This window comes from Bos taurus, chromosome 19 (assembly GCF_002263795.3).
Source record: "Bos taurus isolate L1 Dominette 01449 registration number 42190680 breed Hereford chromosome 19, ARS-UCD2.0, whole genome shotgun sequence".
Lineage (NCBI taxonomy): Eukaryota > Metazoa > Chordata > Mammalia > Artiodactyla > Bovidae > Bos > Bos taurus.
Genome location: NC_037346.1, coordinates 60,640,231 through 60,784,409, shown reverse-complemented (window position 1 = coordinate 60,784,409; position 144,179 = coordinate 60,640,231). Strand labels below are relative to the sequence as shown.

General features: G+C 44.1%; 1 protein-coding gene and 1 long non-coding RNA gene across 10 annotated transcripts in view; both read left to right on the top strand.

The window, feature by feature from the left end:
* The window catches only part of LOC107131547 (uncharacterized), an 11,708-nt gene extending 1,474 nt beyond the window's left edge, over positions 1 to 10,234 (top strand). Inside the window, exons 2-3 of the long non-coding RNA XR_001494411.3 lie at positions 1,903 to 2,014; positions 8,712 to 10,234. This is a non-coding gene — a long non-coding RNA (uncharacterized lncRNA). The remainder of the gene's footprint in view (positions 1 to 1,902; positions 2,015 to 8,711) is intronic.
* A 37,826-nt stretch (positions 10,235 to 48,060) lies between these two features.
* KCNJ16 (potassium inwardly rectifying channel subfamily J member 16) lies at positions 48,061 to 134,917 on the top strand. 9 transcript variants are annotated; one of them, XM_024980393.2, is made up of 3 exons: positions 50,612 to 50,916; positions 70,248 to 70,290; positions 133,097 to 134,743. In XM_024980393.2, exon 3 carries the CDS (start codon positions 133,196 to 133,198, stop codon positions 134,456 to 134,458), a length of 1,263 nt encoding a protein of 420 aa, XP_024836161.1. In that variant the 5' UTR covers positions 50,612 to 50,916; positions 70,248 to 70,290; positions 133,097 to 133,195; the 3' UTR covers positions 134,459 to 134,743.
* Positions 134,918 to 144,179: the final 9,262 nt, after the last annotated feature.

The window sequence follows — 144,179 nt, the reverse complement described above, 5'->3', positions numbered from 1 at the left end:
GACCCATGTTGTAGGGAGTTTGGAAGAATATTCTAAAGAGTTATTAAATAACACAATATGGAAAAATTAAACACCTATTTGTATTTATTTTCTATGACTTCATAACAAATGACTACAAATGTGTGTGTAAGCTTAGTCACTCAGTCGTGTGTCTGACTCTTTGCAACCCTTTGGACTGTAACCCACCAGGCTCCTCGGTCCGTGGGATTCTCCAGGCAAGAATCCTGGAGTGGGTTGCCATGCCCTCCTCCAGGGGATCTTCCTGAATCAAGGGTCAAACCCACGTCTCCTGTGTGTCCTGCATTGCAGGCAGATTTTTTACCTGCTGAGCCATCAGGGAAGCCCCAGTGACCACCAACTTTATGGCTTAAAGCAACACACATTTGTTATCTAACAGGTTCCATGGTGAGGAATCTGGGCTTGGTTTAGCTGGGTTGTCTGGAAAGTTACCATCAAGGTGTTGGTCGGAGCTGGGGTCTCATCTGGAGGCTTGACTGGGGTGGATCTGCTACCCAAACCATTCAGTGTGCTGGCAGAATTCAGCTCTCTGTGGCTGTAGAACAGAGGAGGCTTTTGCTTCTTGCTGTCTGTTGACCAGGGGCTGCTCACAGCTCTAAGGATTGCCATAGCTCTGTGTCATCTGGTACCCCCGTCAGGCTTTTACCCGAAAGTTTATTCCCTCAACCTGGCGGAAGAGAGAGTCTTCAGCATGAGACTGCTCGCTAGCAGAGCGATTTTATATAATGTGATCATGGCAGTGACATCACCTTTGTCACGTACTGAGCATCATCACAGGAGAGACAGCAGCCCTCTGCAGTTTCCGTGGGCAGAGGCAAGTCACGGCTACCACCATCCTCAGGGGGAGAAGACCTCTCAAAGGCACGAACGCCTGAGAGCAGGGGTCATGTGGCTGCCTTAGCGTCTGTCCACCAAATGCTTCATTTTTAGGTCTCTGTGTTAAATATACTTATCAGAGCATTTCTTCAATTTGTAGACTACAGAATTTAGGTATTGACTTCCCAACCTTTCAAGCAGACCCAACTGTGGACACTAACAAATCGTCATACAAAAATAGACTATGTCACATTCCCACAAAGTACAAAATAGACAGAATATTCTACTTCTCAGCCAGAGCTGGGTGTCCATCCTCTAAAACTAGATGAAGATCTTCTTAAAAAAAAAAAACAATTATTTATTTGCTGTCTTGGTTGTGGCATGTCGAATCTTTAGTTGAGTCATGTGGGATCCAGTTCCTTGACCAGGAATGGAACCTGGGCCCCCTGGGAGCACAGAGTCTCAGCCACTGGACCGCCAGGAGCGTCCCAGAGGTCATCTTGATTTCAGTGAAGTTGGGTCAGTAAGATGAGTGTTGCCCGTGGGACTAGCAACCTTGTGATATCCCCCTAGCGTCCTTCTCCATCATCCTCCACCTTGCTGTGGGCTCTGGGAGGCTGACCATTCTAGATTCGATCAGGTCCTTTGAATTTCCTTTGGGCTCAGCCAGTGGGAGGCCACAGTGGGAGTGAAGAGAGAAGGGCTGGGTCACCTTTCTGTCCTGTGTCCCCCTCTCTGTGGGGTCTGCTTAGGCTGCCCTTGTCTCTGTCCCCACCCCCCACCCCCGGCCCCCGCCCCCATGCTATCTCCTCCTCCCGTCTCTCCAGGAGCCTCCTGTCAGGACTCGGAAACTGCTCTCTTCCCCATCTACTGAGCCACTGATTACAGCTTGGGTGTTACTAGCCCTGGGGGTGCTGACTGCCCTGTGTGTGTGTACTTGTGTGTGTGTGTGTGTGTGTGTGTGTGTGTGATTTCTCTGACCTCTGCCCACAACTTTGCTAATAATTCCTCCATTAAATCTTCCTCAAATTACCACAAATCAAATGTGGCATTTTTTTTTTCTTGCAGAATCTCTGGCAAATATATCCCTCAAGGAATTTAAGTTTCATAAACACAGGGGTTTGTGCATAAAGGGCAATCAAAAGATTGTTGAACAACTGAGAAAAAAGATCCTTTACCAGTAAGTGTGTTATTTTTCCTCTTCAGTAGATCTTGAGGGGCTTCCTCTGCCTTACAGAGTTCTATAAACTTTCTTTCTTTCTTTTTTTTCAAGTTTTTATTAAATTTATTGCAGTGTTGCTTCCGTTTTATGTTCTGAGTTTTTGGCCACAAGGCATGTGGGATCTCAGCTCCCCAGCCAGGGATCGAACCCTCACTCGCTGCATTGGAAGGCCGTCTTAACCACTGGACCACTGAGGAAGTCCTTGCCTTGCAGAGTTCTTGAGGAACTTGAGAAGCGTCAATATAATGGCTCATATTTCCTGGAAAATCTTCTGAGAGGCTTGAGATGATTGATTGTTTATTCCAGAAAAGATAAGGATGTTGCTTTTTATAGAAGTTGTCCCTTACTCTTATCCAGTAAACAGAGAGGGGGTGACTGGGGAGCAAGGTGTGTGCATGCGACAGACAGCACTCACTTCTGTGTTCACTGATGTCAGAGTCCGTGTGTGTCTTTGGTGGAAAAAGCAACAGTGCAGGGGCAAAGGGCATCATATTAAAGGGTTATCGTAGCATGCTTGAAAAGGACAAAATAAATATGAATATTGGATAAAGCTAAAATGTAAAAAAAATTAAGCCTGCTATAAAGAAAATCTAAGTAAAAATATGTGAGATGGTAGGATAAACACTTGAGGCAATGTGAAAAGTTTGATTTTTTAAGATAATTTGAAGGGAATTTGGCTGAATATTCTATATTGCCTTGTGGATGGAAACTGGGAAGCGACCAAGGATTAAATCAATAATTTCGGAGTCTTATTATGGCTCTGATGGTGTATAGGGCAATCTCATCATATTCTGGGGTTAATATTTGCTCAGTGGTGTCTGATTGATGAGAGATTGCTGAGATTTCTCAAACATCTGTTTTGATCATGCAGATATGAGTTATCTTAGCTGAAAATAGGAAATAAGCAGGGGCCAGATTTCTGGGTTTTATCTGCATTTTTTTCTCCTATTAGTTTTGACATTTACAGACACACGATATGCCGGACCGACATGGGACCTTGGAGGGTGAAACCCGTTTCTAGATGTGGAGTCATTTTGTTTGTTTGTTGGCCAGCTCACGGCCCCTTTTCTCCCCGCTTGCTTCCCGCGCTGCTGGAAAAGTAGGACACATCGTGTCAAGGCTACAAATCCGAGCTCCTCTGTAGACACGCAGTCTGAGGTTCAGAGGAGCAAGGACCTGACTCTGGGACGCTTCACAGACATCGTTAGTTTGTTTGTTTTTAATTAATTTTTTAGTGGAGAACAGTTGCTCTACAGTGTTGTGTTAGTTTCTGACACGCAACAGAACGAATCAGCCGTTTGTGTTATTGCTCAGTCACTCAGTCGTGTCCGTCTCTTTGCAACCCCAAGAACTGTAGCCCACCAAGTTCCTCTGTCCATGTGATTTCCCAGGCAAGAGTACTGGAGTGGGTTGCCTTTTCCTTCTCCAGAGTATCTTCCCGACCCGGGGATGGAACCCATGTCTTCCGCATTAGCAGGCGGGTTGTTTACCACTGAGCTGCCGTGGAAGCCCGGATCAGCCATACATAAACATACATCCCTGCCCTTTTGGACTCCCTTCCCATCAGGTCACCACAGTGCATTGAACAGAGTTCCCTGGGCTATACAGCAGGTTCTCATTAGTTATCTATTTTATCCATAGTATCAGATTGGGACGGACACATAAGCACTATTGATATCCTGAGAAACGCTTTATGGTCAAGAGGAGTTAAGCAAAAATACACTCTGAGGTTAATCTCAGGTATATTTTCTTCTTTAACAGGGGTGCAACAGATACATGTAAATGGTTCAAAATATTTCCAGTGGCCACTGCTATAAACATGCATTTCCACAGAACTTAGAGTTAAAATTGTTGTTATCATGCAGTTGGTAAGTCACGTCTGACTCTTTATGACCCAGTGGAACTGCAGCATGCCAGGCTTCCCTGTCTTTCACTGTTGCCTGGAGTTTGCTCAACTCATGGCCATTGAGTCAAGGATGCCATTCAACCAGCTTATCCTCTGTTTTTCCTTCTCCTCCTGCCCTCAATCTTTCCCAGCATCAGGGTCTTTTCCAACGAGTTGACTCTTCACATCAGGTGGCCAAAGTACTGGAACTTCAGCTTCAGCATCAGCCCTTCTGATATATTCAGCTCAATTGAATATTCAGGCTTGATCTCCTTTAGGATGGACTGGTTTGATCTCCTTGCTGTCCAAGGGACTCTCAAGAGTCTTCTCCAACACCATAGTTAGAAAACATCAATTCTTTGGCGCTCAAACTTCTTTACAGTCCAACTCTCACATCCACCCATGACTACTGGAAAGACCATAGCTTTGACTATTTGGACCTTTGTTGGCATAAGATCCAATAATTTCTTGCTATGGCCACCATGAACGTGGAAATGGGTTTTATCCCTCTTAATAGTCACGATAATAAACTGCGTGGCCTCTGAAGGCGCTAAGAGAGGAAAGCAGATATCAGTTCAGAGTGGTTGTATTCTCAGAGTACACTTTTGCCTTAAAGCAAGCGTGCCTAATGAGCTGCCTGAAGCAGCTATCACTGATGGAGCCGTGCTGCCTCTGAATCAGCTACTACTTGGGACCAACTGTGAAACGTTCAAAAGGAAGCTCTCATCTTTCTGAGTCATCAGGAACTTGAGCATTTATTTTCAAGTCCAACCTGGAAGCAGAAGCAGTAAGACGAGTCAATACCAAAGGCAACAGGGAGACCACATTGACAAAACCATCAGCACCGCCAAGTTCAGACGCCTCCAGCTTTGCGGCAGGATTCAGGGAGGTCTTACCCATCAGAACCGTTCCCCCTTCTTCTTAATTTCCCTTTCATGGACTCTGCCTCTGGGCATACGAAAGTGTCCTTCCATGCAATGGGGACTTAGCTTATTTGTGTGTGGGGGTAAGGCAGCCTTTGATAAATATAAAACCCCATCATTATCTCATTTTGGTGTATTCTGAGATTTTCCTAAACAGATGTCATGGAAAATTCATTGAGAAAGAACATAACTTGTTGCAAAAGTAACCCACAGATTTTATCTTTCTCTTTTCCCTTAGGAGTTCAAAGCTGGGAGCAAAGGGCTTGATTGAGATAGGCCTTAGAAGAGAAAGAACTGGACGGTCAGCATGTGGCCTTGACAGGGTGGTAGGAAGTGAATTGTTTGGGATGGAAACTTAAATGCTGTCGATGCCCTGGGATCGGGTTTGGCACTGCAGATGGTCCTATTTTCTTGCAGTATTAAACCGTTCTCATTTTGAATATCACTGCGCTTCCTGTAGTAAGAGGGTGCCGGCATGAGCAGAAGACACAGTTGCGTTTACTTTCCTACATAATAGACAGGCTTTTCCCTCGAACTATGGAGAGGCCCTTCTCAAACCTCTGATCACAGAACTTTGGTAAATAATTTGACAATTTGTTTTAAACATACATTTGCCATATGACCCAGCCATTTTAACCCTTGACGTTTACCCAAGAAACATGAAATTTGGGGTGTACAGAAAAACCTATACGCGAATGGTCGGCACACTTTTTTTTCCCAGTCGCCAAATCCTGGGTACAGTCCAGATAGTGTCCATTTAGTGGCTGGATAAACAAACCATGTTACATCCACACAATTAAACTGATGCCTTAATCAACAGGAAATGGCAACCCACTCCAGTATTCTTGTCTGGGAAATCCCATGGACAAAGGAGCCTGGCCAGACTACAGTCCATGGGGTTACAAAGAGTCAGACACAACTTAGCAACTGAACAACAACAAATATACGTATTTGCACACACACACACACACACACACGCACACACAAGCGGTCTTCCCAGGTGGCACTAGCGATAAAGATCCCACCTACCGATGCAGGGGATGGAAGAGACGGGGGTTCCATCCCTGAGTCGAGAAGGTCCCCTGGAGGAGGAAATGGCAACCCACTCCAGTAGTCTCGTCTGGAGAGTCCCATGGACAGAGGAGCCTGGCGGGCTACAGTCCATAGGGTGGCAGAGTCAGACATGACTAAATGATTTAGCACGCATGCACACATACACACACACATACATACAGTTACTACAGAGTTATTCCCCAGCATTTCTTTTTCAAACTGGAATTGAAATCCAGTAGCATAGCTTCAGCTTACATGTTCCCCAAAGAGAATTTGACTCTAAGAAGTGTAGAGAAAGAGTGGGCTTGCATCTTTGTTAAAAACATCCGTCTGAGATAAAGTGCTTCGGGCAAATTTTCTGTGTCATCATATTGGTCTCTGACTCTCCTAGCTACTTCCTGCCTCCTGCCTGAAGCATGTCCAGTGGCTTCCTTACTCCGACTCTGATAATCTGTGAATCATCAGATTCGGCAGATTATCTGTTCACCACATTCCTAACGCACTCTTTTAGGGACTGGAGATTCATCAGCTGAAATGGGTAGAATCCATCATCCACCAAGCAACCTGAATTTGATGTTTGTAATATTCAGGAGTCAAAAGTCTTTACCTTCAACTTTCTTGTTTACTGGTTACTGAAAGCTTCCTAATTCAGCTGTTTCAACTAGTAATTAAAGTTGATTTGAAAAGCATAGAAAAGTAGAATCAATGAAAAAAAAAAGCAGTATCCATTTGGTGGCCTCAGTCATTTCTGACACTGCTTTTCTGATTTATAACTCAAAAGAACTTGTGTCTTTTGCAAGCTGAGCTTCTGGAAACTGACATTTTCACTTTCATTTTCAACTTCATAAAACTGTAGGCAACAAACACTAATTTGTCCATTTGAATGTAACACATGGAAAGTAGAAGTGCTGAGACACTAGGCAGGAACATCCTGTCAGGTCCTGGGATGCGTGGTAAGAACATTCTGTCTCTCAGGAAAGAACTGTGAATGTGTGACATCGATTATTTAACTAGACGAACATCTTCCAAGCATGCTGGAGCCAGGGGTTCTCCAGAACTCTGAGAAAGGAACTGTATGTAGTAATGAAGCACTATCTGTCCATCCAAGGCGTTTATCCTAAGTAACATCACCACCCAAGCAGAATCGTCAGCCTCTAGTTCCATTTTGTGCTCATTTAAAGCTGCATTGATGAGTCTGTTCACCCCTGGAGATCCTGCAGGTTCCATTTCAGATCACAGCATGAGGGCTGCAGTAAAGTGAGTTGTGCAAACTTTCTGGTTTTCCAGTGCATATAGAAAGGATACTTTGACGATACTGTCTATTAAGTCTATTAAGTGTGCAAGAGCAGTATGTCTAAAACAAATGTGTGCTTAGTCGTTCAGTCATGTCCAACTCTCTGTGACCCCATGGACTGTAGGCTTCCAGGCTCTTCTGTCCACAGGATTCTCCAGGCAAGAATACTGGAGTGGGTTGTCATGCCCTCCTCCAGGGGATCTTCCCAATCCAGGATCGAGCCCAGGTCTCGAGAATTGCAGGTGGATTCTTTACCGTCTGAGCCAGCAGGGAAGCCCAAGAATACTGGAGTGGGTAGCCTATCCCTTCTCCAGGGGATCTTGCTGACCCAGGAATCAAACCAGGGTCTCCTGCACTGCAGGCAGATTCTTTACCAACTTAAAAATTAGTTTATTGCTTTTAAAAAAAAATGCTATCATCTGAGCCTTCTGCAAATCTTAAGAGTAAGATCAAAGATGACAAATATATACTATAACAAATATACTAATAATGAAAAAGTTTGAAATATTTCAAAAATACCAAAATGAGATATGGAGACGCAAAGTGAGCAGATGCTTTGGAAAGATGATGCTGATAGACCTACTTGACACAGGGTTGCCTCAAACCTTCAATCTGTGAAAAACACAGTCTTTGTAACAGGCAATGAAGCAAAGCCCGATAAAGTACAGTAAGTACTGTATTTCTTTGTGTTGACACCAATAATCCAGAGTTTCTAACACCTTTCCTGCAAGAATTTGAAGAACCTCTAATTCTAGGATAAAACATGGTTATGCAGGACTTGAGTGTTTCACCCTTGAATGGGATTTCCTCATTTGAAGTAATTTTGACCAGATTTAGCTTTTTGTTCATCTTTATTTTTCTAAATAGCAATTTAGAAAAACACAAATGAGATCCATGGGCCTCTTACTATTTTCCTTTGCTGTAAGGAATGAAAGTATCATAATAAAATCTGACATTGAGTGTGGACTTCTTAGCCAATTAGCAGTTTCCCTTATCCTAAGAAAAACCACTTGAGAACCTTAAAATTATGTTGGATTCTTTTAAATCTGTGACTCAAACTTTTTAGCAAAGAGTGAGTCCATGCTTTAAAGGAGATTAAAAATATTCATAAAATTAACTCGAGCTTTTGTAGACATCATACAGTTTGGATTTTCCTCTTCTCTGACCTCATAAATATTTTCATGTGCTAAGTGTACGTGGGTATGAAACACAGATTAAAATAAACATACACTATTCAACAAAATAGGAAAAGGCTTAGTGAAGAGATGACTTTGAATAGAAAAGACTGGTCAGGGCTAATAAGGACCACCGACTTGGAAGCTCCTGTTTTGGAGTCTGACAGGTATATGTTTGAATGACAGTTTTATCAGGGCAGATACTATAATTTTACCACCTCAAATCTGTTTTTTTCTTTCCTTAGCGGAAATAAAACTCCCATACATGTGTCAGCTTTCTTTTAGGCTTACGCACATCTAAAAACAATACCTTTTCTACTTCTAGGCACATATCCAGAGAAGACCATAACTGAGAAAGATACATGCACCCCAGCGTCCATAGCAGCACCACTCACAACAGCCAAGACCTGGAAGCAACCGAACTATCCATCAACCGAGGAACGGCTAAAGAAGATGTGGCATATGTATATACGATGGAATATTACTCAACCATAAAAAGTAATGAAGTAATACCATTTGCAGGGACATGGATGAAACTCGAGATTATCATAACAAGTGAAGTAAATCAGACAGAGAAAGGCAAATATATGATATCACTTGCATGTGGAATATTAAAAAATGATAGAAATGAACTTATTTGTGAAACAGATTTACAGACTTTGAAAACAAACTTATGATTACCAAGGGGGAAACACAGAGGGAAGGGATAAATTAGGAGTTTGGGATTGACATGTATATACTACTAGATATAAAATAGATAACAAGGACCTACTGTACAGCACAGGAAACTCTGTTCAATATTCTATAATAATCCAAGTGTTCGTCACTCAGTCGTGTCCTACTCTTTGTGACCCTATGGACTCTAGCCCACGAGGCTCCTCTGTCCATGGAATTCTCCAGGCAAGAATACTGGAGTGGGTTGCTATTTCCTTCTCCAGGGGATCTTCCTGACCCAGGGACTGAACCCAGGTCTCTCACATTGCAGGCATAGTCTTTACTGACTGAGCCACCAGGGAAGACCTGTAATAACCTAAATGGGAAAAAACTTGAAAACGAACAGATACACGTGTATGTGTAACTGAACCACTTGCCACACACCTGAAACTAATCAACTCTAGACCAATATAAAATAAAAATCAAATTAAAAATAATTTTAAAAAGCTCACTTTCCAGGATTTCCTTGCAGTCTGTTGTTGTTTCATCACTAAGCCATGTCCAGCTCTTCATGACCCCATGGACTGGAGCCGGCCAGGTTCCACTGTCTACGGGATTTCCCAGGAGGGGGTTGCCATGCCCTTCTCCAGGGGATCCTCCCGACCCAGGGATCAAACCTGCGTCTCCATGTCTCCTGCTTTGGCAGGCGGATTCCTCACCGCTGAGCCGCCCGGGAATCCTCGCACTTAGTGTGCCCTAATGAAATAAGTTTGGTCTTACTTAATATGTAAGTGAAACATGTGTATTCACTTACACATACATACCATACATTCGTGGTTTATGTAAGTGAAAACGGTGGTGTGACTTCCTGGAAGGAGGAAGCGTGTGCTTCCCTCCTTTTCTTCCCTTCCTTCTAGTGCTGGGACACCCATCTTGGACCAAGGTGTAAAAATGGTGGTATTGGGATATCATTGAAATCTGTGGATCAATTGGGTAGAAAATTTACATTTTAACAATACTGAATCTTTCCATATAAGAGCACGGAATAGTTACCTAGTCAGAACTGATCAATAAATCATCTGAGCCTGAGGATTTCTTTTTGGGAGTATTTTTGGTTAGAAATTCAAGTTTTCAATGTATATAGAATTAACTATATGAACTTTGCTCCACACCAATATGTGGTGTTGGCCTGAAACTTCCAATAAGACGCTTTGTTTTCTCCTCCCACTAAGAGGAGCTCAGGTAGAGATATACATTCCCATGGCCATATAGACAAGCTGGTGAAAGGTCTTAGCCCACCCAGCGTAGAAGATTTAAATCTAGCCCAGACCTAGCAGGATGTGCTAGTTGCTCATTTGTGTCCGACTCTTTGTGACCCCATGAACTGTGGTCTTCCAGGCTCCTCTGTCCATGGGGATTCTCCAGGCAAGAAATACTGGAGTGGGTTGCCATGCCCTCCTCCAGGGGATCTTCCTGACTGATCCAGGGATCGAACCTGGTTCTCCCGCATTGCAGGCAGGTTCTTTACCATCTGAGCCACCGGGGAACTCCCAAGCTGGACATAAGGCTCAGTTATAAATCTCAGTCTAATGCAAGTTCAACGCAACCCCTCCTGTTCTCCATATGAATCATCCATGGTCAACCGTTCCATTCAGTTTCTGGGGTTCCTCTGGCAACCATCTATAAACTTATCTCTCTAGCTTGAGTTGCCTCTTTATTTCTGTAACCTGAGAATTTCCCTTTCTTTCATTTGGATTCAGCTATATGATTAATCAGCAATTTTATTGTAGGGAAGAGAGAGTTCCTCACTACATTCGAACCTAATGTTGCCATTAGAGTTTATTATTCTTGAAGGCATGTAGAGGGTGTATTTTATTTATATCTTTATTCTTTATAGTACTTAGCTCATGGTTATAAAACTCCATTAGTGCTTAATAAAAATAAGCAGGATGAATTTTAAAGGGGATGAAAGCAGGGGACGGTAATACTCACAGTTAAAGGAGAAAAGCCTTCAGTACTTTAAAAGATGAATTCTGTCTCTCCATCTCCAGGGGTTGTGAGAATGAGGTGGGGGAGAGGAGTTGGCAAAGGTCGTACCTTCCTCACTCATGTATCAACAGTCTCGTGTACTGCTTCATTTCCAAAAGAAAAATGTCCCGTGCTGGTTGCTATCCACAGAAATTCTGCCAACATCCTGGTGGTTGCTGGTTTGTAATTTTATGGGTTTCCAGAGGATCAAACACTGTATTATTATGTTTGGCTACTAACTTGGGTCAGCAGTTCAAAAGGAGAAGAGAAGGGGAATGAAGTAGGTAGGAGGGGATGCAGGGATCGTACAGGAGCCCGTGCGTTCAATTGTATTGAATGTACTGAGAGTAAAGCCCAATCCTTACTGAAACTCGGTGAATTTCATTTCAGCAGACGATGATGGTAGAGGTTCAAAGCTCTGTTTCACGAGAACTAAAGGTGTGGCAATTATGTACCCGTTTTAATTTTGACTGAAGAATAAATTAATAGATTGTTTGCTCCATGCATAGTCTTCCTTTTACAAAGTGTTGAAATGGAAGATTTTCTATCAACAATGACAACAACACATACGTGATGAAACATACCCTGAATCCCAAATCTCTCTTCCTTCAAGATAAATTTATTTACCTTAATATAATTTGTAGGATATTCAAAAGCAGAGACATTACTTTGCCAACAAAGGTTCGTCTAGTCAAGGGTATGGTTTTTCCTGTGGTCATGTATGGGTGTGAGAGTTGGACTGTGAAGAAGGCTGAGCGCCGAAGATTTGATGCTTTTGAACTGTGGTGTTGGAGAAGACTCTTGAGAGTCCCTTGGACTGCAAGGAGATCCAACCAGTCCATTCTGAAGGAGATCAGCCCTGGGATTTCTTTGGAAGGAACGATGCTAAAGCTGAAACTCCAGTACTTTGGCCACCTCATGTGAAGAGTTGCCTGATTGGAAAAGGCTCTGATGCTTTTGATTTTGATTGCCCTCCAATCAGGAGGGATTGGGGGCAAGAGGAGAAGGGGACGACAGAGGATGAGATGGCTGGATGGCATCACTGACTTGATGGACGTGAGTTTGAGTGAACTCCGGGAGTTGGTGATGGACAGGGAGGCCTGGCGTGCTGCGATTCATGGGGTCGCAAAGAGTCGGACACGACTGAGCGACTGATCTGATCTGATCTGAATTTGTAGGAATATTTACATGAAATATTATAATTTTGATCTTTAAAAATACCATTTAATATTAAGAAATGGTCAAAATAACCGGTATTCAGTTCGGAAACAATGTGTATATTTTCTCAGAAAATGAAGTTCAAATTAATAACTTAAGTAACTTTGGACTTACTGTGTTATTATTGAAATCTGCATTTCCAGTACTTTCTTCAGTGTCAGAAAAGAATCAACATGTGTGTAACACTTATAGCAAGCGTAGCATCCTCTTATAGGCCCAAGAAGAAATTATGTTTGACATTGCTATAGTGTATTTGCCTTGGATCCAGAAGGGACTGAGAGAGAACAGGGTAAAACTATTTTGTTTGATGTAAGACAAACTAGTCCTGTATCTGTTGCTTCTCTTTCCTACTGTATCCTCAAAATAAGTGCTTTGTATTGTTAACTTTGTAATTAGCTGGCTACCTACAGTCTGGAGGGGTGGGATGCAGGTTGGAGTTGGGAGGGAGGTGCCAAGGGGAAGGGCATACATATGCTTATGGCTGATTCATCTTGATGTATGGCAGAAGCCAGCACGATATTGTAAATCAATTATCCTCCAATTAAAATTAAGTAAATTACAAAAAACAAAAGGAATAGGAGAGAATTGTGTACGGACACTACAAAAAGCATCAGGAAGGGATAAACTGAGAATTTGGGTCTGATATATATACACTACTCTATGTAAAATAGGTAGCCAACAAGGGCCTACTGTACAGCAGAGGGGTCTCTGCTCGATATTCTGTAATAACTTAAACGAAGAAAGAATTTGGAAAAGAATATGCATGCATATATGTATATATATATATATATCCATGTATAACTGAGTCACTTTACAGTACACGTGAAACTAACACAAGATTGTAAATCAACTATAGTCCAATATAAAATGAATTATTTTAAAAAAAGCATCATAGTACAACTCTTTATTATTGTTTCTTATGATAAAAGTGCATATACATATACATATATTTTATTTACTTATCAATTTATCCACTGCTTTCAATGTTCCATTATTCTTTCCTCATTCCAGTATTTATGAACCACTTACCTTGTGTTTTTGGGCGCTGGGACTACAGTCATGAGCAGTGAAACAAGATCTTTGCTCCGGAGGAGGAGACATTCGGGGCTGGAGGTACTGTAAACAAGAACTCAAACGATGCAAGGGCTGTGGATAAAACAGAGGAAGGAACAGAGGGACCGGCTTGTACTGGAAGGGCTGTGCAGGACAGGGTGGCCGGAGATGGCCTTTCTCAGAAGATACCACGAATACCGGTGTCTGACAGGTGGAAAGAGCCCCGAGTGAGCCTGGAGAGTAGCCATTGGCAGCAGTGCACAGGCCAGGCCCTCTGCGAGCTGGGCTCCAGGCCCTAGTGTGCTTCTGTGTGCACGATAACTCACTGAGTCATGGCCAACTCTCTGTGATCCTATGGACTATAGCCCACCAGGTTCCTCTGTCCAGGGGATTCTCCAGACAAGAATACTGAAGCGGTTTGCCATTTCCTTCTCCAGGGGATCTTCCCAACCCAGAGATCAAACTGGAGTCCCCTACGTCTCCTGCATTGGCAGGTGGGTTCTTTACCACTAGTGCCACCTGGGAAGCCCTAGACCCCCATCTAAATACTTGAAAGTTATAAATCAAGCTCACAAACCATTAATATAATATTGTATACAACCTTGACAAATAAGCCTCCCTGGCACTCCACTCCAGTACTCTTGCCTGGAAAATCCCATGGACGGAGGAGCCTGGTAGGCTGCAGTCCATGGGGTCACGAAGAGTCGGACATGACTGAGTGACTTCACTTTCACTTTTCACTTTCATGCATTGGAGAAGGAAATGGCAACCCACTCCAGTGTTCTTGCCTGGAGAATCCCAGGGACGGGGGAGCCTGGTGGGCTGTCGTCTATGGCGTTGCACAGAGTTGGACACGACTGAAGTGACTTAGCAGCAACAATCTGGAAGGCTTGCTTTGTATTTAGAATATCGTGGACTTTCTGGCATTCTTCACTGGCACATGGAAGCTTGGGGAGAGCCAGCCCCGTCCCTGGCATGTTCCTCCTTCTCTTCTCACCTGTGGCCCCCTCCCCAATCCCAGGAGCCCCCACGCTCACCTGTGGACCCTGAGGCCATGCATCTAAGCTCTGTCTACACCCCCACCGTCTGCCATCATCTGATCACTCCTTGGGCCAGGAGAGTACACTTCAATATTTTCAACCAACCTGACTTTACTGAGAGTCTCCCTTACAACTAGAAGTTCTGGCTATAATGCTCGTGAGCTATGACTGTGATTGGGATGTGTCAGAAAAAAGCAGAAAGTTCAGGGTGGGCAGTGAACATTCCCCCACTGTAGTGGAAAGGTATTGAGCATGATCTGCTGTTCACATCTGTTTGTCTCGTGTGGGCATTTCCGTGTGTTACAAAGATGCTTGAGGACTTCAAGGCATAGTTTCCAATCATTCATCCCTGCTCCACCCTCCTGGAAAGAAAGACCCCCGACTCCAACAGCAGGTCCCTGGAGAAAGGAGAACCCGCTGTGGTTTATGGGTAAGCGAATGAAGCTCAGTGTTCAGTGGGTGGCAGAGTAGAAAAGGGTTAGGAGCACGGAGACTGATTCGGGTCCTGAGTGTCCTGTATGCTGGTTGTGTGGCTTTAGATAAGTTCATATCTTTACCTTTAGTTCCATCTAAGAAATCCTCTAGTCCATGGTGATAACGACAGTACTCATCACTCAGCGTCATGGACGGAAGTTAAATGAGCTGACATACGCAGTGCATTTAACAGAAGGCCTTGCCCGTCATTTATGGTCAAGAAACTTGGATTTGTTTTCATTATTACTTCAACTATAGGACAACTACTTCTGCTATGATTATTTACTCAGGGCTGTGTGGGTCGCGTGTGCTAAGTCACTCAGTCCTGTCCAACTCTTTGTGACCCCATGGACTGTAGCCCTCCAGGCTCCCCTGTCCATGGGATTCTCCAGGCAAGAATGCTGGAGCGGGTTGCCATGCCCTCCTCCGGGGGCTCTTCCCGACCCAGGGATCGAACCCGCATCTCTTATGTCTCCTGCCTTGGCAGGCGGGTTGTTTACCACTAGCACCACCAGGGAAGCCCATTACTAAGGGTTACATTAAGCAATTGAGAGAACTTAAATGTAGGTTTTCTGATTCAAAGATTTGTACCCTGGAAAGCCTTCAGCTATGCTCATTTCATAAAAAAATAAACATAAAGCATAAAACAAGAAAATCCAACAGCACCATTACTTGCAGACACCCACCATCGTCCACAATCACAGAATGAAAGGGGCTGAGGTCAGGGCAGCGACATCTCGTCGTCTTGTAAAGGCAGAGCTATTTCCTTTCCTGTACGATCACACTCACTGCGGTGCTGGCCCCAGACCAGCAGCTGGAGGAAGCTCTTGACTGTTCACACAAATGGAGTGTGACAGCTCGGAAAATGCAGAACAATGGGCCGCTCAACCTAATTACAGCTTGGCTTTTGGCTTTAGGGCTGGAGGTTCTAAGTCTCTCTGTCTGCCCTTCTCTGCCCGCCTCCCTCTCTTTTCTCCTCTGTCTCTTTCTCTGTCTGCCTCTCCGTCACGTGCACACAGAAGCACAGACACACACAAGCACACATTAGACATGCGTGCAGCTTCCCCTGTGTTCACCTCTTTGCTCTTTGACTCCCCTTGTTGCCCTTCGACTATCGTAGATAATCCTTCCTAACCAAAAGCTGTACGCAAAATGCTGACGTCACCTTAAACATCCTGCCGTGTTACGCATGGCATGCAATCAGGAAAGGTTCAGTGCGTTAGCCAATGGTACTGAGGTTGTTTTCCAGAAGAAAATACTTTGTTCTCAGGCTGTGTTACCCGGACTTTGTTCTGCTTCTTGGAATTCTTCTATCTGTGGTAAGAACTTTGAGCTCAGGAGAATGGGGGTCAAATTCTAGCTTTCCACAGGGGATTTCTGCAAGGTTCAATCTCTCCGACGAGGTTAATCATAATAAGAACACTGTTATTATTCTACCAGCTTCAACCTCTCTGGACCTGTCCTGTGCTGTGAGGGAGACTCTCATAAAGAACTACTTTTGTCATTGTTAATATTCATTATTATGATCTTGCCTTGAAATTAAGGCTGAGGGACTCTATGCAGTGTGTTGTGGCCCTTATCGACCACTCAGAAGGAAAATGTTTGACCAAAAACGTCTTAAAGAGCATGTTGTTCATCTAGGTTTCTTAGAGAAAAAAGCCTGAGGCGGTGTGGGGTGGTTTCTTTGGGGAAGTCATCTCAGACATGAGGAGGGGTGGACTAGAGAAGGTGAAGCAAGGTGGGTGGGGAAATGGCATTATCTCATCCTTGTGTTGGCTGAGTAATATTCCATTGTATATGGATATCACACCTTCTATATCCATTCCTCTGCTGATGGACATTTAGGTTGCTTCCCTGTCTTGGCTACTGTAAATAGTACTGCAGTGAACACTGGGGTGCATGTATCTTTTCCAACTATAGTTTTGTCCAGGTATATGCCCAGGACTGGGATTGCTGAATCATATGGCAGCTCTATTTTTAGTCTTTTAAGGAACATCTGTACTGTTCTCTACAGCGGCCGCACCAATTTTTGTGCCCAGCCCGCGGTGGAGGAGGGTTCCCTTCTCTCCACACCCTGGAGAGCCACACCCTCTCTAGCAAAGAGCCGGGCACGACTGAGCAGCTCACACGTACATACATACGGTCTACTGAAATAACAGTGTCTCTCCTGTATCCCCTTTCTGTCTACCCGCCCAACCCCCAACCACTGAACGCTTCCTGTGCCGGTTCCCCAGGCCCAAGTACAAGGGAAGGTGGTTCATCTGTATGGTTGACAAGTGACTTGTACCCAAAAAGATTTTCCTCTGTAGTTCTGTTTACTAGAAGTGCTATTAAAAGCAGCGTGATCCAGCCAACACAACTGGTTGTAATCAAGAGCAGTTAAATAAAGGAATCTTCTAAAAAAAAGTATCAAGGGAGGACTCAGTAGTTTGCTAGGATGAGGTACGCTTAAAAATATTTTTTCTGTGCTTTTCTCCATGTTAAAATGCTCCTCATTTCAAAGGGAATGGCTTCCGTAGCTCTTCAGAATGTTTCTTCTGGTAAGCGCAAACCGGACCAACCAGCAAATGAACGAAGATACTAGAAGTCTGTCCAGGAATGGCTTTTTCCCTTTCAGACGTTTTTGTCAAATAAATGTTTCATTTTTAGAATAATTTTAGATTGACAAAGGTAATGCAGACGTTCCCCAAGCACCATACTCCCAGTCATCCTCTTATTATAAACGCCTTCCACTTGCATGTCCGCTTGTCACAATTAATGAAGCAGCACTGCTACCTTATTATTAACCAAAGTCGATACTTTACTCAGGGGTCTTCAGTTTTTCCCTAGAGTCCTTTTTTACTCCAGGATCCCATCAGGAGACCATAGTACATCTCGTCATCGTGTGTCCCAAGGCAGCTCTTGAGTGTGCCGCTTTGTAGCGTCCTTCTTCATCCCCAGTAGCCCTTTAGGGCACAGCGCCAATGATGGCTACGGATGGGGACGCATGACTCTGCCATCTGTGTATACATAGGGAGTGCTGCCTCTCGGGGACTCCCTGAGCATCAGGACCGTTGAACCAGAGACTATAATCTCATAATGAGGCATGAGGTTCCTTCACACACGAAGACTTTGAGTGGCTTCATTTTTAAATGTTTTTAAAGATTTTTTTTTTAATGGACCATTTTTAAAGCCTTTAGTTTGTTAGAATATTTCTTCTGTTTTATGTTTTGGTTTTTTGGATCTTAGCTCCCCAACTGGGGTTTGAACCCCACCCGCTGCCCTGGTAGGTGGATTCATAACCACAGAGAAGTCCCTCAGTGGCTTTGGAATCTGGTCCCAACCTCCCTTTTCGGCTCCATGTCTTTCTGCCCCCACCCTTTTCTTGCATCCTGAGACTCAGATGTTCGTGTTAGTCCCCATCCTCGGCATCCTTGACTCAGCACTGGACTCCTCCTGATAAGCCCATTTGGAGGGTCTTCCCCTCACCTCGGCACCTGTTAACACCACTCCAACACTCATGGTTACCCTCTTTATGAGCCTTCCTCACAGGCACAGTCAACTTCCCCGTTGACTCAGCTCAGCATGGACTGTTTCCGGTTACCTGTTCATTCTGCGTGCGTGCATGCTCAGTGGCTTCAGTCACGTCTGACTCCTTTGTGACCCCCATGGACTGTAGCCCGCCAGCCCTCCTGTCCATGGGATTCTCCAGGCAAAAATCCTGGAGGGGGTTGCCATTTCTTTCTCCAGGGGATCTTCCTGACTCAGGGATCGAACCCACCTCTCCTGAGGGTCCTGCACGCGCAGGCGGGCTCTTGATCACTGAGCCGCCTGGGTCTCCCGCTTGTTCGGTCTAGATGCGCGCGGGTAGTGACAGGGCTCACAACTTTTCATCCTGTGCAGGCGCTTTCCACACGTCGCCTTGTTTAACCTTGGTGACAGCCTCGGGAGGAGGTTCTGCAAAGTGACCCCACTCCACAGAAGACGTGGAGGCACAGCACGTGCTTCACGTCCCGTGTCTCCTGAGTGGGAGAGCACGCCTGGAGACTCAGTCTGCCCTCTCCTGATAAAGGCTGAGGCTGGGGCCTTATTTTTCGCATTTCTGATTGAGGCACCACTTTTCTTGCCAAAGCCCGTGGCTCCCCGTCCCACAGTCTCCTGTGAGCTGCTTACACCTGGGATCCAGTTTATTCACATCTCCATTCGCAGGGTGCTCAGTTCTGCACCTTACTCATGGAAGGCATTCACTAAAAGCTTATTGAAGTGGATTTCTTATATTTAAAAAAAAAAAAAAAATCCTGTCCTCTAAGCTTGAACCCAGCAGCTCTGAAAGTGAGTTGGAAAGGAGAAGAGCTAAAAATCCCTTCTCGTTGAAGTGCTGACCCAAACTACCAGTGGACAGTCTCCAGGGTCTCTGGCTGCCCCGGGCTCCAGGGCTGAGGCCTGACTGAGGAAACACGCCCCGTCCAGGGACCATCCTTTGCCCACACTGGGAAAATGATAAGATGGGGTGGAATGCACTTTGCCCTGCGACTCAACAGACCTGGCATCCAGCCTGCCAGACACTTACTCCGTGACCTCCTTGGAGTTTCTGAACCCCTTGGGGCTCCAGCTTCCTCACCTGTAAAATGCGGGGGAAGGACCCTGGCCAAACTCGGAGGACCCCACCAGCTCTCACATCCTGTGATTTTAGGTGTAGTTATGCGGTTCCTGGAAGCTGGGCTCATCCACACAGCCTTTTGGAAAAAAGGAAAGGAAAAAGGAAAAGAAAAACACTTCCATAAAAGTATTTATAGCACAGCCAGTGACTATGAATCATGGCATAATTAATTCTCTCTTATGCAGTTGCCTGGCTCTCTGTCTTGGTGGGGTCATTCCCAAGCCTGCCCCAGCAGCAGCTTCATTGACAGACATGGCATTTTCCTTGTCATCTCTCATGGAATAAGTTCAGAGCACCCAGACTGAGTTTCTGCCAGTTCCAGATTTCTGTAACTGCATGATTCTAATCTCCTCTGACTAACTGACAGACCTAGTTCCCAAAGGATGGGAGATAACTGTGATCTATCTTGACTTCAACAAAGCTTGGAATTAACTTCCTCACATCAGTTTTGTCCATCAGTTTTGAAGATTAAGTGCTTTGCCGTTTAATTATGATTTGTCTAGAAAAATTGACCATGGGCTGGTTTGACATTGCTCTGTGCCCATCCAGTAAAGTAAAATGTTAGTCACTCAGTCGTGGCTGAATCTTTGTGACCCCATGGACTGTAGCCCTCTAGGTTCCTCTGTCCATGAGATTGTCCAGGCAAGAATACTAGAGTGGGTTGCCATTTCCTTCTCCAGGGAATCTTCCCAACCCAGGGATCAAACCAGAGTCTTCTACCTTGCAGGCAGATTCTTTACTGTCCGAGCCACCAGGGAAGTCTGATTCCGTAGTGAATAGATTATAAAAACCCTTTTCTGCAAATGGGTTTGACCCTCCCGGTCTTAAATCTGATTCTTCCTGGCACAGCTTTCCAATAACTTGTCTCCTCCCAGAAGAATTGTTTTCTCTAATCTCAGATCCCATCCCAGAATTCTTAAAATGGCATTTAGGGAACTGCCTGCATGTTTTCCAGCTTCCCAGTTGGCTCAGTGGTAAAGAATCCACCTGCCCAGTGCAGGAGACATGGGTTCAATCTCCGGATCAGGAAGATCCCCTGGAGAAGGAAATGGCAACCCACTCCAGTATTCTTGCCTGGGAAACCCCATGTACTTCCAGAGAGGTCTAGCGGTTTCCAGTTCACAGGGTCACAAAAGTCAGACACGGCTGAGTGACTGAGCACTCATGCTGCAAGTTTTCTTACTTGATATCATTTTTGATTAAATTTTTCAAGCTTTGTTTTTATCTGCTACCCATCTACCTCCACTGTAGAGTGGAGGAGCCACCATTTCAGTTCCTTCGTCTCTGAATTAAGTGTAGCCTGAAGCGAATAGCAGTTGATTTTATGTTGATAAATTCTTCAGAACAGCCAGAGAGAGGAAAATGGCAGACCTGCCCAGCAGAAACACAGGAGCTTTCACTTCCCTTTTATTCCGTCTCTTGTCTTACTTGAATTTTGATAGGAGCTGTGTGAATAAAAGGTAATAGGACCACAGCTCAGATCCCTTCTCTGACCTGGAGCAAGGCAGTTTACCTACCTGGTGTCAATTTCCTTGCATGCAGAATCAAAAACTTGGCTGGATGACTTCTAAGGCTTTAAAAAAAAAAAAAAAAGCTATTGTTCAATGTAAAGAATCAGGGAGCAGTCTGGGTTAATCCATTTTTATCTGTCCAAACTCATTTGTTTCTTAAAACGATAAACGTTCCAGGGCCATTTTAAAGCTTTTGCTTTTTAATCTAAAATCTTATTTTTCAGTAATGTGCTTTTGACGTACCCCTCCAGGGGAATGCTATATAAAACGTACGACCACAGGGGTGGTGAATTTATCAGCTGGAAACAACATCATCCTTTTATCACCTGAGGTAGTAATAGAACATTATATGCTGCACTAAAAGTCTAAACATTTCGGGATCACTCAGAAAATAATCGGCCTGCCATAAATGTTCCTGAGAAAGATAGCAGCGAGCCAGACAAGAAGTGCAATTCTTGGCAGAAATAACTGCTTTTCTAAAAGCAAGGTCCTTACCATCCACTTGACCCCAAATGGAGCAGATTGAAAAACACTCAAGGAGTTCCAGCTTGATCTGCCTGTTTCACTGCCTTCAAACAATTCTGAGTCCTTAGCTTGCCCTTTGGAGAGCTGTGTCTTTCCATCCTATTTTTAATTTGTAAGCAGATAAAGCAGGAGATGCAGGTTCTATCCTTAGATCAGGAGGATCCCCTGGAGGAGGAAATGGCAACCCTCTCCAGTATTCTTGCCTGCTAAGAATTCTGTACCACGGACAGAGGCGCCTGGTGGGCTACAGTCTGTGGGGTCCCAAAGAGTCGGACACGACTGAGCAACAGCAACAACACACAGATAGAGATACCCCTGCAGAAATGATACGGGAGCTCTTTCTTGTTTTAGTGATGGTCAATTTCATGAGGGAAAAACATAATCTTTTTTACTTTGCATCATCTGAAGTCCATTGTATGTATTTATAAACTTTGAGCCCCCATATGACAGCAGTTTAAGACTGGATGTTCTGAATTAACTGCAGCTTTGTTTTGTACTCTTCAGAGAGTGTCTCCTCATCTGTAGCCAATCTGATGTCATAACACCGCTCCACACTGACGGCTGCAGGACATTGGAGAGAAGGCTGCAGGGTGCCCCAACGCCGTGTGTAGAATTACAGAGGACGTGTTGGCATCCGAACATCTCTGCTGTCCCACTCAGCAGCTCAGCCCTCAGGGCCCTGTGTCAGGACCTGTGATGGCAGAGGGCTGGTGGGTCTCCATCTAGTCTGGGCAACTGTATTTTCCAAGCTTAGTATCTGATTCTCTGACAGGCAGCTGAACGTCAGAAGACAGTCCTGACAAGTTTTTGCCATGCAACTTCGCCCTCCTAGTATCCTTAGCACAGTGAGAGAAGAAATCTGTGAGCAAAGAGCTGTGTTCAATGCGGCAATTTCTGGTTTCTGTTCACTACAGAAGTGAACCTTAAGTAGGACTTGTTTTGCAACAAGATAAACATGAATTTCAAGTCGGGTTTGCCTCATATGCTGGCTGACTCCAGCTTTTAGTCTCACGCAGTCGCCGTGATCTAAAGGGGAGACGTGACTTTCATCCGGGATGTGCTGTTGGCTCCTGTTGTCTTTCTCGAATGTATACTTTGTCTGCTTGGAGCAGGAGAAAATGAGAACAAGAACAGAGGAGAAATAGGGATGGGTTTCCTTGTCTCGAAACCAAACCAAAACAAAAAGCTTCTAATTCCGAAATTAAACATGTCGAGCACAACAACCTCTTCCTCTGAAGGACAGACACACATGATTGGAAGCTAAACAGAACCCTTCTCATGCTGTGTGCGGCCCCTGATAGAAGATGGACTTTGCTGCATTTATATCCTGTTATTCTTTGAATTGGAGAAGGCAATGGCACCCCACTCCAGTACTCTTGCCTGGAAAATCCAATGGACAGAGGAGCCTGGTAGGCTGTAGTCCATGGGATCCATAAGAATCAGACACGATTGAGCGACTTCACTTTCACTTTTCACTTTCATGCACTGGAGAAGGAAATGGCAATCCACTCCAGTATTCTTGCCTAGAGAATCCCAGGGATGGGGGAGCCCAGCGGGCTGCCGTCTATGCGGTCGCACAGAGTTGGACACGACTGAAGTGACTTAGCAGCAGCAGCAGCAGCAGCATTCTTTGAAATAATGCTTTTAGGTCTGTCTTTAGTTCTATTAACTTCATATTGCTTTAAACGGTGCTTATTTTCAGTGGATTCCCTTTATTAAGTCAGAGCTTCGTGAGGGGCCATTCTCTAGAGGAAAGTGAAAGTCGCTCAGTCATGTCATACTCTGCAACCCCATGCATGGACTATACAGTACATGGAATTCCCCAGGCCAGAATACTGGAATGGGTAGTGTTTCTTTCTCTTTTTCAGGGGATCTTCCCAACCCAGGGGTCAAACCTAGGTCTCCTGCATTGAAGGCAGATTCTTTACCTGCTGAGCCACAAGGGAAGCCCAAGAATACTGGAGTGGGTAGCCTATCCCATCTCCAGAGGATCTTTCCAACCCAGGAATCAAGCTGGGGTCTCCTGCATTGCAGGCAGATTCTTTACCAACTGAGATACCAGGGAAGCCCTTCTCTAGAGGAAAGTGAAAGTGAAGTCACTCAGTTGTGTCCAACTCTTTGCGACCCCATGGTCTGTTGCCCACCAGGCTCCTCTGTCCATGGAATTTTCCAGGCAAGAGTACTGGAGTGGGTGCCATTTCCTTCTCCAAAGAAGGAAAATTCTTCCCTCTCTAGAGGAAAACAGTAGCCAATACTGCTGAAACCTGTACAAGTGAGATCACGTGACTTGCTTGTAAACACTCAGGGCAAAAGGAAATTCCCCCTTTTTTTAAATTAACAGAGGACTGCCCAACTGAGTAATGAAGGCATGATAGAAAGAATCATCAAGGTTTTTCTGATCCATCCCCTCATTCTAAACAAGGTTAGATGCCTCTAAACATTCTTAGTGATTAAAATCTCCCCTGTATTAAAGCTTCCAAGGAAGAAAATCCATTGAGCAGTGTATTGTATAGAAAGACTGTAATCATAGATTATACCTATATTTTTATTCTTACTTCTCCACTTATAGACCGTATAACCTTGACAGTTATGTAATGTTTAGAAGTTTAAATATCCTCCCCCTCTCACTTTCACCTAAAAATGTCTCATTAATTTAAGTTGGTAATAAGTACTACATATATTATTACAGAGATTAAAAATCATAGCATGTATTGCTTATATGTGGAATCTAAAAAGAAAATGATAGAAATGAACTTATTTACAAAACAGAAATAGATTCACAGATGTAAAAAAAATAAACATGCAGTTACCAGAGGAAGAGAGGAGGGATAAATTAGGAGTTTGGGATTAAAATATACATAAGACTATATATACAGTAGGGTAGGGCTGTATGGAAATTTTATAGGAGGAAAACAGGACTATGGTGGAGAAAAGGGACTGAGGTCTTAACTCCTCTCTGCAGTTCTTGGGTGGCGAAACCAGTTAGACTGGACCTAGATGGTGCCCTCAGTGAAGGTGTCCATCAGGAAGGGAAAGGTGGCACTCGAATCTGAATCATGGGAAGACGGGCATATTCATAAGTACATAAAAGTACATCCTAGATTTCATATCTCTTAGCCAACAAAGGTCTGTGTAGTCAAAACTATGTTTTTTTCCCACTAGTCATGTATGGATGTGAGAGCTGGACCAAAAAGAAGGCTGAGCGCTGAAGAATTGATGCTTTTGAACTGCGGTGCTGAAGAAGACTCTTGAGAGTCCCATGGACTGCAAGATCAAACCAGTCAATCCTAGAAGAAATCAACTCTGAGTATTCATTGGAAGGACTGATGCTGAAGCTGAAGCTCTAATACTTTAGTTACCAGATGTGAAGAGCCAACTCTTTGGAAAAGACCCTGATGCTGGGAAAGATCGAAGGCAAAGGAGAAGGGGGCAGCAGAGGATGAGATGGTTAGATAGCATCACCAACTTGATGGACAGGAATCTGAGCAAACTCTGGGAGATAGTGGAGGACAGCGGAGCCTGGCATGCTACAGTCCATGGGGTCACAAAGAATGAGGCGTAACTTAGCAACTGAACAGCAATAAGATTTAACATTTCTCCAGTGTTGTCTCAAATGTACTAAAAACCAGTCAATCCTGGTTCTTTGTATAGAGAGCTAATATTCTTTACAGATTCTCCACAAATAAAGTAAAATTCCATTTCTAATTTCCCAAAGCCTGTTCTCTCTTAGCAAAACAGACTAAGACTTATAAATCTTACCACTCATCAGCTTATATTCAGCTCCTGGACCATTGGCAGCCAGCTTCCAGCTTATCTGGAGTGGGTTGAGCAGATGAGAGGTTGCTCAAATCTGGTGTGGGAAATGGAAAAGATTCAATCTGTGGTGGTCAAAAAAATGGGAAGTGATACTTTTCATATCACTGCGAAAAACACTGGCCTTGTTCTTTGCCTTTGGTTTCATAAATAGCTTGCTATGGATCAAAGTAGTGGTCAAGCCGCAAATTCCCTTAGCATCATCTTTTCACTTTATTCTCACCATTTTTAAGTTGAATGAGTTTTTGTTTAAGAGATTTCCTAGGTAGAGCTGTTTTTTTCCTCTCCTCCCTGTTTACCTCTGTCCCAGGTCATCCTTGCATGCTCTCTTACAGAGGTTCTTTTGTTTTCCTAAAGGAAACAATGGTTTTTTAAATAATTGATATTGGATAACTGATGGCCATTTGAAAAAAGATAAAATTGAGCTTATATTTCACGCCACATATCACGATAAGCTATAAAGCCATCTGAATTCTAAAGGCAAAAGCCAAAACCATACAAATACTAGAGGAAAACATGAGGGAATTCTTTTATAACCAGAGTGTGGTGAAACTTTTTAAATTCTTTCTTTTTTATGCTTTCTTTTTCCAAAAAGTGGGCAGAAGCTCTAAACATACATCTCTCCAAAGAAGACACACAGATGGCTAATAAACACGTGAAAAGATGCTCAACGTCACTCAGTATTAGAGAAATGGGAATCAAAACTACAATGAGGTATCATCTCACACCAGTCAGAACATGTGGTGCTGTATTAAGTCCCTTCAGCTGTGTCCAGCTCTTTGCGACGCTATGGGCTGTAGCCTGCCAGTTCCTCTGTCCATGGGATTCTCCAGACAAGAATACTGGAGTAGGTTGCCATTTCCTTCTCCAGGGGATCTTCCATCCAGGGGATAATCCTTCCAGGATCAAACCTGCATCTCCTAGATTACCAGGCAGGTAGGGGACTTAGTGTACTGGAATTCTCATCCATGTCTCAAAGTCAGCTTTTGAGAGAAACCACGTAAGAGGAAATGATTGCTAAAATACCTTTAATGATAAAAATATATGTGTTTATATTTAGAACACATTTCTTCATCCTTTAATTGGTTCATTCATTTAATCACATTGGAGTGCAGCCTATCTACCAAGTGAAAGTTTCTGACTATCTGGGATGAAAAAAAAAAAAAAAGATAATTTATGACTCCAAGGGGGCCCTAGTCTGGTAGCAATAGGCAAGTGAAAATAATACGCAAGTAAAAATAAATATACAGGGTGAATCTTGGATGCCTTCAATAAGGAAAGCAGGGGAGACAAAGCAGGGCATTAGGGGCCGTTTTGAAAAAAGCAGACCCTCATTTCATGAATGTGGGCGCAGGGTGAGAGAAGGCCGCTGGGCTAGTCTGGGGAGAGTGAAGAGAGCAATGCAGTCTCTCTACTCTAGGCCAGTATTCCTCCCACCTTCCCATATGGAAAAACGGAAAGAGGTGAATTCTTGACCTTTTATGACTGTTAAACTATGTCCAGAATTGTATGTCATAAGGTGGTAGGTAACCAGTAACTTTTTGTTTCAAATGGACTTAGTTAACTGGGGAAAGAAGTAGGTGAGGAAATTATTTTTTCCACTTCTTAACCCACTTTCATGGGCCAAATTCAGCACTCTTAATATCAGCCTGTAAAAATAACAGAAAACAAAGAAAGCAAATATAAAACTCAAATTCTATTTAGGTAGGTGCAATGAATTGGGAAGAAACAGGTGGTTTCCAAATGAACTTTTTTGAAAAATTTTATTTAATATAGGAGTAAAGAGTCAGACACGACTGAGCGACTTCACTTTCACTTTTCACTTTCATGCATTGGAGAAGGCAATGGCAACCCACTCCAGTGTTCTTGCCTGGAGAATCCCAGGGACAGGAGAGCCTGGTGGGCTGCCGTCTATGGGGTCGCACAGAGTCAGACACGACTAAAGCGACTTAGCAGCAGCATAGTTTGTTAACAATGTTGCATTAATTTCAGGTGTCCAGAAAGTGATTCAGTGATACATATACATGTATCTATTCTTTTTCATCATTAGATATGAGTTTGATCAACCTCCAGGAGATAGTGAAGGACAGGGAAGCCTTGCATGCTGCAGTCCATAGGGTTGCAGAGAGTCAGACAAGACTCAGCAACTGAACAACAACAATTCTTTTCCAGATTCTTATCCCATTTAGATTGTGACACAGGATTGAGCAGAGTTCACTGTGCAATACAGTAAGTAGGTCCTTGGTGGTTATCTATTTTAAATATAGCCGTGTGTACCTGTACCAACACTTTTTATTTTCTGGTTTCCCACCTTTGACCTCAGAGCATTACTGTACTATAGTTCAGACTTTCTCCCTTGAGCTGGACATGACGTGTGATGAAATGCTTGGGATGGTGAATGTTTGGGAATTGATCATGGGTCATGGCTTGGCAATTGCTTGGCCCCTGTGTCTTCCATAGCTGCTTACAAGGCAGAGCCAAAACGTTGCTTGGGGTCCTAAGTCGTCGTCTGAACAGGCAGAACGTGTCTAACTGTGGTTCAAATTCAGGACCCTTTATTACTATTCTCTTCAAAAACAGAGCCCGCTCATACTGGTCCAGATCCCCTTGTATTTGTTTCAAGAGCAGTATCAGGTGACTCCCAGTGATGTATTTGTTCATAAAGCAAATTAACGGACATAAATTCTGATGCTCACTAGTCCAGTGAAGGCATTCTGGCAGTTGTATGCTGCACCAGCTTGTGACTTCTGCTTTATTATGATGGTACCAGCAATTCATACGTAGGGACCATGGGCTTACCGCTCCTGGTCTCCTAAATTGGAAAAGTTCAGCAAATGCCTTATACACCTGCGTCCCCTCAAATATTTATCTTCCTTAGCTTTCTAGCATCCTTTACATTTATCCCCTTCCATAATCCTCAAGCAATTACAAAATCCATTTGCTATAATTACAAAGCTCCATTATACTTTGATATATGCAACAATTAATATTCACCATCTGTAATCTTCCAAATGAATATTTGTTTATTTCAATACTTCAGCTGTGACATCTAAAAATGAAGGTGAATAATTTGACAAGGGCCTCAAAAGCCTTGAATGTTTTCTTTCAGTTGAGAAGTGTATGACTTCTTAAAATATCTCAGCTCTTTATCTTTCATAGAACTTCTATGAATGCCCTTATGGATTATTTTGTGAGACTATAAAGGGAAAAGATTTGGATTAAAAAACCCCTTGGCTATTTTTAGAGAAATACTCAACAATCAGAAGATGTGTTCAGAGTTTTTCTAAAACTCTGTTGTCAGTTTTAGTTCTGTTGTCAATGCAATTCCTAGTTCATAACTGAGGCACTAGACTTAAAATGATCATCACCATCATCATCAACTAGAAGCATCACCATATTTTTTGAAGGAATCTAATATTGTGCTACTTTGAGTCAGAGTTCTGGGTTGAAATTTGTTATTGTTGTTCAGTCATTAAGTCGTGTCTGACTCTTTTTGATGCCATGGACTGCAGCACACCAGGCTCCTCTGTCCTCCGCTATCTTCTGGAGTTTGCTCAAATTCATGTCCATTGAATTGGTGATGCTATCTAACCATCTCATCCTCTGTCATCCCCTTCTCTTCCTGTCCTCAATCTTCCCCAGCATCAGGATCTTTCCTAATGAGCATCTTTGCATCAGGTGGCCAAAATATTGGAGCTTTAGCTTCAACATCAGTCCTTCCGATGAATATTCAGGGTTGGTTTCCTTTAGGATTGACTGGTTTGATTGCCCTGCTGTCCAAGGGACTTTCAAGAGTCTTCTCCAGAGCCACAATTCAAAAGTATGAATTCTTTGGCCCTTAGCCTTCTTGGAATACGGAATGAAGCAGGGCAAAGACTAATAGAGTTTTGCCAAGAAAATGCATGGGTCATAGCAAACACCCTCTTCCAACAACACAAGAGAAGACTCTACACATGGACATCACTAGATGGTCAACACCAAAATCAGATTGATTATATTCTTTGCAGCCAAAGATGGAGAAGCTCTATACAGTCAACAAAAACAAGACCAGGAGCTGACTGTGGCTCAGATCATGAACTCCTTATCAAATTCAGACTTAAATTGAAGAAACTAGGGAAAACCACTAGACCATTCAGGTATGACCTAAATCAAATCCCTTATGATTATACAGTGGAAGTGAGAAATAGATTCAAGGGCCTAGATCTGATAGATAGAGTGCCTGATGAACTATGGAATGAGGTTCGTGACATTGTACAGGAGACAGGGATCAAGACCATCCCCATGGAAAAGAAATGCAAAAAAGCAAAATGGCTGTCTGGGGAGGCCTTACAAATAGATGTAAAAAGAAGAGAAGTGAAAAGCAAAGGAGAAAAGGAAAGATATAAGCATCTGAATGCAGAGTTCCAAAGAATAGCAAGAAGAGATAAGAAAGCCTTCCTCAGCGATCAATGCAAAGAAATAGAGGAAAACAACAGAATGGGAATGACTAGAGATCTCTTCAAGAAAATTAGAGATACCAAGGGAAGATTTCATGCAAAGATGGGCTCGATAAAGGACAGAAATGGTATGGACCTAAGAGAAACAGAAGATATCAAGAAGAGTTGGCAAGAATACACAGAAGAACTGTACAAAAAAGATCTTCATGTCCCAGATAATCATGATGGTGTGATCACTGACCTAGAGCCAGACATCCTGGAATGTGAAGTCAAGTGGGCCTTAGGACGCATCACTACGAACAAAGCTAGTGAAGGTGATGGAATTCCAGTTGAGATATTTCAAATCCTGAAAGATGATGCTGTGAAAGTGCTGCACTCAATATGCCAGCAAATTTGGAAAACTCAGCAGTGGCCACAGGACTGGAAAAGGTCAGTTTTCATTCCAATCCCAAAGAAAGGCAATGCCAAAGAATGCTCAAACTACCGCGCAATTGCACTCATCTTACATGCTAGTAAAGTAATGCTCAAAATTTTCCAAGCCAGGCTTCAGCAATATGTGAACTGTGAACTTCCAGATGTTCAAGCTGGTTTTAGAAAAGGCAGAGGAACCAGAGATCAAATTGCCAACATCTGTTGGATCATAGAAAAAGCAAGAGAGTTCCAGAAAAGCATCTAGTTCTGCTTTATTGACTATGCCAAAGCCTTTGACTGTGTGGATCACAATAAACTGTGGAAAATTCTGAAAGAGATGGGAATACCAGACCACCTGACCTGCCTCTTGAGAAATCTGTATGCAGGTCAGGAAGCAACAGTTAGAACTGGACATGGAACAACAGACTGGTTCCAAATAGGAAAACGAGTACGTCAAGGCTGTATATTGTCACCTTGCTTATTTAACTTATATGCAGAGTACATCATGAGAGACGCTGGACTGGAAGAAACACAAGCTGGAATCAAGATTGCCGGAGAAATATCAATAACCTCAGTATGCAGATGACACCATCCTTATGGCAGAAAGTGAAGAGGAACTAAAAAGCCTCTTGATGAAAGTGAAAGAGGAGAGTGAAAAAGTTGGCTTAAAGCTCAACATTCAGAAAACGAAGATCATGGCATCCGGTCCCATCACTTCATGGGAAATAGATGGGGAAACAGTGGAAAGTGTCAGACTTTATTTTGGGGGGCTCCAAAATCACTGCAGATGGTGACTGCAGCCATGAAATTAAAAGACGCTTACGCCATGGAAGGAAAGTTATGACCAACCTAGATAGCATATTCAAAAGCAGAGACATTACTTTGCCAACAAAGGTTCGTCTAGTCAAGGGTATGGTTTTTCCTGTGGTCATGTATGGATGTGAGAGTTGGACTGTGAAGAAGGCCGAGCGCCAAAGAATTGATGCTTTTGAACTGTGGTGTTGGAGAAGACTCTTGAGAGTCCCTTGGACTGCAAGGAGATCCAACCAGTCCATTCTGAAGGAGATCAGCCCTGGGTGTTCTTTGGAAGGAATGATGCTAACGCTGAAACTCCAGTCCTTTGGCCACCTCATGCGAAGAGTTGACTCACTGGAAAAGACTCTGATGCTGGGAGGGATTGGGGGCAGGAGGAGAAGGGGACGACAGAGGATGAGATGGCTGGATGGCATCACTGACTCGATGGTCGTGAGTATGAGTGAACTCTGGGAGTTGGTGATGGACAGGGAGGCCTGGCGAGCTGCGATTCATGGGGTGGCAAAGAGTCAGACACGACTGAGTGACTGAACTGAACTGAACTAGCCTTCTTTACGGTCCAACTGTCACATCTGTACATAACTACAGGAAAAACCATGCTTTGACTATATGGACCTTTGTCAGCAAAGTGATGCCTCTGCTTTTTAATACACTGTCTAGGTTTGTCATAGCTTTCTTTCCAAGGAGTGAGTGTCTTTTAATATCATGGCCTCAGTCATTATCTGGAGTAATGTTGGAGCCAAGAAAAGAAAATCTGTCACAGCTTTCACTTTTTCCTCTTTCTCTTGGTTGAAATAGAAACCAAAAAACCATCTCTGGGTAACTTATGTGGAAAAAAGGATAGTTTGTGAGATCTGTAAAGTCTCTCAGATTCAAGCTGGAGAACCAGGCTGACACCAAAATCAAGGAAGGAAGGTGTCTGCAATATGCCCTCAGTGAACTTTAAGACATCACTGTTCACCAGATGACCCTTTTATAGCTACCTCTGGGGTCCAGCAGTGGGTTCAGCAGTATGCAAATCGAGAAATTCCGGATGTCCAAGCTGGATTTAGAAAGGGCAGAGGAACCAGAGATCAAATTGCCAACATCCGCTGGATCGTAGAAAAAGCAAGAGAATTCCAGAAAAACATCTACTTCTGCCTAAGTGACTACAGTCTTTGATTGTGTGGATTACAGCAAACTGTGAAAAATTCTTAAAGAAGTGGGAATACCAGACCACCTTACCTGCCTCCCGAGAAATCTGTGTGCAGATCAGGAAACAACAGTTAGAACCAGACATGGAACAACAGACTAGTTCCAAATTGGGAAAGAGTACATCAAGGCTGTATATTGTCACCCTGCTTATTTAACTTATATGCAGAGTACATCATGAGAAATGCTGGATGGATGAAACACAAGCCGGTATCAAGATTGCCTGGAGAAATATCAATAACCTCAGATATGCAGATGACACCACCCTTAAGGCAGAAAGTGAAGACAAACTAAAGAGCCTCTTGATGAAAGTGAAAGAGAAGAGCGTAAAAGCTGGCTTAAAACAGCGTTCAAAAAATGAAGATCATAATATCTGGTCCCATCACTTCATGGCAAATAGATGGGGAAACAGTGGAAACAGTGATAGACTTTATTTTATTGGGCTCCAAAATCACTGCAGATGGTGACTACAGCCGTGAAATTAAAAGATGCTTGCTCCTTGGAAGAAAAGCAATGTCTAACCTAGATGACATATTAAAAAACAGAGATATTACTTGCCAACAAAGGTCCATCTAATCAAAGCTATGGTTTTTCCAGTAGTCATGTATAGATGTGAGAGTTGGACCATAAAGATGATTGAGCACCAAAGAATTGATGCTTTTGAACTGTGTTGTTGGAGAAGAGTCCCTTGGACTTCAAGGAGATCAAAGAAGTCAATCTTAAAGGAAATCAATCCTGAATATTCACTGGAAGGACTAATGCTGAAGCTGAAGCTCCATTAATTTGGCCACCTGATGTGAAGAGCTGACTCATTAGAAAAGACCCTGATGCTGGATCATGACGATCTTTTTTTGTACAGTTCTTCTGTGTATTCTTGTCACCTGTACTTAATATCTTCTGTTTCTGTTAGGTCCATACCATTTCTGTCCTTTATTGTGTCCATCTTTGCATGAAATATTCCCTTGGTATCTCTAATTTTCTTGAAGAGATCTCTAGTCTTTCCCATTCTATTGTTTTCCTCTATTTCTTTAAACTGATCACTGAGGAAGGCTTTCTTATCTCTTCTTGCTATTCTTTGGACCTCTTCATTCACATGGGTATCTCTTTTCTTTTCTCCTTTGCCTTACATTTCTCTTCTTTTCTCAGCTATTTGTAAGGCCTTCTCAGACAACCATTTTGCCTTTTTGCATTTCTTTTTCTTGGCGATGGTCTTGATCACTGCCTCCTGTACAATGTCATGAACCTCTGTTCATAGTTCATAGGTACTCTGTCTATCAGATCTAATCCCTTGAATCTATTTCTCACTTCCACTGTGTAAGGGATTTGATTTAGGTCACACCTGAATGATCTAGTGGTTTTTCCCTACTTTCTTCAATTTAAGTCTTAATTTGGCAGTGAGGAATTCATGATCTGAGCCACAGTCAGCTCCCAGTCCTGTTTTTTGCTGACCATATAAAGCTTCTCCATCTTTGGCTGCAAAGAATATAATCAATCTGATTTCGGTATTGACCATCTGGTGACGTCCATGTGTAGAGTCTGCTCTTGTGTTATTGGAAGAGGGTGTTTGCTATGACCAGTGTGTTCTCTTGGAAAAACTGTTAGCCTTTGATCTGTTTCATTTGTACTCCAAGGCCAAATTTGCCTGTTACGCCAGGTAGCTCTTGACTTCCTACTTTTGCATTCCAGTCCCCTATAATGAAGAGGACATTTTTTGGGGGGGTTAGTTCTAGATGGTCTTTTAGGTCTTCATAGAACCATTTAACTACAGCGTCTTCAGCATTATTGGTTGGGTCATAGACTTGGATTACTATGATATTGAATGGTTTGCCCTGGAAATGAACAGAGATAATTCTGTCATTTTTGAGATCGCATCCAAGTACTACATTTTGGACTCTTTTGTTGACTATGAGGGCTACTCCATTTCTTCTAAGGGATTCTTGCCCACAGTAGTAGATATAATGGTCATCTGAGTTAAATTCACCCATCCCAGTCCATTTTAGTTCACTGATTCCTAAAATGTCGATGTTCACTCTTGCCATCTCCTCTTTGACCACTTCCAAATTGCCTTGATTCATGGAGCTAACATTCCAGGTTCCTATGCAATACTGCTCTTTACAGCCTTGTAAAGCCTTGTCACACCCACAACTGGGTGTTGTTTTTGCTTTGGCTCCATCCCTTCATTCTTTGTGGAGTTATTTCTCCACTGATCTCCAGTAGCATATTGGGCACCTGCAAACCTGGGGAATTCATCTTTTAATGTCCTATCTTTTTGCCGTTTCATACTGTTCATGGGGTTCTCAACACAAGAATACTGAAGTGGTTTGCCATTCCCTTCTCCAGTGGACCATGTTTTGTCAGAACTCTCCACCATGACCTGCCCATTTTGGTTGGCCCTACACGGCATGGCTCATAGTTTCATTGAGCTAAACAAAGCTGTGGTCCATGTGATCAGTTTGGTTAGTTTTCTATGATTGTGGTTTTCAGTCTGTGTGCCCTCTGATGGAGAAGGATAAGAGGCTTATCGAAGTTTCCTGATGGGAGATATTGACTGAGGGGGAACCTGGGTCTTATTCTGATGGGCAGGGCCATGTTCAGTAAATCATGAATCTAGTTTTCTGTTCATGGGTGGGGCTATGATCACTCCCTGTTATTTGACCTGAGGTCAGACTATGGTGGAGGTAATGAAGATAATGGTGACCTCCTTCAAAAGGTCCCCTGCACACACGGCTGCACTCAGTGCCCCGACCCTGCAGCAGGCCACCGTTGACCAACACCTTCGCCGGGCACTCCTGGACACTCCTGGGCAAGTCTGGGTCAGTCTCTTGTGGGGTCACTGCTTCTTTCCCCTGGGTCCTAGTGCACAAGTTTCTGTTGGTGCCCTCCAAGAGTCTGTTCCCCAGTCCTGTGTATGTCCTGGCTGCTCTATTGTGGGGTTAATGGAGACCTCCTCCAAGAGGGCTTGTGCCATACCCAGGCCTGCTGCACCCAGAGCCCCTGTAGCAGGCCACTGCTGACCCACACCTCCACAGGAGACACTCAGACACAGTTCTGAGTTCTGGCTCAGTCTTGTGGGTTGAGTGTGTGTTTTGTGCCATTCCCGGGCCTGAGCAGCTCAGGTGACCAGGTGCTTGGTGAGTGCACTGTCCCAGGAGGGCCGTGGTCTTACTCACCTCCCCGGTCCCAGCCATTTTGTTTCCTGGGTGTACCATGTGTCTCCTCTGGGGAACTGATCTCAGGCTGTGACCCTCCTGGCAATGTCAATCGTCCAGGATCCCAGGAAGATGTGGTTAGCAGCTGGCAGCCTGCTCACAGTTTGGTGGATAATGCTGTCTCTGGGGTGGAGATTGCCCCCCACCTTCTGGCTCTGGCTGTCACCCGCCTGCCTCTCTGCCTCCAGGCGGGCAGGGGGCAGTCTGCAACTGGTTAGATCTCCTTTGGGGTTTGCTCAGTCCTTTGTTTTGTGAGGGCCAGACTGTGCATTAGGTTGTTAGGTTAGAGCCTTTTGCAGGAAAGTTCTCTTTTCTACAGTTGGGGTTAGGTGTGTATTTTGTGTGTGTGTGTGTGTGTGTGTGTGTGTGTGTGTGTGTGTGTGTTTCTCCTGGTTATGTTGCCCTCTGAGATTCCAAAGCTCCCCACAGACCTGCCAGTGAGAGGGTTTCCTGCTGTGTGGAAACTTCTCCTTCACGACAGGTCTCCATCCCTAACTCTTTTCTCTCTTTTTCTTTTATATTTTGTCCTACCTCTTTTAGAAGAGAATGGGCTGCCTTTCCAGGTGCCTGGTGTCCTCTGCCAGTGTTCAGAAGTTGTTTCGTGGAAGTTGCTCAGCATTCAAATGATCTTTTGATGAATTTGGTGGGGGAGAAAGTGGTCTCCCCATCCTTTCCTATCAAGGGCCTTAGGAAGCATCACTATGAACAAAGCTAGTGGAGGTGATGGAATTTAAGTTGAGGTATTTCAAATCTTAAAAGATGATGCTGTGAAAGTGCTGTGATGCTGTGAAAGTCAATATGCCAGCAAATCTGGAAAACTCTGCAGTGGCCACAAGACTGGAAAAGGTTGGTTTTCATTCTAGTCCCAAAGAAAGGCAATGCCAAAGAATGTTCAAACTACTGCACAATTGCACTCATTTCATATGCTAGAAAAGTAATGCTCAAAATTCTTCAAGCCAGTCTTCAACAGTATGTGAACCATGAACTTCCAGATATTCAAGCTGGATTTAGAAAAGGTGGAGGAACCAGAGCACCAACATCCCCTGGATCATCAAAAAAGCACAAGAGTTCCGGAAAGACATCTACTTTTGCTTTATTGACTACGCAAAAGTCTTTGACTGAGTGGATCACAACAAACTGTGAAAAATTCTTAAAGAGGTGGGAATACCAGACCACCTGTCCTGCCTCCTGAGAAATCTGTATGCAGGTCAAGAAGCAACAGTTGAATCTGGACATGGGAAAACAGACTGGTTCCAAATTGGGAAAGGAGTACTTCAAGGCTGTATATTGTCACCCTGCTTATTTAACTTATATGCAGAGTACGTCGTGCAAAATGCCAATCTGGATGAAGCAAAAGCTGGAATCAAGATTGCAGCGAGAAATATCAATAACCTCAGATATGCAGATGATACCACCCTTGTGACAGAAGGTGAAGAAGAACTAAAGAGCCTCTTGTTGAAAGTGAAAGAGGAGAGTGAAAAACTTGGCTTAAAACTCAACACTCAGAAAATGAAGATCTGATCCCATCACTTTGTGGAGAATAGATGGGGAAACTGTGGAAACAGTGAGAGACTTTATTTTGGGGGGCTCCAAAATCACTGCAGATGGTGACTGCAGCCATGAAATTAAATGACGCTTGCTCCTTGGAAGAAAAGCTATCACCAACCTAGATAGCATATTGAAAAGCAGAGACATTACTTTACCAACAAAGGCCCATCTAATCAAGGCGATGGTTTTTCCAGTAGTCATGTATGGATGTGAGAGTTGGACTATAAAGAAAGCTGAATGCCAAAGAATCAATGCTTTTGAACCATGGTGATGGAGAAGACTCTTGAGAGTCCCTTGGACTGCAAGGAGATCCAACCAGTCAATCCTAAAGGAAATCAGTCTTGAATATCTTTAGAGGGACTGATGCTGAAGCTGAAACTCCAATACTTTGGCCACCTGATGCAAAGAACTGATTCATTGGAAAAGACCCTGATGATGGGAAAGATTGAAGGCAAGAGGAGAAGGGGGCGACAGAGGATGAGATGGTTGGATGGCATCACCAACTCAATGGACATGTGTTTGAGCAAGCTCCGGGAGATGGTGAAGGACAGGGAAGCCTTGTGTCCTGCAGTCCACGATGTCACAAAGAGTTGGACACAACTGAATGACTGAACAACAACAGCAACTGGGTCCAGCAACCCTGGACACTGGCAATTGCTTTGCAGATCTGAATTGCCTTTGGGCTTTTACTGCTATGCCATGGGAATCCCCATATTACACGGAAATTTTCTGATTTTCTACCTGCATATCTTTTATATTGGTTTTCCCCTCCAAGGTCAAATGCAGGCTTTCATGTTTCTGGATGCAGGGTCCTCACAATCTTACAAGCTAAGTTCTAGCAATAAATAGATTAGGGATCTCAGGAGAAGATTTATATTTTATACTGCAATAAAGGGGATGAGGACAGTTTTCTTTCCAAAGAACCTTACTTGCTCCTTGGAAGCTATTGTTCTGAGTTCATTTTAATGACATTATGTCTTTTGAGTCTTGGTTGTCAAGGACTAAAATGCTGTTCATTATGACTTATCCTGGTGTGTTAGTTCCCTGAGATGAGTTTGTTTTTCATCAGAGGGAAGTGATAGACTGAAAATAGATGCCTCCACAGAGATCATAATAAGTGAGCTCTTTCAAAGGGGAAATTGCTTTTGCCCGGAGAAATGTTCCCACCATTTTACTATTTTTTTTTTAATTGTTCTTTCACACCTTACTTCACATAGGAAGAAGTTTTCTTTAATTACCGTCATCAACTGAGCAGCTTATAGGAAGTGACTAAAAGGAAAAGGTGTAGACTCTTGTGAGCTGATAACATAGAAGCTGGTGGCCATGCAGGAAGACTTTCAATGGGGAAACACAATGTTCGTTTTGTGCCAGCATTCCATGGCCTGTTACAGGCCACTGTATTCCCTTATATTTACACAATTTCATGAAATCACTTTCAAGTAAAGATTTCAGTCTGTTCAGTTCAGTTCAGTTGCTCAGTTGTGTCCAACTCTTTGCGACCCTATGAATTGCAGCACACCAGGCCTCCCTGTCCATCACCAACTCCCAAAGTTCACTCAAACTCACATCCATCAAGTCAGTGATGCCATCCAGCCATCTCATCCTCTGTCGTCCCCTTCTCCTCCTGCCTCCAATCCCTCCCAGCATCAGAGCCTTTTCCAATGAGTCAACTCTTCGCATGAGGTGGCCAAAGTACTGGAGTTTCAGCTTTAGCATCATTCCCTCCAAAGAACACCCAGGGCTGATCTCCTCTAGAATAGACTGGTTGGATCTCCTTGCAGTCCAAGGGACTCTCAAGAGTTTTCTCCAACACCACAGTTCAGAAGCATCAATTCTTCAGTGTTCAGCTTTCTTCACAGTCCAGCTCTCACATCCATACATGACCACTGGAAAAACCATAGCGTTGACTAGATGAACCTTTGTTGGCAAAGTAATGTCTCTGCTTTTCAATATGCTATCTAGGTCTGTACTACATGTGAATATATAGTACATATTCAGTGAGGTCAAACATTTCCATTTTATTTTATTCAAAAACTGTATTTTATATTGGAGTATGGTTTTTCTAGTAGTCATGTACAGATGAGAGTTGGACAGTAAAGAAGGTCGAGCACTGAAGAATTGATGCTTTTGAACTGTGGGGCTGGAGAAGACTTTTGAGAGTCCCTTGGACTACAAGGAGATCAAACTAGTCAATCCTAAAGGAAATCAGCCTTGTCTATTCATTGGAAGGATTGATGCTGACACTGAAATTCCAGTACTTTGACCACCTGATATGAAGAGGTAACTCGTTGGAAAAGACCCTGATGCTGGGAAAGATTAAGGGCAGGAGGAGAAGGGAACGGCAGAGGATGAGATAGTTAGATGGCATCACTGACTCAAAGGACATGAATATGAGCAAACTCCAGGAGATAGTGGAGGTCAGGGGAGCCCAGAGTGCTATAGTCCATGGGGTCACAGAGAGTCAGGCATGACTTAGTGACAAAACAGTAACAACCAAAACACAAAACTGTTGTCTAATGGGGAGTTGTCTCGTATCCTAAAGGGCCTTGAGTGACAGCACAAAGACATTCCATTGAAAATACTTTCCATGTGTGCTATGTACATGTTGCAAATTTGAGATTTTTTTTCTCCTTTCCCCCCCCCAGTGATTTATTATCTTTTTATATTAGACAGTATCTTTCCAATTAAAGACCTAATTTAATTTTTTCAAGAATAATTTACCTTCATCTATCTTTCCTGTGGTCATAGAGTCAGTCAGCAGATATGTATAGGTTTCTGAGCATCTTTGAGATGCTGGTCAGTGTTGGAGACACTGTTGTGAGCACGTTTGACACCTGTGTGTCTTCCTGCCTTTCGGATGCATCACACTCCTTGTCAGAAATCACAAACCTCCATGTGGGGGGCCACTTTGAAGTTCTGCACTAAAGCAACACAGGACTCCAAAGACTTAAAACAGCGTTTCCTTTTATCACAAAGAGAAGAGCTCACATTTTCCTCTCTGTTTTGTGAAGAGGAAATGGGAGTTTGAGTAAATCTTAAGTCTTTTTTTTTTTTCAAAATATGGATCATAAAGCAAAAAAACAAACAAGGAACACAGAACAAAACCTACAACATTAGCAGCAACAACAGCAAAACTCGGAGTCTTCCCGCTCAGTCTAAGGCAGTAACCTATGTGACAGGTAACAGTGACGATCATTCTATGTATTCTCTTCCTATTAGTAAAAGAAACACAAAGAAGGAGAAAACCGGTCATTGTCTGGCTTCCTTTGAACGACTGTGACCACATTAAAAAAGAAACAAAACTTGAGGAAAGAATAGTTATCTCCTTACTTGATTCATACAAGCAGTCATTTTTATTTTCATAAATACAAAACAAAAGGCTTTCCCCTGTAAAACTGTGGATTGTTACTAAATTATCAGATAGTCTCTTCTACTCTATTTCCCTGTTGGTGACTATTTTACCTGGTGTCCCAATAATGGCATAAGGCCCTGTTCCAAAGGTAAATAACAATCATATTGAGTTGATGCATGCTTTTGAATAGCCATGTGCTAAAAAGACAATTTTTTCCAAAACAAGTTTGTTCGTCATGCTTTCTATTTTTAATTTGCACTTAGCACTCCATTTCAGTTCCCACCGTGCATGTGCTCTGTGTTTACTCGCCTCCCTGAAGAAAGGTCTGCTTCCTTTTCTGTTTTATGGAAACCCTCGCCATCTGTTGCTGATGCCATAATGGCCTGCCCTGAGGTTTCGGGTTACAGCAACACTGACAAATCTGATGGGGGAGAGAGACGGCAAAAAAAAGTAAAGAAGAAAAAAGAAGGACTAAAGCCAATTGAAATTCAAGTTAATTAATGGAAAACTTTCAGGTTAGCAAAGCATTTTTATGGCACTCTGTAAAACAAAGTTTACATTTTCTAAAAATGTATTTATTACTGCATCTACTATTAATATGATTAAGTCCTTTTTTATTTGCAGGGTGCTTGGTCCCTGAGTTTTATGTTATCATCACATGCATAAGTGGGATCAGTTTAGAGAAAAAAGCATTAAGATCATTTTACATTAATAATAAACCAACTCAATGGAAATATCTCACCAAGAATATATATGAAAAGACCTTAATAGCATTAGTTATTGGGGAAAAGCAAATTTCAGCCATAGTGAGATACTATTTCATATTCATAGAATGGTTATAGAAGGGAATGGCAGCCCACTCCAGTATTCTTACCTGGGAAAACCCATGGACAGAGGAGCCTGGGGGGCTACAGTCCATGGGGTCACAAGGAGCTGGACACGACTGAGAAACTAACTCTTTTTTATCATACAAAACAGAAATTCTACTTCTAGATATCTACCCAAGAGAAATGAAAATGTATGGTCACTCCAAAACATGCATATTCCTAGCAGCAGTATTCCTAATAAGCCAAAACTGGAAGCAATTCAAATTGTTCACTAACTACTGGAAGGCTAAGTAAAATATGTTTCCATACAATAAGATACTATGGGCAATTAGATTAAGCTTCTGATATACTCTACAATATGGTGAAGCCAAAAGCATTGTACTAAATGAAATAAAGCAGGCAGAAAAGTCTGCATATTGAATGACTCCACTTGTACGGAAATATAAGTATACAAATACAGAGAGACAGGAAAAAAATAGTGGCTACCTTGGGCTTAACTCTAAAGAGGCTCGAGGGATCTTATTAGGATGATGAAATGTTCTAAATCAGGGTTATAGTGGCAGATGCACAGTTCGGTACATTTACTGAAAACTCTTGAATCGCACACTTGTAATGGGGTTGAGCACCGCCATGGGTTTCTTTGCAGGTGTTCTAACACCATTTGAAGGTTGGAAAGAGAGATTCGCCCTCACCTAGCAAAGAGACTTGCCAGAGTTCAGTCGATTCTGTGTCTCTGTATGTGCCATTTGCTCCCACCAGGAGACCTTTATGGCCAATAAAAACAGGAAGTAGACCATTCCTGGAGCTCAGGTTTTATATTTTCCTGCCCCAAAGGGTGACATAAAAACTGCATTAACCTTAGGTTTTATAACCTTCAGGTGTCCCTAAGAGGGTGCAGTGCAGGACGATGCGGGGCTCTTGAAAAGGAGAGCAGCTGGCCCCAGCATCCTGTGGTCAGGTGTGGGCAGGAGGAAACGAGACACCTGGCAGGTAAAGCTCACTGGAGGCCAGACGAGTAATAAGTGCAGCAGAGAAGCGGGCGGAGTCGGCAGAGTGGGTGAACAACGGATTTCAATGTGTATCCTGCCATACTTCATGGAAACTGCATGTGTGACTATTCACTTGAAATACTGAAAATTAGAATCTCTCTTCTTTTTCGCTATTTATTAGAGGGACAACTTTGGGGGCCCCGTCTCTGTGATGTGGGCTTCCTCCATGGCTCAGCAGTAAAGAATCCGCCTGCAATTTTGGGAGCCACAGGAGACATGGGTTTGATCCCTGGGTCGGGAAGATCCCTTGGAGGAGGGCATGGCAACGCACTCCAATATTCTTGCCTGGAGAATCCCAACAGGGGAGCCTGGTGAGTACAGTCCTTAGGGTTGCACAACTGAAGTGACTTAGCATGCACACACATCTCTGTGATATGTGAGCACTAAAGCAGCAATATCATGCGTGGTCTTCCATGAATAAACATCACTTTGGTTTGGGTCTCCCAGAGAAGCGGGTTTTCTGCTAGGTGGACAGATGCAAAGGGTGTCGAATATCATTGTCTTCAGTGATTTGCTGTTCAGTGGAACATGTAAGCCAAGCACAGGCACAGACAAATAGCTGCATTAAAACAGGAAAGCAAATGCTAACAACCAGAGGTGTGGAGAGTGGTAGTTCCTAATGCTTTTCCACGTGCTATTTCCAGATGGGTTGCATTCAGTTCAGAAGAGAAATGAAAACACAGCTTCATAGTCCTATTCTAGCCCCCCACTTCTCAGTGCAGCCTCAGAGCCTCACCTGGAAGCTTGTTGAAGAATGTAGCCCCCTCCCCCCAACCCCTCCCAAGACCCACTGAATCAGTTTCTGCATTTTTAATAAGGTCCCAGGCTTCTCCTGTGTGTCCCACAGTTGAGGAAGCAGCAGGCTGGGCTATACATTTAGATGCCCCCGATGCGGGATCCTGACACGTGGGTTTTCAACAGACTCCCCAAAGGGCTCTGTGTTCCGATCATCCTGAGAAGGCAGGGACCCCTGGAGACTTGGGGCGTTACAGAGGCCCCGTGGTGGGTCAGGGAGGGGGCTGGAGCTGGGTCTGCTGGTGGGTCGAGGGTGGATGGGGAGAGTTGTGGGGCGTGACCAAAGGCACAGAGGCAGCACCAGGCGTGCTCAGCAAGGTGAGCTCTTGTCCACGCTCCCCACATCTCCATGGCCCTGTTTCTGGTTTCCTATAAATATTTAGACACACCCATACGTACACACGTATCCCCTCCCTTTTGGACTTCCCTCCCATTTAGGTCATCACAGAACACTGAACGGGTTTCCCTGTGCTATGCAGTAGGTTCTCAGTAGTAGTTCTCTGTTTTATACACTGTTTGTGTGCACCTGTGGGCTGCTCAGTCGTGTCTGACTATTAGCGAGACCATGAACTGTAGCTCATCAGGCTCCTCTGCCCATGAGGATTCTCCAGGCAAGAATACTGGAGTGGGTTGCTACGCCCTCCTCCAGGGGATCTTCCTGACCCAGGAATCTAACCCACATCTCCTGCATTGGCAGGGGATTCTTTAGGAGCTTAGCTGCCAGGGAAGCCCCTCTTAGAGAGTACCTTGCAGCAACCAACCAGCATTTTTGTTGAGTGTAACTTTCTTTAAAGGTTTATTTAAAAACATAATAAACAAGCAAGCAAGCCATAAAACAACAATATAGACTAAACATTTAGTACTGTCCATCTTGAATTTGGAAAAAGAAAATCTGAGACACACCAATTTCCTAATAAATGTAATTTCCAAATACAATGGTTGCATTTTGCATCAGAAGCCCTTTTGGAATTCACAGCCTATTCTGATTTTCCATTTCCCACATCAGCCAGTAAGAGCAACTGGAAATAACACACGTACCTCTTGAAACTGAAATATCTATCAGTTCTTTCATAGATACTCAAGGACGTGTTCAGCTTTGTCTTTGGTATGAGATTTTCTGGGCGGCCCTGGTGGCTCAGTGGTGAAGAACCCACCTACCAATGCAGGAGATGTGGGCTCAATCCCTGGGTTGGGAAGATCCCCTGGAGAAGGAAACGGCAACTCACTTCAGTACTCTTGCCTGGGAAATCCCATGGACAGAGGAGCCTGGCGGGCTGCAGTCCACGGGCTGCAAAGAGTCAGAAACGACTTAGCAAGTCAACAACAACAATAAATGAGACTTAGTGGAAGTTCTGTTCTTCTGCCATTTCTACCTTGAACCTTATGTGAGAAATCTTATGAGGAAGGCTCACAGTGCCCTTGTTGAAAGTCTGCAAGCCTCTGTGCTTGCAAGGCACGGTCTCTGTAGACTGTCCCCTATCTGACAGAAACCTGGCCTGGGACTCGCCCTTCCTCCCGGTGCAGGGGGAACACCGAAACCGCTATCAGGTGCTGATGATTTCTGAACCAGACGAAAACAGCCGAGAGACGTGCACACAGATTTCTGCGCTGTCATCTCCTTCCTGGCGATTTATTCACTGCGAGGCACTGTGTGTTTTCAAAGGCGGAGCTGTCAGAGAAGGTCCAGACTCATCTTTGCAATTTCTTAAGTACCTACCAACAGATCGAGTAGTGCGCTGACCTAATTTTCCAGGCAAGGGTTACCCAATAGGTCAGTCGGCTAATTCCAGATTTTGATGTACTGTGAAAAAGCGTGGTCATCAGATCGAGAAGGCGGTGGGGCGGAGAGTTGCCCTTTAAGAAGAAGATAGCTGACTGATGACATCACCGTTGGCCCGGCCATGCTCGTGTTTGAGGGCTGAAGTTTCATAAATTATCACAGATCCATGTTTGTGCAGCATGGGCTATGTAGGGGCAGGAAGATACAATGCACTTTGTGGGAATTACTAGTACTGGGAAAGAATTTCCAAAAAGGAAAAAAAGATATTTTGGTTTAAATGAGTCTACAAAATCTTCATATCGATCCATTTCATTTTATTTTAGGGAGGGGGAGTATGGTCTGATAAAAATCATTCTTATTTTCATTTATTTTTTAAATTAGCTTTTATTGGAGATAGGAAACAGCAACCCACTCCAGTATTCCTGGGAAATCCCATGGACAGAGGAGCCTGGCTACAGTCCATGGCATCTCTAAGAGTTGGACTCAACCGTGCGTGTACAAACCTATGGCCCAGTACACCACAGCATCATATGCTGCTGCTGCTAAGAAGTCGCTTCAGTTGTGTCCGACTCTGTGCGACCCTAGAGACGGCAGCCCACCAGGCTCCCCCGTCCCTGGGATTCTCCAGGCAAGAACACTGGAGTGGGTTGCCATTTCCTTCTCCAAGATACCTTAATTTATTCCACCATTCTCTTAATGCTGGGCATTCATATTATTGCAAAAATCGTATTCTACTAAAACTTTTTCAGCAAACGGCTCTGTGATTAAAATTGAGTCTGTGCTTCCAAAACTGCCCTTAGAATAGATTCCTAGAAGTAGAATTTCGAGGTTCAACGCTGTAATCATTTGTAAGGCTTCCTATTCTTTTGCCCCTTGTGAGGAGTGTGAATTGGTGTGGCCCTTGTGGAATAAAGTTTGGCAAGCCTCACTGATGCCTCCCCAAGGTCTCACTGGTTCTAAGTATGATTCTTTGTAAAGGGAAACAGAGAGAGGTGCATGGACTTTATGTTAGGGAAAAAAGCACCTCCCTGAATTCCTTTTATGTGCATACAACTTATTACAGAAGTTTAATTTTTTCCAAGTTATGATTCTTTTGCATGTCTTCTGCTTAAGTTCTCATGTACATGTTGGCCCCGTTTCTTTTTTAGACAATTCTTTATTTGCATGTGTTGCTGTGCTGGGTCTTCACTGCTGCCTGCTAGCCTTCTCTAGTTGCGGCGGGCCGGGACCCTTCTCTCGTGGTGGAGCACAGGCTTCTCACTGCGGTGGCCTCTCTGCTGCTGAGCACAGGCTCTCGGCGCTCAGGCTCAGCAGCTGTGGCACCCGGGCTTCGCTGCCCCTTGGCACCTGGGATCTTCCTGGAGTGGAGATCAAACCTGCGTCCCCTGCACTGGCAGGCGGGATTGTAACCACTGGCCCGCCAGGGCAGGCCCCCTGCTCTTTTTCTTTCTTTCCTTTTCTCCTTTACCATTTTGCCGTTTCTGCTCCAGTTTTGTTCCCATCATGCATAGTTTAGGTGGTAAAATCTAGGAGCACATGTTCTAGAATCAGAAACCCAGGGCCATATTCTGACTCCGCCACTTCTAGCCTTGCGACCTAATTTATTTTGGAAGTGGAGTCTGTAGGAATGTCTACACAGTGTGGCTTTGAGGAAAGTATGGAAAACACTTTTCACATTCCCTAACACACGGTGAATATCCAATGAATACCACAATGTGACAATGATGGGCAAGGCACAATTCTGTTATTACTTAAATGTTCACTATTCATCTGGTGATCAAATGGATCTTCACCTGTATTTCCCTTTAACTTTATCTTGATTTAATTAAAAGTTCCCCAGGTGCTGTTTTGGTGTAAGTTATGAAGACAAGCTCTGAACTGATGTATATTTTCCAAATAGTCAGCCAATGATTGCAGTAACCTTTACTAAGAAGTACATTCCTTCCCCATTAGTTTGTGCTGTGACCTTTATCAACTCTTCTGCTTTAATACATTTTAGGATCTGCCTCTAGTGTCTTAAATTTATCTTCTGGTTTATTGTGGCCTCTTTGTCACTGATTTAATTATTGTGACCTCATAACAACTTTGGGTGGTGGTAGTTTAGTCTCTAAGTCATGCCCAATTCTTTGTGACCCCATGGACTGTAGCCCACCAGGCTCCTCTGTCCATGAGATTTCTCAGGCAAGAATACTGGAGTGGGATACCATTTCCTTCTCCAGGGGATCTTCCCCACTCAGGGATCGAACCTGTGTCTCTTGAGTCTCCTATGTTGGCAGGTGGGTTCTTTACAACTGCACCACTCGGGAAGCCCTTATAATAATTTTAACACCTAATAATACTTGGCATTGCTCTAATTTCCCATTTTTCCCCTGGAATTAATTTTTCTCCCAGGTGTATTCTATTGTCATGTTTTCAATTTCCAAAAAGAATTGTTGTTACTTGAATTTGGATCATGCGTTTATTGACCCCCAAATATTTTATATGGGCCTTCCATGTACCAGACACTCTGTAAGGCTCTCAGAAAGTTTTAGAGAAAGATTAAGCCACAGCTCGAAACATTGAGAATCTTCTAGTCTGTGAGGAAAGAAAAACCTGTACAAATGGGATTGTATTCCACAATGGTGGGTGTTACAATAAAAATAGCTTAGGAACAAATGGCTGGCATACAATTTACAGCCGTTTTATGGGGTCAGTCCTTCTAGAAGAGCTGATGATTAAACTAAGCATAGAACTAAGGAGGAGAAGAGGGCGACAGGATGAGATGGATAGATAGCATCACCAACTCAGCAGACATGAGTTTGAGCAAACGGCAGGAAATAGTGAAGGATAGGGCAGCCTGACGTGCTGCAGCCCATGGGGTCGCAGAGTCGGATACAACTAAACGACTGAGCAACGGTAAGAAAGCATAGAAAGACGGACAAGCGCTTTCTAGGATTGCAGAACAGCAAAGGACGTCGTGAGGTCCGAACCTGAGATCTGCCTATGGAGGTGTGAGGAAACATAGCCTGTTACTCTCCGTGAAGCTGGGGCTCTGGAAAGCCCCCACACGTCCTCCACTTGAGTTAAGAGTCTTCTCGGAGTGGTCGCTGGCTCCCTACAAGATGCACCACAGTCCCCAATGTGGGCTAGCAGGCTCTCCAGAGGGAGCCAATGATGGGGTGATAAGATGCACTCCAGTTTTTCTCTAAACTTCCATCTCACATGAGTTTCTCCTCCAATATTTGGTGATCATGTGGTCTGCCTGAAGGGGAGAGACTTCATGAATACTGTGTCAGCAGAATATTGGCGTCAGAATTTCACAGTTATCTGGGTTCTAAGGGGCTGACTGGGCTGGACATCAGACTGAGATTCTGATAAAAGGAGATATGGAGCGGAGAATGGTCAAAGCAGGAACCATGCTTTGTTTAGCCTGAATCAGAAGTAACAGGAGAAATTTAAAGAAGGAGCTAATGCCGGAAGTCTTGAGCCTGCAAATAGGTAAGTCAAAACTTCAAACTTCAATAATTTGTAATAATAATAAAAATATTTTTTCCTACTTATTATATTAGTGTTGTCAGCTTTGGTCTAGATGCTTCTGTCAGAAGTATGTTGCTTATAATATTGTCTTTAAAATGTGTATTAATAAGGATAGTCTATGATCATTCATCGTATAATATTTTACTTAATGGTAAGCTCTATTGCAATTAATAATCATTCTGAATCTTTTCATTTTACACATAAGGAATCTGAGGCTTAGAGAGAGGAAGTGATTTATTCAAGTGACATAGTTGGTCCAGGTTTGGGGCAAAAATATCCTTTGGGAAATACAGGACTGACATATACAAGTCTAATGATATTTTGAAACTACTGGACTTTGGAACTCATTCCCTGATTCTAATTATATTCATGATAATCATCAATAAAGAAGTTAATTAATCCTGTTAATTCCTGAGCTAAGTTGCTACACACATGTGTGAGCAGAGTAGATATTAAAATGGTTAATTCCTAAAGACCATGACTTTACACATGATACAGAGGAAAAATGTATTTGGAAGATAAGAGATAATTTCTTAAGTCAAAAGGAAACAGAGCCTGAATATTTTACCTAAAATCCCCAAACCAAACTCAAAATCATTATTAATTGACAACCTACATTTTCTTGAATGAGAGTTCAAATTTTATCTCAAGAGACCCTTTAATAAATTTCTGATCATGTATTAGCCCGTGAAGGGGGAGTGCCCACAATGTTACATTCAGTCACCTCTGTTGCAGATGAGTTTTGCAAGAGGGAATGACTGGAACAGCATTTAAAGAATCAGAGGATAAGATGCCAACCCAAGTAAGTGAGGCCTGGGGAGCTCTCTGTTCATTTGTTTTGGTAAACTTACCATTGGTATCCTCCAGATGATGGACGCAATGATTCCTCCAAAGGCTCTCAGATGATAATATCTTTTGTCCGGATGTATTTTCATCCTAATATTGCAGGAGACCTAGTAATGCTGTGCTGATGATGAGCAGAGCTCAGGTGGTTCACCTCTGAAGCCTCTGAACGTGTTTCTTATTAGGCAAAAGACTTGGAGATCCCTGGCTCCCTCTCAGTCACTAAGACTGGCTTACCTGAGGCAAATCCCTGATACTTATTCCCGACAGGCATCACAGCCGTGGTAGGAGGCAGCCTCTGAGGGGTGTTGCCTTTACCTGGCAGGAAGCATAATTCATCAGCTATTAGGACATTTATGGGTGCATTCTAAGTTTTTACTGCCAGAATTGCCAAGACATGCGTGTGCAGAAGCTAAATAAACCTTTTTTTTATATGACTCTCACTGCCTTTTGGAAATACTATAGCCTTGACTTATAATTCAGCAAATAAATTTTATTTTGTAATTGGAGAAATTTTGAAATGTGGCTCCATAATATCCCTCCATTCAAATGTTGGCTTCCCAGGTGGTTCAGATGGTAAAGAATGTGCCTGCAAGGCAGGAGATCTGGGTTTGATCCCTGGATCAAAAAGATCCCCTGGAGAAGGGAATGGAAACCCACTCCAGTCTTCTTGACTGGAGAAACCCATGGACCGAGGAGGCTGGCTGTTTACAGTCCATGGGGCTGCAAAGAGTTGAACACAACTGAGCGACTAACACTAACACTAAACAGACTTAAAAAACTAACTTATGTCAAAGACTAAACACTCAATTATTACTTAAACAACTCAACTGTTATTCACTGAAACGTGCCAAGACAGACTCACTTTGGGTTTTTGTTTCTCTTTCTCAGCCGCGTCTCTAGAATCCTTTCTTCTTCAGAGGCAGATCCCTAATGCTGAGGATCCCTTTCCTGGGATGGGGGCAGGGACTGGAAATTAGATTTGTGGACTTTCCCCTCTTAACATGAGCTACTCTGACCTTAGCGACAATTTTTGTTTTCTGGGAATTCCTGCAAAACTGGGAATGATTGACTTTGAAAACTAGACTATCCAATTTAATTATTTTACTCCTAATGCAATGGGAAATGTTATTGAAGATAATACCAACCTAGATTCTAAATACAATTTAATCATTTAATTAAAAAAAAATCTTTGAATGTATCTAATCTCATGACAACCATTGATTTCAATGCCATTCTTTTTTTCTGTTTTGAGTCCTGAGGCTGACTTCATAGGTCTTCAAAGCACCTTCATGTTGAATAGGGTTGATAAAGAATCAAGGTCATTTTTAATCAGCTAGAAAATGTGGATTCCCTGGTCACAATGTGTCCACGCCAAGGTCAGAAGCTGTATTTCTGTCTGTGTGCAGCAGGTCATTGAGGAGCTGGGAACAGGCTGCCGAAGGCCAATCAAGGGCAAGCACGCTTACTGCTAGCAAACAGGAAGGCCACAGCTGTTTCTTCATAGTGCAGTCGAGTCAACAGGATCAGGCTGAGGAAGTAATTCAGATCTCCTACTACCTCCTGATAAAGGATAGTTGCAAAATAACATATGCCATATTTTCCTTAGGGACAAGACATTCGTTCATGTGAAGGACAACCAGAGGCGATTTATTTGTTCATTTGTATATTTACTTAAAAAGCCAGTCTGGAATGCCTCCTGTCTGTCAGTGACATAAAGAGTTAGAGAGACTGAAGGATGAGTGGTGGATTCCAACGTGATGGAGACAGGGCTGTAGACTTAAAAGGTGTTCACAACCTCAAAGGTAAGAGTTATGTTTTATTCAGCAGGGATGTTGAGGACTTCAAGCCTGGGAGGCAATATCTCAAGGGACCCTGAGAGAACTGTTCTGAGGAGGTTGGGGAAGAAGCCAGGTTAGATAGAACTTTTGCAACAAAGGGCAGGTAGACTGAAAGTGTAAAGATTACTGTTAATTAAAGAAAACCAGAGAGCTCAAGGTAAGGAATTCAGTGCTGCTCTATGGATGGGAAGATTCCTTTAATATTTCATCTCAGCTCTCTGGGGCCAGTATCCTGTATTTTCACATCCTGCATTTCCTGGGGGGCTCACCGTGGAGAGCGGCTGCAGTCTGATGGCTGCTGGATGGCAGATATACTCTTTCCTTCCTGAATTCCCTCAGGGCTTACCAGCTCACCATCCATGGTCACTGCAGTTGCTGATAACTGTGACATCCTTTATTTACTGATATGGCAGGAAATATTCCATTCTGGCTTCCCTGATAGCTCAGTTGGTAAATGCAATGCAGTGCAGGAGATTCCAGTTCGATTCCTGAGTTAGGAAGATCCGCTGGAGAAGGAATAGGATGCCCACTCCAGTATTCTTGGGCTTCCCTTGTGGCTTAGCTTGTAAAGAATCTGCCTGCAGTGTGCGAGACCTGGGTTCAATCGCTGGGTTGGGAAGATCCCCTGGAGAAGGGAAAGGCACCCACTCCAGTATTCTGGCTTGGAGAATTCCATGGACTGTAGAGTCTGTAGGATTGCCAAAGAGTCGCACACGACTGAGTGAGTTTCACTTTCACTTTCATTCCATTTTTCAGGGCCTTGAGCAGTTCATGGCATGGTGAGGAAGAGAGTTGTGCTCATAAACAATTATCATTGGCAGTCATCAGTGTGATAGGAGACCCTGAATGATGTGCTGGGGAAGAACATATTTTGCCTGGGAAGGAGGGGATGGTTTATTAAGGATGTACTAATCTCTTGTAAGTCAATGGTACAGTATATCTAGCTATTATGGACTTTACAAACTTTCTCAACTAGACAAATACATGAACCCATTTCCACACTAAAGATATGTTCTGCCTCCTATGGATGGCCCTTTGATTGAGTCAAGAGTAGGATGGAGTGGCTGAGACTTGTATGTGTGGGCACAGGGGCCAGTAGTTGGTGTGGGGCTGCTGACCTGTCCTCGGGGGTCTCCTGCGTTTTGGTCTCCACAGGTCAAAGTGGATTCTGTGGGATCAGTGGGAGTAGGAAGCAAGAAGAGGGTGAGGGAGGAGAGTGAAAAAGCTGGCTGAAGACTCAATTCAAAAACCTAAGATCATGGCATCCGGTCCCATCCACTTCATGGCAAATAGAAGGGGAAACAGCAGAGACAGTGACAGATTTTCTTTCCTTGAGCTCCAAAATCACTGAAGATGGTGACTGCAGCCATAAAAGGAAAGAAACGTGGACAGCATATTAAAAAGTAAAGACATCACTTTGGCAATAAAGGACCATATAGTCAAAGTTGTGGTTTTTCCTGTAGTCATGTACAGATGTAAGAGTTGGACCATAAAGAAGGCTGAGCACTGAAGAACTGATGCTGTCAAATTGTGGTGCTGGAGGAGACTCTTGAGAGTCCCTTGAAGAGTAAAGGGATCCAACCTGTCCATCCTAAAGGAAATCAGTCCTGAATAGTCATTGGAAGGACTGATGCTGAAGCTCCAATACTTTGGCCACTTGATGTGACGAGCCGACTCATTGACAAAGACCCTGATGCTGGGAAAGATTGAAGGCAGGAGCAGAAGGGGATGACAGAGGATGAGATGGTTGGATGGCATCACCAGCTAAAAGGACATATTGAAGGCAAAAGGGAAGGAAAACAAGATGAAAAAAAATTTATTTGAAAAGTGAGAAAGTGGACGATTTTTCCAGCGTGGAGCAGACTCTGTTTCCTTGCTCCTCCAAGCTCTTGCTCACTCCCCACATTTTTCTATTTGTCTGTTTGCTTCTGATTATGTGTGGAGCCCATCTTCCTGGAAGGCCATGGGTCAGAGTACTGTGAGAAAGTAGAAAATAAAATTGAAAGGCCAGAGTGAGACCAGATTGCATCTACTAAATGGTGTCTTTGGTTGTCTGGCATTTCCCTTGAAAGGTCTCCGGTAACAGATTATGGAGACAGAAATGGGGAGGGGGAAGAATTACTAAAGGGCTCTTGTGTGCTTTAATGCATTAACATGTGAGTCCTTCGTATTTTACAAATAGCTTTGAACATATGGGTTTCAGAATCTTATAAGAAACACTAGCACATCTTGCCTGCATGCTCAGTTGCTTCAGTTGTAACTCTCTGCGACCCCACGGACTGCAGCCTGCCAGGCTCCTCTGTCCATGGGATTCTCCAGGCAAGAATACCGCAGTGGGTTGCTGTGCCCTGCTCCAGGGGATCTTCCTGACCCAGAGATGGCACCCTGGTCTCTTATGTCTCCTGCCTTGGCAGTGCCACTTTGGAAGCCCACCACATCTTCCTGAACCCAAATAATGACCTTGAGTTGTAATGTGAATGTGCTCCTTACTTCCAAGGTGATAAGTTGTGTTTTAAACTGCTGGGATAATTGGAGTTGCTAAGTCTTTAAGGTTTTTCATAACAGTGATTGTTGCTTTTGTTTCATGATGAGGAAACATGCCCCATGACAATGCAAATCAGGTTTTCTAGGGCAGTCTGCCATGACCCTTCAAATGCTTTTCAGTAAAGGCAATTCATTAAAAGGATAATCACATTTTGTTTATTCAGAAATAAACTCATAAATCAGAAACATATTCTGCTGATTTTCTTCCACAAAATTTGGTCATTTTACCCATGATAAAAATAACATGAGTGGCACAGCCTAGAAAATAGACTGTTAAAGAAAACATTCTAGTAAGATTTAAAGTGTGGGATGGCTAGTGTTAGAATGGAAATGAACCTCTGCAGGGGCAGGGAAGGGGGGGACCAAAAAGACCTTAAACCTAAAACTCTAAAGGAGTGAACGAAATGGGGCTAACTCCTTCGGTAGATTGTGAAGTGAGGGTGATCCAACTCTTTCCAGCCTCACAATTCTTTGTCTTTACGGAGCTCTTGTCAAGTTCTTGAGTTTCAACTTGCTCCTCGTAATGGCCAGTGAAAACCCCATGGAAACAGTTTGTGACTTTCTCTTTCCACCACCCCATCGTGGTTTGGGCGCTCGGAACGTCTAGGAACTTCCAGATCGGCGTCAGTTTCGAGGGCTCAGTCGTTTCAGGAACTCAGCAGAGTTGCTCTGACTGCCAGGAATTCGGCCTGGTTGTTTCCTCCCCAGGACTTTGACAATCATGTCTGGGAGCAAGGAAGCCCTCTGCTAACACTCAGAGGAAAGCAAGGATTTTCATGAAATGGGGAGAATTCAAGGAAGAAAAGAGACTAACGCAACACCGAGGTGCACAGCACGCACGGGGACGATGAGGCCAGTACGGGCGTTTGGACGCGTGTCAACTCCTAGTTCCTCGCTTCCAGGATAATGAACCTTCACTCAACAGGTGGGCTCTGCCGGTTTGCCTTTTTCTCCCTGAAGGATACCTGCAAGACATCCGTTTTCGTTCCAGAAGAGATTTCGCACCTCAAGACACCAAGTTCACTGGTGGCTGGTCCCCAAGAACCTCAGGCTAACGTGTATGTACTAGCAAGAGTCATGATAAAGAGACCCCAGGCTCCTGTCTAGACGCGTGACATTGAGGTCCACTTCAAGGCTCCTAGTTTTATTTGTAAAACAGGAGTGATAATTTTGTGTTGACTCCTGAGGTTACAAGGATTAAATATGATAACGTACTTCAAACACTTTACATACTGCCAGGCCTTTAGCAAATGCTACACAGAATGCAGCTGCTATTCATAGCTCCAGAGGGTGGTTTTCAAGTGAGTTTTTTCCTCCTGCGGTGATTCTCTTTCAAATAGTTGGTAGGAAAGGGTTTTTATCTGTTTGGGGAGAAATAAGAACATATAGGACAAACCTACTTTTTAATTCCTTTGTTATGATATACGCTTCCCCTCAGCAAATATCTAGAACAAGAACAACTTAGATTCAGTACAAAAGGGTCCTCATTCTCAAATGGTCATCTAACTAAAGACCAAAGAACCATGGCAAGATGTGTGTTATTGTCTCCCTGGGCTTATTGAGCTTCCCTGATGGCTCAAGCAGTAAAGAATCTGACTGCAGTGCAAGAGACAGGGGTTCGATCACTGGGTCAGGAAGATCCCCTGGAGGAGGGCATGGCAACCCACTCCAGTATTCTTGCCTGGAGAATCCCATGGACAGAGGAGCCTGGTGGGCTACAGTCCACGGGGTCGCACAGAGTCGGAAACCACTGAGCATGTGGGCTTATCTTTTTCTTCCCTCAGTTTACTAGGCTTCATGGTGAATTCCCATTACTAGAATTGCATCATTAGCATATAGTTAGTATGTTAGAGAGCTCTGAAGAGAACTCTGCTCCCTAGAAAGTGGGTACCTTGGCCTTACCAATAGTATAAAGATGTCGTTTTCCGTACTCTACAATTTCCAGTGATTTTCTTTTATGAATTTTAAATGCCCACCGAGTCCTGCTTGATGTAGAGGCACTGATTTCTTCTACACACAGAGCAGGTGCTGCTTTTTGGAAGTTGGAGGGATAATGAGATTACAGATTTTCCAGCCCACCTGTAGCACGCAGAGGACACTTCTGGGGTTTGGGGAGTTGCAGTCGGTTTCTGGCACCGTCACTTTGCTGCGTGTGGCACTTGTTCAGACATTCTCAGGTTTCACTGAGCTTATGATTTTCCATCTGGTTGTTTTGGAATAACTTCCCTTTGTTCACTGACCAACCCAACAAATAGTAAACGGTGAGGAACAAAAATATTCAGGATCCGGGTGCCAGGATGGCTGTGTTTCTGTGACAGAATTTGGCTTCATTTTTAGAAATAACACACATTTTTCCACCCCTCCAAATACTACCATCATCATCTCATTCCAAGTTGGGACAAGCTAAGGGAGCAGGTCCCTGTGTAAATTATATTCTCTATTTACTACCATTTCTATGTATGTGTTCACTTGCTAAATTGTATCCAACTCTTTGCAACCCTGGACTGCAAAATGCCAGTCTTCCCTCAAACACAAGTAATTTCCAACTCACTGTGTTGAGAGACCATATTATTTGTTGCAGATGAAAATCCCACTCCTGAGTTAGAATGTATAGACTTAGAGCTCTGTTTACAGAGAGAATTGATTGGCATGTTCTAGGAGAAGGAACGGAAAAGGCAATGGCATCCCACTCCAGTACTCTTGCCTGGAAAATCCCATGGATGGAGGAGCCTGGTAGGCTGCAGTCCATGGGGTCGAGAAGAGTCGGACACGACTGAGCGACTTCACTTTCCCTTTTCACTTTCATGCATTGGAGAAGGCAATGGCAACCCACTCCAGTGTTCTTGCCTGGAGAATCCCATGGACGGGGGAGCCTGGCAGGCTGCCGTCTATGGGGTTGCACAGAGTCAGACACGACTGAAGTGACTTAGCAGTAGCAGGCCAGCAATATTACCAAATATCTGAACTGCATATTACACGGCCATCTTTCTGGTAATTTGACTTGGTTTATTCAAATCTGTTACCACACTAAAAACTGTGTGATAATCGGGTTGTATGTTAAAAAGAAAGTAAGAGAGAAGGAGGTGGCTAAAGTTCTAGCTTAAGCTCATTGAATAATACATTACAAATAAATTTCTGGACGATAACATGGAATGTTCACGGAATTTCTAGACTGGAAGAAATCTTAGATTTGACTTTAGTCATCTTCATTTTATAGATGAAAAACAGAGGAAGGACAGTTAAAGGACATCTCAAGGTCACAGTTTAGTAAGTGGCAAAGTTGGGACCACAGGCTAGAGCTCTCAACTGTAAGACCAGTGTTTTTCCAAATATATAATCCGAGTGTATCTTCTCTTCAACATTTTCCATTTCAATTATTTAATATACATCTACTGTTTCCCACACTATGTCCACGCATCTCATTTGAACGCTCTCTAAAGCCCAGACATGTTGATTGTTTGATGAGACTGAATAAAGTGACCCAGAATTTACCTTTTATTATATTTCAGAAATCACTTCTCCACTAGTTATTTTTTACATTTTACTGAAAATAGCTGTGCATTGGTATTGTCAACAGTAGTATGCCATTTCTTTCTCTTTTTACATTCAAATAACTTCCATTTGAGGGTTTCAGCTGGCTGTTTCTGCCTTGGGACTGTTCTCATGTATTGCTTCCTCTTCCCCGGGGACCTGTGGAGCCCATCACCTGTCACAGGTCTAGAGCTGATCGGACAGGAGTATTTGCGACTGATTACTGCTCTCTGATCTCCTCCAGGTCCTGAGACAGGAGCAGAGCCAAAAAGTGAACTTGATACAATGCTGCCTGGCCCCGTACGCTGCCCAGCTCAGTCTCTGCTTCTTGAATCCCTAGGGTCCATTCATCTTCGGGCGCTCTCTCTTTACATACATCACCCCAGGTGGTATTACAGGCAAGCCATGATGCTGTATTCCAATAGCTGGGTTATGCTGGAAATTACAATCATATGAGAGAAATCTCCTATGTAGAATGACAACAGGAACCCAGTAAGGGCAGGGCATTAGAAATGTGAGTTCCCACTTTAAAAATAGTCTGAGTTTTTAAATGTAATGTGTTTCTCTTCTTTGCTTAAAACTTCAGAAATTTAGCGGGCAATGCTGGGAACGCTAGGACAGTTAAACAACAGGGAAGTCTCAGGTTTTGATAATCTCTCATCTCTATGGAGAAAAAAAATGAAAGAAGCATGACTCACAGTCTTTGATAGTTTACAAAGAATTGTACCACGCTACTCTGAGAAAGCCAAATATACTGGTTCCATAAAGGGAATGGAGATATTTGTCTTCAAAGAAGTACAGGCAAAGGGGTTTAATACCTTTAAGGAAACAGTGTTCTCCTATGAAGTATCTGCCTGTTTCTTTTTCACTCTCACTGTAAGCACTGAGTCTTAACAACTGGACTGCCAGGGACAAGGAAGTTCCTGGTGATTAAATTTTTGTTTTATGCCTCAACCCTATTTCCTCCATAAGTCCTAGCTTTGGAGTTTATTATTCATTATTATTTTGGTAGATTATGGTGATTTTTAAGAATAGGCATGTCATGTTACAGCAGAACTAACTGCTACACTATAGAGAACTGAACTGCACCAGGACCCTCTTGCCTGGGTTATGCTGTTTCCTATGAAGGATTTGCTCTCAACCCTCACCGTTAGCACGAAAATCTCTCCCTGTTACTTCCTCCTCATGTCTGAACTTGTCCTCTGGCCACGCCATGCCTCAGGGCCCCTCGGCTTCACTGCCACAGGGTGAACCTCACCAGTTGGCAATGCCTCGGACTCGGAGACGGGCTTTCCAAAGACCAAATGGACTCTTTTCTTGCCTTTTCAAAGAGAGCCACACAGGAAGGAAAACAAGAAATTCAACTTTTAAGCTGGGCTATTCATGGCCTTTGCTAAATCCTGGCAGAGAACCCTGGCTTTTCATTACGATTCATCTCACTGATTTCCAAATGAAATAATGAACTGGCCTTTTCATTAAGGCCATAGAGAAGCCAAGTGGGGTTGCCCAGGTCAGTAAGTGCTGCTATCTGATGAGTGAGAAACGGGTTACTTTTCAGTACGCATTTCGGGAGCTCTGTGTTTTCTTTCAGTGGGTTCTATTCTGTGAAAATCAGCTCAAGGGGCGGGAGAAGTCCAGTTCTGCCTTCTCTCTTCAGCTAGAACAATCTATGCCTCTCTGCTCTGTGGGCGGTCGGAGACAGATAGACGGGCTCAGGAACCGGAAGTGGGGCGTTCCTATTCTCATTTCCTGCCTTCTGGAGAGCCCGCCGTCACACCAGCTCCAGAACATTCTATTCCCCAACTGAACTTACTTACCAAGCAGAAACAGAGTCACAGATGTAGAAAACAAACTTGTGGTTATGAAGAAAGGGAGGTGGGGAGAGATACATTGGGAGATTGGGATTGACTCGCACATACTACTAAATATAACAGATAATAAGGACCTACAGCACAGAGAACTCTACTCAGTGGTCTGCAATGACCTACCTGGGAATGCATTTTAAAAAGAGGGCTATATAGATGTGTATAACTTATTCTCTTTTCTGAATAGCAGAAATTAACACATTATAAATCAACTACACTCCAGTAAAAATCAATTATAAAAAAATCACCCCCCACAAAAAGGAACATTCTTTTCCTTTAAACAAGAGTATGATTTCATTAGTTTCTTCGACTTTCAACTGAAGCCAACACACACTCATGCACACGTGCGCACACACACACACTCATGCACACAAACACATATACTGTGATGCTTCTTTTTTCTACCAACCCCCACTCCCTCAAGCCTGGAGGAGGAAACGGCAAGCCACTCCCATATTCTTGCCTGAAAATCCCAAGACAGAGGAACCTGGTGGGTTACAGTCATGGGGTCGCAAAGAGTCGGACACGACTGAGTGACTAACACACACACACACACACTCCCCCAAGATAATCATCTTGCATAAGATTGGAGGATGGATTTATTTAAACTCTGTTCTAAATTAATTATTAGGAATTATTAGGAAATATAACGATTTTTAACACTGAATCTAAAAAATACTTTCTGGATAAATAATATAATGCTTTCAGTTCAGTTCAGTCACTCAGTCATGTTCGACTTTTTGTGACCCCATGGACTGCAGCACACCAGGCCTCCTTGTCCATCACCAACTCCCAGACTTTTCCCAAACTCACGTCCATTGAGTTGGTGATGCCATCCAACCATCTCATCCTCTGTCGTCCCCTTCTCCTCCTGCCCTCAATCTTTCCCAGCACCAGAGTCTTTTCCAATGAGTCAGCTCTTTGCCTCAGGTGGCCAAAGTATTGGAGTTTCAGCTTGACATCAGTCCTTCCAATGAACACCCAGGACTGATCTCCTTTAGGATGGACTGGTTGGATCTCCTTGCAGTCCAAGGGACTCTCAAGAGTCTTCTCCAACACCACAGTTAAAAAGCATCAATTCTTTGGCGCTTAGCTTCTTTATGGTCCAACTCTCACATCCATACATGACTACTGGAAAAACAATAGCCTTGACTAGATGGACCTTTGTTGGCAAAGTAATGTCTCTGCTTTTAATATACTGCCTAGGTTGGTCATAATTTTTCTTCCAAGGAGTAAGCATCTTTTAATTTCATGGCTCCAATCACCATCTGCAGTGATTTTGGAGCCCCCCCAAAATAAAGTCTGCCACTGTTTCCCCATCTATTTGCCATGAAGTGATGGGACCAGATGCCATGATCTTAGTTTTCTGAATGTTGAGCTTTAAGCCAGCGTTTTCACTCTCTGCTTTCACTTTCATCAAGAGGCTCTTTAGTTTTTCTTCACTTTCTGCCGTAAGGGTGCTGCCATCTGCATATCTGAGCATATAATGCTTTAATTTGAGCTAAATTTACTATACAATTCTCTGTAATTTATAAATTATTGAAATGAATGCATTATATTTACTTACTTGGATATTATTAAATGTCATCCTTGAAGGTATTATTTTGTGTCCAGTCTTGAAGTCGTGTCTGACTCTGCGACCCCATGATCTGCAACAGGACAGGCTTTCGTATCCTCCTCTGTCTCCTGGCGTTTGCTCAGATTCATGTCCACTGAGTCAGTGATGCTATCTAACCATCTCATCCCCTGCTGCCCCCTTCTTCTTTTGCCTTCAATCTTTCCCAGCATTAGGGTCTTTTCCAGTGAGTTGGCTGTTTGCTTCAGGGGACCAAAGTATTGGAGCTTCAGTTTCAGCATTAGTCTTTCCAATGAATTTTATTATAGTTTTAGACTATATCATAGTCTTTTGAGTTTCAGGACCCAGTTCCAATCCTGTAGGGAACAGTTTCCCCCACCAATAACGGGTGATTCTCCAGACACTGATTGGGTGTCTTATCATTTAACTCAATTTTGAAATGGTGTTGGCATCAGATTCTGTAGGTTAAGTGTTCAGCCCTACAAGACTGCCTCCCTTGCTCTTCAGACACCAGTTATGAGCCCAGATTGTTAACTGTGTTTCTGACCACCAACTAGCTCCATATTGCAGATTCCAACAACCCCACTCTGACTCAGAATGTCAACCTCGGGTCCAGATTGTCACCTGTACTTCTGGCCAACTGGCTGTCAATCAGAGAGTCCCACAACCTTCTCCTTGGGTTTGACTGATTTGCTAGAGTGGCTCACAGAACTCAGAGAAACAGGACTTACTAAATCACCCATTTATTAGAAAAAGATATAACTCAGGAACAGAGAGAAGAGAGGCACAGGGCAGAAGAGGTGCAAGGTTTCCATCCCCCTCCAGGTGAACCACTACCCCTGGCCTGACACATGCTCATCAGCTTTGAAGCTCTCTGAAACCCCTCCTTTTGGGTTCCTATGGATGCTTCATTCCGTGGTCATGACTGGTTAAATCATTGGCCTGTGGTGGTAGATTTGACCTCTAGCCCCTCTCTCCTCCCCAGAGGTTCAAGAGGGTGGAACTGGTAGTCTCAACCTCTAATTACAGTTTTTACCTTGGTAACCAATCCTCCAACCCTCACCAATTTAGGTTACCTGCAGGCTTTCCAAAAGCTATGTCATTAGCATAAAAAAGACAACTTTATTGCTCTTATCACAGGAAATTCCAGGGTTTTAGGGGTTGTGTGCCCGGAAGAGATCTTATAAATCCCAACATCACTCTTAGACTGAACTTTTTGAACATCTAATTCCTTACATTATTAACTTTTTAAAAAAGAAAAAATGGTAGTGGGTTAAGGATTGTGATGAGATAGTATATAACTCGTTAGATATAACCATTTAAATATCTTCAGTTCAGTTAAGTTGCTCAGCATCAATTCTTTGGTGCTCAGCTTTCTTTATAGTCCAACTCTTACATCCATACATGACTACTGGAAAAACCATAGCCTTGATTAGACGAGCCTTTGTTGGCAAAGTAATGTCTCTGCTTTTTAATATGCTGCCTCGGTTGGTCATAATTTTTCTTCCAAGGAGTAAGCATCTTTTAATTTCATGCCTGCAGTCACCATCTCCAGTGATTTTGGAGCACTGAAAAATGAAATCTGTCACTGTTTCCATTGCTTCCTCATCTATTTGCCAAGAAATGATGGGACCGGATGCCATGATCTTAGTTTTCTGAATGTTGAGCTTTAAGACAACTTTTTCACTCTCCTCTTTTACTCTCATCAAGAGCCTCTTTAGTTCTTCTTCACTTTCTGCCGTAAGGGTGGTGTCATCTGCATATCTGAGGTTATTGATATTTCTCCTGGCAATCAGATATCTTTGTTAGAGGTAAACAATATCATCCAGCTATCTTGTTTGTGTGCATGCTAAGTTGCTTCAGTCCTGTCAGACTGTGTGGGACCCTGTAGACTGTAGCCTGCCAGGCTCCTCTGGCCTGGGATTCTCCAGGCAAGAATACTGGAGTGGGTTGCCATTTTGTCCTCCAGAGGATTTTCCCAACCCAGGGATCCTACCCAGGTCTCCTGCATTGGCAGGCAGTTGTTTAACCACTGTGCTACCAGGGAAGTCAGTGTAAAAGGGTATCCACTACCTGAATCTGCTCAATAAGTATTTCTTATTGGGCTTACCTGGTAGCTCAGTTGGTAAAGAAACTGTCTGCAGTGTAGGAGACCTGGGTTCAACCCCTGGGTCAGGAAAATCCCCTGGGGATCTATACTGGGAACCCACTCCAGTATTCTTGCCTGGGAAATCTTATGGACGGAAGAACCCAGCGGGCTACAGTCCATGGAATCTCAAAGAATCTGAAATGGCTTAGTGACTAAACCACCACCATTTCTTGTTACTGTCATTTTGATTCTGATGATTATTGCCACAGTAAAAATACACAGTTGGAAAATTTCAGGGAAAAAAAAAAGTTATCTTCAGTTTTATTTTTTTTTAACTGTGAAGCCATTCTTTATTGTCTTCTGTCTTACAGTGTCTTTTGTTTCTTCTGTCTTTTTTGTTTATTTATTTACTTTTGGACCATGAAGCGTGTAGGCTCTAGTTCCCCAGCAGGGGCTGAACCCAGGACCCCTGCATTGGAAAGGCAGAGTCACCAGGGAAGTCCCTTCTCTTTAGTTTCAGAGCAATGTTTTTAGTCACTTATATACAGAATCTAACAGGCTGGAGTAGATGTCTCCTTCATTAAATCAATTCATTTGAAAAGACACTGATATAGATGCATTTCATTCCCATTCTGTACAAATCGCTGCCTTTAGGAAATTAAGGTTTTACCCTTTTAAAAAAATAAAAAAAAAATCATTTGTTGAAATATTGTGCCTTATGTTAAAAAATGCTAAAATGTATTTCTCCTTGGAATAATAAATTCAAGTTGATTATTTTTCCCTCACCCCCGCTACCCGCCCCCCTGCCCGCCCCCCCTCCCCCCCCCAGCTATTGTCACATATGCTGTGGAAGATTTGGAACAGAGAGGAGTACACAGAATCTGTTAGTTTTTTTTTTTGTTTTGTTTTGCTTTGTTTTGAGGAGGAAATGGAGGAGAGGAAGGCAGGAAGGAATCAAGGAGGCAAGGCTGTCTGGCAGGCAAAGCATGGGTGAGCAGAAACTTACTTTGAGTCAGAGTTGTAGCTGTCCTCACAACACTAGGCATTTTGATTTGTGGTTTGTGGGACTAGCTGTGTGAACTTTATCTTTACAAGAGGAAAAATCCCGTTTGCATAAGCAAAGGCATCACATTTCAGTCTTATTCCCTTTGGAGATTCAAAGGCTCTCAAGTTCTCCCTCTTCCATAGACAAACATCAGCTCCGTCAGGCTTCTCCGCAGCCCGCACGGGACAAGTTAAAAGCACGTGACTCTAGTAGACAAAACAAGAAGATAGACAGACTCACGGGAAATGTCTAGATTTTGAAAAGTACCTGATGTGGAAAAAAATTAAGAGAGACATAGGAATGGAAAATTCCTTTGCTAGCTTCCTGTTCTCCTTCCTGCTAAGGTGGGATTAGTTACCAGCTGTCAAAAGAAATATCACTTTTAATTCTTATTTAGGGGGGAAGGAAAGCATTAGAGGAAAATATGTCTTGGAGGAGAGGGAGGCTGGGAGGACCTCCCTTTTGACAATCTGTCTCTGTAGCTTGAAACAAGACAAGCGGGGAGTTAAGGAGAGGAGAGACAGTTCTGTTGCCATATGAAAATCGAAGATGGCTGAGGACCTTGTGTAGGTAAATGGTCTCCTTCTAATATTTCCTAATGAAATAATCTAGGAGGTAATGAAGCTAGTCAGGGGCTTCAAGTATTCAAGTAATTATCTCAGTCTTCCCTTGGAGAGATAAAGAGTTCCTAAAAGAAATATGGTCTTTAGAATAAGGGCATCCTATGTAATCCAATCAACCTTCCTGGAGGATTGTTGCTGAGTCCCTAAGTCGTGTCTGACTCTTTGCGACCCCATGGACTACAGCATGCCAGGCTCCTCTGTCCTCCACCATCTCCAGGAGTTTGCTCAAATCCATGTCCACTGAGTCGGTGTTGCTATCTAACCATCTCCTGCTTTTAGATGGATAAGCACCTCTCCCAGAGAAGCCAAAGCGCCGATATTTTGGCCACCTAATGCAAAGAACCAATTCATTTGAAAAGACCCTGAGGCTGGGAAAGATTGAGGGCAGGAGGAGAAGGGGACTACAGAGGATGAGATGGTTGGATGGCATCACCGACTCAATGGACGTGAGTTAGAGCCAACTCTGTCCGTGAAGCCACAAAGAGTTGGACACAATTTAGAGACTGAACAACAATGTTTGGGCACACCTTCAAACAGCATGCTGGAGCATCTACAAACCTGTCTCAGAGCACAGTTCCAGTTGATGCCGACAGCTCAGAGTAAATCCTACCAGTAAACACGGGTGGAGATTGACTGTGGAGTACCAGAAATCCAGCACCTGTCTCACCAGATCTTCTTCACCTGCTTTTCTGGGATGTCAGGAATCCCATGGTTACTAATGCATGCTTTTGCTTTAAGACGAGAGCTCTTTGCCAGTGATTAAAAAGCAAGATTCAAAACTGTGAATATAATTGAATCTCGATTTTTTACTTAAAAGCACAGTGGGGAAGAGTGGGAATAACTTTGCCAAAAGAAATTGAGGCTGCTGAATCATTTTTATCAGCTTTTTCACATTCTTATTCATAGTGTCTACGGTAAACATACATAACTTAAATATCTGAGAGAGATTCTCAAAGGTAGTCTCCTGTTCGCCCCTCCCCCGCTCTGGGAAGAACCTGTTAGCGTGATTCATTCAGCGTATTGAGCTCATTTGAATGATAGTCAGTTGCATCATTTCTGTTTAAATCTCTTGCTGCAGTAGTGTGGGTCAGCTTATAAAATGCTGAACTGGATTGCACCTTGAGGAAGCAAATTCAAGTTAACCTTTTATTTTTTTTTTTTCCTTTGCCTCTTATCATGGAGGGCTTGGAGCATGGTAAAACAGAGAGTCCTTCAGGTGGAAGTGAGACACAGTGAAGGAAGATTTTGAGAGTTGGGATGATAAAAAGAGGGCAAAGACCCAGGCAGAATCCAGAAATTATGATGTTGGTTGGGTTCAAACAGGCAGCAAGAGAGTCTCGGAATTTCAGAGAGACTGATCTGTCCATTTGGAGATGGACAAAGATAGGCCAGCTCAGAAAGACAGCTGAAGGAAAGGGCCAAGAACACTGCAATCAACCGCTCCAAAGGCTTTGGTCTCCAAATATGGTATACTTGCTTCCTTTTTTAAACAAGCGTTCATCCCTTAGGATCTGTTGTGTTGCAGTTTTCTGCTAGACACTCTGTTGGATTCACCAGGGCATCAATTTCAGTCAATCCTGACCCACGAGTGTATAAAACGTGGTGAAGGACATGACACGTGCAACAAAGGGCCACAACGTAGAGATCAAAGGGAGAATGCCTTTAAAAAGTTTATTTTTCAAAATCATTTAAAAATACTTATGAATCAATGCAGTAGACAAGGACAGACCGAGTCAAAGGAGCCTTGAAGGAAAAACTATTCTTTCAAAAAAAGATTATTTCATAGAGCAGTTTCAGATTTCCAGTAACATTGAGGGAAGACACGAAAGGATATGGGGCTTCCCAGGCAGCTCAGTGGTGAAGAACCTGCCTGCCGGTGCAAGAGACTTGAGTTCGATCTCTAGGTCAGGAAGATCCCCTGGAGAAGGAAATGGCAACCCATTCCGGTATTCTTGCCTGGAGAATCCCATGGACAGAGGAGCCTGGGGGCTACAGTCCGTGGGGTCACAAAGAGTCAGACACAACTGAGGCTACTTAGCACGCATGCATGCGATGCTATACATCCATCATTGTTAAATCATACAGAGAATTTTCACGGCTCCAAAAACCCTCTGGGCTTTGCCTGTTTATCTCTCCTTCCCTCTGCTCCTCACCAAACCCGATCTTTTATTACCTCCATAATTTTAGCTTTTTCGGAATGCCATATACTCGGAATCATACTTTATGCAGGCTTTTCAGATTGCCTTCTTTCACCTAGAAACATGCATTTAAGGTTTCCCTGTGTATTTTCAGGGCTTGGTAGTTCGTTTCTTTTTAGAACTGCATAATATTCCATTGTCTGGGTGTAGCACTGTTTATTCACCTGCTGAAGGATGTCTTGATTCCTTCTAAGTTTTGGCACTTATGAATAAAACTTCTATAAATACTCTGTACACGTTTTTGTGTGGACTTAGATTTTTAACTCTTAGTCTCATTAAAGACCAAGGAACATGATTGTTGGGTTGGATGTAAAAAAAATAAGGTTTTAAATTCTAGAATTTCAGTTGACTTGGAGTTAACTATATGTTAACCATTAACCAGGAAAGAGGACCATCATCTTTGAAGAATGCAAATTGCATAGTTTAACTAGCTCGGGGCTCTGCAAACATTTTTTTCTGCAAAGGGCCAGATGCTAAATATGGGAAGTTTTGAGGACCACCTGGTCTCTGCTGAGACTCTGAGGGTCACAGAATTCTGCTGCCATAGGGTGAGTACAGCCATCGATGACATGTAAATGAACTAAAGAGTAGGGCTATGTTTAAAAAAAAAAAAATTTTATGGATCCTGAAGTTTGAATTTCATATAACTTTACATCACAAAATATTACTCCTCTAGTAATCTTCTCCCTGCCATTTAGAAATGTAAAAACTATTCTTAGCTCTCAGGTCTTACAAAAGCAGAAGTAAGGCCGAACAAACAAAAATAGTTCGTCCACGACAGAGCTAGAGTAGCACCAGCTCAATTCTATACTCTAGAATGCTGGATGGGGTATAGAATTTGTGTGGTATATCTTCTTTTTAGAGTCTGTCTTCTTTTTAGGCCATGACTAAAATCATCAGGCAGCAACAAAGTACAGATTATTGGAAAAGGTATCAGAGTTCTTCCACTTGAGTAATGAATTCTTTCATCATCTTGTCATTTGTCAAATCTTTAAACAGGCTTTTTTCGATTTGCCTCAGTTTCTCTCTGTGTTTCCAGGAGGCCTGTAGTTCCCCAAAGCTGAACTTTAAGACGTTTAGTTTTAGTTTAAGGTAGATTTAGGAAGCACAGAATGTGACAGAGAAGCCGATCCAGATGATAATTTGACTTGGCTTTGGCAAGTGTTTTTCTGCTTACATGTGAGTATGGGCGTGCCTGGTGTTCTGGGAATTTACTTCAAACAAAGGGACGAGGCGGCGGCGATGGTCTGACTCGGGCTTGGGAGCCCATCCAGGTCCCCATCTTGCCTCCTCGTCTCCTGCAGGGTCTTTCCTATGCCATCCGTCTTCGGCTGCCTTGTCTCCTCGGCAGTCAGCCAGACAAAGCCACCTTCCCTGAGACTGTCCTTGTAGAGAGTCATGTGTGTTCCGTTCAGTCCTTTCCTACGGACCACTAATAAAAAAATCCCAGCTCCCCATCCAGGAACAGAGCAGAGTGACTGATAACACTCACTAAGCAGTCAGCCTGCCTTACTGAGAATGCCCCGCAACGGAAGCGGCCTCCATGTGTGTGGGCATGCAGACATCTCTCCAGTCTTCAGATTTCTTGGCAGAAAGGCTCACCTCCAGGTTCGCTGCCTCCCTGACATTTATGGGTGATTAAAAAGATATGTCCCTTGAAGGGTTTAAGCTCTTCTTCTGGGTTGCTGAGTAACAGGTTGCAGATCACACGCCTCCTATCAGAATGTCCAAGCCTGATGGAGAGCTCGCAGGCTTGGAACACCAAGTACCAGCCTGAGTAGGAGCTGCGGTTGTAGTTGTTGTTATTATTATTTCCACTTTACAGATGAGGAGATGGATACAGAGCGGTCAAGCGGCTCCCGGTGTCACAAAGCCAGTGAGTCCCAACACCGACATCCAATCTTGCCTCCTCAAGTGTTCATGCTGTTAAAAGTGCGAACACCTAGAGTCTGTCATACGGAGAGAAGTAAGTCAGAGAAACAAGTATTGTCCATTAATGCATAGCTATGGAATCTAGCAAGACAGCACTGATGAACCCATTTGCAGGGTGGGAGGAGACACAGATAGAGAATGGGCTTGCGGACACAGCAGGGGGAGGAGCAGGTGGGAGGAATTCAGAGCACTGACTAGGGGCCAGCTCTGTGATGACCTAGAGAGGTGGGATGGGGAGGGGGAGGGAGGCTTGAGAGGGAGAAGATAATTTGTGCACGCAGCTGACTCACCTTGCTGCACAGCAGAAACTGATACAACGTTGCGAAGCAACTATACTCCATTTTTTTTAATTAAAAAAAATGCAAAACACACACCCAACAACACCCCAACAGCAACTCTGGTCAGAACTTAGGCACTGCCCCTTAAATTTGGACGGTTAACCAAACTGGACAAGGCTTCCAGACCCCTGCCTACCAGCGCTCTTCCCAGGAAAGAAAAATGCTGGTTTCTGGCCAGCACAAACCTCCCTTGGCAACCCTCTGCATACAGCCCCGCCCTCCCCCTCCCCGCCCCCAGGTTCTGAAGAGCTGGGATTGTTATTTCTTTCCTTTCTTGTGGCTGACTTTCACCTCTTCTGGACCTTTCTCTTGACTCTACCACCTCGACGCGTATTATTCAATTTTCTGACTCTCGGTCAGTCAGCTTGACCCCATGACTGCCTCAAAATTTCATCTCACCCCTGAGGACTGATTGCTGGGGCAGAGGGACCATCAGATTGTACGTTCTAGACGTGAACAACAGCCTGTATTTTCTTTATCATCTCTGTCTTAAACTCTGATTCTTTTTTTAAAGATTTTGTTGTTGTTATTCTTGTGGATGGTTTTTAAAGTCTTTATTAAATTGTTACAATACGCTTCTGTTTGCTGTTTTGGTGTTTTGGCCACGAGGCGTGTGAGGTCTTAGCTCCCCAACCAGGGATGGAACCTGTGCCTGCTGTGTTGGAGGGTGAAGTCTTAACCACTGGACCACCAGGGAAGTCCTTTAAACTCTGACTCTTGAGGTTGTGGGCAGGAGAAACCTTCAGCCTTAGTCTCTTTCTTCTGTTTCTCAAGGCTTATTCAACTGTGGATGCCTGTGCTTTGGGAGCATGTGTGCACGTGTGTGTCTCTTTGCGACCCCATGGACTGTAGCCCGCCAGGCTCCTCTGTGCGTGGGGTTTCCCAGGCAAGAATACTGGAGCGGGTTGCCATTGCCTTCTCCAGGAGACCGTCTCAACCCAGAGATCAAACCTGCGTCTCCTGTTTTGCAGGCAGATTCTTTCCCACTGAGCCACCCGGGAAGCCACACTTGGAATTGCGCTGCACAGGGTAGATGACCACCGAAGGCACGCTGAGTAAAGGGACGAGTGGCTGCTTAGCCATTGCAGGTTGTCTCGTCTCCATTTTCATCGGCATCCCCTTTCAACTCTGACCTGCTCAGATGTATGCAAAGAACTCTGACAAAAAGAGCTTCTTTGCATTGCTCAAAGTCTGAAAACTGAGCCTCCAATAGCCCTGTCTGTAAATATTTGAGTCACTTACGGGCACTGCTGAACATATTTCTGGCCCAGGAAATCTTCCTCCTTTGTGTTCCCAAGCAAGTGAACAGTGAGTCAGGGGACGCCTGGGTGACCTTCTCCCCGGACCTCCTCCAGGGGTGCAGGGGCGGGGCCCCAGCCGTGGTCTCAGCTGACCGGTTGGCGCCGGCTTCCTAAGATGCCACGGGCTACCTATGCGTGTTCCCAGGGTGCAACTGTAGGAACAAGCCAGTGTCAATGGTTAACCCAGGTTCTTGGGGTCTGGAGCTTTTCTTGCCTGTATTATTAACTAAAGAACATTTTCACTCTTGCCCAGCTGTGAGTTCCTAGCTCCTAGATCCTCGGGAGAAAGGACACAGGTAAGCCTGGCTCTGTTTTTGTCCTTATTCAAAGTCATTCAGTCTGTGTTTGTTCATGCTGCCCACTGATCAGAAAGCAGCAAAACTCTGTATCCAGCAATGTCAATATCAGTGTGGAATCAGATGCAATTAAGACAATTTAATTCCCTATGTGAGGGCTTTAAGTAGGCGTCTTGTGAAACTTTGGTAAAACATAGTCTCAAATTGGTCTATAAAGAGCTTATGAAAGAGACCTAATGTTCCATTATATATGTAGATATCTAAAAGTGACTTCTTCAGATTCCATATTTAATAGCAGATGGAGTATTTCATAACTGCTATCAAAAGCAAATCATGGCATCCATATATATGTACACATTTATGAATATATGGCTTCAGTGAAATGTACATTTAAGCATCCCCTGAAAATACTTCAAGAAAGTAGGTTGATTATTTTCTGAGGATTGTATATGAGATGATATAAAAACATCCATTTCTCTAGACTGATTTTAACATAGCTTCAAAATAGAGAGTTTCTATTCTAATTTCTATTTCTCCTGTATGTTCACCTTAATTTCTCCAAAGCCTTTTCTCTTGTCCATTAAAACCTGAGACCTTTTGTCTTTGAATATTTATTCAGAAAACTATAGACTTATCAATTCTTGCTCTTTGGACACTATGAATCTTTTAACATGTAAAATCAAATTGTCTCCCTTGTTGCTGGATGGAAGTGTATAAGTGGAAAACAAGAACTGTCTTATAAACCCAATGGATTTTGGTCATTTGCATCATACTCTTATATGGTTATAGGAATTGAGAGGTCTTTAGGGAAATGGGACTGGAGTGTTTCTTCTAAACATCTACCCCTTCCAGCTACAAGAGACAGACCTTAAAGAAGAAAAAGCATATTGATGCCCTTTTGCCACTTTACTTTGGAAAATGTAGACCAACCGCTCTCTGTCAGATTTTAACCAACAAAGTGACCTGAAGTCCCTTTGCCACAGCTCTTTTGTTGAATACCACTGTAGAGTTCCGGAAATTAAGCCAAAAATAAGTATAAAAGTGAACAGGGTCCAGAGTTCAATTCAATTCAAAAAAAGAAGGGAGAGACAGAAAGACAGAGACAGGGGAAAAACCAGAGTAACTAACAGAAGCAATTCCTTAAGTGTTTTTTTAGAACACGTGAGCATCTGTGATAAATCCAAGACATTAGTCCCATGCAAAATAAGACTATGACAACATCTGAAACCGGACAAAAAGACTGAAGTGGGAGGGGCACACAAGTTGCTATTTTAATGCGTTTTCCCAAATAAGTATATTTTTATTTGCAAAAGAACAAGAGTTTTCAAGGACATTGAAAAGTATGCTTTTCCCATTATACATGTGAGTGGTGAGTCCACATCAAGATTTGGATATAAATTAGTTGAAAGAAATTAGCGAAAAGCATAGTTTGGGGGAAAACAATAGATATATAAAGAATGAGTACTTGGAGTAAATATTTATAACCAGGACAACCCAGGGATTTAGTTGAATTGTTTCTTTTCTGAATTTGTAAAACCCATCACTTAGCGGATGGTTTGGCTTTTATCCCCCATGAATTTATCCTAGAGCACCTTATGTTACTTTCTTTTTCTAGGAAAAGTAGCCTCAAATCTAACTTTAGGAACAGTAGATGGAAAATGTCATTATTTCGGGCATCACACGGACTATAAATATTTTTATGGCAGCGTGGGGAAATGGGCATTCATATGCTTACTATGTTCTGGGTGAAGTGGCTCTTCACTTCAAGTTTGGAGGGAGCTACTGTCTTCATTTTTAGATGGAGATCTAGGTTTTCCACTCTAGCTGTGTAATCTGGGGAGAGCCCCGTAACTTCTTCAGGTCTCAGATTCAAACTCACTCCTGTCTGAATTCCAAAATACATGTGCTTCTCATTACCAGATGACCTCCTACCTTTTCCTAGTATGATGTTACCCACAGTTATTAGGCTTGATACAACCGCAGAGAGGAACTGTCTCTACAGATGTCATACGTGTGGCCATTGTCTATAGAGTGGCTGAGGACACGCATGGGTACCCTCTCTGAAACTGATGAGTGAGTGATGTTTTCTCCATGGATATCAGTTTCAGCAAACTGGCAGGTACCTGTCATCGCGCCTCCATCCCTCTACATAGCAGAAACCTTAACCCTCAAGAATCTACCCGATCCTTTTTATAAGGTGATGACTGACACTGTTCTTTTCCAGGCATTTATGTCACATTGATAAATGCGTTTCTTCCAGAATGGAGGGCATCTTGCTGTTTGTCTTTCCTGCTAGTATCATTGTTTTGAATAATGGGAAATAAATAAGTTAATGTCCTAAAGAAGACAAAGACATACATTTTGTGTGAAAAATGAAAACTCTAGAATTCTAATTTTTTTTCTTGCCACCACAGTCTCAAATTCTTGACCTCTATAAGACAGTGACATGGAAATAATGGGTCATCTGATCATTTCCCTGACTGGATTGTTACTGCACTTACAAAAAAATCCAATTTTCTGTAATTTATTCATTGATTGATCCTCTCAACAAATATTTACTAAATATTAAAACATGTGAAAGAATGAGGGTTCTGTGGGAGATTGTTGCAATGAAGCCATTTTCCTTAGGAACTTAGGAAAAACAATTTGCCATTGAGTGATATAATGCTTCATGTATTTAACAAATATTTGTTGACTACTCTGAGCCAGGCAGTGATTAGACTTCAAACATATACTGATGAAAAGAAAAAGACAAAAGTTTCTGCCTTCAGAAGTCTCATATTTTAGTAGATGTGTGGGAAGACGGTCAGTAAGTGAAATACATTGAACATTAATGGTGACGTCTTATAGAAGAAAACATAAAAGAGAAAGAAATCAGGTGCGGGGGTGGAAGAGTGGATATTGTGTTAGTATTTTAGAACAACAAGCGTTTGTTGTCTCAGAGCTGGTGTTGGTCAGGAAGCCAGTTTGTCTGGGTCCTCGGGACCAGCATCTCCCCCGCTGTAGTCAAGAGTCCAGTGGGACCACAGGCATCGCCAGCCTTGCCCAAGCAGGATTCTCCTCCAAGCTCAGTCACGCAGTCCCTGGCAGAACTTGGCTCCTCTGGGGCAGTTGGCGGGGGGCTCAGTCTCTATGGCTTGTTGGCTCGAGTCCTCCTCCAGTTCCTTGCCACTTGGGCCTCTCCATAAGACAGCGCCCAGCATGGCAGCTGCTTTCCATTAACTCAAGCGAGGGAGTAAGCAAGACAGAAGACAGAGTCTTTCTCCAGCCGCATCTTGGACGTGACAGCCCCTCAGCTTGGCCACGTTCTATTGAATGAGTCATTTCTTCCAGCCAGCCCTCAAGGGGAGGGATTTCACAAAAGCCTGAAGGAGGCGGGGCGTCACAGGGGGCCAGTGCCAAAGCTGCTTGCCACAGGTTTACATGTTTAAGTAGGACAGCCCGGGAGAGCTTCACCGAGGAGGTGATGTTTGGTCAAAGAACTCAAGGTGGTGAGGAATTGAGCAGGCAGATACCTTGGAGCAGAGAAGGTTGGGTAAACGGAACAGCCCGTGCAAGCTCTGACGTGCTGGGCCTATTTGAGAAGCAACAAGACCAGTGTGGCTGAAGGAAAGTTACAAAGGGAAGAGGGGTCCTGGGGGAATCATCTATGTGCCAGGATTGTTTTCCAAGATGGAGAGGATTCTGCAAGTGAGATATGTCTGAGATTTTCTTTTTTGAGATGTTAAAAAAGACCAGGGTAGGTATAGATTTCAATAGTTAGACAGGGAGCAAGAATACTGTGTGTGGCAGGTAGGTGATGGTGATGAACAAAATACAGGGGTGGGAGTGAGGGTGATTGAAGCCCTGCTTCCTGCAACTCGACCGAGAGAAAATGACGCTGTGCTCACCAACTGAGACTCGTAAGGAATGCCCCGGTCTCATCAACACAAAAACTCATGCCAGCTGTTGCCAACAGATGGGAAACTACAAGGCAATTGTAGATTTCTTGGGGAGTAAACCAACCCTTGGAGAAGGCAATGGCACCCCACTCCTGTACTCTTGCCTGGAAAATCCCATGGACGGAGGAGCCTGGTAGGCTGCAATCCATGGGGTCACCACAAGTTGGACTTGACTGAGCGACTTCACTTTCACATTTCACTTTCACTTTTCACTTTCATGCACTGGAGAAGGAAATGGCAACCCACTCCAGTGTCCTTGCCTGGAGAATCCCAGGGACGGGGGCTTGGTGGGCTGCTATCTCTGGGGTCGCAGAGTCGGACACGACTGACGCGACTTAGCAGTAGCAGCAGCGGCAAACCAACCCTGAATATTCACTGGAAGGAGTGACGCTGAAGCTTCTGAAGCTCTAATACTTTGGCCACCTGATGCGAAGAGCCAACTCACTGGAAAAGACCCGGATGCTGGGGAAGATTGAAGGCAGGAGGAGAAGGGGATGACAGAGGATGAGATGGCTGGATGGCAGCACTAACTCGATGCACATGAATTTGAGTACACTCCGGGAGGTAGTGATGGACAGGGAAGTCTGGCGTGCTGCAGTCCATGGGGTCGCAAAGAGTCGGACACAATTGAGCAACTGTACAACAAGATTGTTTTCAGTTAAGTTTCTAGGCCAAAGAGCTCCGCTTTGGGGGAAAGAAAGGCTTGTCTGGACCGTATAATGGTCGCACTGGAGGAGCCCTCTGCAGGGTCATCTGCATCCTGCTTTCCTAGGAAACCAGTGCCAGAGAAGTCTTTTTCATCATTTTTACGCATGTGCACCCTCGAGTTTGGAGCTGTTTACACATACGGGCTGGATGAGTGGATGACTTGACTTTTCTTATAGCTGTTCTTCAGGGAAGGAGACGGGATCAATTCTTTTCCTCCTGTCCTCCAGGGGCTTTCTACTCTAAGATCAAGGATTCAGATGCACCATGCATATAGTGATTCAAAGAGGATTTGACTTTTAAAGCTTTCTCTGGCTCCACACTCACTGTCTTTCAAAAATAGACCTGAAACTGTCCACAAAGCAGGGAAAACTGAAAAAAAGTCAATAATCTGAGTAAGAAACAGCCCCCAGAACAGGTTTACCCAAAAGTTCCACATAAAGAAGGTGATTTTTCTCTTAACAATGTCGAGAAATATCACAAGTTCTGATTTTATTTAAACTCTGTGAGTATAATTTTAAAGACTTCAAATGGTGGCAAGGCTTTAGATTATAGTCCATAAGATTTATTCTTTTAACTCAAAAAGAAATATTCAGTTTTTCTCTTTTTTTAAGAAAAAAAACTATGTTCCGGCAAACATGACCAAAACCATATTTCATCACAATGAACTTTCATTTTTCATCCTATTCTATCTTAAATTAGAACCATGTTCCCATGCAATCAATACTCATTTATTGGGTCTGGTACCAAGATGACGAAGATCCGGTCCCTATCCTCAGTCTGGCAAAAAAAGGCAGATCTGTAAATAATTAAGGGTCATTCAATGACCTAGTACCACCATAACATAAGATACAATTAGCACACTAACGAATTGAACTTTTTTTCATGGAAGCAATACGGTGAGAGACAAATGAGTGGCCTGTTGCTCTTGTCCTGGGTATGCTTTTGGAATTCAGAACTTGTACGTGGTAAGAATACTGTTTTTTCTATGAACTCTTTTACAAGACTTTTTTTTCCAAAGCTTAGTCTGACAATTCTTTTAGAATTATTGCTTTCTTTCCACTATAGTTTGGTAACTGTATAAGGGTTATCCAAAAAAAATAGAACCAATATGATACACACACACACACACACATATATATAGAGAGAGAGGGAGACATAGGAAGAAATTTAATGCAAGTTTTGGGTCATATGATTGTGAGGGCTGGCAAGTCTGAAATCTGTGAGGCAGGCTGGCACTCTGGAAATTAAGAGTCAATATTGCAGTCCTGAGTCCAGAATTTTCAGGGTAGACCAGCAGGCAGGAAACTGGTGGACTATGTTGCAGCCTCGAGGCAGAATTTCTTTTGTTGCTTCTTTGGGAAACCTCACTCTTGACTCTTAATATCTTCACTTGATTGGACAAAGCCCGCCCTCACTATGGAAGGCTGTCTGGTTTGCTCAAAGTCTACAGATTGTAAAGGTAAACCACATCTAGCAAACATATTCACAACAACATCCAGAGGGTGTTTGACCAAACTGGGTTCCGTGGCCTGGCCAAGCTGGCGCACGAAGTCGTCCCTCCCAGGACACAGGGAGTCTTCACCATGCTTGTATTTTCCCATGTAGCTATCAGACATTCTAAGTTTGCAGCCTTAGTTTCTATAAAAAGAGATTAACTACATTTTACTTGTTAAATATATTTAAAATTCCACAAAACGGATATGCCTAACAATGCCATCATTTGTGTATAGAAGCATCCAGTATTCGACACAGCACCTTCAGCGCTACAACTTTTTAATAAGACAATCTGGATAAAGACAAAAATTTCTTTTTCTTTTAATTGAGACAAAGAACAAATGTACTTTATTTAAAAGACACCCCAGCCTCCCAATGGCATGGTCTCTCTTTCATTTTCCCTACCATGTATTTCAGCTGTTGTATAGTCTCTCCTAGATTTTTGTGCAGTCTACTTTTTCTTTTTATAAAAAAAAGATTATTGGAGTAGAGTTGATGTACACTGTTGTGTTAGTTTCCGGTGGACAGCAGAGTGATTTAGTCACACATATACATGTATTCCTTCTTCTTCAGATTCGCTTCCCATATAGGTTATCCCAGGATATTGAGTAGAGTTTCTTGAGCTATGCAGTAGGTCCTTGCTGGTTATCTAACATATAGTGGTGTAGATAGTACTGTGTTCATGTTCATCCCAAGCTTCTGATTCACTGCTGTCCCCCCTCCACATTTCCGCTTCCATAACTGTAAGTTTGTTTTTAATATCTGTAAGTCTCTTTCTGTTTCATAAATAAGTTCATTTGCATCATCTTAAAAATTAGATTGTGCATATACGTGATAACATATGATATTTGTCTTTTTCTCTCTGGTTTAGTTCACTTAGTGTGATAATCTCTAGGTCCATTTATGTGCTGCAAATGGTATCATTTCATTCTTTTTTATAGCTAAGTATGTGTAGTTTGCGGGCTTCCCTGGTGGCTCAGCAGAAAAGAATCCGCCTGCCAAGGCAGGACACTTGGTTCAATCCTTGGGTCGAGAAGATCCCTGAAGAAGGAAATGGCAACCCGCTCCAGTATTCTTGCCTGGAAAAATCCCATGGACAGAGGAACCTGGCGGGCTACATCCATGGGGTCGCAAAGAATCGACCATAGCTTAGCAACCAAACAACAAAAATGTGTATTTATTTTTCATATATATGAGTCCTGCCCCCAGAGGACTGTGTTCACAGGAGTAGCAGCATCTCAGGAGCAATGAGAAGCCACAAGATAAGCAGGGTGTATCTTTGAAGCATTAATTTAACTCAGCTTTTTCAGGGAGAGTAGATGAAGGAAAGCATTTAACTGATAAGCCTGGTTAAAAAATTATCTTTGTAATGCAGCATGTATTTTAAAGAAAAACCTTAAGACTGGAATACTGTGAGTTTGGGCCCAGTCCTCTGGGTTATATTCTCAGATCTCCTAGGATTTTAGAGGTCGGGATAAGGTCATATACTCATTTCTCTTTTGGTTTTGTTTTTTAATGAACAATTTTGAGAAGCACTATAAAAGGGGAATTTTTGTGAGGCTAAATACCTGGGATAGGTTGGTACTCGATTGGTTAAAGGGCTCTGCCCACCTTCACCCCCAACGAAATTAGCTCCTCACCTACAAAGTTGGCAGTCTTCTCACAATTATGTACTTATTTCATGTGAGACTGTCCTGAACAGTAGTTTTCAGGACATTCTGTCTCTACTTTTAGGAAAATAATCCAAAGTAACCAGCTTCCCTGGTGGCTCAGTGGTAAAGAATCTGTCTGCAATGAAAGAGACCTGGGTTTGATCCCTGGGTTGGGGAGATCCCCTGGAGAAGGGAATGGCTACCCACTCCAGGGAGTTTTCTTGCCTGGAGAATCCCATGGACAGAGACTGGCAGGCTACAGTCCGTGGGGTTGCAGAGTCGGAAACGACTGAGGGACTAACACTTTCAGCCTCATGAAACAAGGCACCTGGTTAATGGCCAGACCCCGCCCCCTCAAAATGTCCAGTAGATCTCTGATTCAAAGTTCTCCTGTGTGGAAGCCACTGCCTTGAGTCTGCTGAAGAAGGCCTTAAGACTGATGTATGCATGCTCAGTCACTTCAGTCACGTCCAACTCTGCAACCCCATGGACTATAGCCCACCAGGCTCCTCTTCCACTGGATTCTCCAGGCAAGAATACTGGAGTTGGTCACCATGCCCTCCTCCAGGGATCGAACCCGCATCTCTTATGTCTCCTGCTTTGGTTCTTTACCACTGGCACCGCCTGGGAATACTAATAAGACTGGTCAACTTGCACTTACCTGAAAGATGCACTCAGCTATCCTGATGAAGTATGAGGTTATTAACTGACCTTTAACGTTCTCATCGTCTACCACTGAGTTCTATTTATAGACGGAACAAGAAAATCTTTCCCAGGACATGCAATTAAAATTTGAGAAGATGCCGGAGTCTTAGAGGCTGTGTGCGACACACCAGGATTGCCACATCGAGAAGCCTGGTCCTTTTGTTCAGGTCAGGACTGAGTCAGCTTGTGGGTGGTTGGAGAACACTCAGGGAGAAAGTAGCGTGGCTAATTTGAGCAGATGACCTAAGACTTATGAGTTACACATATTTAAATTTAGGCTTTGTGGGAAGGGAAGGCGTTGCACTTCCTTATGACTAAAATTTTTATTTAACTGTACCAGATAACAATATTGAGTTGGAGATAAGATTACAGCATTTACACCAGAAGTTTAAAAGCTAAAGAAACATTCAGAGAAACAAATCTGAACAAAGGGAAACCATAAACAAGCCGCCCCAAACCAAACTCAACAGAAGCAAAACATACTGTGATTTCTGCTCACAGCGGGGCTCGGAACACTGTTTGGTCCACGCCTTCTGTTGCTGTAGCGGGATATTTTGTGTGGGCTTTTCCTAAATACCGGTGTCACCCCATTCCCGTTCTTTGTCGGCATAAAGAGTGGACCCTGCTTCTGCAGTTGTGCCTGGAATTTTATGTGGGGAAAAGTGACTGTGTTAATTATGCACAGAGTGGAACCATGATAACTCTGCCATGGGTCTGGTCTTTGCAGGCATCAGCATGCGAGTGACCCCACCGCCACTCAGGAGACAGAACATCTTTTACACTTTGGCTTCACAGGTTGAACAAACCATATCTCTGTTCTTCCAAGTGAGTGTGCAGTACTCATTCCACTGGGCACTAGGGTATACAAGAGTAAGCCTGTCAGCTCTTTGCCATTGGGAAAGACAAGAACAAAGCCTCTCCAAGGAGCATGAGGGCAGAAAAATCAACTTTGCTGGGAAATTGAGGGAAGTGTCACAGTGGACGCAATTCTAATACTTGTGTTTCAGTGTAAAGAAAAAGGGAACGCTTTCCTGGCTTCCTTGCGCCTTACAGACTTCATGCAGAATGTTTCTTGTGGCCCAGGATAGCCTGAAACGATACAGGAAATTCAGTTCTGGAATGTGTGGCCCCAGTTTTGCTAAACTGATACAATCCAAACCTACCACCCCGACACCTGCCATTTAGAATACAAACCAGCCCTGTGACGGAGTGGTGGGATGGGTGGGGGAGGCCCAAGAGCAGGGGGAACCCACGTGTACTTATGGCCGATTCAAGTTGTCGTATGGCAGAACCTAATACAACATTGAAAAGCAATTACGGTTGGCTTAGTCGCTAAGTCGTGTCCAACTCTTTTGCGACCCCACAGACTGTAGCCCACCAGGCTCCTCTGTCCAGGGGATTCTTTGGGCAAGAATGCTGGAGCGGGTTGCCATTCCCTTCTCCAGGGGATCTTCCTGACCCAGGAATCGAACCCAGGTCTACCTGATTTGCAGGTGGACTCTTTACTGATTGAGCCACCAGGGAAGCCCACTCCAATTTAAAGTAAATCAACAAGAAAAAAACAAGAAAAAACAAGAAGTGATTGAAGCATAGTTCTAATCTCCAAACAGCTGACTGTGTGGTGACAGAGAGGCCTCGTTCCCTCCGATGCGTGTTTCAGCAGAAGCACAGTGTAATAGAGCCCAAGCTCAAGGTGAGACCCACAGGCACAAACAGGCTCTGGTCATGCTGCCTGTCTGATGGCTTCCCGGAGTCTTGCTTTGGCTGTTTGGTGTTAGATCACCTCTATTTTTCAGAAAGGAAAACTGGAAAACAAATAATATTACAAATGGTGTTCCCTGAGATCCTCTCATCTCCACCTTATTTCATGTGGGTGAACAGTGGTGTTAAATGATCAGCAGCCCCGTCCCCACACTGACCCAGACCTCTTCCTTCTCCTCATGATGCTTGCTCGTTTCAGACGCCGACCATTTTCCCACAGGAATGAGGTTTGTCTTGCTCAAGTATGACTTGCTCCTCTTTTACCTGAGGGGGAAAAAACCCCAGAGCTATTAAAATTAAGAAATTCCTGGAACTTCCGTGGCGGTCCAGGGGTTAAGGATCTGCCTGTCAACACAGGGGACTCGGGTTCGATTCCTGGTCCGGGACCGTCCCATATGCCGAAGCGCAGCTGAGCCTGTGCTCTACGACTGCTGAAACCCCTGAGCCCCGGAGGCTGTGCCGGCCCCCAGGAGGAGCCCCGCAGCGAGGAGCCAGCACCAGCAGCAAAGGGTAGCCCGGCTTCCTGCAGCCAGAAAAAGCCCGCATGCAGCAACGAAGACCCAGGCAAAGTAACCAACTGAGGAAATAAATACAAGAGATGCCTTGGCTGGTGGCACAATTTCTTGACCATGGATGATAAAGGGAAAAAAAGCACTGAATAGGAAATAGTTACGGCTATCAAAATGCTATGCCCAAACTGTATCATAAAAACCACCTGTTTATCGTCACCATCCTAAATGGGTTTTCTCTACTGTTTGATTAGACTATGTTTGATATACTCTTTCAGCTTCACCTTCGGCCCGTGGCTCTTCTTTGATGCTGTCTAGTAGGATGGATTTGGTGTTTTACAAAGACTTCATGTTTTCTCTGTATCGTGAGAACAGGTGGCTTCGTCAGTTCTCATAAGGGTTTGTGTCCACAGCGCAAGCTTTCTGTTACCAAAGTTAGGGAAAGCGGATGTTTCTGCTGAGTTTCCCAAAGAGGGGAAACTTACGCAACGTTTCGCCTGCCAACAGCAGAGGAGCATGTGTCATTTCACAGCGGAAATAGTATTTTCAATTTACTCCCTGCTTTCTTTTCTTCTTTGTTTTTGATTTAACTTTTTATTAACTTGATGACAATGTTGTGTTTGCTGTAGGTGCACAGAATTTGGTTCACTCACATATATCTATTCATCTTTGGGTTCTTTTCCTAAAGGTTATTAGAGAATGCTGAGTAGACCTCCTTTGCTATACAGTAAATCCTTGTTGATTATCTGTTTTATATGTACTAATATTGGTATATATATGACTCAAAAATTTTCTTGGAGTATAGTTCCTTTACAATGCTGTGATAGCTTCTACAGTTAAGCTAAAAGAGTTAATTCACTTTACTCACTGATTTTTATTTAACAATAAAAACACAGGGTGTTAACTACGTGTGTGCATTGTTCTAAAGGTTTTACAAGCATTCATTCTTCTACCCCCATGAGAAAGCTCATTTTTACAGAGAAGAAAACAGGGGCTCAGAGAAGCCATGAAATGTCCCCAAGGTCACACAGCTATTAGTAGTAAATGGAATAGCTGACTTTGGACCAGGCAGGCTTTCTTTCTCTATAGGATGTGTTTAACCACTAATCCATGTGCTCTAATGAACCCCATTCAGTTCAGTTCAGTTCAGTCGCTCAGTCGTGTCCGACTCTTTGCGACCCCATGAATCGCAGCACGCCAGGCCTCCCTGTCCATCACCAACTCCTGGAGTTCACTCAGACTCACGTCCATCGAGTCAGTGAAGCCATCCAGCCATCTCATCCTCTGTCGTCCCCTTCTCCTCCTGCCCCCAATCCCTCCCAGCATCAGAGTCTTTTCCAACGAGTCAACTCTTCGCATGAGGTGGCCAAAGGACTGGAGTTTCAGCTTTAGCATCAGCCCTTTCCCCATAAATTCATATCTGTGTGCTTACTAGGAACTCTGAATAATATTAACACGTAATTTGGATGGTTCACCCAACATTCGAGAAACCTTTGCACGCAACTCCAAGTGAAAGCCTGAGAAATGTGCAGGCACTGAGACAACGGACTCAAACGCTGCCCCCAGACCCTGTTCTCTGCTCTCTGTTTATTGGCTTCTTTGAAGAATTCTCTTTTGCACGCCAAGCATTAAATTGTACTTTCTCTATCAAAGACATTCAAAGGATAGAAAAACGGCAAATCAGAAACAGAAAAGAAGATATCTGTACTCTATTTAACGGGCAGAACCCCAGCCTCACCGGCACATGGATTTGTCATTTTCATCAAAAGTTAATAAACACAAAAAGAATTTTAGCACCATAAATCAACAAGGATTTCACTCCACTGAGCAAGTATAATATCCAATCTAAGGAAAGTAATATTTCATTGATGGGGAAAAATACAGTCGTTCTTTATGTTCCTAATGACAAATGGAAATCTGCAGGCTTTAATACCAAATATTGAACTAATACCAAACAGGTCATTTGTTTGAGGGAAAAAAGCATAAATAAATGTAGACCCCAGTGGGCCTTGACAGATTTTTTAGTTTACAGCTTGAAGTCTCTAATTATTCAGTATAAAATAGACCCCTTTCTTTTTCTGCCAGTGAATATTAACCTCAATAGTTAGAAGTTACTGCTCATGGTATGCAAATATTTCCAATGGGAGTTTTCATGGAAAAAGTAGAAGCTGCCTTTAGTTTTCACTCTTGCATTAAAATTATTGCATTGGCCAAAATGTTTGGGATTTTTCCACAGTATGTTACAGAAATACCCAAACAAAATTTTTAGCAAATGCAATAATTAAGAATAACAGTTATATGAAGTCACCTGTGTTAACTACTCACTGCATAGCAAATCCTGTATTTCATTTATTACAGATGAAGTCAAATTTATATTTTGAAGAAGAGCAGCTCATAGAGACAAGGATCAGTGTAATGGAATTGTGTTTTTAAGAGTAAAATATTTTCAGTAGTCCCTGAATGAAAAAATACATATATATTTTAAAGACAGCTGTTAGCATTACATTTTTACTATTCAAAACTAATTACTTGAAAATGTGCTATGCTACTGGAAAATAGCTTGTCCTGTGCTAAGTCGCTGCAGTTGTGTCCAACCAACTCTTTGTGACCCCATGAAGGGTATCCCGCCAGGCTCCTCTGTCCATGGGGCTCTCCAGGCAAGAACACTGGAGTGGGCTGCCATGCCCTCCTCCAGGGGATCTTCCCGACCCAGGTCTCTTATGTCTCTGGCATTGGCAGGCAGGTTCTTTACCACTAGCACCTCCAATAATTAATCATTTTCTGGCACTCATCACAAGAATGTCTCTTGAAGAAATAGGATGTTCATATTTTAAGCTGAAAAGAAATCCACCGTTGGACACGTTTGGCAGCTGCCCAATCCTCAGGACCTTCAGTGCACTCGTCTTAAAGACCCTGAGCTGCTAAGGGTTCCAATAAACCTCTTTGTCGTGCGTGGTATTTCCTTTTACGTACTCTCAGCTTTTAAACTAAAGACCAGATCCTTCAGTCGCCTCTTTTTGTTTTTCTTGTTTTGTTTGTTTTTACTCTTTTCCTGATTTGATCCCTAACGAAAATAACAAAAAGATCTGTGGTAGCACGTCAAAGTTTAGACAAATCTATTACAACAATAATCACGTTTTATCTTCAAAACAACTCTGTGAGATCAGTGAGAATAAAGTAGCAGAATTCTTTTTTTTTTTTTTTTTGACATTTAAAAAAATTTTAGTTTTAATTGGAGGATAAATGCTTTACAATATTGTGTTGGCTTCTGCCATACATCAGCATGAGTCAGCCAGAGGGATACACATGTCCCCTCCCTCTTGAACCTCCCTCCCACACATCTTGGTGGTCAGAGAACACCTATTTGAGCTCCCTCTGCTATACCGCAACAACCCCCACCAGCCGTCTCTTTTACATATATTACTGTCTATGCTTCCACGCTCCTCTCACTTGTCCACCCTCTCCTTCCCCTACTGTGTCCACAAGTGTCTTCTCTGTATCTGCAACTCCATTGCTGCCCTGTAGATAGATTCATTGGTGCCATCTTCCTAGATTTCATATGTATGCTTTGATATAAGAAATTTGTTTTTCTCTTTTTGACTTACTTCGCTCTGTATAATACACTCTAGGTTCATCTGCGTCATTAGAACTGGCTCACGTGCCTTCCTTTTTATGGCTGAGTAACATTACTCATAGAATTCTTAAGGATATCGGTGGAAACATTAAGGATCAGGTCGGTCAAGTGATACAAGGCAGACAAGGCAACCCACATCCCAGGGTGTCACTTCCATATCCACGTCTCTCTCGAATACCACATGTCTCCTCCTCCTTGTCCTCGATCTCTGCAAGAGAGAAGTCTTCAGAGGATGACAGCTACCTTCTCAGTGGGCAATTTGTACCATAGAATCAGACAGACCTCGGTTTTAATCCAGGTTCTGCCCCTGATGCCTTTTGTGACTTACGTTTGAGGTTCTCAAAGTGTGGACTGGCTCTAACAGAGTTCAGATCAGGTGAGAACTTCTTGTTTGTTGTTTTTCAGTAGCTGACTCTTTGTGAACCCATAGACTGCAGCACGCCAGGCTTCCCTGTCCTCCACATCTCCCGGAGTTTGCTCAGACTCATGTATATTGAGTCAGTGATGCCATCCGACCATCTCATTCTCTGTCATCCCCTTCTCCACCCACCTTAAATCTTTCCCAGCATCAGGGTCTTTTCCAATGAGTCAGCTCTTTGCATCACGTGGCCATATTATTGGAGCTTCGGCTTCAGCCTCAGTCCTTCCAGTGAATATCCAGGACTGATTTCCTTTAGGATGGACTGATTGGATCTCCTTGCAGTCCAAGGGACTCTCAAGAGTCTTCTTTGGCATCACAGTTCAAAAGCATCAGTAAAATAGAACTTGTAAAAGATGCAAACTCTCAGGCTCCATCTCAGCTCTTCCGAGTCTGTCAGCAGCCAGGGTTCTTGGCCTCCTGAATCAATAGAAGTTGAGGCTGGACAGGAAGCTCAGGTGGGGTTTTATTGGGGTCCCTCCTGTGGCAGGAGGGAGTGAGAACAAGCAATAGATGCCCTTGTCTGCTCGCTCCCCAAGGTGGGCCGGTTCCTTATTTGAGGTGATGGGTAGGAGTGTGTCCAGGGGTCAAGTCAGGGTGGTTTAGGTGTTTGGCCCAGCCTCTGAAGTGGTGCTGTGTGCAGGAGACACTCAAGGTTTTGCGCCTGGATCTTCAGAGGGGCCAGTTGGGGGTTTTGGTCTCTTTGTGTCCCTGCAGTCCAGACTTTGCCCCCACTGCCCATGCACACTGTTGATTTTAGTTCCGAGCAGTTTCTTGTATTCTGTTGCTGGAGGAGACATGTGTCCAGGAGCAAGCTCTGCAGCAGAGCATCCGAGGTCCCAGCCAGTCCCCATCGGCTCTGGGGAGGGAGCCCAGTGCATCTAACAAAGCCTGCAGGTGATTCACACCCACAGTCAGGTTTGGGAACCAGCAGAATATGTGGGCCAAGGCACTTCACCACCGCCAGACTTGTGTTTCTCTTTAAATTGGTCAGTGATGGCTGAGATACACAGCTCTTAAGAGTGTGTGTCTGTGAGTGTGTTAGTCACTCAGTCGTGTCCGACTCTTTGGGATCTCATGGACTGCAGACCACCAGGCTCCTCTGTCCGTGGGATTCTCCAGGCAAGAATACTGGAGTGGGTTGCCATTCTCTCCTCCAGGGGATCTTCCTGACCCAGGGATGGAACCCAGGTCTCCCGCATTGCAGGCAGATTCTTTACCGTCTCAGCCACCAGGGAAGCCCTTATGAGTCTGGGGGGAATGAACATGAGACAGCAAATACGTGGCGGACTGGCACTTTAGAAATGCTGACATTCTCAGGGGACTGGATTTCATTAAAAAGGTTAATTCTGTGAGTGACTCATCTAGTGAATTTGGTCCTCTGTGAGAACAGAAGCAAAGTGACAGCCTCTGCTGGATGCTGCATTATTTCTAAACGTGAAAGACAGGACCACTTCTAATTTATGAATAAACTGGATGGTCCTTTGTGGCGGTATTCGAAGTTATTAGTGGCTGCTATGAAAAGAAATCAAATGAAGTCAAGTGCTTTTTTTCTTTTTTTTCCTACTTGGGGCTTTAGTAAAAGCTCAGGGAGGAGGCGTGATCCCTGTCTTTGTCACCAACATTTTATTGGTTGTCTGTTCATGGGATTCTGCCAGGCCTGTCATTGTACCTTTGCTCAATGGCCAATTTTAGGTCCATGTTCTTGAATTATTTAAAATGTATAGATCTTAATATGGTTCAGTAAAAGTCTTCAGTTTTTTTAACAAGTATTTGCTGAATACATATACATATACATATATATATATATATATATATATATATATATTTGCTGAATCCCTGGTAGCTCAGATGGTAAAGAATCTGTCTGCAACATAGGAGACCCAGATTTGATCTGGACAATCTTCTGGAGGAGGAAATGGCAACCCACTCCAGCATTCTTGCCTGGAGAATCCCCATGGACAGAGGAGCCTGTTGGGCTACAGTCCACGGGGTCGCAAAGAATCAGATATGCCTGAGTGAATAAGCACGCATGTTTGCTGAATCATATATGTATACCTAGATACATATACATATCTATTAATATTTGCGGAATCGTATATGAATCATTATGAATCATGTATGTATATATATGCATAAACACACATATATACATGTTCGCTGAATCACTATCCTACACCATTTTTTAAAACATTTATTTATTTGGCTGCACTAGGCCTTAGTTGCAGCAGGCAGGATTTTTAGCTGCAGCCCTTGACCTCTTAGTTGCTGCCTATGGGATCTAGCTCCCTGACCAGGGATCAAACCCAGGCTCCCTGCACTGGGAGTGTGGAGTCTTAGCCACTGAACTACCAGGGAAGTCCCTAAAGTCTTCAGTTTAAAATAAACTACAAATTCAATTTGAAAACTCAGTGATGAAAAATGATAGCCTTGTGTCTACCAAAAAGTATGAAAGTTGCTCTTCTGTAGATATATATATATATTTGTAGAGGTATGAACAGGCAGAACAACTGAGTCCTCTGTCCTCTTCATGGACCTGCAATAGTAGAGAACACTTGTTGAAGACCTCAGAAGGGTTCTGTAACAGGATTTGGGTATTTAAGCCATATCATTTGGCCACCTAAATATTTGTGTCTAGATGGAACTATGAACCTTGCATAATTTGTACATGAATTTTAGCCGCCAGCAATGAGACCTTATGCCTGCTTTCACTGAACTCTCCCTATGCCCAGATTCCTGAAGTTGGAAGAGAAAGTGAACGTGAAATCACTCAGTCCTGTCTGACTCTTTGTCGACCCCATGCACCAGGCTCCTCTGTCCATGGGATTCTCCAGGCAAGAGTACTGGAGTGGGTTGCCATTTCCTTCTCCAGGGGATCTTCCCGACCCGGGGATTGAACCCAGGTCTCCCACCTTGCAGGCAGATGATTTAGCTTTCCCTGGTGGCTCAGATGGCTTCAGTCCCTGGGTCAGGAAGATCTCCTGGAGAAGGGAATGGCAACCTACTCCAGTATTCTTGCCTCCCCCCGACCCCCCTCCCAAAAAAATGGGCTCGAAGTTGGAAGAGAAACAACCACCTAAAGCCATGGGTCTTTGTTTGTTTGCTCCCAGAGCTCCTAAAGCTGGGATTTTTGACTGGGAGGAGACCGTGAGGAAAAAAAAAACCACACACACTTTATGTTACTGAGGTGTAAACCTACAGGGTTTCCATTATGCGGTGGTTTGTAACCAGAGGGGCCACTGATACATAAACTAACTTCACTAGGAAGAAGGGAAAATATTGAGCTGCAAACTAGGCTTGCCACCAAGTGTAACATTTTCCCCGAAGGTTACCCACATCTCTGTTTACCAAATCTGTATGTAGATAAAACATTAAAAGCTAGTTACTTCAATATTTACAGAGAACACACGGCTCTGACTAACTCTGTTTAGAATCTCTAGTTATATCACACTCAAGATAAAGGCAGAGTGTGTATTCTTAGCACTCTCTAACCTTGGCAGTAACTGTCTCCATCATCCAAGGTCTGGTGCTGACATCCTGGGGAAGCTTTAAGCTAAGAGCTCTGACCGGGACTGGAAGGGGCCACTTCGGTCCGGTCTCAGCTGCCTCTTTGCACAGCAGGAAAGCTGTTCCGTCATGTGCTCAAGCATTTATTTTTTTAGGCTCCACCTTGAATTTAATCACACACTTATCTGCCAAAGTATTTGTGCTGGTAAAACAGGGCGACTGGATCCAGGCAGATCCTGCTGATTCTGCTTCTGTCCTAAGGGTCAGTGGCAAAAAGGCTGATGATGGCGATTTTATAATTGAATGGGGGTAATTGTTCTGGGTTTTTTGTTTTCCCCTTGAAAGAAAATGCTGCAGGCTTGAAAGCTCTAAGATAAGGGGGAAAGTTTACCGCAAAACACTCTGTGCTTTCTCACAAACCTCCAGCTAGTAGAAAACAGGTCATCTTTGTTACAGTCTGGCTGGGTAAGATTGACACAGCACGTGGGTAATTGAGGCCAGTGGAAACCTTTGGAATTTATTTTCCCAGGTACTCTTCTTTTCTGGGCTGGATTATGGACCTCATTTAGACGCACAGAGTCTTCCTTACACGCTGAGTTTAATTCATTGGGTTCATTTAGCATATTCATCTGTTAAAGATACTTAAAAGCCCATAGTTGTCACTGGGAATGATCAAATTCTTTAGTCTCTCTTCAATGATCTGCAGTTTCTCTACTTAAGTGACCAGGAATGTATAAAGTACCATGCAATTTTGCTGAGTTTGTCAAAGAGAGAATCTGAAAAATGGACATGTCCTCCATTTCATTTGCCTCGATGGCCAGAAATGTAACCAAAACCTTTCAGAAATGCTGTTTAGCAGGTTTATGGCTACTGAAAAAAGACTTTAAGTCCTTAGCCAGGCAAGTAAAAGTTTTGCCATTTGGGATCCAAATTCATGTCTTGGACCTCGCTGCCATCATTTCTCTTTCTCACTTGACAAAAATGCGGTGCTATTTCCTCCCATCTGGAGTATGTAAGCCCCCTCCCTCTTATTTGAACAGATGTCTCAAAGTTAGAACCAAGTCCTCTTTTCCCTTGTTGCTCAGTGGTACAGAATCCATCTGCCAATGCAGGAGACATGGATTCCATCCCTGAGTCGGGAAGATCCCCTGGATGAGGAAATGACAACCCACTCCGGGGTTCTTGCCTGGGAAATCCCATGGACAGAGGAGCCTGGTTTGCGATCGCAAAAGGGTCGGACACGATTGAAGCAACTTACATCCACCTTTTACAGGATACCTTTCCAACTGAAATAAACCAACAAGGAGCTCCTTTCGAATTCATGCTGGTTTCCATCTCCTCTTCTGCTTACCCACCATCCTCCATGACAGTTTCCCACTCAGTTGACTGTGGAAACATAACTGAAATAAAAATACAACTTAAGTGATTATTTCCTGTTTGTTACCTCTTGTCTTCGAAACTGCTTACTAACTTCCTATGGACTGGCATCATGTCTTATAAATCATAAATTTGCAAGTAGCCTACTTGTTATTGACCTATTCAACTCTTTAATCAGTAGGAATTAAGAAGAGGAATTCCAGGGAGGCTTTACAGAAGGGTTATGCTGCAGCAGGATCGGGTGGGTAAGGTGACCTTGCTCCATCTCTGTGGGGCCTTAATGGGGGCAGACTGGTGGGTCAAGTGGAAGGGTGGCTTTGGTGGTTAGCCCACCTCCTTCCTGGTGCTGTGTGTAGGAATCACGTGTAGTACCCTGCTTTGCTTCCAACACCTCAGAAGTGGCAGCTGGTTTTTATTCAGTCTTTTTTGTAACTTGTTCATAATTTGCCCCAAATCTGCCTGCACTGGATCATTTGTAGCCCTTTATAGTTTCTTTCTATCTGTTGCTCCGGGAGATGTGTGTTCATGCCCAGGCGCTGCAGCAAAGGCTTCCAGGTCCCAGGTCTCAGCCTGTCTCATACTGACCACCTAGAACCCAATAAATGGGGTGGGAGGGGGCCAAGGAACGGCATTTACTTCTTTGGGGCAAAGAATAAAAAGTTAGGCTTATTGGGCTTCCCTGGAGGCTCAGATGATACAGAATCTGTCTGCCACAATGGAGACTTGGGTTCGATCCTAGGTTGGGAAGATCCCTTGGAGGAGGAAATGGCTACCCACTGCAGTATTCTTGCCTGAAGAATCCCATGGACAGGGCAGCCTGGCAGGCTATAGTCCATGGGGTCGAGAAGAGTCATACATGACCGAAAGACTTAACGCTGACTAACTAGGAATTATATATAATAGGATTTTGGTTCAGTTCAGTGGCTCAATCTCCTCCCGCCTTCAATCCTTCCCAGCATCAGGGTCTTTTCAAATGAATCAGTTCTTCACAGCAGGTGGCCAAAGTATTGGAGTTTCAGCGTCAAAATCAGTCCTTCCAATGAATATTCAGGATTTATTCCTTGATAACAAAGGGCTTCCCTGGTGGCTCAGAATCACTCTGACCCCCTACTCCATGAAGAGTGACCTTTCCTTTATTTTATCCTCTCCTATAATACATTTATTTTGAGACTCTCTGTTACATCAACTATACAATCAGGTATTATGATGACCTGGGCAGGGTCGGGGGAGCTTAACTTAGAGCGAGTGAGGGGGGGAGGGGCGGTTATTTATCCTGTGTAAGCAGAACCTCATTTATGGACCAGAAAATCAGGTGTTTTTTTAGACCAGAAGGTCTAAAATGTGGTCTGCGTTACAAATGAAAACTTTGAAAGTATCTATTTAAGAGCACATTTGCATAAACTGTAGAGGGATATATATATATATATATATATATATATATATATATATACATATACATATATACATATATATTTTGTTAGTTTTTTATTGTCTTATGAATCTCAGTTTCCATATGGGAACAAAATAACTTAAACCACATCTTCCAAATATGTTCTTGCTCCCTTTAGCCTGAATAATCAGATTTATGTGATAAAACTATAAAAGCAGATTTACCCCTAGGAAAAAGATATCTAGTGATCTGTAGGTACCATGTAAAACTGAAGAGCAACTTTTAAAGATTTCTGTCACTTCTTGATAATGTGATATGTTACAACCTAAGAGTAAGTTTAATGTCCAGAATGGCATTTCTGGAGAAAAACAAAAAAAAAACCACGTTGATTTACGTCAAGCAGCTGGTTTGAAATCACTGAATTTACTCATCTAACAATTTGCCAAGATTGAAAGGTAGTAGCAGATTCCTCAGAGAGGAAGAGGTAGATGGAGAAAGTCCTAAAGGACACAGGAGACGCTTTCAGATCCCAGTATGGATGTTGATCAGCTTCCCGCAACGCCCACCATTAGCTGGCTGGCTTAACAAAACAGAAACCTATTGTCTCACAGCTCCCAAGCCGGAAGTCTGAAGTCAACGCGACCCTCCTTCCAAAGCCTCACAGGAAGCCCCTCCCTTCCCGCGTCCAGCTTCCGGTAGCCCCGGGCGTTTCTTGATTTGTGGCCACGTCTCTGTCTGCATCTTCACGGGCTTCCCAGGCTTCGTCGCTCTGCGTGTGGTCCTCCTTTGAAGGACAACTTTCACACCAGCTGAGGGCCGACTCTGATGACCTCATCTTCACTCGGTTACATCTGTGAAGACTGTTTCCAAATCAGGTGCTGTTACTGACAGGTACCAGAGGCTAGAACTTCAGAATATCTTTCTGGGAGGTCACACTTCAGTCCATAAAAGACAATGACAGAAACAAATGAGAGGCTCCAGACTTGCCTCAGAAAAGAGCTGCTGTTTAGTTGCTCAGTCGTGTCTGACTCTTTGTGATCTCCTGGACTGTAGCCTGCCAGGCTCCTCTGTCTATGGGATTTCCCAGGTAAGAATACTGGAGTGGGTTGCCATTTCCTTCTCCAGGGGATCTTCTTGACCCAGGGATTGACCCTGCGTCTCCTGCATCGGCAGGCAGGTTCTTTACCACTGAGCCAACAGGGAAGCCCCAGAAAAGAGAAGAGAAGCACAACAAAATGAAGAGTGGTTTTACTTTCTTTTTCTAGATTCTTTCTACTGTTAGGCTTTTAGTTGATGTTGGCCAACATGGAATGGTAAGCTGCTATGAGGGGGAAGCATTTGTTTTCCTGCTTAAAGTTCTGACTCATCACTCTGAAGGTTCATCCTGACTATTGGCATTCGATCAATCATCACTAGTACATCATGAGAAATGCTGGACTGGAAGAAGCACAAGCTGGAATCAAGATTACCGGGAGAAATACCAATAATCTCAGATACGCAGATGACACCACCCTTATGGCAGAAAGTGAAGAGGAACTAAAAAGCCTCTTGATGAAAGTGAAAGAGGAGAGTGAAAAAGTTGGCTTAAAGCTCAACATTCAGAAAACGAAGATCATGGCATCTGGTCCCATCACTTCATGGAAGATAGATGGGGAAACAGTGGAAACAGTGTCAGACTTTATTTTTCTGGGCTCCAAAATCACTGCAGATGGTGACTGCAGCCATGAAATTAAAAGACGCTTACTCCTTGGAAGGAAAGTTATGACCAACCTAGATAGCATATTGAAAAGCAGAGACATTACTTTGCCAACAAAGGTCTGTCTAGTCAAGGCTATGGTTTTTCCAGTGGTCATGTGTGGATGTGAGTGTTGGACTGTGAAGAGAGCTGAGCACTTAAGAATTGGTGCTTTTGAACTGTGGTGTTGGAGAAGACTCTTGAGAGTCCCTGGGACTGCAAGGAGATCCAACCAGTCCATCCTAAAGGAGATCAGTCCTGGGTGTTCATTGGAAGGAATGATACTAAAGCTGAAACTCCAGTACTTGGCCACCTCATGGGAAGAGTTGACTCATTGGAAAAGACACTGATGCTGGGAGGGATTGGGGCATGAGGAGAAGGGGACAACAGAGGATGAGATGGCTGGATGGCATCACTGACTTGATGGACGTGAGTTTGAACTGCAGGAGTTGGTGATGGACAGGGAGGCCTGGTGTGCTGCGATTCATGGGGTTGCAAAGAGTCGGACACGACTGAATGACTGAACTGAAGTAGGTAACTTTAATACTGTCCATAAACAACATGGAAAAATACATTTCACAAAGAGGAAAGGAAAGGCAACATAGAAAGGGGAAAATAAAAGGAACATTTAACCATGGATTAAGGAAAGGTGGAAGGCATGAAGTGTTCTCTGAAGTACTTATCCTGTAAACATGAAGAAAATTGGGATTTGGGTCTTGACGCAGTAATTCATGACTCAGATTTTCTTCCATAACTTTTCTCGTGGGCCCCAGACAGCTGCCCTGCATTCTGAAGCTCCCTCTATATTTTCCAGACTTCCTAGCCTAAATAAAATAAAATAAAATAACAATAGTAACATTTGCATTTACTTAAGGCTTCTTGGGGTAGGATCAAACTGAATATAGAAGTAACCTTCACAGAGTATCTGCCGGGAAAAACAGGCTCAAATATTTGGCCAACCCTGTTGTTTGGTCCTTATTTTTCATGGCAACAATAGCAGCTTTAAGTGTTGTTATGGAAGCTACAGTTTCATGAAACACATGTCTGTAAAGTGGTTTTCCCACATTTCCCACAACCAGGTTGTAATGATTGTTTTGAGAGGTTGAGTATACAAACGAAGGCCAATATCTTATACAACACAACACCTCTGACCACTGAGTTCTGTAGCAAACACCCCTGAAAAATACATTTTTGTAGCAGTGGATCCACAATGGTCAAGAACTGGTCATTGACTTGCAACATCCCCAAGTTTTTCCCGTACTTCTAACTTAGAACCAACCAGAGGACTGCTTATTGCAGAAGACACCTCATTCCAGTTAACCTGATCTCAGCTTCTCAAGCCCACAGCCCTGGATCAGACCATACCTGAAACCATTTTTTGTTTGTTTGTTTTAAGCTGTAATTCTTTCCCACTCTTCTGCCTCCGTTTGAGTCTCTGCCAAACATGAGTGATGGTCAGAGACTAGCTTGCTAAAGCAAACTGAATGACAGCCCCTGCTTGTTCTCATCTCATTTCTACAATATTTTATTATTTCTATATGTTGTTTGGTTGCTAAGTCATGTCTGATTCTTTGCAACCCTGTGGACTGTAGCCCACATTCTCCAGGCAAGCACACTGGAGTGGGTTGCCATTTCCTTCTCCAGGGGATCTTCCCCACCCAGGGACCGAACCTGTGTCTCCTGCATTGGCAGGTAGATTACTTTACCGCTGCGTCAACTGGGAAGCCAAACCTTTAAATGACAGGATGAGCCCTGCCCAAGATTAGATAATCACTTAGGGCCACTGGACATTCAGTGGAGTGCCAGTAATTTTAAAAACCGGACGGACTGTTGGAACTGGTTCAAACTGGGTCAAGACTCCTGTGACCTGGTTCAGATGGGTGATAATTCAGCATTTCTCAGAGTTCTCCTTCCAGGTCGTTGCAGTAAAGCTATCGCTCCATGTGCTTCCTGCACACAATCCGAATGGGGGTCATTTTCTTTGTGCAATGACTTCACCTGTGATGAAGTTTAAGTTTAGTATTTGAGTTTAAGTTTACTATTTCTTTGAGGTGGTCTATTTTGCCTTTATTAACTGAGAAGTACATGATCTTTGAATTTTTAGAAGGCTTCAGTTCTAATCCTTCTGTTAACTTTGATTCATAGTGAGAGTCGTCTATTCTTTGGGAAAGTCTATCGATATGGTTGTTTTATTTAAAAATTGCTATCTTATGGGTTGCTTAAGCATGGAAGCAATTTCTTTGTGAAATGACTTCACCTGTGATGAAGTTTAAGTTTAGTATTTGAGTTTAAGTTTACTATTTCTTTGAGGTGGTCTATTTTGCCTTTATTAACTGAGAAGTACATGATCTTTGAATTTTTAGAAGGCTTCAGTTCTAATCCTTCTGTTAACTTTGATTCATAGTGAGAGTCGTCTATTCTTTGGGAAAGTCTATCGATATGGTTGTTTTATTTAAAAATTGCTATCTTATGGGTTGCTTAAGCATGGAAGCAATTTCTTTGTGAAATGACTTCACCTGTGATGAAGTTTAAGTTTAGTATTTGAGTTTAAGTTTACTATTTCTTTGAGGTGGTCTATTTTGCCTTTATTAACTGAGAAGTACATGATCTTTGAATTTTTAGAAGGCTTCAGTTCTAATCCTTCTGTTAACTTTGATTCATAGTGAGAGTCGTCTATTCTTTGGGAAAGTCTATTGATATGGTTGTTTTATTTAAAAATTGCTATCTTATGGGTTGCTTGAGCATGGAAGCAATTTCTTTGTGAAATGACTTCACCTGTGATGAAGTTTAAGTTTAGTATTTGAGTTTAAGTTTACTATTTCTTTGAGGTGGTCTGTTTTGCCTTTATTAACTGAGAAGTACATGATCTTTGAATTTTTAGAAGGCTTCAGTTCTAATCCTTCTGTTAACTTTGATTCATAGTGAGAGTCGTCTATTCTTTGGGAAAGTCTATCGATATGGTTGTTTTATTTAAAAATTGCTATCTTATGGGTTGCTTGAGCATGGAAGCAATTTCTTTGTGAAATGACTTCACCTGTGATGAAGTTTAAGTTTAGTATTTGAGTTTAAGTTTACTATTTCTTTGAGGTGGTCTATTTTGCCTTTATTAACTGAGAAGTACATGATCTTTGAATTTTTAGAAGGCTTCAGTTCTAATCCTTCTGTTAACTTTGATTCATAGTGAGAGTCGTCTATTCTTTGGGAAAGTCTATCGATATGGTTGTTTTATTTAAAAATTGCTATCTTATGGGTTGCTTAAGCATGGAAGCAATTTCTGTGAAGTTGCTACCAAAGGTTTAGTACTCATACGTATGTGGCATACCTGCCGTGGGTTTCCCGGGTGGTGCTAGTGGTAAAGAATCCAGCTGCCAGTGCAGGAGCCAGAAGAAGCGTGGGCTTGATCCCTGGGTCGGGAAGAACTCCTGGGGTAGGAAGTGGCAACCCACTCCGGTATTCTTGCCTGGAGAATCCCATGAACAGAGGAGCCTGGTAGGCTACAGTCCATGGGGTCGCAAAGAGCTGACATGACTGAAGTGACCGAGCACAGCACAGCACTCATATATGCAATACATAAGAGTTACTCAGTCACATCCCACTCTTTGCAACCCCATGGACTATTTGGTTCAAGGAATTCTCCAGGCCAGAATCCTGGAGTGGGTTGCCTTTCCCTTCTCCAGGGGATCTTCCCGACCCAGGAATCAAACCTGGGTCTCCTGCATTGCAGGCGGATTCTTTACCAGTTGAGCCACCAGGGAAGCCCCTATTAATCAAAATAATGGCTCACATTTCCAAAGGAAATAATCTCATGTGACAGCACAGAACATTTGGAGCAAAGATTTATAAACTGGGTAACTGGCTAGTTTTCCAGATTGTGTTAGCCGTCAGACAAGCATGGATACCTAACAATTAAGCATTATGTCATATGGAGAATAAAGGCAATTGTCTTCATAAATCAGTTGATGTTTACTTGCTCTACTGAAAAATATGTCTCTCAGACCTGGGATAATTTGGGGTTGGGGAGGCAGGGCTGTGTTTAACCTCAGGGCTTTCAATGACCTGTGCAGACTGAGCAGTTAATAGCGAGCAACTTGGTTAAGGTTTTTTGATATAAACTTGCCTTTTTAAGTAATTTTTATTGGACTACAGTGGATTTACAATGCTGTGTTAGTTTCTACTGCCCAGCGACATGAATCAGCCATCCATATCCGTGTATCCCCTCCCTTTTGGACTTCTTCCCAGCTCGGTCACTACAGTGCATTAAGTAGAGCCCCTGGTGCTGTGTGGTGTGTTCTCGTCAGTTATGTATTTTATGTGGTTGTTTGTGTTGTTCAGTCACTAAGTCGTGTCTGACTCTTTGTGACCCCATGGACTGCAGCATACAGGTTTCCTTGTCCTTCACTATCTCCCAGGGTTTGCTCAAATTCATGCCCATTGAGTCAGTGATGCTGTCTAACCAGCTCATCTTCTGCCGCCTCCTTCTTCTCCTGCCTTCAATCTTCCCCAGCATCAGGATCTTTTCCCAAGGAGTCAGCTCTTCACATCAGCTGGCCAAAGTATTGGCGTCTCAGCAATAGTCCTTCCAATGAGTATTCAGGGTTGATTTCCTTTAGGATTGACTGGTTTGATCTCCTTGCTGTCCAAACGACCACCGAGCGTCTTCTCCAGCACAATGTAAAAGCATCGATTCTTCTGCACTCAGCCTTCTTTATTGTCCAACTCTCATATCTGCCCATGATGACTGGAAAAACCACAGATGTGATCAATAGTGTATATATGTCAGTCTCCCAATTCCCCTCTTTTCCTCTTGGTATCCATATATTTGTTTTCTACGTCTGTATCTCTATTTCTGCTTTGCTGACTTGCCTTTTTGGAGTATACACAAATCTACATTTGTCTATACCACTCCAGAGGTGTGGTAAGGTACACGACCCAGCCAGCTGAAGAAGGTAGCGTGCTCTTTATTTTCTTTCGCATCCTATGAGAGTCAGAGAAAGCATCTGACATGGGGAAATGCTCCTTTTGCAGACATGACGTGTGTGCAAGTTTAATTCTGAATCAAACAAAGGAAAAATTCCTGGGCATTTTAACGTGCATTTTTCTTAATATGATCACAGAATTGGAGTTAGCCATTTAATCCTGAGCGAGACATGACCTCACTGGGGTTTGTTCCCCGACTAAATTTCGGAGTTCCACACCAGGACGCGTCGAATTGCCTGTTCGCTCCCATTCCCATCGCTGATGTCAGGGGCTTGTTTGAGGGCGGGGGCAGCTGGGGTGGGGGGTGCGGTGGCGCTGCCTAACAAATGTTTTCGGAACAAGCGTTTGTGGGAAGTTCACTGTTTTTGTCATAAAGTCCATTTAGTGGTCAATCTGGAAACCCAGGATGGAATAAGTTACCTTGTTAAAATTCTTTAATCCCAAAGCATTGGTTTTTCTTGGTGAATTTCACTGAGAACTAGAGACACAGGTCGTTACAGGGGAGGGGGCTCCCGAACAGGAGAGTGTCAAACAGCGTTTCTAAATGCACATTTTCAACCAGATGGTTTGTTTTTTTAATTTGTTGTATTTGTTAATTTGTTGTATCAGTCAGGATGGTTATACATTACTTTTCTTTTATCAATGCAATTTTCCAATTCAGCTTTCTCACAATAAAAGAAAAACAGTGAATTAGATATACTGATGCAACTTTGCAGGCAGATTCTTTACCTTCTGAACCACTAGAGAAGCAACTTTTTCTAAATATGATGTGTTTTTACAGCAGGTTCTGTAGCTTCCTAACAAAGGCTACCACATGAAAACATGTCAGATACCCCATGGAACATTCCCAAGGATGAACCCTCAACACAGCCCCGCAATAGCATAGTTTCTAACTTCCCTACGCTGATGGTTTCAGCGTATTTTCCATCCTCTTTAAATCTCAGATCCTGCCTTCTGTACCCACTGTCCACCCCCTTATGGAACCAGGAAATAAAGTCACCAGCTTCTTGCCATCCACCCTGCAGACCTGACTGCAACCATACCCACCTTTCCTTTGAGATCTTCCTTGACTCTCCCCCAACCCCTCCCTTCTCTGAGCAATTCCTCTTTCTTTTCTCTCTCCCTCCCTGAAAAACTTCTGCTTCTTGGGGATTCAGATCCCCAAGTCCCTCTTGAGTCTGTTCCCTCTGCTTCTTCCCCTTGCTGTGGTTGTTGTTCTGTTGCTAAGTTGTATATGACTCTTTGTGACCCCATGGACTGCATCACGCCAGGCTTGCCTGTCCTCTTCTATCTCTCAGAGTTTTCTCAAACTCATGTCCATTGAGTTGGTGATGCCATCCAACCATCTCATCCTCTGTCACCTTCTTGTCCTCCTGCCTTCAATCTTTCCCAGCATCAGGGTCTTTTCTAATGAGCTGGCTCTTCATATCAGGTGGCCAAAGTACTGGAGCTTCAGCTTCAGCATCAGTCCTTCCAATAAATATTCAGTGTTGATTTCCTTTAGGATGGACTGGTTTGATCTCCTTGCAGTCCAAGGGACTCTCAGGAGTCTTCTCCAGCACCATGTTTGAAAAATCAGTTCTTCATTGCTTAGTCTTCTTTGTGGTCCAACTCTCAAATCCATATGTGACTACTGGAAAACCCATAGCTTTGACTATGTGAATCTTGATCTGCAAACTGGCGTCTCTGCTTTTTAATATACTGCCTAGATTTGTCATAGCTTTTTTCCCAAGAAGCAACCGTCTTTTAATTTCATGGCTGCAGTCACTGTCCACAGTGATTTTGGAGCCCAAGAAAATAGTATCTTCCTCACTTTCCTCCCTATCTGTTGTCTGGCTAATCCAGTCTCACCATTGCTGCCAGAACACATGCTCTTAAATTCTAATCAAATTGTCTTACTCCCCTGATCAAAGCTCTAGCATCCTGGCTGAGAATAATTGAAATTCTTGGACCTGACTTGCCAGATGCAGTTCACTACTCCAGCTCTGTCTCATACTTCTCTGCATCCTAGAGCCAGCCATCAAGCCAAATAAACACTTTGACTCTCTCTGCTAACTCCTATTCTGTGTTAAGAGACTTTGTTTCCACCAGTTGCCTTCAGGATGAACAGAAGAAGGGTGTAAATTACACCCTTGGGAAGGAGTGACTCATAAGTAACTACTGCAGTGTGGATTCCATAAAGAATGGTCCCAAGCACACCCACAGCTTTAAAGAAGGCAGCTGTCTACCCGAGAGTGAGGAAGGAACCACATGAAAAGAAGTGTATTCATTTGCAGAATTTTAAGTTAAATATTTATAGAGTTTTCTTAATTCATGATAAGGACTTCATAAAGGTTTACTGAATTACAGGGAAACATTTAAAACTTTTTTTTTTTTTTTTTTGGTGGAAAGTAAAATTTGCCTGTTTTTCTTCTGAAAAAAAATTTTTTTATTTTATATTGGAGTATAGCTGATTAACAATGTTGTGACAGTTTCAGGTGAGCAGTGAAGGGACTCAGCCATACAGATACATTTTTCCCTTCTCCCCCAAACTCCCCTCCCATCCAGGCTGCTGCAGAACACGGAGCAGAGTTCCCTGTGCTGTACAATAGGTCCTTGTTGGTTATCCATTTTAAGTAGAGTCCTGTGTACCTGCCCATCCCAAATTCCCTAACTATCCCTTCCTCCTACCCTTATTCTTTGCCCCCTGCAATCATACATTTCTTCTCTAAGTCTATGACTCTTTTTTATAAATCAGTCTATTTGTATCATTTACTTTTAGATTCTCGATCTAAGGGATATCAGATGGTATTTCTCCTTCTCTGACTGACTTCAGAACAAAGCAATTAAAACTTTAAATCACTTTTTGTACTCCCCCTCTTAACAAGCCAGCCTTTTAAAATCCAGGTTTTCATTCCATTAAAGAAAATGACGACTCTGATTAAGACTTAGTGGTATCTAATCATTGCTTAGTGATACATATATAATTTAATATATATCAGCTTTGCCCAATTCTATTTCCAGTACAGACACTGAAGGCTAACTTTTTTTTTATTCTGACCCAAATATTAGAAGCTCGTGGCTTTTTCTGGGACTTTGTCTTTCTCTGCCTCCCTATCCTCATTCCCAGGAGTTGTGAAGTTGAATTTTGATGAAATTGGATCTTCAAAGTGGAATTTTGAGTGGAATCTGAGCAGACTCTGGACTTTACAAATAACATCTCAGTAACTGTGATTTCGGAGAAGGCGATGGCACCCAACTCCAGTACTCTTGCCTGGAAAATCCTATGGATGGAGGAGTCTGGAAGGCTGCAGTCCATAGGGTCGCTGAGGGTCGGACACGACTGAGCGACTTCACTTTCACTTTTCACTTTCATGTATTGGAGAAGGAAATGGCAACCCACTCCAGTGTTCTTTCCTGAAGAATCCCAGGGACAGAGGAGACTGGTGGGCTGCCGTCCATGGGGTCGCACAGAGTCGGACACGACTGAAGTGATTTAGCAGCAGCAACTGTGATTTAAGATACATCAGATTTTAAAAGAGAAGCTTAGAGACGAGCACCTAGGACCTTGAACAAAGCCTAAGACACAGCTTGTGACCCAGGGCTCTGATGAAGCAGACCCTTGTCAGTGCCCAGGAGCACTGGGTAAGAGGTACACCCTCTTACCTCCCCGCTCTCTGACACATCCCATCAGCAACTGGGCGTCAGTCAGGGTCACAGTCTACACCACAGAGCTAGGCAAACTCTGTACAAAACTAAAATAGAGTCACCGATTTAGAAATATATAGAAAGCTTCATTGGGTTGCAAAGAGTCGGACATGTCTGATCGACTGAACTGAACTGAAAAAGCTCCTTGAAAAAAAAACTATGACAAACCTAGACAGCACGTTGGAAAGCAGAGATGTCACTTTGCTAACAAAGGTCCATCAAGTCAAAGCTATGGTTTTTCCTGTGGTCATGTATGGACGTAAGAGTTGGACTATAAAGAAAGCTGAGCGAGGAAGAATTGATGCTTTTGAACTGTGGTGTTGGAGAAGACTCTTGAGAGTCCCTTGGGATGCAAGGAGATCCAACCAGGCCATTCTAAAGGAGATCAGTCCTGTTTGTTCTTTGGAAGGACTGATGTTGAAGCTGAAACTCCAATACTTTGGCCACCTCATGCGAAGAGTTGACTCTTTGGAAAAGACTCTGATGCTGGGAGGGATTGGGGGCAGGAGGAGACAGGGACGACAGAGGATGAGATGGCTGGATGGCCTCACCAACTCAATGGACATGAGTTTAAGCAAACTCTAGGAGATAGTGAAGGACAGGGAAGCCTATCGTACTGCAGTCCACAGGGTCACAAAGAGTCGAACACAACTCAGTGACTGAACAACAAAGTGAAAAACAAACTTATGGTTTGCAAAGGTGAAAGACGTGGGGGAAATGAATGAGGAGACTGGTATTGACATACACACAGTGCCATACATAAAGTAGATAACTGTATGGCATATTATACAGTATATATATCTACTCGTTATGCAGTGTAGGTTCCCAATGCAATCTATAGGAGAAAAGAACAGAGAAAAAGAAAGATACACCTATCTGACTCACTTTGCCATGCACCTAAAATGAATACAACATTGTAAATCAATTGTGTTACAGTAAAAAATTAAAAAAAAAGAAATTGGTGAATTCTACGACCAGTCTTTCTATTCCCCGTGGAGAACCTATCATTACAATTTGCCTGCACACAACTGCTCATGAACAAGCTGGACATCCCAGCAGCCTTGGTTGACACCTGCTCTCTTGGTGACTCATCATTTTGTCATTGGTCCCAACCCTCTTCACTTTGAAACCTGACAGGTTAAATCATCAGTCTGCATATCAGGATCCTAGGAGGCTTTGGGGGGTTTTCCCTGAAGGAAGTGAAATCTGACTTGGAAGGTAAGAAGTAAGTGTGAGATTCTTACCATTTTTGTCGAAAGAACTGGCTATCTGGAGTAGAATGGGACAGGAACCTCCTATAAGAGCCACGGGAGACACATGTTTATCTGAGTTGAAGGAAGGATGTCCTCATTGAGAGAGGTGAGTCATCACAAAAGAGGAAGAGGGCGTGAGCCGGGCACTTTGGTCCTTGTCAATGGCAATGTCCCCACAGAGACCGAGGGCCACCTCAAGGGGCAGCTGTAAGGTGGGCTCACAGGCTTCTGAGGGTTTAAGATGACCTCTCGCAGGTGGCTCAGTGGTGATGAATCTGCCTGCCAGTGCAGGTGATGTGAGTTCAATCCCTAGGTAGGGAAGATCCCCTGGAGAAAGAAACAGCAACCCACTCCAGTCTTCTCGCCTGGGAAATCCCATGGACAGAGGAGCCTGGTAGGCTGTATAGTCCATGGGTTTGCAAAGGAGTTGGACACAACAGAGAAACTAAACCAAAATAACAACTCTCCTGACAGTACCTGACAGCCACTGCGGCCATTCCTACAGGGTCTTTGCCTAGGAATGTGTGTGTTTGGTAGATGGTACAACAACCAGCAGGAGAAGTGATTCATTCCAGTTCAGGGGGAAAAAAATCCAAGTAGAATTTTGTATGGCGCCTCATTAAGTTTTTTTTTTTTTTGGACTAGCGATTCATTTCATATATGATATTATACATGTTTCAATGCCATTCTCTCAAATCATCCCACCCTCTCCCTCCAACAAACCACAGAAGAAATCAAGAAATCAAAATATGCATAGAAACAAATGAAAATTTCATTAAGTTTTTAAATGGGACAATGATCACTGATTTGAGATGAAGTCCCTGCTAATCCATTGACCACGGATTGATCTCTGAGTCCAGATGTTGAAATCTATTACCATTATCTACTCCACTTTGGTACGGTGTGGCCAGGGAAAGGAAAATAAGTCCATGAGTTGTAAATAAGCTAAGGATGTAGGTAATGGACGAGACTTCCCTGAGTGGCTGGAGAAGAATGCCCTGTTTAGCAGTGAGAGGTTCAGACGCTTCCTCTGTCTCCTCCTTCACCCGCAGGACTGTTAGAACAGCAGGAAGCCCTCCAGCCAGCAAAAGTGACTCCTGTGAAGTTTGTCTGGGTCTGTCCAAAGCCATGGTTTCAGCAGGAACTGAAGCTATGCCAAACAATGTAGAATTTTCCCTTAGGTATGGAAAATGGTGTTAAATAATTCTGCCCGTTACTTAGTGTCTACATTTGTTTTGTTGTTGTTGTTTAGTTGCTAAGTTGTGTCCAAGTCTTTTGTGACCCCATGGACTGTAGCCTGCCAGGCTCCTCTGTCCATGGGATTTCCCAGGCAAGAGTACTGGAGTGGGTTGCCGTTTCCTCCTCCAAGGGATCATCCTGACCGAGGGTTTAAACTCACGTCTCCTGCATTGGCAGGAGGATTCTTGGATTCTTTACCACTGAGCCACCAGGATTAGACTGTGATTAATTTGTAGATGAATGTTAGAGCTATTTTAACTAATTTTTACTGAGAAGGTGTTAAAAGGTTTTATATTTTCTGTGGTTTATATGGTTGTATACAATGATATAAATGATGTTTTATTTAAGATGGAATTAAGCAAAGTATTTTGCATACTGTAGGACAAAAAAGATGTTTTAAAACTTGATCACTCACTTTTCACCCACATGTGGTCGGTGATGAAACTTGCCTAAAGCAGAGACCGTTATTGGCCCAGTAATAGGATTTCATTCTTTCCTCTTGATTCTATAATGAAACCGTGAGAGCAAATAGGACTTCCCTGATGCCTTGGTGGTAAAGAATCTGCCAGTGCAGGAGACACACGTTCGATCCCTAGGTCAGGAAGATCCCCTGGAGGAGGGCATGGCAACCCACTCCAGTATTCTTGCCTGGAGAAACCCATGGGCAGAGGAGGCTGTCGGGCTACAGTCCATGGGGTCGCAAATAGTTGGACCCGACTAAGCACCTGAATGACAACCAATTGTAACTGTGGTCACTTTGGGGGAATTTCTAGGTGGTCTGGGGGTTAGGACGTGCTGCTTCCACTGCTGGGGGCTGAGTGCAGTCACGGGCTGGGAAAGCACAATCTCACAGGCTGGGCGGCATGGCAGTCTGGGGGCTTAAGCAGACTGATGCGGCAAGTGGAAGTGCGTACACGCGCATTCTCATCCACCCAGTTAGTCTGCGTCTTTTGTTTGGTGCATTTAAGAACTTGCCTGTCAGTGCAGGAGACGGAAGGGAAGCAGGTTCGATCCCTGGGTCGGGAAGATCCCCTGGAGGAGGGCGTGGCAACCCACTCCAGTATTCTTGCCTGGAAAATTCCATTGACAGAGGAGCCTGGTAGGCTACAGTCCATGGGGTCGCACAGAATCAGACACGTCTGAACCGACTTAGCACCCACAATCCATTTGCATTTAAAGTAGTTACCTCTCTGTATGATCCTATTACCATTTTCTTAGTTGTTTTGGGTTTATTCTTTGTAGGTCTTTTCATTCTCTTGTGTTTAAGACATCTTCTTTAAGACTCTGAAAAGAAATATTTTTTTTTTAATATTTTTTTGCTGTGGATCATTTTTGTTAAAAGTCGTTATTGAATTTGTTACAACATTGCTTCTGTTTTATATTTTGTTTTCTTGTCTGGGAGGCATGAAGGATCTTAGTTCCCAGCCAGGGATGGATCCCACACGCCCTGCACTGGGAGGTGAAGCCTTAACCCTGGATGGCCAGGGACGTCCCAAGAAGTGCTTATTTTTTAGTAAAAATGATGCACGAGAGTCATTGGAGGGCATTTACTTAATCAAAAATTACTAAGCTGACAGCATCTTATACAGTAAACTGTCCGTCTCTCCTGTTAGAATAAGAAAACTCCCGGAAAAATAAGCCCCTCCTAAGCCCCACCTTCCTTCCCAGCCCACCACCCCGTTTTCTACTCCATTTGACAGCAGAGCTCCTCACAAAGCAGATGCATGTAACCTCTACTTCCTCTCATTCCTGATCTAGTTAGGCATTTTTTCCCAAACTCTACTGAGACATCTTTCATCAGAGCTACCGGACATCTCAGAGAAACGTCCCACAGTCAGCTCTTAGTCCTCGTCTTGACTTCTCACTAGCCTCCGGCACACAGGATCAATCCTTTCTCTTGTATTATTGTCTTCTCCTCATACCACATTTCACAGGTTTTTTTCCTACTGCAAGAAATTCTCCTTTTCAGTCTCTTCTGTTGGCTCATCCTCATCTTCCCAACTTGAAATTGACTCGTCCCAGACCTCAGTCACTGGAAGCTTTCTCTTTTCTAACTGCCCTCACTCCTTGTGTGGTCTCATCCATGTTCCTAGTTGTAAATGCTGTAAATGTACCCGTAACTTCCAATCCTACACCTCTCCTGAAATTAGAGAAGAACGCATGTGCGTTGTCTACCTGACCTCATTTGGTTGCCAGTGTGTCCAATTACCACGATAAAACCTCAGCTGCAGAGTCCCCACTTCAAAATTCCTTCTCCTACTTCCATCATCTTACTAATTGGTACTAGCATCCACTCAATTTCTTGGAAATGGCCACATTTTCATGACTAGTTCATTCCAAATTGTAAGACTTCCAATAGGTGAAAAAATGGACACTGAGTAAGACTTATTCTCTCATATCCCATACTGAGAACAAAGAGACAAGCCAGGAAATAAAACTGGATTCTCAGAAAAACAATCTAAATGCTGTCCTGGAAACCATTACTGAGGTTGTCAGTGGTCTTCTGGGGCACACGTCCTTGGAACCCAAATGAAATTCTCTTTGCCTTGTGTGTACGATTTCACAGTGAGACAGGGTGTGTGTTTGCACAGAAAAATCCTTACAGCGACAATCTAGGGCACCCGCACTTAAGAACACACTTGGAAGAAGTTGTTCAAGTCCTGGAGTTGTTAGTGAGAAGAAAAAAAAAATCCCTCCTCTGGGACTTTGAGATGTTTAAGGGCAATTTTGGGTTGTTTTGTGAATGGGGGCAAGCCTTGTTAAATAAGTTTAAAAGACAAAGATATCGATGGGCAGGAAGGGAGGCTATTTCTCCTGGACTCTTGCTTTCTGGAAGTCACCATTGGCAAGACTGTGTACTACGGGTAGGCATGGGAACGAGGGAAAGAAAGTGTTGATTCACTGGAGGCGAGCGGAGAACTCAGCGGCCTTTGTGTCTGCTGAATGCATCCGGAAAGGCGAAGGAGAGCCAGATTCCCTGGTGGGCTTTCTCATCTCCATGGCGGTGGGTGCCGATGGCTGCAGAGAGAGCTTGGAGGAGCGGAGCGGAAAGAACCCCCAAGCGCCAGCCTCCGCGCTCCTGTAAGACGCGCAGGACACGGGGTCTGAGCTGACCTGCACCACCGGTCACTAAGGTGAGACCACGTAGTTGGTTTCAGAGAGAACCAAGCTTGAACGAATTGCTCTTCTGCTCTCGGAAGCTCATTCTCTTTTGGGTGGGCGTCTCTGCAATGCTTCCTTTGGTTCTGTGTATTGCTGTCCAGTCTAGGGCTAGAAGTCATTCTTTCCTTCCTATAATCTCTGGGGAGAGCTGAATCAAGCAGATTAGAAAGCAAGCAGGGAAGTAACCATCAGAGAGAGAGACTTAAAAGCATGATGACTTATCCAGCCTAGCATGGCTTATTGACGTGGGACAATGTGGCAAAGAACATGTCCTCCCTATGGGAACAGTCTTTCACGAAATCCTCTTTTTGTGTGTCCGTGTCACTCTTCCCCTGCCCCACGTGACAACAGAGCAGCGTGCTAAGATATGCTGTCGTTGATTTGGCATTTATCATGCCTTTACAGCTGCTAATACAGACAGAAATACTGTAAAGACTCGTTAGAAAAAAAAAACAAAACTGCCGAAAGGTAACGTCGATAAATAGTAAGCTCTTCGGGCATTGACGTCTGATAGGGTAGGAAAGCACTGGGCTTTTACACTTCGCATGTTCTTCTTCTGCTTGTTCTTGTCTTTTGGTTTGCAACCTGGAGGGTTGCCATGGAGTCGATAACATCGATTAACAGCCCATGGCTTCAGATTTTGTTTCTCTGGTGAAGTGAGCAAAGGCTGATATGCATGTAATTTGTTTACCTCGAAATTCCAGGGTTGGGCAGATGCAGGTCTCCGGGTTTAGCCATGTTGTCTTTATTGTTTAGTCCCTGAGTCGTGTCCGACTCTTTGCAGCCCCAAGGACTGTAGCCCGCCGGTTCCTCTGTTGGTAGGATTCTCCAGCCAAGAATACTGGAGTGGGCTGCTGTGCCCTCCTCCAGGGGGTCTTCCATCTCCTGCATTGCAGGCGGATTCTTTACCGCCGAGCCACCTGAGAAGCCCAGGTTTAACCATAAATACATCTTAGTTATGAAACTCTTGAAGCTTTTCATTTTCTTTTGATATGCCCCAGTTTTAAGTCTTTTATTGAACTTGTTACAGTATTGTTTCTCTTGTTTATATTCTGGTTTTTTGGCCGCAAGCCATGTGGGACCTTAACTCCCCAACCAGGGCCTGAACCTTCACTCCATGCACTGGAAGAAGTCTTAACCACTGGAGCGCCAAAGACATTCCTAAGCTTTCCTTTTCAAAAGCCCTTCCCCCTCCTTTATCTTCTGGTGAGCCTAGAAATCCTTCTGAGAATTCAGATGGGCCTGGGGAATATCTCTAGAGGTCCTGAAAGCCCATAACCCTGATGGTACAGCCTGCCCTTCCCACGTGATTCTGCTTCAATCTGCCTCCTTCTCAAAAGCCGTTTATAACCTTTCTCTCTCTTAGCTATCAGTTAATCTCCTTTGACATGATGCCTGGCACACACAGCGAGCACAGACTCAATGGAGACAATTATTATCAGCTTCATTTTAGAGAAGAGGGAAACTCTGATACAAACAGTGCTAGTTATGAGCTAAGCTTAAAGTCGTATCTCAACTCTGAGGCTCCACTCCGAGGAACATACATCTTATTCTCAGGTTTGAGAAAATGACCAGCCAGTTGCAATTTTGCAGTAAGGAAAGTCGAATATTGTGATGTCAAAGTTGTGGCAATTTTTAAAATCAATTTTTATTGGCATATAGTTGCTTCACAATGTTGTGTTAGTTTCTGCTGTACAGCAAGGTGAATCAGCCACACATATATGCATACCCCGTCTTCTTGGGATTTCCTCCCATTTAGGTCACCTCAGAGCACAGTAGAGTTCACTGAGCTATATAGTAGATTCCCATTTATTGTCTGTTTCATGTTGGTATCATTCAGTTGCTCAGTCGTGGCCAACTCTTTGTGACCCCATGGACTGCAGCATGCCAGGCTTCCCTGTCCTCCGCTGTATCCCAGAGTTTGCTCAAACTCATGTCCATGGAGTCGATGGTGCCATCCAGCCATCTCATCCTCTGTCGCCCCCTTCTTCTCCTGCCCTCAGTCTTTCCCAGCATCAGGGTCTTTTCCAAGGAGTCAGCTCTTCCAACAAGTCAGCTTTTCAGATCAGGTGGCTGAAGTATTGGAGCTTCAGCTTCAGTATCAGTCCTCCCAGTGAATATTAGGGGTTTCTTTCCTTAGGATTTGCTGGCTTGATCTCCAGTGTCAACAGTGTATATGTGTCAGTCCCAACCTCCCAGTTGATTCCACCTGCACCCCTTGGTCCTGGCAGCTCGCACCAGCCTCGACCCACTACTCACGTGGTGTTCCGAGCAGCAGTATTCCACTGTCCGCTTCCAGACGCCCACATTCCATGGCTGGGCCGTGCCTCTCTGATGAGGCCAAGCTTCTCAGTGATGCAGCCGGGGTCCGGGAAGGTATGCAGGAGGGGCTGGCATGAGGGGTGATGAGAGTCCAGAGGAAGGTCAAGCGTCAGTAGGGTCAAGAGTACAGGCCAGGGACGTTCTTCTGTGAGCGTGCGATTTAATAAAGACAGATCAGCCATTTCACATTTTCATCTTTTTAAAAATCAAAACAGCTGCCCCTCAGGGGTAGAGACAGAGATGTAGAGAACAGATGGGAAGGGGAGGGGGGCACGAACTGGGAGAGTGGCACTGACGTGCACGCCACCGTGTGTAAACAGCTAGTGGGAAGCTGCTGAGTGGCCCAGGGAGCCCAGCTCAGTGCTCTGTGATGACCTAGAGCGGCGGCATCGGGGGATGGCGGGGCGGGAGACCCCAGAGGGAGGAGGCATGTATCCATATAGATGATTCGTGCTGTACGTCAGAAACTAACACAAGGCTGTAAGGCAGTTATTCTCCAATTAAAAGAACATCAAAAGCATCTACCCCCATCATGATCACTGTGACTGCTTCCAGTCAGTCAAGGCAAAATTCCTGTTTTGGTCCAGGTGAAAGCCACTGACATTTGGGGCACACCTATCATTTTATAACGCGACCTGATTTCATTCCCATCAGTATCCTTTTAAAGGGGCCGGGATGAAAAAGAGATAAGATAACTGGTCAGAATTCACATAGGTAAGTGGTACAGATGAGATTCCCATAGAAATCAGTCAGACTCCAAAAATCAAATCTAAATGATTCAGAGAAAGACACTCATTTGTTTGCATTACATAAATAATATAAATGGAATAACAGGTTGTGAAAAGTACCTGATAAAGACTTTCTGGGACCCAAACCATCAAAACCTGAAGTTGGTTTCCCTGCAAGATCCCTCACATTTGCATTGAGGGGAGGCCTGGAACCAGCCGTAAGAATCCACCTGGCAATGCAAGAGACTCTGGTTCCATCCGTGGGAGGGGAGGATCTCCTGCAGGAGGAAATGGCAACCCACTCCAGTATTCTTGTCTGGAGAATCCCATGGACAGAGGAGCCTGGCAGGGTACGTGACCATGGGGTCACAAAGGGTCAGACACGACTTAGCGAAGAGACCACAAATAAGCAGCCTGGAACACAAGACTAACAAACCCACAAGCACCTCCTGCCTTTGGAGCTTCCCTGCCAGCCATTATTCTGGGCTTCCCCTAATTTTTCTCTTAAGAAAAATCTATGATTTGGCCTGGGATTTTTTTTTTTTAATTTACGGTGCACACAGAAATACAAAATAAAAGTAAAGACAGATCAGCTAAAAAGCTGACGCAATGAACAAGGACATAAGCAGTACCAAAACATGGGCCAGTTTGATCTTTCCTATTGGCATGAAAGTATGGCTCATAATTATTAAAAGTTAAAAAGTAGACCCAACTGTTTTTACTTTAATGAGAAGATGAGGTCTTTCTTACACTTCATTTTTAATCCTCCTGGACTGTCTTTCACCATTGTTCATTTCATAAAGTCGTTCATTTCATGAAGTGCTATTTACTAGTTAGCGAAAAACACCATAAATCTTTGTATAAAAAGAAGCCTTCAGAGTTGCCTAGTTCAACTTGCTAACAAATTCAGGAAATTCTTCTATATATATATTCTTCAAGTGGTCATCCATTTTCTGAATCAGTTGCCTCGCTCTTCACCAGACTGTTACAGCTTCTAAAACGGGTGGTGACTGCAGCCATGAAATTAAAAGATGCTTGCTCCTTGGAAGAAAAAGCCATGACAAACCTTGACAACAAATTAAAAAGCAGAGATAGCACTTTACTAACAAAATTCTGTATAGTCAAAGCTATGGCTTTCCCAGTAGTCATGTACAGATGTAAGAGGCGGACCATAAAGAAGGCTGAGTACCGAAGAACTTGATGCTTTCAAATTGTGGTGCTGGAGAAGACTCCTGAGAGTCCCTTGGACTGCAAGGAGATCAAACCAGTCAATCCTAAAGGAAATCAGTCCTGAATATTCATTGGAAGGACTGATGCTGAAGCTGAAGCTCCAATTCTTTGGCCACCTGATGTGAACAACTGACTCATTGGAAAAGACCCTGATGCTGGGAAAGATTGAAGGCGGGAGGAGAAGGGGACGACAGAGGATGAGATGGTTGGATGGCATCACCAACTCAATGGACATGAATCGGAGAAACTTCGGGAGACAGTGAAGGACAAGGAAGCCTTGCGTGCTACAGTCCATGGGTTCACAAAGACTTGGACACGACTTAGCAACAACAGCAAAGTGTTTTTGAGTCCACGAGTGAATATCTCCTGCTTCGTCCATTCTTTTCCTCGGTCTCCTGTACCAATTCCTTACTACTGCCATGACTTCTCCTGAAAAGCAGAACATCCAGAATTGGACATTAGACTTCAGTGATGGAATCTCTCCAGTTCAACAAACTTTTATTACTTTCACGCAGAGCTCTGTGTGGATGAAAATCTATTTTTGTTGACTCTTGGCCTCGATTTTCTGGGAAAGATTTTTCAGCTTGTTGGCCACCCCTCCCTTCCTCTCTGATCCTCTTTGCTGACCTCCTGAGCTTGGGGATGGATCAGCTTTCAGTGGAATCATCTGCCTGATTTCCTTGCTGTGAATTTTCCCGGTGCCTGGGGCTTAGGGGACTGGACCCCACGCGCACGCCCATCAGCTGCTTGTTCTGAGATGGGTCAATCCTGACTGCTCTTGAGTGGCTCAAAAACATGTCGCAAAGAACTCAGCCAAGTACCAAGTGCTGCTCTGAACAAGCTCCCCAGTCCTAGTGACTGAGCCTCCTCTTTTTTTTTTTTTTGATGAGATCAAATCCAAAGAACCACCTTCACCCTGCTTCTTCTGCCAACAGCTCCTTTCCTCGTTAAAGCTTAGAACTTTAGCTCTGGAAGGAGCTGACTTTCTTGTAGTCCTTTTCCCCTCAGCGTTGGCTTTCTTTTGACTCCAGATAAATCTACCAAACTAGTTAAGCTTTCATTGTTTATCACTTGCATGCATGCAACTCTGCGAACCTATGGGCTGTAAGCCTGCCAAGATCCTGCCATGGGACTCTCCAGGCAAGAATACTACAGTGGGTTGCCATGCCCTTCTCCAGGGGATCTTCCTGACCCAGGAATCAAACCCGAGTCTCCTGCATTGCAGGCAGATTCTTTACCGCTGAGCCACCAGGGAAGCCCTTCTTTATCCCTTGCAAACTATTATATATAGAATGGATGAACAAGGTCCTAGTCTATGGCACAGGTGCTCGTGGTGGTTTAGTCGCTAAATCGTGTCCGACTCTTGAGACCCATGGACTGTAGCCTGCCAGGCTCCTCTGTCCATGGGATTATCCAGGCAAGAATACTGGAGTGGATTGCCATTTCCTTCTCCAGGGGATCCTCCCAACCCAGGAATTGCCTCCTGCATTGCAGGCAAATTCTTTACCAAGTGAGCTATGAAGGAAGCCCAGGTAACTACATTCAATATATATGACAAAATACAATAGGAAAGAATGTGACAAAATATATACCCCGCTCTCCCAATTTATTCCTCCCCTATACACACTACTATATGTAAAATACAGCTATAAAGACCTACTGTACAGCACAGGGATCTACTCAATACTCTGTAATGACCTATGTGGGAAAAGAATCTAGAAAAGAGTGGATACATGTGTATGTATAACTGGTTCACTTTGCTGTACAGCAGAAACTAACACAACATTGTAAATCAACTGCACTCCAATAAGTTTTTGTTAAAAAAACAATGTTTGTGTATGTGTGTGTGTGTGGGTGTGTGTGTATATCACTTTGTGTGATATATATATATATGTGTGTGTGTAATGGAATCACTTTGCTGTGCAGCAGAAATTAACACATTATAAATCAACTGTACTCCAATAAAATAAATGTTAAAAAATTCTTCATCCTCAGAATGGGGATGGTATTAATACCTGGTTCACAGGCTTTGGAAGGAAATTAAACAAATTCATGGAGGTAAAGTGCAGGCAGTTAAGAAGCGTTTCTGTTCACGCTGGGGATAGTACATACACAACCCTTGTCCGCCCGGAGTCTGGTGCCCCATCCTGAAGCCCAGCTCCACACACAGGCTCAGCTGCTTTTACCCATACCTGTTTGATGGGAGCGATCACCTTCCTTGGCGTCTACCTGCTGCCCACACTCACCTCTCTTTTTAAAGCATGTATTGTTTGTATTCATCTGTTTTTGGCTGTGTTGGGTCTTTGCTGCCACATGGACTCTTCTCAACTGCAGTGAGTGGGGCTGCTCCCTAGGTGCAGTGCCGGCCTCTCAGTGCCATGGGTCCTCTCGTTTCGGAGCTCAGTTTCCAGTGAGCGGGCCTGCTCCCTAGGTGCAGTGCCGGCCTCTCAGTGCCATGGGTCCTCTCGTTTCAGAGCTCAGTCTCCAGTGAGCGGGCCTGCTCCCTAGTTGCAGTGCTGGCCTCTCAGTGCCATGGGTCCTCTCATTCCGGAGCTCAGTCTCCAGTGAGCGGGCCTGCTCCCTAGGTGCAGTGCCGGCCTCTCAGTGCCGTGGGTCCTCTCGTTCCGGAGCTCAGTCTCCAGAGTGCGCGGTTGCAGTAGATGCGGCATGTGGGCTTAGCTGTGATGCAGAACGTGGGATCCTCCCAGACCAGGGATCGAACCGTGACTGCTGAGATGGCAGGCGGACTCTTGTCCATTGGACCACCAGGAAGTCCAGCCTCTCCTGAACTGCCCAGCTCTGTATTTCCCTACCCTTGTCGGCCTCGCACTATGTGGCTAGGACACGAACATGAAAGCCCTCCGAGTCCTTCCCCCTGCACTACCCTCCCTCAGCCCCACTGAATCCCTGGCTGTCCATGGTCGCTGGGGGGCCTCCCTCCAAGCACAGCTGGTGTCCCACTCTGGTGGACAATCCCAAATCCATGACCACTGACCTCTGGGCTCTGGCCATCCCATTGCCTCTCAGCCCACACATTAGATTTGGTTCCGAGAAAGGCATGGCCGTCTTCTCCCTAAATATGTGCTCCCAGCCATGGGGCTGACCCTCGGAGCTCCCCAGGCCCACAGGCTGCAGCCGTGAGCATAGCCAGCCATATTCCACCACCAGCTCCTGCATCAGGCTTAATGATGACCTCTGAGGCTGCAAGGCTCAGAACATGGCCGTCCTCCATGCGCAGGGCTGTAAGGTGAACCTCCGCAGTGGAAGAAGGCACTCCTTCCCCTCTAAAAAAATCTGGACTGGAACATAGTGCATTCTTTCCCCGGGGGCACTTCTTTTGCAGTGAAGGTAGAAATGTGATTTCTCTCATCCCACCCTTAGATTGCTTTGTATTGTTTTATGAGATGGGCAGTCAGGTGTGGCTATGAGTCTCAGGGAAAAATCGAGTGCGTTATGGACTTGAAGGTCCTTGAGGCCTGTGGTGCGTGCAGCGCAGACCACGTGGGGAGGACAGGAGGGAGCGGGGAGGCAGCAGAGAGCAGCAAGGTCAAGGGCAGGTCACAACCGGCTTCTATCGGGGTTTGCGTGGGAAAGGCCAGAGGGTTTTGTAGCTGCGAGTTCAAATGACTTAGGAGAACTCTGGGTGATTGAGGGTGCTTCCAAGTTGCTTCATACCTGGCCCTGGGATGAGAAGGCAGAGGAATATTACCTTCGGGGGTTGTAGCCACCTGGAGGAGACATGGTCCTGGGTGCGGTAATTTGTGTATCAGAGTTGTGCTCCCCACTGAGTTCCTTTCTGTCTCTTTTAAGAATTGTCTATCCCTCCCTGGTGGCTCAGATGGTAAAGAATCTGCCTGCGATGCAGGGGACTGGGGTTCAATCCCTGGGTCAGAAAGATCCCCTGGAAAAGGGCATGGCAACCCTCTCTAGTATTCTTGCCTGGAGAATCCCCAGGGACAGAAGAGCCTGGCAGGCTACACTCCATGGGGTTGCACAGAGTCAGACATGACTGAATCAACTGAACACACACATGGGCTCATCAGATGGACCTAACAGCCAAACTTCTGAGCTTCCCTGGTGGCTCAGTGGTAAACAGTCCACCTGCCAATGCAGGAGACATGGGTTCCATCCCTGATCTGGGAAGATCCCACGTGGTGCAGAGCAATTAAGCCCATGTGCCACAACTATTGAGCCTGTCCTCTGGAGCCTGGGAGCCTCAGCTCCTGAAGCCCGCGTGCCCTAGAGCCTGGACTTTGCCACAAGAGAAGCCACCGCAATGAGAAGCGCACCCACCGCCCCAAGGAGGAGCCTCCACCTGCCACAGCTAGAGAGAAGCCTGCCCTGTGCAGCAGGAAAGACCCAGCACTTAAAAGGAAAAAAAAAAAAAAAAAGAGTCACGCTTCTGGTTGCAGAAGGAACTGAGGCCCAAACCAGCCTGTGTTCTTTGGACGGGAGCAGTACGAAGCTTTACCCTCGCCCCTCTCGTCAGGGCGCTCTGTGGCGTCACCCACACGGGATTGTTTTCCCTTTGCGTTCACCCACTTTGGCTCAATTCCAAAGGGCGTCCAGAGGCAACAGGCCTTCCCTCCAACCCACCCGCGGGCTCTGTCATCTCACAACCCGGGGACGTTCTTCTCCGTGGAAAGGCATCGCCCAGTCTGCTCCCATGGCGGCCTTACCCCACCCGCACCGCGGCGCTGGGCTTCCTCCGCCCTCCTCCCTTGCCGGCCTCTTTCCATTCTGAGTGCCTCCGTCAGGTGGCTTTGCTGGCTGGCGGTCCCTGAGGCTTGAGTGCACATCCAGGGCTGATCTTATCAGTGGAGTGGCTAGACATAGCTCAGGAAAGCACAAAAACCAACCTCAGATGCTCAAATATGTTCCCACAACCTGCGAGTTACAGGAATAGCGTTGTCATTGTTGTTCAGTGGCTCGGTCCTGTCTGACTCTTTGCGATCCCAGAGACTGCAGCACACCAGGCTTGGCTATCTCCCGGATCTTGCTCAACCTCATGTCCTTTCGGTGATGCCATCCAACCATCTCATCCTCTGTCACCTGCTTCTCCTCTGGCCTTCAATCTTTCCCAGCATCAGGGTCTTCTCCAATGAGTATCAGGTGGCCAAAGTATTGGACTTTCACCTTCAGCATCAATTCTTCCAATGAATATTCAGGGTTGATTTCCTTTAGGATTGACTGGTTTGACCTCCTTGCTGTCCAAGGGACTCTCAGAAGTCTTCTCCAGCACCGCAATTTGAAAGCATTAGTTCTTCAGCACTCAGCCTTCTTTATGATCAACTCTCACATCCATACATGACTACTGGAAAAACCAGAGCTTTGACTATGCAGACCATTGTTGGCGCCTCTGGTGTCTTGGCTTTTTAATAGGAATAGCACACTTAATTCTAGGAAACCTGCTTGAAGCCTTTATACAAAGGATATGTACACCGAAGATGATGACGTTCACTCTCATGCACCATCTAGAACCCAGCTTTGGAGACCTGGGCTGCAGTCCTTTCTTTCACTTTCCACCTCTATGATAGGCAGTGAACAACTCCATTTCCCTAAGGTTTAGTTTGTTAATTTGCAAACCAAAAGAAGGTGTAATAAAACGGGAATTGGGGGCTTGCTCTTAGGACTAGGAAAGAGTGCCCCAGAACTGAGGACCCTCGAGAAGAAACCCAGAAGGACCAAGGAGCCTGTGTCGCTGGCAGTGGAGGCTGGGAGCGCCTTGGAGGACTTGATGAGCATTGCACGTGGCCTGTGGGTGGGACTTCCCGGGATGCATCACTCAACCGCCTGGCCATCACCTATTAGAGGGCTGAGATTTTGATTAATGCTGTTCTATTGAGCTGACAATAAAGTCTCCTTGTGGAGATGGACCGGGGGGATATGCCTACACATCCTGATGTGTTGCTTCATGACGAAGAGTGTTCTTAGATTCAGATGACAAGGATAGAGGTCATGCATGGCCCTGCAGGGGACTCCAGCTTGGCCTGATGGCACAGACATAGATGTTGTGTCTCAGCCCTGGGACCCAGAACCCAAGAAGCAAATGGCAGCTCTTGGTTGGTGGTGCTCGGGAGTGGAATTCACAAGATTTTGGTGCCAGATAGCCAAATCCAAATGATTAAGAGAGCAAATATCCCCTCAACCTATTACATCTCCTCTCTTGAATGTCTCTGGGTGTGGAATCTGGCATGAGTATATTCACAAGCTGTTGAATATACTCATGTCTTTGAGGGCAGGCTTCTGATTTTTTTCAATGGCATTCAGTCTATTTTTCTATAGGAAATTTGCATGAGGTTTGGGAGTTTAAATTGTCAATGATATTGACATTTCTCAGTTTAAAAACCAATAGTTCTTCCTCTGGTCCTAGATTCTATTAAGGGGAAACAGTTATTTTAGTTCATAGCATATTCTTTCTGTTAAGATTTTAAACTTCTGCAGTACTGCCAAGGCTCATCAATTGAATGAATTTTTCAGAAATGTTATCTCCCTTACATGGGTGCAAGCTGGCATTTTGATAAGTCGAAGCCAAAAGTTATTTTGTTACCAGAGAAAAGATGCCTCTTTGTCACCTCCTCCAGTCAGCCTCAAATGAAAGGCAGCTACAGTTACAATAGTTATGAATGATTTTTAATAAAATCAGTAGCTAAAAATTGTGGAATTTTCAAAACATATTGGAAATCTCTCTCCACGTCGCTGTGCTGTGTACATTCTTGGCTAAAAATGATTTTGATTTGGATGAGGGGGATCTATGTATTTGTTCAAGCCTACTGCTGCTAAGTCGATTCAGTCGTGTCCGACTCTGTGCGACCCCACAGACGGCAGCCCAACAGGCTTCCCCGTCCCTGGGATCCTCCAGGCAAGAACACTGGAGTGGGTTGCCATTTCCTTCTCCAATGCATGAAAGTGAAAAGTGAAAGTGAAGTCACTCAGTCGTGTCCGACTCTTAGCAACCCCATGGACTGCAGCCTATCAGGCTGCTGCGTCCATGGGATTTTCCAGGCAAGAGTACTGGAGTGGGGTGCCATTGCCTTCTCCAGTACCTCTTGAATTTCCATAGGCAGATTATTTGCTGGATGAATTAGCCCAAGGAATTAAAAATAAAAATTTATAAACCACTTTTTGCTCCACTACCCAGAATGTTCCCCTTGATTACATCCTGCCTCTCTGATAGCTTGAATTCAGGGAACAGAAAGTCATTTTACAAGCCAGCAGTGTACAGAAATGGGGCACGCTTTTCGGAGCCTGTGATTTATTCCAAGCCAAATGCAAATCGATTTCTCACTTCTTTCCTCCTATGGTTTATCTATGCCACCGTCTTTCTTCATTTGCCTAGAAAATCAAGTATTAAGTACAAAAGTTGAACCCTGGGGAGGTGCCTGTTGGGCCTTAAATGCTGGGAGAGGTCTCAAACCTAAACACCTTTCTTTTGGATCTACACCATGATGCCACCTTCATATTCTGAACTCTAGTTGTGGCCTGTGGGGCCAGTTGCTCTTCGGCATGTGGAATCTTAGTTCCCTGAACAGGAATCAAACCCACGTCCCCTGCCTTGCAAAGAGCTTGTGGGGTGTCCTTGGCAAGATTGATACCAGCTCAAGGGCAGTAATCATCCTTGTAATCCTTGGGGATATTCCCAACCCGTGCCAACCTAGTTAAAGGTTGATTGCATCGAAGAATACACAGAGGCTGTTTCCATGACCTTTCCAGCTCCTTACAGGCATTGGTAGGATAGGGCCTTTTACACTGCAGGTGGAAGACTGACTTGACATCTTACCTGGAGATTTAAGGGGAAAGTACACCCATGTGCTTTAGACTCAACTCCCCAGTGTTCAACCCGGTGACTGTTCCCACCCAAGAAATGCTGGGAACATATCACTTCTTCTTTTTTTTTATTGGGGTATAGTTGTCTTGGGGCTTCCCAGGTGGCACTAATGGTAAAGAATCCGCCTGCCAATGCAGGAGACATAGGAGACCCGAGTTCAGTGCCTGGGTGGGGAAGATCCCTTGGAGTAGGAAATGGCAGCCCACTTCAGCATTCCTGCCTGAGAATCCCATGGACAGAGGAGCCTGGTGGGTTACAAGCCATAGGGTTGCAGAGTCAGACACGACTGAAGCAACTTAACATGAATAGTTGCTTTATAATATTGTGTTAGTTTCTGCTGTACAGTGAAGCAAACAGCCATATGTATACTTAGATCCGCTCCCTTATGGGTCTCCCTCCCACATACCCCCATCCCACCCACCTAGGTTACCGAATCAAAGACAACACAAACAGATGGAGAGATGACACCATGTTCTTGGCTTGGAAGAATCAATATAGTGAAAATGACTGTACTATCCAAAGCAATCTACAGATTCAATGTAATTCCTATCAAATTACCAATGGCATTTTTCATAGAATTAGAACAATAACATGTACAATTTGTATGGAAATGCAACAGATCCCAAATAGCCAAAGCAATCTTGAGAAAGAAAAACAAAAACGGAGCTGGAGGAATCACTTCTGTTTTTAAGCTAAGTATTGCTAATCTCTGGTGGCTCGGATGGTAAAGAATCTGCCTGTAATGCAGGAGACCTGGCTTTGACCCCTGGGTTGGGAAGATTCCCCCTTCCCAAGGGTGTCTCTAAAGACACCCTTCAGAGAAGGACAAGGCTACCCACCCCAGTATTCTTGCCTGGAGAATTTCATGGACAGAGGTGCCTGATGGACTACAGTCCACCGGGTTGCAGAGTTGGACACAACTGAGCGATTAACATAACATTGCTAACCTGGGTCAGCCCTGGTTGTATAGGCATTCACAGGTAATGAAATCTAACCTTCCAACTTAGGTAGGGTGATTTCTTCTTCTTCTGTAGCACTCTAGTGGAAACTGAAGCACAATCAGAGGAGAAGTAGAGGAAATGAAATACATGGAAACTCAAGAGTCTATCAAATGCACTAACTTCTGACAGCTACCTAAGTCTTCTGTTTTCTGTAGTGAGTGGCAATGCTTTTTTGCCAAGTGCCTTTGAAAAGGCTCACGCTAATAGAAAACTAATCTCATGTGACAGGCAACACACAGCTTATGGTATTGTCTCCATGGCCTGTCTATTCAAATCTTCCTAGAGAAATCATTTGTCTTTTATTTGAAGACCGTCTCCATCTGACTGTATCCACGAAGGAAAACAGGAACTGAAATAAGAGCCAATCACAGTTGCTTTGTTTTCCTTCCCAGTAAAGATGTCCTGAGTTTTCATTTTGACAGCTTAGAACAGACACTCAATCATTTAAAGGTCAAAGATGCAGTAGATACTATCCAAGGAGTTCCTGGTCCATGAGCAAATGACATTTTTTAGTTCAATGATACCCAGAAGATTGAACAGATTAATAAACAGACTCTCTGTGTCAAAAAAAGAAGGTAATTTACAGGTGATTCTCACAAAATGGGAATATAACCACAGAGAGATAGGACTTGGTTTCTGGTTGGAATCCCATGCATACCAAGCTTGGAGAAGGTCAAGTCTGACAGCACACACACTTGCCATAATGTCTGTTTCCTTTGGAACGGGCAGTTAGATTCTCCCAATGCAGCTCCCAAACCAGACTACATGGGAGCCATCCTAGGTCTGTCAGAGATGACCTGGTGTTTAAAAGGAACGTGAGTGGTTAGTGGGAAATGGGTTCTATTCTGAGTGATACTTGTGATTCTTCTGGGCTACTCTGGCACGGGTCCTGGAAGGTTGTGGGCATGCTAAGTCACTTCATTCGTGTCTGACTCTTTGCGACCATAGGGACTGTAGTTTGCCAGGCTCTTCTGTCCGTGGGATCCCCTAGGCAAGAATACTGGAGTGGGTTGCTATTTGCTACTCCAGGGGATCTTCCCAATTCAGGGATCGAACTCACGTCCCTTTCATCTCCTATGTTGGCAGGCCAGTTCTTTACCATTGAGCTACCTGGGAAGCCTTCAAAGTTTTACCAAGGCAATTATGTGCTAGGAGGGAACTTTTAAACAAACATGGAAATTGACACTCTAACCATTCTTAGAAAAAGTAAAATGGCAGATAACTCTCAATCTCTCAGTCTTTTTTATTAATGTTATTGGAATATCGCTGATTTACAAGTTGTGTTTCCAGGTGGACAGCGAGTGGTTCAGTTATACATATACATGCATCCCTCCTTTTTCAGATTCTTTCCTATGCAGGTTATTACAGTCTGTAGACTAGTGTTCCCCGTGCTATACTGTAGGTCTGCACTGGTTATCTATTTTATCTATAGTGGTGTATGTATGTTAATCACAAACTGCTAATTTATCCCTACGCCCACCCCATGTTTTCCCTTTGGTAACCATATGTTTGTTTCTGAAATCTGTAAGTCTGTTTCTATTTTGTAAATAATTTCATTTAGATCCCTTTTAATTAGATTCCACATATAAGCGACACCATGTGATATCTGTCTTTCTCTGTCTGACTTACTTCACTTAGTTACTATCATCTCCAGGTCCATGCTCCACTCTTTCTCTCTCCTCATTTGGATCCATACTTGAATGGACTGTAGCCATAGCTACGTGCACTGCAGTTAACTCCTCATTAAATGCCAGGGACTGTGAAAGCAGGTTTGGGGACATAGCTCATTCACTCCTCCTAGCAACCTGTGAGCTGCCGCTTTTCGCGAGGGCAGGCAGAGGCTCAGGGACTATCAGGCAGAAGTGCACAGTCTTGCTAGTGATCAAGCCTCTGAGCTCAGTCATGTCCGTTAGAACCCAGCATCTCAGTTCTTGAAGTTTCAAGACAGTAGAGCTCAGTCGTGAAACTATATGGCAGTTCTATGTGAGGACTATATGAGGGACCTGAGTCGGGGATGGAAGCAGAATGATAGGGGTGGCACCCGGAGATCTGCAGGTGTAATAGGCTTCCCTAGAATCTCAGAAGGAGGTGGTTAATAGACTACACTTTAAAGAACACATGTCTCCATCTCTGCTTTGCAAATGGGTTCATCTGTACCATTTTTCTATTAATGGAGTCCACATATATGCATTGATATATGATGTTTGTTTTTCTCTAATGGGATTGATGTACGTACAGTACTACACATATAATAGGTAACTTGAGAACCTACCATATAGTTCAGGAAACCCTACTCAATGCTCTGTAGTGACCTAAAATGAAAGAAAACCCTAAAAAGGGGGGATATATGTAAACATATAGCTGATTCATGTTGCTGTACAGTAGGAACTGAGACGACATTGTAATCAACTACACTCCAGTAAACACTGAAACACAAAAGTGAACAAGAAACAGCCCTCATACCCTCCTGCTTGTAGGGGTATTTGAAGGAGATTTTAGGTTCCTGAGGATGAGTTATGAAGAACTGGCTAGGGCCAGCTCTTTAGGCCAATCAACAAGGAGATCAAAGCAGTCAATCAATCCTAAAGGAAATCAATCCTGGAAGGACTGATGCTAAAGCTGAAGCTTCAATACTTTGGCCACCTGATGCGAAGAGCCAACTTGTTGGAAAAGACCCTGATGCTGGGAAAGACTGAAGGCAGAGGACAAGAGGGTGGCAGAGGGTAAGATGGTTGAATATGGACATAAATTTGAGCAAACTCCGAGAGATAGTGCAGGACAGAGGGGCTTGGCTTGCTGTAGCTGATGGGCTTGCAAAGAGTCAGACAGGGCTCAGCAACTGAACCACAGCATCATAAATATCTAATTGCCTTCTTCAAATTCACCTGTCTCAAAGATCATTTCCTTGTGTCTTAAAGATCCATTGACATAGACCTTAAAGTAGTCAGGTTGGAAAATGGCACAATGTTTAACATTTTCTTTCCAAAACGATTGCAAATATTAGGATGAAGGAAGGATCCTTAAAACAGACTTGCAAACACCAGCTGAGCAGTGCAGGCATCAGCAGCTTAGTAGGTTTGGGAGTGGGTCGGGGAGGGAAGGTGGCCCTGAGGGAGAGGAATCGCTTCAAATGCCTGTTGAACTTGAACTCCGCTGTATGTAGTCCTGATCTGTGGCCAGCTGCTTGCACGGTTTCTCCAGCAGCCAAATCTGACCCAACTCTCTCTTCCCCCACTTCCTTGTTTTAAATGAGATCTGGTTTTACTTAGATGAATTAAATGTCACTGTATTTGTTTCTGTGAATTGTTCCAGCAGAACTTACAGCATCAGTGTCTGACTTTGAACGTCTGCAAGACTGTCAGCCTCTCTGGGCTATTTTTAGTTGCCTTTTAAAAGTTCTAATAAATGCTTTTAGAGAGCGATTGGTTTCCTTTCCCTTTAAGAAGCCTCAGAATCGGGATGCTTCAAAGTACCAGCTGAAAATACCTATTTATTCTATATTATTTTTTGCAGAAGGAATGCATGTTCATTGTAAAATTTTAGAAAGTGTAGATAGACAAATTAGAAGGAGAAAAGGGGAGAAAAAGTATATCATACCAGAGAGGGTCACAATCCATATTTTGTTTATATCATTCTGTATTTTCTCCATGTTTAAATGTATTTAAACTTAAAAAAATTATATTATACAAGATGTTTTATAGTCCTCTTTCATTTTTTTCCACCAAACAATATGTTTTCTATTTTTTCTGTCATGCTTCTACTCTATCACATTTAGTGGCTACATTAAAAGTGATGAGTAATGATACAATTGTACCATTACCTACGAAACAAGCCCACATTTATTAGATAGTAAGCCATATCCAAAATCTGCTTCTACAAACAGCCCTACAAATTAGCCAGGTCTCTCTGTTCATTCATGATGGTTTCTTCAGGATAAATTGTTACAAGTGAAATTGCTAGATCTGAAACTGTACCAAATTCACACACTGTTGTCACATGTAGCCAACTCACTTCCAGAAACAGTTCGAATTATATACATACACACACACACACACACACACACACACACATATATATGGGCTTTCCAGGTGGTGCTAGTAGTAAATAATCCCCCTGCCAATGCAGGAGACGTGGGTTCCATCCCTGGGTCGGGAAGATCCCCTGCAGGAGGGCAGGGCAACCCACTCCAGTATTCTTGCTGGAGAATCCCATGGACAGAGGAGCCTGATGGACTAGAGTCCACGGGGTCACAAAGAGTTGGGCACGACTGAAGTGACTGAGCACACACACATGCACATGCGTGTATATATATATATATATATATATCCACCTGTAGGTGGATTCTTTACCACTGCACCACCTGGGAAAGCCCTATATTTTATCTTTGAAATATAAATATAATAGCACGCATTTGCATTAGGAGAACCACATTTCTAATCATTCAATCATCTTTTTAACAAGTTCTATTAAGCACGTTTTAGTGCCAGACATTTTTTTTTTTGGATCTCCATATCCTCACCCTTTGACTTCACTGCTGGAGGGCTGTACTGTGGAGCTTGGACCGTTCCCCATGGTAACAGGAGAAGGGTTGTTTACATTTCAGGATAATCACACTGGATGAAAGTGACAAGAGATGAAGGCCACTGTGGAAACCAGGAAAGCCCAGGTTCTTACCTGGTCAGGAAAGCGTGAATTCAGCGACAAAACACACAGATGAGTTCCTGTGGCAGTAGGTTCTTGTGAGAACCAGGTCTTAAAACCGTCCAAGAACAAGGGACACTGCAGCCAGCCTACAGCTAGCAATACTGAGAGCCTCAACAAGGAGAATGACGCAAACTGGCAGAACAGGGCAAGGGGCCTGTGCTGAGAGCATCGTTACCCATGGCAGGAGCCAGGAGGGCTGAGGGGCATCTCTCAGCCCCGGTGCCAGCTCCTGGACCCAACCTGCTCTGCTCCCCGGGATTTGTGGATGGACTCTTCCCTCCCCCATAAAGGAGCCAGGAGGACTGAGGGGCATCTCTCAGCCCCGGTGCCAGCTCCTGGACCCGACCTGCTCTGCTCCCCGGGATTTGTGGATGGACTCTTCCCTCCCCCATAAAGGAGTCAGGAGGACTGAGGGGCCTCTCTCAGCCCCAGTGCCAGCTCCTGGACCCGACCTGCTCCGCTCCCCGGGATTGGTGGATGGACTCTTCCCTCCCCCATAAAGGGGCCAGGAGGACTGAGGGGCCTCTCTCAGCCCCGGTGCCAGCTCCTGGACCCAACCTGCTCTGCTCCCCTCGGGAAATGGCACCGCCCCTGAGGCTCCAGCCACTCCCCAGATCCCTCACTCATCTGGCTTTCTCTGTGGTATTTACTCCACACTGTCTGTGATCTTTTCCTTTTATTATTTATCAATGCCCAGCTCGCAAATGCAAAGGTGGGTGTGTGCACACACGCTAAGCTGCTTCAGTCACGTGTGTCTCTTTGTGACCCCGTGGACCGTAGCCCACAAGGTTCTTCCGTCCGTGGGATTCTCCAGGCGAGAACAGTGGAGTGGGTTGCCATGCCCTCCTGCAGGGGATCTTCTTGACCCCGGGACTGAACCCCAGACTCTCGTGTCTCTTGCACGGCAGGCTCTGTACTACCTGTGCCACCCGGTAAGCACCACAAAGGTGGCTGGCTCATTCTTGAAGGCGGGTATGACAAGCACACAGCAGAAGTTCAATTAAAAAAAATTAATTCAAAAAATGCAAAATAAGAAAAAAAAACCAAAAAGTTTTCCGCTGGAGAGTTTTAGAGACCACTGGGGAAGGGCTTTCCTTACACAACAAGGGGAAACTGAACTGTGGTCTCTCAAAGAGACATTAAGATCTCATGCTAACAACTAAGATGGGATGGCAGGTTTATTTTCAAGATAAGAACAATAAATACCTTCAGAGCGGGCTCAGCAATGCAGGTATATAGCATTTAAAACAGAAGACAGCGTGATAAGCTGTTTGAGAATTAACTTGTTAACATTGCTGAGCTTGTCAGTCTTGTTTCCTTTAGGTTGGTTCCTCAGAGTAAATAGCAATAAAATTCTTAAACTAAGCTGGAAGTATATGTGTCATGTACATAGGGGTGTGTGTGTGTGTGTGTGTGTGTTGAGAACAAGGTCTAGGGGATTTTCTATTTGGTAATAGTTGTGAACTGATGCTTTTGAATGGTGGTATTGGAGAAGACGCCTTGAGAGTCCCTTGGACTGTTAGGAGATTCAACCAGTCCATCCTAAAGGAGATCAGCCCTGGGTGTTCATTGGAAGGACTGATGTTGAAGCTGAAACTCCAATACTTTGGCCACCTCATGTGAAGAGCTGACCCATTTGAAAAGACCCTGATGCTGGGAAAGATTGAGGGCAGGAGGAGAAGGGGACAACAGAGGATGAGATGGTTGGATGGCATCACCGACTCAATGGGTATGAGTTTGAGCAAGCAGTGGGAGTTGGTGATGGACAGAGGAACCTGGCAGGCTAAGTTCACGGGGTTGTGTCTGCAACCCCTAAGTTGTGTCTGCAACAAGTCAGACACAACTGAGTGACTGAACTGAACTGAATAGTTGTGAAAGATGAAAGAAAATGACTCAGCCCCTAGGGTTTTGGGGAAGTGGTGGAAGAAAAGAGAAATGGCCCAGGCGGCTTAACAGTAGGAAGCAGTGATGACATCCACGTCTCTCGGGGACCACGCACTGTCTGCTCTTGTAGTTTTCTCACTCAGTCCAGTCTTTGCGACCCCGTGGACCGTAGCCCACCAGGCTCCTCTGTCCATGGGGTTCTCCAGGCAAGAATACTGGAGTGGGTTGCCATTTCCTTCTCCAGGGGATCTTTCCAACTCAGGGATGGAACCCAAGTCTCCTGCATTGCAGGCAGATTCTCTACCATCTGAGCCCAAAGGAAAAGTGGGCTGAAAAAAAGGATCTCCAGATAAAGCTAATAGCAATATCATCAGGGTTGGATTTTTGCATGTTTCTAGCATCTCCCTTCTCAGCTTCTCCTTAAGTTTGCTGATAACATATTATAACATATGTTATAATATATATGTATTTATATATTTAGTAACATACATGTTATCAGTGAACTTAAGGAGACACTGAGTATGAAACCCCTCTATTCAGTGTAAAACTTTGTAAATTGATTCAGAAAGAGAAGCTGTAAGATTCTATCTGGGAAGAGGTAAAACCCATGGTTACTGAGAAGCTGGACCCGGGTTGGAGGGGTAGGGGTAGGAGGGGAGAGGGAACAGAGGTGGAATGGAAGCTCGATGTGTAGCCATGGCTACTCCGGGGGGTGTGAGAGCAGCTGAGAAGGAAACATGAAATGGGTTTGTCAGCAAGGGAGACACTGAAATCAGGCAGACAGGGGGTACGTGGAGGAGGACGAGCAGCATCTTGCAGGGAGTGGGTGAAGCAGACATTCAGTGACTGAGGGTCAGGCCCTCCTAAGAGCATCTGAGTGTCTTATTGACGATTCCAGGCAAGGTCAGGCTCAGGCTTAATTCCAAGACAAGAAGTTGTGGGGTAGATTTTGTGCAAAATAGCTTATTTGGGTTCTCTCCTAACTTATTAACATCCCTCTTTCTTGCCTCTTCACCAACCAGAGCCCACCCACGTGCCCCTGGATCACACCTCTCCTGTACTCCCTCTCCCCTCCCTCCCGCCCTGACTCCTACGAGCAGATCCTCAAAGACCATGACCTGCATGGACAATTCAGGCCACCCTTTCTAATCTCTACCCTGTCAACTCTCACGTTTCCACTAAAATTTACCCCATCTAATAGTTTTGCCAGGAAAGTAACTTGATTCTGGATGACTTCATGAAAGTCATGTACATGGGAAAGAAAGTGCTTGTTCATCTCAAAGGCCACGGATGTGAATAAGTGAATTTTATCCAAGATATTTTAGACTTTTATTGGTTCTGCCTCTCCATTTATACAGAGATGATTACTGTTGCTATTCATATATTTATATTAAGTAGATGCTAGTGACCAGATCAGATTTTATTCCGAAAGTGACAGAGGATTGTAACGTCTTAGCCACTGTGTTATACCCTCAATGTGCTAAAGAGAAGCTTAGGCCTGAAGAACTATTTACTGAGTATTCTGCTTGGTAAACAACTGAGTTTGAGAGCATATAGCAAAGTGGCAGAAGTGCTTCGAAACTGGTAAGCCTGACTGAGGTGCTTTTGTGCGTTGAGAATAGGGGACAGATATGCAGGCTGCTCCTTCCTTTTGCTGAAAATATTCCCTGTCGTTTCTACGTGCATGCTCCGAAGCTCAGTCGCGTCCAGCTCTTTGTGACCCCATGGACTGCAGCCCGCCAGGCTCCTCTCTCCATAGGATTTGCCAGGCAAGAATTCTGGAGTGGGTTGCCATTTCCTCCTCCAGGGGATCTTCTCGACCCACGGATGGAACCCCATCTCCTGTGCCTTGGCAGGTGGATTCCTTACCACTGTGCCACCTTCTGTAGCCCATGCACTTTATTGGCAAAGGTTTCTCCCTGAATTCACACCAAGATCTGAAAAACCTGGGGCCTAACAGCAGATGTCACTAGTCAGAGCAGACCAAGGAACGCTTTTTAATGTCTTGACTTAGCACAATGAGCAAGGTTGGAGAAAAGTTGTTATCAGGGTTGGATCGCCTCGCCCTTCTAACTTTCTTTCTCTCACCTGTGTGTCAGGAGTTCCTCCTAAGTTTCTTTGAAAATTGTGATGAACTTGGATGCTGTTTTCAGGGAGATCCACCCTCCTCACTGTGTGTTGCCTCCTACTCAAGCCACATCTATAAAAGAACTCCCCATCAGGACCAAGTCCGTGTCACACTGAAGATCCCTTCTTCTCTCTCTCACTCATCGCCAGGAAAGATAGTTTGAAACCTTAGGTCTAGCGTTTGTTTTTGAACTTTATAGCCCACCATTTTGTAATTGCAGTGCTCAAATTTCCATTTTTATTAAAAAAAAAAAACGGAGTTTTGCAGGCAATGAAATAGCCACCGTTAGTTTTAGGAGACCAAGGAATAAAGCATGCAAAAAGAAATACACAGGCAGGAACACTGAGGATGGTTTGCACGCGTGGTTTGTTGCTCAGTCGTGTCCAACTTATTGGGACCCCATAGGTTGTGGTCCCCCGGGCTTCTCTGTTCGGGGGATTTTCCAGGTAAGGGTACTGGAGTGGGCCGCCACTGCCCACTCCACGGTCCTTTCCTGGCCCAGGGATCGAACCCGAGTCTCTGTGTCTCCTGCATTGGCAGGTGGATCCTTTACCACTAGCGCACCTGGGAAGCCCTGAAAATACTTTCTCATGATGATGGTGACAAGATGGTTTTGAAAGCATTCAGGTAATTTTAAAGCCCAGTTTTAATTCTGAGGAAAACAAATGTTAACTATAGACATGTCCAATCAGCAAACCTTATCCTCTGTTCTTTATCCATAGACTATTAGAAAAGTGCTCAAGTTAACACAACATATAAAACAGGGGTCTAAACATAAAAAACACCTATGTTGTTTCTAGCCATTTTGACAACAGGACCTTTGTAAACATCTTAGCACATGGGTAGGCTGAGAAATGGTAAACACTAAATTAATCAGTTTGGCTATGATCTAACATTTAGCTTAAAAGAAACTGCCTTTTAGGAAATGCATCATTTAAGTGGTGGGGAAATTGAAGGATAGATGAATAAACTGTACACATTTAAACAGAATCTGAACACTTTTCTCTGGACAAGTTGAAATGAATGATCAGGATAATAAACCACAGTAGAAGACCTGATGGTTTCTGGAATAGAATTCTCACAGCTTTTAACTTGTATCCCTGACATTGTTACATTATGCAGAAATAATTTTTCCACAGATTCACATTTGCTCACTTGTAGCTTGTATTAATTGAAACTTCATTCACCAATTAGTATACTGTGGAAGGTATTTTTTAAAAGGGCTTGTTTATAACAGTCGTTGGCACTACCGAAACTCCGAGCGATGCCAAGTAAATGCCATTTCAAAGAAAAACCTCTCTTTTCCCTTTTGGCAGCAGGAAAGAGCAGAGTGTCTCACAGCAGCTCTTGATTTATGACTCCCACAACGGGTGCAGTTCCCTTGAAGGAACTGGGTTAGAAGGAAGCATGGATGAAGAGAATAGCCCTATCTCTGAATCGGCTTCTTAATTTGCAGTCCTGTGGGCCTCTGATGAGACTGTTGCATTCTCATGCCTCCAAGGATCAGATGAAGGAGTAGAAACTGACAACCTTGAATAGCTTCCTGTTTGTAAGATGTCCATCCGAGACACATCAGACAAACCTACAAAGAACCCCGTATCCTGTGGGCAACATTTGTGGAAATAGTTGTTTTTTTTTTTTTTTAATTTAAATGTATTTTTAATTGGAGGATAATTGCTTTGCAGTATTGTGTTGGTTTCAGCCATATCTCAGCGTGAATCGGCCGTAGGTGCGCACATGACCCTCCTTCCGGAGCCCGCCTCCCACCTCCAGCCCCATCTCACCCTCTAGGTTGTCACAAGCCATGGGGTATTTTACCTTCAACATTTCAGGATGTGTTTGCTCAGCCATGGGCCATATCCTGAAAGTATGTGGCTGTCTCCCCAAAATGCAGTTGAAGAGCTGACCAAAGACAGAAATGCTGACCAAAGACATGTGGCTAATCAAGGCAGCTCTGAAGGCTGATGGATGAAGCGGCCAGAAGCAGACGGATAGACGGGGAGAGCTTGGACGTGCCTCCCAGGACATCTTGGCTGTAGGCAGAGTCTCCGTCCTCACAATGGGCCACCAGACAAAGTGCTTATTGTAAAGTGGGCCTGGTCCCTGGAGAAGAAGAAAAATGATGCCTGTCGACTTGGGGGGTGGGGGTGGATTAACTCATTCCTCCCTTTCATAGTGGGAAGGCACTGGATAAATACTTGGTGATTAATTTCTTTGGTTGGTTTCAAGGTGGAGGTGTCTCAATTGTCTACAATAATATTTATTCCTGTGAAATTTTTTATGCAGTCCAGCAACAAGATCCTCTAGTCCAACGTCTCCCCCTTCCTCCACTCTCCCCTACCTGGCACAGGTAGATGATGCAGAAAACAGGTTCTAGTAACTAGTGAACCATTAGCACCGGGTCCCAGGGACTTGGCGTTTTTGGCAGATAAGTAACTAAAGACCATTCAATATTGAATTATTCAAACTTACTTTCAGACTTGAGCGGGAAAATCATTGATCTATATTGAAGATGCTGAAAGCAATAATAACTGTAGGTATCAATATAACTTGATCTTTTAAAGACCGAATGGATTTGGAGGGAGGAAAATGCCTTTGCCCAGGCAGGGCCGTGAAAACCTTAGCAACACGGTGAAGAGCTGGGGGAGAGGGCCCAACCGCAGCATGCTCCCTTTAAGAGGGAAGCAAGAGGAGCGGCCTTGGCAAATCTTCGGCTTCTATTCAGAAAGAGAAGAGCTTCCAGTGTCAGAGAAAAAAAGGAAAGAAAGACAGAAGAAGAAAAAAAAAAAAGGATGGATGTTTTGAAACAAAGGCAGGAGCAGTTTTACACTTTATGGAAAGCTTACCTGGGAGTGGTTTTAACTCCTCCAGGGTTAAGAAAGTTTTTTTTTTTCCTCTCAAAACTAAAGGAGGAGCTAGGGTAAAGGAGTTGAGTCTGAAATAGCATCCTTGTCAGTTCTGTTCTGGCCTGGGAAGTAGACAAGGAAGAAATACCTCCGTGGAAGAGAGAAGAGGCTGCAGATACAGAAGGCAAGGGGCTGTGTACGCTACAACCCGTACGTAAGTTGCATTGTAACAGTAATGTAGAAACCCCCCTTTTCTTAAGTTAATTTTTACTGGAGCACGGTTGCTTTATGATGTTAGTTCCCACCGTGCAGCAGGATGAATCAGTCACAGGTGTACATGTATCCTCTCCCTCTCGGCTTCCTTCCCCCTCAGGTCACCACCGTGCATTAGGTAGAGTTCCCTGTGCTATACGATATGTGATCATTAGTTATCTATTTTATACACCATATCAATTGCATATATGTGTCAATCCCAGTCTCCCAATTCCTCCCTGCTCACCACCCTTTGGAACATAGAAACTCTTAACTGCCTCCCTTTTCTAAGGAAAACCATCTGACTTAAACAGAAAGCCTCTAAGAGGGCTAGACAAATACCTGAATTCTATTTTGCCTTTTTACATTATAGATTGTTTTGTTTTCTAAATGTCCTCAGTCCAGAAGAGTCTACAAAATGAAGACTTTTTTTTTTTTTTTTCTTTTTTTAACGCTGGGTCAGAAGAGGCTGTGAGGCCTCATTTGGGATAATCACAGTGTTTACTGAAGCCTTATGCATATATAAAAATGTTATTTTCTCTAATTGCATATTTTGTTCCCGTAATGACTGAGCTGGATTCTAAACTGAAATGAGTGATCAATACTTAATGTTTCTGCCGTTCAGATAAAGTCTGAGCTGTTTCAGACGGCATCAAATTGCTTCGAATTGGGCCAATTGCTCTAAAGACGGGAATTGAAAGCTAAAGAAGCGTGTGGAATTTTCTGTTTTTCAGGTTTGAAGTGAAAAAACCCAAACTCGCAAATAGCCGCGCTCCTAGGACCCTTGCTTCCCCAGCAGTCACCCGGATATACCCCCAAGGGCGCTGGAGAGCATGAGCCACTACTGCAGCAGCTACCCCATCGTGAGCGTGGACCCCAAGTGCCCGGGGTACGCGCCGGAGCACCTTCTGGCCGAGAAGCGCAGAGCGAGGAGGCGTCTGCTGCACAAGGACGGCAGCTGCAACGTGTACTTCAAGCACATTTTCGGGGAGTGGGGCAGCTACGTGGTGGACATCTTCACCACCCTCGTGGACACCAAGTGGCGCCACATGTTTGTAATCTTCTCGCTGTCCTACATCCTCTCCTGGCTGACTTTCGGCTCGGTCTTCTGGCTCATAGCCTTCCACCACGGCGACCTGCAGAACGATGGCCCGGACGCCACGCCTTGCGTGGACAACGTCCACTCCTTCACGGGGGCGTTCCTCTTCTCCCTGGAGACCCAGACCACCATCGGCTACGGCTACCGCTGCGTCACCGAGGAGTGCCCGGTGGCCGTGCTCACGGTCATCCTGCAGTCCATCCTGAGCTGCGTCATCAACACCTTCATCATCGGGGCGGCCCTGGCCAAGATGGCCACGGCCAGGAAGAGGGCGCAGACCATCCGGTTCAGCTACTTCGCGCTGGTGGGCATGAGGGACGGCAAGCTCTGCCTCATGTGGCGCATCGGGGACTTCCGCCCCAACCACGTGGTGGAGGGCACGGTGCGCGCGCAGCTGCTGCGCTACGCGGAGGACGGCGAGGGGCGCATGACCATGGCCTTCAAGGACTTGAGGCTGCTCAACGACCAGATCATCCTCGTCACCCCAGTGACCGTCGTGCACGAGATCGACCGCGACAGCCCGCTCTACGCGCTCGACCGGAAGGCCGTGGCCAGGGATAACTTTGAGATCCTGGTGACGTTCATCTACACCGGGGACTCCACCGGGACGTCCCACCAGTCCCGGAGCTCCTACATCCCCCGGGAAATCCTCTGGGGCCACAGGTTTCACGACGTCTTGGAAGTGAAGAGGAAGTACTACAAAGTGAACTGCCTGCAGTTCGAGGGCAGCGTGGAGGTCTACGCCCCCTTCTGCAGCGCCAAGCAGCTCGACTGGAAAGACCAGCAGCTGCACAGCGTGGAAAGGGCCCCGCCTGTGCGAGCATCTGCCCCGCCCGACGCCAAGGTCAGAAGAAGGTCGTTCAGCGCTGTGGCCATTGTCAGCAGCTCGGAAAACCCGGAGGAGACCACCCCCTCTGCCCCCGAAGAATGTAAGGAAGCCCCGTACCAGAAGGCCCTGCTGACTTTAAATAGGATTTCCGTAGAATCCCAGATGTAGTCCTGAATCTTAACTGTGAGGGCTACCTACCACCCAGCGGTTCTTACTCTCTAGCCAATCACCGTAAGGCAAGTAGTTATATATAAACAGAGCTTTTGAAGAATGTGACACCTGTCTTTGATGGTGATGAAAGGTAAATAGAGCAGATTAAGCATGATAAAAGATATCTAAACATTACATTATATACAATTGTTTAATTTTTTTTTTTTTTGGCTAGCAACTGTTGTATTAGGGAGGCTATCAAGAAGCATAATTGATTAAATTTCATCTCTGTTAATTATTCCATACACTTGTGTTATCAGTTGGAAGTTAATATTTCAGTAATAAGGAGCAAAGATCGGATACGAGGAAACAATAATAGAGACTAGAAAGGAAAATAGAATGGATGATAAAATGTTAAACATATCCAAATTGATAGTGTAATGAGCTACCTATAAAGACCTTATGTCTTACAATCAAGATGTGCAAGGAGTGCATTCAGTAACTTGTGATGTTGAGCTGTTTCACTGTGCACTCACCCGACCCGTTTGAGTCACCGTGTTTACCCCTCCCAGGGGCTTGGTATCAGCTGGCAGAGAATGTGTCTGTAAGAAGTAAGGTATCACCAAATTCTGACAGAGCCTACATGCCACTTGCCAGGGAATGATCAAAAAGGGCTACTGCTGCTGCTGCTGCTGCTGCTAAGTCACTTCAGTCGTATCCAACTCTGTGTGACCCCATAGACGGCAGCCCACCAGGCTCCCCCATCCCTGGGATTCTCCAGGCAAGAACACTGGAGTGAGTTGACATTTCCTTCTCCAGTGCATGAAAGTGAAAAGTGAAAGGGAAGTCGCTCAGTTGTGTCTGACCCTTAGTGACCCCATGGACTGCAGCCCACCAGGCTCCTCCATCCATGGGATTTTCCAGGCAAGAGTACTGGAGCAAAATGGTCTAGAAGTTGCTTTTTCTCTCGTCTGTAAGGCAGAAAAAACGTTGGCATTACTTTTCAGAGAGAAATTTCTCTCTCAAACGCCCTGGGAGATTGACTCCAAGGAGTGGCTGTATGTGGAAGAGCAGAAGTAAGGCAAACAGTTTTGTAAGGCCGGTGACGAGGGGGCTTCTTCCAGCCACCTGCCCCCACCTTCTCTGAGGACAGGAGGAAGGATTGGGATCCTGGAGAGCCATAAACAGTCTCAGACTCTCTGAGAGAAAGCATGTCCCTGTATCTTGAAAGACTGGAGCTCTGGTTACACATGGGATGGGACCTTTTTCATTTTTATTTTTCGGGCAGTTGGGTGGGGCGTTAGGAGGTGGGGAGACTGTTATTTTCGCCTACGAGCAATTATGTATATTTTCTATCTCGGTCACTTTAGAAAACAGAAACAACTTAAACTCTGAATTTTAAGAAACCCTTCCTTGGAACTTGGAACCATCATTTAAATGAAGGATTTTGTGAAATATAATTAAGGTGAATCACCTTAATTTTGAATGCACATTTTGAAGCAGATCAGCTAAGTGCTTCGGAATTGCTTAAATTGTAGGGCAGGAGATAAATGTGTACACTATGTCCATGTTAAGAGATGTTAATCATGATTACTTTAAACACAAACTGATCACCTAGGAATGAAGAGTCACTCTAAGCTTTATCAACTGAAGAATTATCAGCTACCTTCAGAATTATCTGTGTGATTTTTTTCCATTGTTGCTGAGCTGACATTAAGTATATGCCACAGTTCTATTTTTGTTTATTTTATATAAATATAAATATGAATACACATAGGTTTTGCTTTTTTCTGGAAAATTCTCCCCTCTCACCGTTTAAATTAAAGCTCACAAGTAAATTTTACTGAATCAGAGTACCAGATTACCAATAGAAGTAAAATATATGGGTACCTAAGCTATTTTTCTTTTGCTTGCTTTTCCTCCCTCCCTGCCTTCTCTCTGTTTCCTCCTTCTTTCCTTGGCCTGTGAGCAATAGCGTCGCTTTATAAATGCACACGTGCAAATCTTTTATTCCTGCTGCTGTGTGGATAAGAGATATCTGAAGATCACAGGTTGCAACATTGTCCTGGAGCTTAATGTCAGAGAGAAAAATCATGCAATTTATTTTTCTCATCTTGCTTCAGAAATGCAAAATCCATTTTTTAAATTGCACATGCCCTATCAAGTTGGATTTCAGAGTGGCAATTACTCAGCTAAATTAGAGTACTGCCATCTACCCAGTAGAAAACCACCTCCAGAACAACGAGCAGACTTGTTCCTCTCCCCCTTTATAGCTTGCTTCACACCAGTCTAGTTCCATTCACTTTACTTCCTGGATGCTGTCTGTCCTGGTCTTGCATGGATGTCCAATAAATACATTCTGTCCAGCAAACCCTCTTACCCAGATGAGATGTATTAATATGACCAGCATCCTGTGTAATACGTATCTCTCATTTTCTGTTTAGATTGATAACACACTCTGATGCCCCAATGAGTTACTTTATGATAAAGATCTTAAAATTGTGCAAAAAGTGTGTGCCTAGGCTGGTGGGAACTCTGTGGATGTGGTCAGCGCTGGGACAGGGCACCAAACACGAGATTCCTGTTCCTTCGAATTAGGATGTGTGCAGAATTAGAAACCATTTTTATGGGTTTCTAACAGCTTGCAGAACAGTTCTATTCAAATGAACGGTTAAGTGCTCCTGTAAGCATTGAAAGAAATCAGTCTTCAAAATAGCATTTCTAGTTTGAAAGACTCTGTCAATGATGAGAATTTTCTTTTTTCTGGCATGCCTCTTCCCCTAAAAAAAATGACATTATTCAGTAGACCTAATTAGACAGAAAATAGATCGTGGCATCGAGGCTCTGCTGTCGTGTGTATTTCAGCCTGGGAGGAGGGAACACAGGAGGAGAGAAAGAAAAGCTCTTTCCTGTACCACCGACTAGGTGCTTTCCACAGATGCACTTAATCCCCACACAAAAACAGTGGGGTGGATATTTTTAATTTCTACATCATCAAATATCTCATTCTTGACTACTTCTTGACTGACAAATTCCCAGCTGGGATAACCAAGTGCCTAGGTTAAAACAGAAATTTCCAACTGCATTTCCCAGTCTCTCTTGCAGGGTGGGGTAGGGTGGAGGCTGTGCTTCTGTGATGTAGTTCTGGTTCCTGAGATGTCAGCAGAACTCTCTGAATGTGACCTTTAAGAAAGCTCATTGGGACTTCCCTGGCCATCCAGTGGTCAGGACTTTGCCTTCCAGCACAGGGGCTGCAGGTTCAATCCCTGGTCAGGGAGACTCAAGGCCAAAAAAAAAAAAACTTTAAAAAGATGCAATATTGTCACAAATTCAATAAAAACTTAAAAATGGTCCATATCAAAAGCAAATCTTTAAACAATACAGATAGCTTTTTGGCTGGGTCTGTCTTAGCTGTCAAATGCCCTGTTACCCTCATGCATTCACCCTTCTCCTCACCTGGACCTCAGTCATGGTAGCTGGAGCTCCTGCAGCCATCTCCTGAGTGTGAGGATCAGGGATATTCCTTACAAGGGAAACCGGACAAGTAGGAAAGCGTGTGAGCCTAGGTAGCACACCTCCGGACTTGTGTAGAGATGACAATAAATACAATTTCTGAGAGTAATCTTAAAGGAAATCAACCCTTAATATTCACTGGAAGGACAGACGCTGAAGCTGAAGCTCCAACACTTTGGTCACATGATTTAAAGAGTCGACTCATTCGAAAAGACCCTAGTGTTGGGAAAGATTGAAGGCAGGAGGAGAAGGGGGTGACAGAGGACGAGATGGTTAGATGGCTTCACTGACTCGATGGACATGAGTTTGAGCAAGCTCCGGGAGATAGTGAAGGATAGGGAAGCCTGGTGTGCTGCAGTCCATGGGGTCGCAGAAAGTCAGGTACAACTTAGTGACTGAACAACTATGCGACTCAGAGTAAGCCATAGATCTAGAGGAATTGGCTTCCCTGGTGACTCAGATGGTAAAGAATTTGCCTGCAATGCAGGATACCTGGGTTCCATCCCGGGTCAGGAAGATCTCCTGGAGAAGGAAATGGCAACCCACTCTAGTGTTCTTTCCTGGAGAATTCCATAGATACAGGAGCCTGGCGGGTTACAGTTTATGGGGTCACAAAGAGTTGGACATGACTGAGCAACTAATACTAGAAGGAATTATCCAGAAAGCAAAGACTCGGAAGGAAAAATAAAACGGATGTACAAGTTACATCCAACTTGAACTTGGAGATGGCCTTTGATGGAGTGGGTCTCTGTGGAAACCACAGATTTTCTGGAAGGGTTGAGGAAATGCCACTATGATTGTAAAACAAATACGAAAGGATTGTTCTGGGCCTGGGAATGCCCCGGAGACACCGAGGACTAAGTGACCTCGATGGGAGAGTGGGCCTGGCTCCGGTGGGCTGCCCTTCCTCTCCTTCTGCCCCTCCTGCAGATTAGGTTCTGTGTTTGAATGGGGCCCTCACTAGGTCTGGTGAAACCTACAGAGACCCAGGCTGGCAAGTGCTGTGCAGCTTGGGCAGAAAAGCAAAACTCCCCAGAGGCTGTGTTTAAGAATCCTCGGCAAAAACGAATGAGAACCTCCATATAGCACAGGAAGCTCCCTTTACTGCTCTGCAGTGACCTGAACGGGAAAGCAGTCCAAAAGGGACGGGATATGTGGATATAGATATATGTGCGTATATAGATGTAGGTGTAGTTGATTCATTTTGCTGTGCAGTAGAAACGAACACGGCTTTGTAAAGCAATGATACGCCAATAAAAATTTAATTTAAAAAAGAAGAGCTCCTGGCAAGGTCAGACGGCATGAATTCATCTACATGAACTCTAAGTATATATACCAAGGAACCCAGACCCTGGTTTTAAATATTTTATTTCATTTCTTCAGAGTTGGCCAGGATACATGCCAAGCGGCTTCTCTGGACCACTCTTATTTAAATGATTAGGCACTCATTCTACTCAGTTTAAAATATTCTACTAGTTCCGTCTAAGCACTGATTCTTCTGTTTCAAATGTTCTGCAAGGCGTGTGTATAAACACCTGAGCTTTTTTTTTTCTTTGAACTTTTAATTTTGATTAGGGTATAGCCAATTAACAATGTTTCAGGTGGACAGCGAAGGGGCTCAGCCATGCATACACATGTATCCATTCTCCCCCAAGCTCCCCTCCCACCCAGGCTGCCACAGAACACTGAGCAGAATTCCCTGTGCTGTACAGCAGGTCCTTGTTGGGTATCCATTTTAAACAGAGCAGTGTGTCCATGTCCGTCCCAGACTCCCTAACTATCCTTTATCCCCAGCAACCATAAGTTCCTTCTCTAAGTCTCTGAGTCTCCTTCTGTTTTGTAAGTAAGTTCGTTTGTATCATTTCTTTTTGGATTCCACACGTAAGGGATGTCATATGACACTTCTTCTCTATCTGAATTCACGCAGTATGACAATCTCTAGGTCCATCCATGTGGCTGCAAATGGCATTATTTCATTCTTTTCAATGGTTGAGTAATTGTATGTATGACGTCTTATTTATCCATTCCTCTCTCATTGGATGTTTAGGTTTCTTCCATGTCTTGGCTATTGTACAGTGCTGCATTGAACACTGGGGTGCGTGTACCTTTTTAGATCATGTTTTTCTCTGGATGTATGCCCAGGAGCCCCCGGAACTTTTTAAAAAGGAAGCTTCACCTGTGGACTTTTGGAATCCCCACCCCTACACCTGGGGCAATCTTTACAACCCCATGGACTGTAGCCCTCCAGGCTCCTCTGTCCATGGGATTCTCCAGGCACAAATACTGGAGTGGGTTGCCATCTCCTCTTCCAGGGGATCGTCCAGACCCAGGGATTGAACCCAGGTGTCCTGAATTGCAGGCGGGTTCTTTACCATCTGAGCCACCAGGGAAGCCGGCTAAATCACAAAACCCGGCTAAATCACAGCCCTACACTTGCTGTGACCCACCTCTCTCTTTCCTCTTACTTTCACTTTTAAGGGAACGGGATGCAAACACTTGGGTACTCCACACAGAACGCAGGGAGGAATCACACAGCCCAACAGCCAAGGCAGCAGGGAGGTGCTTGGCAAATTCTCTGTGAAGGCCTCCTGGGAGGGCAGAGCTTTAAAAATAAAAGTTAGTAACTGGGACGCAGTTCAGATCCAAGTGTGGGCAGAGCGCAAGCAAGGCAGCCTCCGGGGACGCTCTCCCAAGGAGACGACATCTTCCTGCAGCTGGAACACCATCGTTCGCCTGCATCGCTTCGGAAGCTTTTCTGCAGTAAGAGAAACCCCAAGTAGGAGAGAATTCGCAGGCTCCTTTTTCACGGCTATTAGTTTACTAAAGCAACTGCACGCAGTCCTCTGAGGGCGGTGTGGTTGGGTCATGAGATCTGGCCGGGGGCAAACAACATCTTGCTCCATCAGGTCGCCCCGGGTTCCTTTCCTCCGGGGATATCCAGGCTTGCGGTCTGGGATCTTTTGTGCCAAGTCGGGAGACTTAAGTCAACATGGCTGAATATTTCAAAGTTCAGTAGACTCTGAGTTGCTGAGCACCTACCAGGGAACATTTAAAGTTAAATAAATGCTTGCTGTTTGGTCTCATTGATTTATTTTATTTGCTAAATACTGCAAAGTAAAAGAACAGTGGATTTAGAGTCTGTCTGTTATCCCAAGAAAAAGCCTCTGGACTGAGATTGAGAGGCTTCTCAATAATTAAGGTAACCCGAGCTGGGTGATCTCTGCTGTCAGGCTCTTGATGGAAGCCCTGGAGAGTCTGCTGGCCGCAGAGAGACAGGTTAATCATTTAAAGTTTTCAGCAAGCCCGGTGGATGAAAACCCAAACAGATAGATTAAGTCTTGCTAAATTACGCAGCCAAAGAATGCTTTTCCCTCTGTTCTCTCATTTACCGCTGGGGCCTATAAAAGCTTCTTAATCATGAGCTAAGTAACTTGAACTTGAAACACAAACAGTCCCCAGAGGTTCAGACCCTGCGAAAACGTCTTTACAGAGACTGATCAGAAAGCTTCCAATTTCCACATAAAATACTTGAGTCACATGCGCTGCACACTGTGGTTCAAGGCTCTTTATTTGAATTAGAAGCACATGTTGGAGATCAATTATTTACTATGCACTGTGCTGCCCGTTGATTGCATCTGATACCAGCTAGCCTGGGAAGGCAGGCTGGCCACGGGGCAGGGTTAAGGCAAGAGGGGAGCGTCTGCCAGTCGCTGCCGATTCCAGATTCAAGGGCTTCTAAAATACTAGAGGGACCTCAGCTCATCGGGTCAGAATCCATCTTTTGTAGGAGGAAAAGTTAAGTTCTCTTATAGAGACGAAACCATGGAAGTGCAGCAGAAAAAAACCCCACAAATACCGAGGACCAGCGCTCTCCATAATCCTCAGAGGCGATGGTTGGTCCTGATGCTGCGGGAGGTTGAGACATTTCCTTTGTGTAATCATTCAACCGGAAAAGCAATCCCTTTGATATCTCTGTTAAATATTGATGTTGCTGTTAAGTCATATCCAACTCTTTGTGACCCCACACACTGTAGCCCACCAGGTTCCTGCATCCACGGGATTCTCCAGGCAAGAAGACTGGAGTGGATTGCCATTTCTTCCTCCAGGGGATCTTCCCAACCCAGGGATCCGACAATGCAGGGCTCCTGCATTGCAGGCGGATTCTTCACCATCTGAGCCACCAGGGAAGCCCCCAGTGTCTGAAAGTGAACTATTATAACCCAGATAAGCCTCTGTGAATTGAACTTGGAGAAACTCGGTCTGTGATGGGCTGGTGGGCCCCGGGAATGTGCAGAGCCCCCAGGGGACTGGCAACCAAACTTCGGGTGCCAGGCAGGTGTTCTCTAAGCTGTGACATCCTGTGTGGGGGATCATGGACTTTCAATCAGATGGACGTGGGCTCAGAGTCCAGGTGTGAACTTGGGCAACTCCCTCTTTGTCGCTGAGCCTCCCTTTCTCCGTGAGTATAAATAGAGGTGATGCTACTACCTTGGAATTTATCAGGATCCTCACACACACATACCCTGCTAAAGTCTTCACATGTATACGTGTGTGTGTGCTTGTGTTCAAAGATACACACATGCACACAACTCTGTGGCTTATAGGAGTTGCTCAGTCAACGGCTACTCTCTGTTTTTCTCCACATGGATCCATCACAGGAGCATGTTTCAAATGCACTTGGAAGTGAAAGCTTTGTTGGCTGTAAGATTATGCTGTTTTAGTAAGGATCACAAAATAATATATTTTTTTCCTAAATATACATGTTTTCATCGTGACGTGTAGGTTGATGGCTGAGGTCAACTTCCTAAACGTGTTATCTTCCCGCTCCCCAGAGTAATTGATTTTAGTCCCGTCACTGTCACTAAACAAAGCTGTGCAGTTTAGGGAGTTACTCAGCCTCCCTGGTTCACTGTTTCCAAACGTTTCTGGTTTGCAGTTTGCTTTATATTTTTTCTTCATTCTCTGAAACCACAAAATATGATGATTGCCCCCTCACTCTATACTTTTACCCTTGATTTTTGTTTGTTTGTTTGTTTCTTGTTTTTTTTTATGCTTTTTTCATTGATGTGTGTATTTGACTATAATTATTTCTATTTTATAATTGCTGAACTATCTCAGTTTAAAAATTGAGAAAAATTCCTGATTCATGTTATTTTCTGCTTCTTTTCAAATCTTTCCTTAATGAATAGCTAACTATGATGTAATTGAATATTTTTCATGATAATCAATCAATAATTCATTAACAATAGTAATATCTATTGAACTTAGTTTCCAGATCCCACATTACTGTACTTTTTAAAACTGGATTTACTTGAAATGATAAAAGTTCAGGCATTTAAAATGACACTTCTGATTCCATTTAAAAAATGAAATATTGCTTTTGCAATTACAAAGGCCAGAAGTGAGTAGTGGTATAAAAAACGTAGTCACTAAAACAGAGCACTATGATTCTGATGAGGGCAACCTGAGTTTATAACTAACAAAGGGCATCAAAAATGCTACTAAGTTTCGAGACGCTAAATGCTAGATTGACGGAAGCTGGGGACAATGTTCCCCAAGGAGGCTATTGGCCCTTTGTTTATTATTAAGAGGTGCATCTGCAGATCGGTGACTTGTGCAGTGAATGACTTGAGCAGCTGCACCTGGCCAGCCTGAGTTTCATTTCCCTGTGGGAATAATATGCTCCCAATGAGTACGTAACTGCCTACGGTTGCCCTGCCTCGATTCCCAGACCCCAGTCGTCTTCTGGTCCCTGAGCTCTGAGGAGAGATGGTCTAATCTCAGCACCAATCATAAAATCAAGGGACAGCATATTGCAGTGTTTTGGAGTTTCTTTCCAGTATTCCATCTGGCATGGAACCCAGAGAGCGAGCAGTTTGTGAAGAGCAAACCTGGACCCAACTGTAAACCAAAGTTTCCAAAATGGCTTTTTCATTCTTATAAATAAATATCAGAGTAGTCATGGAAGACTAAAGCCTTGACAGCTGCCTCAGATTCATCCAACAGTACAAAGCATGGTTTATCCATCTCCAGAAATGTAACTTGCTATTATCTAAGCTTTTCTTGTTGTTGTTTTTACTTCTTTTTTGTTTTTACTTTTATTTATTCGTTTATGTTTGGCCGTGCTGGGTCTTAGTTGCTCCACGGGCTTTTCTCTAGCTGTGATGAGAGGGGGCTCCTCTCTAGTTGCGGTGGTGGGCTTCTTGCTGCGGGGGCCCCTCTTGTT

Coding starts and splice junctions, on each gene's coding strand:
- KCNJ16 (XM_059878220.1), top strand. CDS start 133,196: ATGAGCCACTACTGCAGCAGCTACCCCATCGTGAGCGTGGACCCCAAG.